This window comes from Ornithodoros turicata, chromosome 2 (genome assembly GCF_037126465.1).
Source record: "Ornithodoros turicata isolate Travis chromosome 2, ASM3712646v1, whole genome shotgun sequence".
NCBI classification, from domain to species: domain Eukaryota; kingdom Metazoa; phylum Arthropoda; class Arachnida; order Ixodida; family Argasidae; genus Ornithodoros; species Ornithodoros turicata.
In genome coordinates, this window is record NC_088202.1 from 124,601,307 (window position 1) to 124,704,638 (window position 103,332).

At 46.0% G+C, this 103,332-nt stretch overlaps 1 protein-coding gene and 1 long non-coding RNA gene across 4 annotated transcripts; one reads left to right on the top strand and one right to left on the bottom strand.

Annotated features, from left to right (window-relative positions):
• Positions 1–794: 794 nt before the first annotated feature.
• LOC135386060 (uncharacterized) lies at positions 795–101,061 on the top strand. 2 transcript variants are annotated; one of them, XR_010420576.1, is made up of 4 exons: positions 795–997; positions 12,954–13,093; positions 82,086–82,199; positions 100,977–101,061. It is a non-coding gene; the product is annotated as an uncharacterized LOC135386060 (long non-coding RNA). The 2 variants fall into 2 exon arrangements; XR_010420577.1 differs by lacking the exons at positions 82,086–82,199; positions 100,977–101,061 and adding an exon at positions 14,204–14,442.
• LOC135386059 (homeotic protein proboscipedia-like) lies at positions 6,236–60,867 on the bottom strand. Of its 2 annotated transcripts, XM_064615780.1 has the most exons (3): positions 60,533–60,867; positions 38,302–38,364; positions 6,236–9,073 (listed from the first exon to the last, which is right to left on the bottom strand). In XM_064615780.1, the coding sequence occupies exons 1-3, from the start codon at positions 60,756–60,758 to the stop codon at positions 7,371–7,373; spliced, it is 1,992 nt and encodes a 663-aa protein (XP_064471850.1). In that variant the 5' UTR covers positions 60,759–60,867; the 3' UTR covers positions 6,236–7,370. The 2 variants fall into 2 exon arrangements, with proteins under 2 accessions (XP_064471850.1, XP_064471851.1); XM_064615781.1 differs by lacking the exon at positions 38,302–38,364.
• Positions 101,062–103,332: the final 2,271 nt, after the last annotated feature.

The following is a 103,332-nucleotide window of genomic DNA, read 5'->3' on the forward strand; positions in this document are numbered from 1 at the left end:
TGGATTTGTTTCAAAATGTTCTACATAGAGTATTACCTTAATGTTAAGGGAAGAGCCTTATGACAAAAGCCGCTGGTATTCCGAACAGAGACAGTTCTTCTTCCGGACCCAAAGGAGGAACAGTCTCTGTAACAGGAATACGAATAGTTCGAACTATCGTTCCCCGACTTGAGGCTTCTCCTTGATCTACCCTCATTGGATCGCTGCATCTTCCGTTTTCGACGTGAGTTTCTGTGTGCGCTACAGAAAGAAATGGTTGCGGAAAAGAAAGTACCCTTGTAACTGCGCTCCCGCATGTTCTTTATGTAAAGTTAAAAAAAAAAGGAGAGAGAGAGAGTGAGAGAAAAAGGGAATAGTGTGCTGCGGGTTGAACATCACACATCTGCACTTACAAAAGGGTCGGTGGCTAAGCCCTGTGTGAGCGTTTCCAAATCTACTGGCTGTTAGTATTTGAATGTTTGCCACCAAAGTTGCATTTTGAAACAGAGTGACGTGCTGTTGTAGAGATACCTGAAAAAAAAAAAAAGAAACAAAGCCTGATCTACGCAACTTCCAAGCACTATCGTGCACACAACATGCGTCTGGGAAATTCTATCGCATTATCTGATAACAGATTCGGGGCCGCGGTGACTGCTTTCGATTGCCTTCCTGGCAGCGATGACACAGCACATAAACTCACTGTCGCGTGGGGCTGGCTGATAAGTACGCATGCTCAGTGCAGCCAGGTATCACTTACGCATGTCGCGAACCGGCGTGAGCAGAGTGAGCGAGATCGAGCTAGATAGGGCGAATGACACAGAAGCGATTCTGTCTGGAGCTTTGCACTTGATTCGCCCTGTTTCGGTTGATGTCGTACTAGGGCAGCGTGGGGGTAGTGTTGGGACTACAGTGACCATTGTCGGCGTAACGGTGCGATGTCATGGTTTGAGATTCATGGAGTGTTGTGTGCATATTGTGAACTGGTAGAGAACTATGTAAACTAGTGGACGTCACGGCGGTGAGTGCAGGACTTTCCTTTTCACCTGGGCCCCCTTGCGCGAACGTTGAAGAGGTTCCTCAGTGGTGTCCTCGGTAGGTTTTGTAGTGCTTCGGACACGCGCTACGGTCCTGAACGCTGCTCCTGCGTAGAGCCCTGCCAAAGCTACTCAGGACGGCACTGGGGAATTGATTCAACGTTCGCGCAAGCAGGACCAGGTGCTTACTATCACAACTTTCCACATTCGCCAAGAATGCTAGAATGACAGTTTTTTTTTGGTATCCAAGGCGTGGCTCGACGAAAGCTGCCATGCCTTGCGCATTTTATAAACCATGAACGTCTCGTTGTATCTGTTTTAGCTCAATGAAATTCCACTCATTTTGAGAGAAGGTGGAATACACGAAAAGTCTATAGACAAGAACTACCAGGGCACTTGGGCTGCGAGATGACTCGACGACGCGGGTACAGCAGCGGCAAAATAGCAGAAAAGTATTGCATTGCTTGTACACATGTGGTAGCGGTGTCGCATTACATTTTCAGGTTTGAAGCGACGCCGATCTACTTATCAGTTGAGTAGCGGGCAGAGGCGCTACGTTACCTATAGTTTGAAAAGCGGCTCGATGTGTACAGGCGTCGCCACCCTTAACCGTAGCGGTTCGCTGTGTACTATATTGTTGTGGGCAGCATATCCCCGAGTTTAGGGAACAGACAAGGGGATTGAACCAGCACAAGACAAGACCCACGCAAGGCAAGGCACAGTAATTTTCTCTTGTGCTCTTCGTTCGACTGGTGCCTTGCTGAAACTATATAGAAAGGAATGCTTCATCCAGACCGCCATGACCACGGTCCACATACCTGAAATCTGAGCTTACACATACATTTACTCCAACTCTTTGTGTCTGTTAGTGTCACCTGCGTCAGTTCCGTGATGAGGTCAGCTGTGATAGCTTGATGCAAGATGGATATTACAAAGCGAACTCTGAAAACCGCGCAAACAATATACAGTCAAATCGATCTTCTTCGATCGCTCTTCTAGCTAATGTTGGAATTAAGAAGCTTGCCAATGCTGTTCCACGCATAGACCAATAGAACATGTAAATTTGTTTTTTACTAAAACAAAGAGAAGCCGACTTGCCACCATTGCACGCACTACGGAAGCCCTCTGAGAACAGTACACAGTATGCAAGTCAAGTGGGAATCGTGTATTCTGGGAATGCCTCTAAATAGTGAGGAATGCATGAGTGGACTCATGTGGACTAGAGTGGACTGCACCTTTGTTGATCAATCCCGCATATGTCATTCAGGCTCGATGTCACAGCTGCGCCACGGTTGGTAATTATTTCACGTGGTATCGTGGAATATTCTTCCCGTTTTATAGACTATGAACAGGATACCTAGTTGCAAGACTCTGACTAGCGTGTTCCTCAGTAATCCCACTCATGCAGGAAATGCTCTTGCAACAGGTCATCTTGGTGCTTTCACCACCGTGATGTGCACGTGCCACGCGCATTGTGTTTATCACATGGTGAGATATATCCTGGATTGGTCTGGATGAATGAATGAAAAATTATGGAGACAGTAGTGGCAAAAGGGAGACATGGATACATTAGTTTCACAAAATGATGGCAGTAGAGACAGCTAGTCCGAGCACCTAAAACTGACCGGTTGTGGAGGTTGATAAAGAAATGAAAGGTGGGATATGTATTCAAGGAAGGTGTAATAGAAGACTGGTATAGATAATATAGAACACTTTATTCCACTGATACCTTAGAGCCTTGCTGTCGGTGTGAATGTACCGGAAATATGTGACAACAACGAAGAGCGCCAGCGCAGTCACGTTGTGTTTGAGTATAGCTAAGAGATTCTTGTATTCATAATGCAGTCAGTGGGGCTTGCTCTGATTCAGCCGTAGACGCTGCTGTAGATCCTAGTCGGGTAATTCTGAGGCACGTGTTTGTAGCACACTTTCTAGCGCTCTTTTACCGGCGGCAAAATCAAGTCATGCAGAACGGGAAGGTGGTACACGAGAGGTGACCTCCCCGAGGCTGTGTGAAGGTCAAGTATGTGCAGACAGAAGGTCTTTCATCGCGATCCTGACAAAAATCGCAACACGATAATGCTAGCGTTCAAGTTGTACTTGAGGCTGATAACGTCAAGAAAGCGTGCTATCTAATATGATTCCAAACCATGATGAGCCTCTCCAGCTGAAACACGAAACATTTCCTTGAGTCTGACTAACAAGCAAAGGACACGGACAAAACTAACGGCACACCGACACTCCCCGTGGAGCGAGTGAGTGTGTGAGATAGACATGGTTGTATATTAGCCAGTTGTACAGGCACGTCATTCGTTATAGGATTTTAAAGAAGACGTAAACGAATCCTAGTGCTCGTTTTTCAGGGCAATTATGTTACAATAGAAAAAGATATCGGAGCATTGTCGCATTTCAAAATGAAATATGGCTTGAGACTACTGTTGAAGGCACGTACCAGCCCACCGAAATCTGGTAAACAATGTGAGCTTTTATCAATACACAAGTAACATATCAATACTTCAGATGACATAGGAAAAGGCACACTGCCATGGTATGCATATGTAAATGAAAAATGAAGGTCACAGTGCACGATGAGAATATCTGTTGGGATGCAAGATGCAACATTCATAACGGTAGTGAACCGGACAAGTCGGCACGAGTCATACATATATGAAAGTACAGCACGAGGACGGATAGGGGAGACGAAGTGTCCTCTTCCTCTTTGTCCTTTCTTTGTCCTCTTCCCTGTCCGTCCTGGTGCTAGTTCATCGTGTTTGATACAACATTCCTCACGAGACACACGCTTCCGGCTTGAGCCCAGAGAGCATGTTCTGTGCAGATGGTTGACGGAACTCTCAATGTCTAATTTGCTCAGTCTTACTCACTGCTTGCTTGCCTATCACTTTGTTTATGATTCTTTTTTCGGAACTTTCGTTTGCAAATCCCCCCGTTGCCGACACGCATTGAGACAAGAATGAGAGTACATAGCGTACATAAATTCGGACAGGTTGTCTGTATCCTTGTTTGACTGAGAATCCCGTTGAGCCTGGCTCCCTGGTCGGCTGCCTGGGCTTGTCTGCTCTGCCCGCAAAAGTCGTCCTTTCCTCCAATACCTAGGGCAGGGGTCTCAAGCAGGGAGCCCACTATCAGCTATTCTGCGGCCCGAACGTCTTTGAAGGCCTGAGTAAAGGAACCTGCCTTCTTAACAGATTGAAAGGGGAACTAGCAATGAAACCAGACTTGCAAGCAACGTTCTTCACATCAGCACGGCGTAGTACTGCTTTTCTCCGTAGTTCGGCAGCGCGCACAAATGTGAGCACTTCTTTTCGCTCAACATTGTGGACTTGAACACTTATTCAACACTTCAACAAGTCTAACTTGCTCTCACAGCCATTGAACGAGCATATTCGTGTGTAGCTACAACAACAACATATAAATCATGACTATGGCATGGGGTGATTCGCCACTGCAGAGCAGTACAGTACCTCATTACGCGCGAAGCATTAGATGTGAGATATGAGAATGAAGTTAAAGTTATGTGTGGTGGTGGTGGTGGTGATAGGGCTTGCCGTTGTCGGCCTCACGTAAAGTTATGTACAAGTGCAGCAATTGAGCTGTCATCCACTGGCTGCGCTACGCCGCTCAAAAGGAAGATGACGATAAAAAAACAGACACGAAAGAAGCACTAATGGTCATTGGGATACAGAGTATGACGCCACAGCGTCTGGAGCAAAGCGGTAGACACGTCCTAGACAAGCCCTTTGGCCATCCACAACCACCACCGGTAGAGACGAGGACCTCGAAGAACATCGCCGGTTTTGCATGTGGTCCTGATATGGGCCAATAACTGCAGCAAGGTTGAATGCTTGTCTGCTAGCAGTACTCAACTGAGCACTGAGTTGCCGCGTCTTCGTTTCGTAGGGCTCACATTCTGATAGGACGAGCTCAAGGTTCTCCAGGACGCCACGTTTGGACCAGCTCCCGTGGCTCTGTGTTTAGCGTGCCTGCTATGTCACGTCGAGACTGGGAGGTACCCGGGTTCGAATCCCGGCGCCGTCTGGGGGTTTTCCTGGGTTTTCCACAGACGCTTTGACATATGTCGGCAAACAAGCCTTAGAGGTCGGCCCAGGACGCACATTCCCCCAGGGCGTCAGTCATGACGTTGCCCACCTCTCTGAGGCCGACAACAGCGGTCCCTTTCACCACCACCACGTTTGGAGCATAGAGAGCACGGGCGTCGTGGGCACCGCTGATTTTGCAGAAAACGGTGGAACCTTTGGTTTGGCTTCCATGAAATATTTGTGTGCGTTACTTTGCTTCCAGCGACAAACTTTTGCTATTAGTGGATGGCGGCGGTGGTGAGCTCTCAGGCGCAAGTAGTGGCAAATAGTCTCTCTCCCTGCAGTAAAACTTCAATGAGTATTTCGCGTGCTTCTGCTATCATCACCATCCGCGTTTCCGCAGCCCTCGGGACGCAGACACACACCCTTAAGCTCCGGTGCTAGAATACACTGCAGTCGCTGTTCTTGTGTCTGTGAAATTAGCAAGACAGGTAGTCTATATAGCGGAGTCACTCGGACTAGAACTTTGTGGATGGCCAGAAGAGACTCCTCATTAATTCCTCACTTGGCCGCAGCAAGAGTGTAGCTACAACTGACCACGTCGGTAAGCCAAAACTGGACATCACATGGTTGGAGAAGTCCCACTAAGTGTTACCCGCACAAAAGTTCGAACGGAGTCATTGCGTTTAAGAATTTTACGTGTCCTGTTAATGTAGAAAGCCTAGAAACCACCCAGTGTCTCATAGTTCATTTCACCTTTCACCTTTGTTCCGGAGCTCCTCAATCTCAAGGGGACGACACGGTGGTCGTAGCATGATCGGAGTCTATGTAGTATGTCTCCTAATCTCCTTCTTTCTCTCTCTCTCTCTCTCTCTCTCTGCCGTTTCTGTTTCTGTTTTCAAGTTAGAACACTAAGCAATTTGTTTTATCCACTCGGCATTGCCAGTTGCCACAAGTGCTCTCTGGTAACTACGGCCATTTCTATTTCTGTATAGCTGCTGCAGTCAAAGTTCGACGCAGACCGCGTCTCCCTTTGAGTTTGAGGACCCTGAGCTACGGCATGCAGCACATTGAAGTGTTGTCGCCGTTTCTTTCAGTGAGAAACATTACCTTGACGAAATGTCCCAAAATGATGACAAGCATGTTTTCTCTAGGCCAGTGTGAACATTTATTATGAAATTCATCTTTTGTGAGGGTGGGAGGGTGGTGCAGGTGGAAAAAAGAGTCTTTTCTGTTTTGTTTGACAGACATAATTTCATTCAGATTAGCGCTTGTGCACAAGCATTCTACGTTGGGATCAGTGTGTGAGCTTTCGTCTATACGTGCGCTTGACTGCACAGAGCTTGCTTTACTGTAAATATATGCACATATGTGTACGTATATTTATATTTAGTATTCTCACTCAAATATGACACTGACAAACAAAATATGTTGTCTTTAGATAACAATATGTACAAACTACTCTTCTGGACACTGAAAACACCATATACACCTGCAATCTGTACAAGTACCAACTATACAAGGAAACAACACAAAGCATGGAGTATGCGATATTTAAAAGCTATACTCTCGCCCTTTGGTGCTCTCTTTTGTGATGATTTTGACAAAAGCTGTCACTTCGAGGTTTAAGGGACAGTTCATATGTATTTACAAACACAATATATTTTAGTGGAACATGCATTATTCCATGTGGTTTTGAATTTGGCAAGATTGCACAGTAACGTTTCTCTTATAACTGTAATAAAACGCAATATGTACATGTGTATAAACAAAATAATGTAGAATCACAGTAATTATCATTCGCTTCCGAGGAACATGCATTAATTTCCAAGACTGGTTGGTTTTGTATTGCACTTTGCAAGGAAACATTGAAGGTTTGTAAGGCAGCCTTGTCGGCTGTCTTCTGCAAGTATGGAACTGCTTCTGAAACATTGAAAGGTCAGATTAAAGACTGCCTTGCAAACGATGAAATCAGTGAGGGTGGTGCTTTAGACAGACAGATGACTCGAAGAAAAAATTTTAACACCGCTGAGAGAAGAGACGACCACCAGCATGGTGGACAAAATGCGTATTGCTTCTGAAACAATACTTATGTGTTTGTAGGCAGTGCTAGGCGACAGCTGTTGCTACGCGCCCGCGCGGTATATCTCGCACGAATTTTTGTTTTACTCGAGCATCATCAAGTTCGAATTTCGCCACGCCCGAGCCGCACACATGATAACCTCGCGTGCAATCACTGTCGGCCACTGGCTGTCCTGGACACCACTTGCACTCCGAGCGTTCACTCGATGTCTTGCAGTCAGCTCAGTTGATAATATTCGGGAGTTGCGTACTCGTTTGCTATGTTCGTCAGGAAGCTGAACTCATTCGAACCACACGAAGCAGGACCAGAGTAACCGTTGGAGTCGTAATAGAAGTTGTTAAAGTTAATGTCGCTGTCTGACGAGCTCTGGCCATTGAAGTGCTCGGGAGAAGGGTTATAATTCGGGGTGGAGCTTGCCACCCCGTTTTGCTGCACATCGTAATAGTTATTTTGGGATTGGTACGCTTGGTGCTGCTGCTGCTGTGGTTTACCACCAGAGGAGTTATAATCGGATGTTCGTGTGGTCGCCGACCCACTGCTGTTGGTCATGTCATAATACATACTGGAATCGCCGTTTTGATGACTCATGTTATGGCTCTCTTCAGAGCTATAACAATCTTCGCTGCTGTAGCTGTAGTTATAACCGTTGTTCCCGTTGACACTGTTCATCCTGTACGGACTGTCCTCCATGCTACCGTTTTCTGTTGGGTATCCGCTGCCATACGTGCGGTTGTAGTCCTGGCTGTTGCCCCTGTAATCCCCCATGTACGTTTGGGGGGAAGTCGTGGAATTCATGCCGTCCATGCCGTACATGTATGGCCCTGGTTCCGCCTGCTGGTGATGATGCTGCGGGACCGTGGACTGTTGCTGTGTTTGCACAGTCTGTTGTTGTTGTGTATGATGCTGCCTCGCTTGCTGATGCTGCGGCACACCAGAACGCATAGCAGCTGTTTGACCGGTTTGAGCGACTGGATACATCGTCCCACAATTACTTGGCGTTGTTGCCATGGCTGCGCCCGTTTGGTTCTGTGGCTGTTGATGGTAATACATAGTACTTCCCTTAAAGGTATTGACTCCGTTGACGGTTGTCTGGGCGTTAGGCGCTCGATAGGTGCAGTAAGGAGCTGCACCAGGCGACATTTGACCTCTCGGCCCACAAGGTCCACCGTACGATTGCGGTACTGTGCGATCGCAGTGGTTGGCAAACATCTGCTGCTGCGGCAGCTGGCAGTTCGGAGAAGAAGCGACACGCGTGGTCGGACAAGGATAAGCCGAGGGGCTGGCGACCCTCTGCTGACACAGACCGTTGTCCAGGGAGCAGAGGGAAGGCTTCGGCATCGCACAGAGGCTCGTCGAAGAGCGAGGACCGCCATGCGCGGGACTGAGTGCGCGGCCAAGCGGGCTGGGCCGCTCGGAGAATCCACCGTCTCCAGATTTTGTGCCGGGGGTCGGGGTCTTGTCGGACCGCGCGGGTGACGGGGTCGCTAGGAGCCCCGCGTGTAAGTGGGGCTTGGAGTCCACGTCTGGCTCCGAGCCCGAAGGCGAAGAGGCCGCCGCCCGCACAGGACAGCAGCCATCACCTCCCCGAACTGGCTCTTCAACTGGGCTGCCGCCACCGCCGCCAATGTTGGACATTTTGTCGACTGCGTCGGCAGAGACCTCGCCTTCGGAGGCCGCGTTGCTGTCTCCGCCGCCCTTGTCGTCCTGCTTGCTCATCATCGTCTGTCGCTTGTGCTTCATCCTCCGGTTCTGGAACCACACTTTGACTTGGCGCTCTGTGAGGTCGAGCGACGCGGCGATCTCGATCCGCCGAGGCCGACACAGGTACTTATTGAAGTGGAACTCCTTTTCCAACTCCAGAAGCTGCGTGTTGGTGTAGGCGGTGCGCAGTCGTCGCGGCATCCCGTTCTCTCCATTTTCTGAAAATATATAAAATACGAATTATTATAGCACCGGCGTTAGTGCAGCATGCCAAGCTGACACGTTCATTTTCATAGATCAATTCATTTTCCGTTTCACTACAGGGTAGTACATAGCAAGCACCTCCACATGTTAACGTGAGGTTACCAAGGTTGGGTGACATGCGTTAAACGCAGTGGTGGATCACGGGGCATTTGGGCGATCTACCCCCCCCCCTCCAACGCTAGGTTACACATTACATTTCCCCCTCTCCCCTCCCCAGCTATGGGCTTCGACAGAGAAACCGCCACCCCCACCCCAAAGCGAGGGTCTGGATCCGCCCCTTAAACGCCAGCTGTATTTAGCTGGCACTGTTCTACTGGTATTACGAAAGCACTAAAAAGTAAGTGTGAGCAAGGCGTCACGTGACAAAAGCACAAAGTTTTGTGCAAGCGTGATTATCCGAATTGCAGTGGGTATGGCGTTGTAGAGGACGTAGAACACATCGTTCTCAGGTGTCGAAAATACGTTGACACTCGAAGGGTTTTAGAGACGAGCCTGTCTCGTGTGGACTCCCGAGCTTTCGACATCGCGAAACTGTGAGGACCTCAGTCTTCCGACAAGGCGCTGATGGCGCTTGAAGATTTTCGACGTACAACAGGGCTTATGGACATTCTATCCGTCTATGACTTGCTAAGTGCGTGCATTTTGTGCTCCCAGAGTAATTCCTCTTCTTGTTTGACATTTTACACTCACTCGTTTGAACCTTTTCAACTACACGTTGGACTTAATCACTTCAACCCGTTCATCATTTGTATTCACCGTGTGTAGGCGTACTGGGGTAGCCAGTCCGACTCTGTCACGGCCCACATCCCCATTTTTTCTTTATCTCATCACCATCGCCCAACTATGTCTGGCCCCCCACCCCTTGCTGCTGTTCTCTCTGCATCTGTTCACGTCTATACGTCGCTCATAGCCACAGTTGCTTCGCGGCGCTAACACGCAAATAAACAAAAGTTATGTGAGTCATTAATGCTTGAAAATTCAAAACGATGGAAGGGCGGACGGTGATGATGATGATGATTGTGAGTTTTGTGGCGCAGCGACAACTGGAAGGGCAGATGGATATAAAAAGAAAGAAAATGGAGACGTAGGTCGCGCCTAAATAATTTAAAGTTCATATGCAGGTTGTGGTAATTCCCAATATAACCAAACGACGACTCGTCACTTCTTTAACACCGATGTCTGCCATGAGCGAATACGGCTTCCATCCACTTTCACGAAATCGCAGCAACTCCGTTCTACGCTTTCGATCGAATTTCCAGCTGGTGGCACTTCAGCTCAGAGAGCTCTAAATGAAATACACACAGAAAAATGAGAGAGCGTTCCTCGTTGCTCCCTGCCACCTGGTGCTACCTGGGGAACGGAAAGAAAGCGTTGCTTCACTCTCGCATAGACCGTGCCCTCAGATCCCTGGAAACTAAAAACACATAAGCCGACAAACGCAGGCACAGCTTGCCTAGCGAAAAAAAGAAAAAAAAAGAAATAAGATATAAACATTGATGTGAACCGTTCCAAGTATTGGCATCGTCATACACGTCCCAAAACACCATGAGGAATTATGAGTGCAGTATCTGCAGGAACAAAATCGCCTTGGGCTTAAAGTTTATGTCGCACTTGGCTTCCTTTTTTTCTTTTCAAAGGTTCGGAAGAGTATTTGCATTCGGGCGACGTTCATTTCCTTAACGATGTAAAGATCCTCGTGGGACGATACGCTGTTTGAAAGAAAAAAGAAATTAAAAAGGAAGGTTGCGCACGCTCTTCTTTAGCTGCCATATAAAACAAAATGCTTGACGAAAAAGTGAGCATCGAAGAGAGAAGCGGCTGTGAAATTGGAGTATCAACCATCCAAGAGGAAGACAGAGTGCATCGGATTATTTCTTTAGGAGGAAGGAAGGGGCGGTGCGCCGAGGCCTTGCGCGGACAAATTTTCATTTTCGAGATCATTGAATCGAGCTAATTATCGTTTTCATTAGAAGTTCCGAATGCTTCGCGCGTCTTTTTCTAAACTGAAGCGCCGTTTCCTGCTGCTGATTCCTTCTCCCTCTCATCACACGGCTTCTGACTTCATCGACGGACCATTCGCTACGAAAGCCCGTGCTTTTCTTCTTTATTTTTTTTCCCTTCCTTTCTTTTCTTCTAAGCCTGATCTCTCTCCTCCTTAGCCCATGCGCTATCGCGCTCTTCCAGCAACGTATCTTCTAATCTGTATAATATCCTTTTTGGGCCCCTTCTTCCTCTCATTGGGGACGACGAGACGAGAAGTCCTGCTTGGTGAAGAAACACAGGCGCGTTCTTTGTTTTGTTTTTTTTTCTCGACGAAGAAATTCGTAAACCAATGACTATCGCAAAAGGAAGAAAAGAGGGGGGGGAGCATTCCGTTCAGGTCGGCTGAGGAGCGAAGTTAAGGGAGGAGGGAGCGAAACTCCGTGAAGCGTAAACCTGCTAACGCGTCCCAGTAGTTTGAAGCACGGCGCACAGCCTTTTCTTGGATCGAAAGCAAATTAAATGCTCCTCCTTTCTGCTCTTTTCGGCAGCGAGGGTTGTCTTGATATAAAAACGCGGGGTCTGCACCTCCCCCAGTTTCCTTCTCTCGACGCCGGGTTCTGACTCCAACAGCGCGCATGGCTGACTGGCTTCGTCTCATAATGAAACTAACGATTTCTCGTACCGACTCAGACAGCGGAGACATGTACAAGTGAAATATAAAGAAGGCACATGCGGAGAGCTTTGGGAGTACGCGATTATAACTTTTGGTTCCGCATGTAAGGTTTCGAGTGCCAGTCCTTGCCTGTCGGGTCTGCGGACGACAAAAGCGAGTCGAAGAAGAATGAGGATTTAGTTGACACTGTTGGAAACACTGTTGGAATGTAGAATCGCGACTGAATACGTAGGGCACAGATTACAGCGCACGTGTGGAACTGATGGCTAGCGCTGCAGTTACGTCGACAGTCCGGTCACTCGGGTATTTATGAAACTTGTTCGGCTGAAGTTTTGAACGTTGTATGTTGACTCAGCATAAGAAAACACGTTGATGTAAAAGTAAAGGGGCAAGTGTGATAACGACTGGTATGTGTATTCTAGTACGCAGGAGCCACCGCTACCATCTTATATACGCACTGATTAGCTCCTACGTTTCAACATTGTTACGAAACAGGCTCACGAAGTTCACCGTTTACATGACGTTCACCGAATACTTCCTAATCACCTAAGACTGCTTGGACGCTCTTGCGCCGAACAATCTGACAATTCCAGATAGAGGTCGCCCACTTGCCATGGGCATGGCGCTGTCAACGGCGTACACCCTCGGTGTAGAAGTGCCTTTCCCAAACTTCCTTGCATGCGGATGTATATTTTCCCTGTGTTGGGAGGCTGCCACTTGAAAGTGGTGTGCGCGTTGCGATCATGTGACGCGGGTGGCGCTGTCAGCGGCCGTGGTTGGGGCCGCGGCCCTGACAGCCGCCTGTGCGTCCATCCATCTCCATCAAAGTCAAGCCCCGAACCCGTTGTTCCGACGCACCATCGCAGACAAACCCCTGAACGCTTCAATGCATCAAGTAGCCTCCGCTCTACAAATTGTTCCTCTCTGCTCTTACTCACTCCAAGTTCGGCTGATTCAACTCATGCGCTTTCAGCTCCCATGAGGCAAACAGTAGCTTAGCATAGCTCGGCTATGAATTGGTAAGTGTATTGCTGTACTGGTAGCTCTACGCACGTACGCATGGATATGCGTGCAGTGCGAATGTGCTACACGTACATAGACAGTACATAGGCACCAGTGTTGTATTCGAGTCTGGCATTCCATCCAGCCACTTTGATCCTGGTGTTGATTTATTGCAGGCAGCCAAGAAGATCGAAAAGAAGAAACCGGTTCAAGCGTGTGGGGCCAGCCTGCACCTACTAAAGTACATTGCTGGAAATTTTTCCACTGGATGGTGATGATGATGAATAATCGAAACAAGTCGCAAAGAATTCCACTGGTAAACCATTCCAATCCACTTATTTTATTCAGTTATCTGAGCATGCACCAGCGAATATTGCGAACCGAAAAAGTCCGTGGATCCCTATTCTATTAGTGGGATGAAGCATTGACAAGGACTGACAAGTGGCATTACAGTTGTGTACCCTTTTTGGTCAGTTTCAGATAGTGCGTAGGAAACTCAACCTACGCACGTTATCCTGATTCTTTTTGTTTGTTACGTCTACGTATTCGTTGCAGTACGTTAGAGTAAATATATGTATAGCTATGTATATAAAACTTTAGCGGCTATGAGTCGTCTACACTTTTGACGACATAACTTCATCGAATGACGAGTTCAAAATTAGCTAAGCGACATATGAGCACCATCAAACTACGTCAGCCCTTGTTTGTAGAGCGCATAAGTCTTGCGCTTTTCCTGTAGCTGCACTTTTATATGACAGCAACAGCTACAACATGCGCGAACGTTTCCGAGCCAGTTTGTGAAGGTAACTTCACCTCGTTCCACGTCGCAAAGAGGAGGAGTATCCTTTACAGGTGGCCCGCGTGCGTTCCATTGCCTTCTACTCCTTTGCGGAGTCTGCATGGATAGTTATTCGATGACGATGGTAGTGCCTGCAAGGTACGGTACGACTAACCAAAATGGGAGGTGTTCGCTTCTTTGTGTACGAATTGCACCTTGCTTTTTTCAAAATATAGTTTCGCTAATTTAATCGCCTTATAATGTTTGTGTGATGAAAGTCTTCGTCTCCGTTCGTTTTCCAACATTACGCTCCATGTATCCGCGTTTACTATTGGAACAATGTTATACCTTATTCTATTTTAATGTGCTAATTAGGTGAGATTGGACGTCGCGTTGGACATGAAGCATCGCATTCTTTTTCATTTCATTTCATTTATTTACCTGAAGAGCCTCAGAAGAGGCATTACAAGAAGCATTACCCTTAAGCTATAACTTGCCTTGCAAACATTTGAATACTGTTGCTATAGGTGATGTGATACAGGGGGAAGAAGTGGGGATGTGAGTGATGGTGATGTTTTAGGAAATGCAAACGCTTCTATAGAGCAAGTTACGATTTCGATGTTGTATTTGTTGTATTCTCTTCTCCAGCGCTTACAGTGTACCGAACACCGATGTTGTTGCGCCAAAAAACGTCAAACAATGTACCGGAACAAACTGAGTAAACGACGTCTGTAAATTTGGGCAAATAAAACTAAAACTGATGATGACATACTTAGCACCCCCCACGGAAAGACGTTTGAAGTGTTCGTAGTTATTTGGGGTGCTGTAGCCGCTAGGGCGCAAATAAATGTACGTTGATATGTACTATAATTAGGTTGGACTGAAAATAAAAATAAATGAGATTGTGGCACGAATGTGGAGTCGGCTACCCCAGGACGCACACAGACAGTTGACAGCACAACAACCACTAGGGTTTGGTGGGGTTAATGATGAACTGTCAGGGACGCAAATGATCGAGTGAAAAAGAGAGGAGAGTGGGATATCTTATGCGCGTGCGAGAATACTGTGGGTGACCGCTAAGTTCTAATTTCTTCGTGATGCGCAACAACGTGTTCGCGTGGGTATGCTGGAAATATTTTACACTGGGGCGCCACGCCCGATGCCTGACTTGGGGCTGCCACGGCCCTAGTGTAGCGAGTACCCCGGAAGACCGGTTGTCTATAGCGCTGCCCATTCCGACCGCAACAGGCTCCAGGGTAGCGTTCGCAGTAGAATAAGACGTGCTTCACGTCATCCATGTCGCCGTGGATATGGACAGTGCTGGACAAAAGACTAGAGAACACGCTCCAGCGCACTCCTTCCTCAGGGTGGCACGCTAGTGGCGAATAACACCGGACTCACAAACAGATGACTGGGTTACCTAGGCACATGTCTATAAGTCCGTACGGTCCCATTCTCTGCTAGCGTGTCACTTTGAGGAAGGAATGCGCCGGAGCATGTTCCGTAAACTTTTGTCCAGCACTGTACCAATCTAGAGCTGGAGGCATGGGGGGCCCGGTATTCGAAATAGAACGGCCCATATTGCTCGCCAAGGCGAAATCTCTCTCTTTCATCGTTCTGTATTCCAAGATTTCATCATTTAAGTTGCACCGTGCCCCCAGCGCCTATCAGCCGCCAGACGAGTAAAAGCTTCAATAACGTGATGGGAACCGGCAAAGAAATGAGACGCAGTACGAGACAAATTGGCGGAGTAGCACCTTTCGTGATAATCATAAAAAAGCGCCCGACAGCCCTATCAGCGGAGAAATGAAAACAAATTTACAAACCCTTTCACTCGGGGGAATATCCGAGGCACATCTAAGGAAGACTGGCGGAGACGACAGTTCATTACCGATTTTTGACGCTCCTTCCCCAGAAGATAAGGTGTATATTTGCATTGGCCTGACAGAAATCCCCGGCGAACACTCCTTCGCCGTGTCAAGGCAAACAGACGCTCTTCGGGGCATTAAAAATTCCGTCCGAAGGAACGGGCCTACAAATGTGAAAGAAGATAACGAGCACGCTGGCGCTAAGAGGATTAAAAATGGCACTTTTTAGCGAACATGACGAGCCGTCGAAGAGGGAGAGGTCGAATAAGACGGGACGCAGACAGGGGCTGCTATGGTCGAAGGATATGGAGATAGAGACGTGGAATATGTTCGACGCTATATGGAGGTCAGTATTACGCATGTGCGTCAAGCATTTGCTTTTGAATACGTGTTCTTGAGGAATGCTTCGTGGGCATGCCTTGGAAGGATGACTGCATAGTTGACCGACTCGAAGGTAGGCGTCTTTTAACACTATATAAAACCGTGGCATTTGCTCGACGTTTCCCGTAGATTGCACGTGTTGACCTCACATGCTTCGTTATTGACTTGAACGGCAACCTTCCCCTTTATATTTTGTATATAGGCATGGTCCGATTCTCACTGACTTGTCATTTATTTGGGATATACGTTTCCTCACTGCTATACTTCTACACTATCTTACTACTTCGCACACTATCTCTAACACAGTGCTTGTAATATTTGTAATCTCGTATGTAGGGTTTAAAATCTGCTGTCAGTCGCTGTAGATGTTGCTGTGAATAAATAGTGTTCAACTTATGAAGGAAAAGAAATCTAGTCAGTCAACTACATACGCCGTTGGAGAGAGGCAGATGCAATAGCGCGCCAGGAGAAATACTGCAGCGCCACCACGCAGTGTTGTGTCATGTGCCAATAGCGAGTATGATGGATTACATTATCTGGCGGAGGAGTGACCGTGACCTCTCTGGTGTCCAGCCATCCTATCAGCGACGCAGTAATATTTTGAGAGCTGATGGACTAGATTTCTTTCCTTCCTAAGTTGATCACGACTATGGTCGTTCAGTCATAGAAGGTAAATGTCGCTGATAATACAGAGAGTTACAGAATAGGGTATGCAAGCGCGTTGGGCCCGAAAGAATACGAGGTCGTCAATGCGCAAGCTCAGAATCGAAACAGTGCGTTGCGCAATGTGCAGTGATGACTCCGTATTTCCTTGACGCCAATGCACTTGGCTAAACCGCATTCAAAAACACTTTATAATGTGGTGCATTCTTCGAAAGCTTCCACATCTTGATTGATCGACAATTAATCAATCAGTGGGTATGGTGAATCCTTGCTTCCACACCTTTTTATCAAACGCACAAACTATAGGACACATGTGTGGGCAGGTATCGAAACTTCTCAGACTGCACGCTGACGATAAAAACCTTCTGTATATTGACCCAAACGTTGATTTGAAAGAATGTCTGTCTGTTTAGCCCGGTAAAGTCGATTACAAAGAACGCTCCCCTGCGACGTCTCAGATCCTGTAGTGCATGATTTTCATCGCACATGCTGTAATACTTACATCATACTCATGCAACGTGATATTGTGCATAGGAAGTTGTGCATGTGAAGGTGACCATGAAGAATGGCTCTCAAGGTAAACTTTTATCTGAAATATATGCGATTTTTGCCATATTGCATTCAGCGATGGCTCAGTTCACATGCAGAAAGCGTTCAGCGACCGCCCGATACACCCACTAAGCGGCCTGAGGTCACGTGTATTTATTTGCCCACTCCAAGGTTGCACCAAGCCAGTCCGCCAGCGGGGAAGGTTACCTGCTTCTGACGTCATGTCTAGCTTCTCCGTCACGCCGGCAACGGTTGGGTCGCAACAGACGTTTCTTTTCTTTTTTTTTTTATTTTGCAGGTGTATTTATTTAATATCTCCATCATTCTAACCAGTGTTTGCTTCATACTCCGCATGGTGAATGTAGTAGCGGCCAGGAATGCATCACATAGGCTTAGAAAAGTTTTGAGGACCTCTTCATGGCCCCTTTCAGTACCTCAGAGTACCTTTAAGGGCCTCAGGACGAGGGACTAGTCTTGAGAATCTTCTCTTAATATAATATTGTACGGTATTTATATGACAAGACTGTCATATAATACCTATGGCGGCACACCATGACGATACCGCGCGTTCATTTTCAAACACTGGTAGCTGACCTATCACATTCTAACATTTTGTACGGGCCACCCACACATTGCGCTCTCTTCTTTGTGTGGCGCATGGGTAGTACAACTGTAAGTACACTAAAGTCTCAAATATCATTTTATGAGCAATTTTATGAAATTGTTCAGGACTAGCCCGGACTCATCAGAAGGTGGTAATTTCCGAATATGAAACTTCCGCACTCAAGGCATGATGTTGCTAAACGATATAAACTAAAACTGGTATCGTTGATTCAGAGGGATAAAACAGAGAGAGAGAGAGAGAGAGGAAAGAGGAACATCGTGGTCTTTTGCGAGTCATTAGTGCAAACCAAATTGAATGCACAGAATTACCCGCTATGATAGGTGTGTGCACACAGTCGAAATGCAACCGCTACACAACACATTGTCCCTCCATGAGCCTCATCGAACCACGCTATGCTCACATGAAAAAGAAAGGAAAGAAGTACATCAATCATGCGACGTTTCGTTCAGTGTTTTCAGTTCAGATCCGCATGATGACATCGCGAAGATGCGTCAGTCGTTTGTTTTCACAACGACATGGAAAACATTTGTGCCAAGATAAGCACGAGTGCGATTTTCCTGGCGAACAATCATAATGACGCACTCGGCCACCGAAGCCGCCCGGTAGAGAAATACGACGAGCCGGGTAAACTTGCGTCTCTCGCTGGAAAGTAAGCTAATGAATCACTTCCTGGTAAACCCGTTTATTTTTATTTGTTTTCTTTTTTTTTTTGCTCAAAACCAGGAAAATATATGCGTGGGGAGGATGGGCAAAATAAGCGACATCAGACGTAAGCAGAGCGCTTATCTTCGCACTTTTGGCGGCGCTCAGCCCCATCGTTACACTCTATTAGAACAGCAAACCTACCAGTAATAAACGGGCAACGCCTGTCAACGCGCGCACCGCAGAAAATGAAGAGGGGAGCGCATATCCGATAGTGGAAACTTTCTCATTTTTAGAGAACCGCTTTGTTATCGCGTTGTGTACTTGGCTCGTTTTTTTTTCCTTCTTTCCGCCTTTTCCCGTTCGGGTTTCTCCTCCCCCTCCTCCTCTTCCTCCTAGGCGGGTATCTTCTTCTTTGCGCAGTTGAATGCTGAGCATGCTGTTATTTTGTTGGGCCACGCTTCTCATATCTTTACGTTTTCGCATCGGATCTTTTTTCTTTTTCTTTTTGCATTTTATGTGTCTCCCCCTTTTGGTGTAGCGTGCATTCGTGACAAACTGCTCGACTGTCACGCGCCCATCCGGTGTTCCATCAAAAGTTGGGCACGACCATCCTTCCCACTGGTTTCAGCCCATAATAGAATTGCAAGAAAGATGCCTTTGCTGCTACTGAAGAGGAGAGATAGGTCGAAGTACGTGTCTCCCGTTGTCGCTGTCAATTCGGAAGCTATAGCATAAAAAGACGTAAGTTTAGGGTTCCTACTCTTCTAGAAGCACGCATTGTTAAACGCGTAGAACAAATTGCCATAAAAGCTGCACACGATGCCGTTATCTGCCTTTTCATTGAGATCAACATTTTTCTGAAGTCTTCGCGGTGTTTTTTACTGCGACATTTTGGTTGTTACTGAAGGGACTGTTGACGGGACACCCGTCATTGGTGTGGCATACCATGTTTACAGATCAGACTTCTAATGGAATTTATGTTGTGATCTTCGCGTCATTAATCCAAGTTTACGTCCCCAGGTCGAAAGTTGGTGCGGCAGTGGCGATTGTGTATGCCAAGCGGTAGTGCTACGGAGTAGAAGGATATGTCGAACTCACAATCATCATGTTTCCCTTCAAACATCCATCCATCCAGGTCGTGCTGAAGACTGGGAGGTGGTGGGTTCGAATCCTACCACCCGCTGTGCTGTCCGAGGTTTTCCCTGGGTTTTCCGAAGACTTTCCAGACGAATGTCGGCGCAGTTCCCCGTAAAGTCGGCCCAGGACGCATACTAACTCCCTGTCCGCCACTCCTCCTTGCTGTCCTCTCTCCATCTGTCCACATCTGTACGCCGCTCATAGCCACAGTTGCTTCGCGGCGCTAACACGGAATCAAAAAAAAAAAGAAACATCTGTCCATCCTGAAGACACTGCACTGGTCCGCACTGCGGTCACTGCAGTGATGGTTCTGTATGAGCATGTGCATATGGTGTACAAACCAAAGAAGTTCTATCAGCCGGGAGTAACAGATATTGCAAGATGAACATTGTTTCTTGTGAATATTTTGTACGCCTCGTCCAGGATTCTTACCGGGTCCTACTGGACTGTTGGCGTACGGAATTAGGGGCCCATAGGGGCACGCAAATACTATAATGTAATGGTGGTGCGGCGTAAAGATTATGCGCAATAAATACGAGAGACAGAGAGAGAACAACAACAATTCACTTATGAATGATGATGTATTGGTGGTGTTCCCGCGCTTAGGCTGCGGGACCTTACTCGAGTTCATGTGAGTTCAATGATTTGGTGGGTTAGCATGACACGCACGCGAATGTAGCAGGGCAAAGTTCATGCAGTGTAAGGCATGTGGCGGAAAAGTCGGAGCGAGAGGAAAGGAAACATGAAAGCGATGTCAAAATAAACACCGACGGCAGGATCTATAAGCAGCGATCGTTTATTTCCCCATAGTCCTCTTCGCACACCAGACGCCTGCATACGTCTCCGGATAACATGACCTTTGTATTACGCTTGCTTGTTTCGAACAGAAAATACGTGAATTTTGTTTCGTGTGTCATGTCACGAGGTTGTATAACCTTACCGTTATACATCCCATGATTGTGGTAATAATGTGGCATATGTCCGTTGAGGTGCGAAGCATATCTGTTGAAGACATCGGGGAGATCGGGAAGCTACCACCATCGTCCATCCTCCAGGATCGGAGGCGCTCGAGAAGTTGCACCGCACATGTTCTTCTTCTTCTTTGTCCCACGAGCGACATATTTTGTGGAAAATCCTTCTTTGAACGCTTAAAACGCGTCGCTGGTTTTTTGAACTGTCTGGCCCATGTGATTGATCTGACGCCTGCTACGCGCTGAAAGCCAAGGGTTCTTCCGAGGCACGGGGCAAAACCGAGAGGGCGGCGAGAAGAAGAAGAAAGGCCAAGCCCGCAGAACAGGGACAACAAAACTCCGCCTGTTGTGTCTCTTCCTTTTCTTGCGCGTGCGCTTCCTTCCGCGATACACGCTCAATTCCGGACTGTCTTTCTCGTAGCAATGCTCGCTTCCTTCGAGAGAGTGTTCCATATTTATTTCTTTCCCGTTTGCTGCGCATATGCAGCCACAGGCGAGGCATTGACTGGCGGCTGCCACGCATGCACGGCTCGCAGCCAGTTGTGAAAAATAAAAGCGTTTCTCTGCATGTGCACCGAGGAAAGTTTCCCGGTGTTCACATCTTTCCTTTATTTTTTCTCTGAATCGATGAAAATCAATCGGCCTTTACCGCCTCTGTATCTGCGCCCTGCTTGCTTCTTCCACCCCCCACCCCCCTTTCTGTCTTTCACAGTTCCGTTATTTCGCTTTCTTTGTTGCTTTTTTGCGGCACCGTGGCAGGGTCCCTTCCTTTTAGCCGATTTTGCTTGCTCGAATTTAAATTTCTGCGCTCCGTCGGGGTGCTTTCAATTAATGGATTCGTGGCGAGACTCGGCCAGAAGGGAGCAACATGGCCAATAAGAGACGCCTTCTCTTTGGGCTTCCAGTGTGGACATGTGCTGTGGCCCGTGGGCTGTTCCCATGGGCCGTTTGGGGTGGATAAGGACGCCGGTGTACAACTGTATCTTGACTTGCACACGAAAGTTCTCTGTGGTTGGTGTGTACCTAAGGAGCATGATTCACGGACGTCTCTGTAAAATACCAGATGTTTTGCTATGGAAATTAACCTGAGTATAGAAAAATCAAACACGTTATGTTTTCCAGTCATGGGGCACGATATTGCGAAAGGATGCTTGACGGGCATAACATTCTCGACCTATGCACAACCTATTCTTCAGGGTTGCTCGATAAATGATAACAATCGTATGAGTTCCCATCATAATGGCCCGCAGTACATAGGGCGCTTAACATGTCCACAGTATATAACTTCATTGGTACACATATACGCGCAACTGATTGATTAACTCCTTCCCACGGCCCCAACTTGTCCTCACACATCTTTTGCATCTCTCGTAACGCCCTCATTCACCCGTGCCACTTGGTTCTGTTCGCCCCCACAGGTTGGAATGAACCCGGGGCGAAACAAATAGCCGCCCCGTAACCCCTAGTTGTTGCGCTACTCAGAGCCAGACTCCGTGAACGATGCGCTGTGGCCTGAGCGGTCAGCTGCTGGGGTTGGCAGCTCCACTCTGTTTCTCCCAACTCATTTACACGGTAGCCGCGAGAGGGTGTTGGTGTATTCAATGGGGGATAAGCGAAGTCATCAGGGTCGAGGAGGTTGTGTGCGTAACCCAACTTTGTTGCTGCCTTGGCCTGCAGTAGCAGTAAAAATGCTCAGCAGTAAAAATGCTTGTGGAACGACTGTGACATCAGCAACATTTCTGCCGGTGCTGAATGCAACAACAACAACAACTTTATTTGAATCATGATGAGTGGGGGAGTTTCATCGACAGGGGCGAACGAAGGTATAGCACGGGATAGTTGTACAGCACATGTATGCGTGTGCATACACTCTAAGAAAAAAAGGGTGCGAAAAAGTGGTAACTTCTATAGTTACTACCTGGGTCAACATAGCGTCTGATAAACGGTGCACAAGTATAGTAAAAGAAATTATCATATATCCAAATTGCTAAAAAAAAGGCGTACGTTCCCCTCGCTCACCGAATACCCTATCGATACCGTATCGGTACCCTACGATACGATACGATACGATAACCCTATCATTCGTGGCAATGGTTGGCGGAAAACAATTTCTGCTTTGAGAGTGAGGTAGCAGGTAGAACTATGCAACCCTTTAGGCACAACATATCCGACAACTATTACCTCCTAAAAGGTGTAACTGCTCCACCCTTTTTTTTTCTTTTTCTAAGAGTGAGCGTGAATGTATACGGGGTGTGACATTCCTCACTCGTGGTGGACAAAGTAAAATGTCATGAAAATTCTATAAACGTCTGAAAATTCTTAGACCCAACGCAGCGCCCATGGCATGATAGATAAAGGTATTTCTAAACGAGTGGAAGGGCTTTTCATAAAGTCTTGTTTGCCAACTGCAAAGAGGGTATTCATCATGCCTATTGCGCTGCGACACGGTGAGCATTCATTTTACAAGTTTGTGTTCTGTTCCGTCGTAGTGACGGAATGCAAGGTTCTTTCGAAGTGTGGAGTAGCAGGTAGACTGGTGCTTCGAAACGTCCCGTCCCGTCCCGTCAAGTAACGAGTCAATGTCAGAACGTGAATGTTACGCGTCGATGCTGGTGCGTCCCCATGGATGCGGAATGAAGGAGCCGATTCGTTCATCCACAGGAGGCTTGAGAGAGCTATTAGCCAGAGCGCGAGGTGTTGTCACGTGGGATTTTTTTCCTTCTGATTTTGCGGGTGTTCTTTGAAAACCTGGAACAAAAGACCACGCAAGGCACACCCGCGATTGAAAAAATATGGAGTTTCTGAACGGGCCTTCTGACAGCTATCGGATTGGCACTCGTCTCAAAGATTGATTTCATAAAATATCTCAGTGTCGAACAAATAAAGTAATTAGGGGCGCTAGAAAAACACCCTCAGATGGGCAAGACTTCTGCAAAGAACACTGAGGCGCTTTCATTCGCATACAGCAGTGGTTCCCAAACTGTGGGTCGCGACACGTTCCGAGTGAGGGTCGCGAAGCGGACCACAAATTAAACAAAAAACATGCCATGCCGTGCCTGCAATTGTGCATTACCTAGGAAGCCCGTAGCAGCAGACCGGTAGGTTTCTCATAAGTGCGCTTACATGCGGGGTACGCGACGCTTTCGATGCATCACACAGCCTCGCTTTCACTTGTGCACGAGGGCCAAAATCTATGTCGTGAGGTCAACTCACTCCCACTAAACGCCGCAGCGTCTGCGTCTATCGCGGCATACACGGACGCCCCGCTCTCGCGGTGCACCGCGCAGTAGCGCCTTCTCGAATTAGAAAAAAAAAGTGTTGTCGGAGGGCGAGGCATGTAGTTCTGGAAAAGTTTTTCGTCCAGAGAACTCGCTCTGAAGGATCCAATAAAATGTAATGTATAGTTTTGGCTAACGTTCATGCGCTAAGATGGGAAGACGTCCGGGATCGCGACGAGGTCGTTTATATTTTTATGGTCCGCGGGGCGGCGAAGTTTGTAAACCACTGGCGTCCGGTATTCCAGTTTGCCGTTGTTTTTGTTTCCTTTTAAAACTTAGTTCACTTTACGTGGGACATCCTCTACATGTGTGTTTTCGTTGTGACTCTTATTTCTGCTTCAAGTCGATTAGTTCCCTCGTGACCCAAGTATTGCGGTTTGTCTCTATGGGGACCCAAAACGTACCGTACTTTAAAACTACACTGTAAACTTTTTCACACCTTTAAAGGTGTGCGCTATGCACATTCAATCTGGTTGCGTAACATTGCATCTCCAGGATGATATTTTACAAAATTCGGAAAGCATTACTAAAGATCAAGTGTCAGTGCAAATCTTGGTTTCATTATGTCTTGGATATCGTAGGTACGAGCTAATGCATATATGCATCGCTATCGATAATCGAGCACGCGCGAGTGTCTACAATGCTGTTGAACAATGTTGAGATAATGAAAAAATGGCTAGGAAGCAAGCGAGCTGGTGAAGATGATGCATAATGTAAAAAACCCCGAGACTAGGGAACACGAAGGGACAGACACAAACACGAAGTCTCAATTTGTGTCTATTTGTGTCTGTTTGTGTCTGTCCCTTCGTGTTCCCTAGTCTCGGGGTTTTTTACATTATACATAATGTTGAGATGTTGCAAGACTGAATTTTTGGAGGACAGACAACACTCTAGTAAAGAAAATTTGTGCGAAACCGTGCTCCATTATGATGTTACCAAAATTACACCTAAAAAGGCGTGCGCCATGCACGCTATTACACCTTTAAAGGTGTGAAAAGATTTAGAGTGTACCTATTGATATGCCTCCAACGGGGTGGATAGTGTTAATAGAGACACTAGCGTGTCTTCGCGGGGCATATTGTAATGCCATGAGGAGCACATGGATTATACGAATAAGCTTCCGTGTTCACCTCTTTATATTTCACGCGCTGTTCATCACGCAGTTTAATCCCTGACGTTCGCTTGCCGTTCTTTAGTTGCATTATCCCTCTTAGAAAAAGGGGTGGAGCAGTTACACCTTTTAGCAAGTAATAGTTGTCGGATATGTTGTGTGCCTAAAAGGTTGCAAAGTTCTACGTGGTTGCAGTCGGCACAACATATTAGCGCAAATCCAAGCGCACAAGTTTTAGTTGTAGTTACCGTCGTTGTACACAATGTGCTCAGTGTCAATGCTGGGAAAGTAACACTCCTTCAAAGCGCGTTGCTTCTGCGGCTGTAATAACAGCTCTTACACACATTTTGTACTGAACCTGTAAGGTGGCGGTAACAGGCAAGGTTATCACCCTTTTACAGCCTTTATCAGTCGCTATGTTGACTTAGGTGGTAACTGTAGAACTTACCACCGTTTCACACACTTTTTTTAGTTAGAGTGTACGGTTGCACGGCATACGTGCTCCTTTTAGTTTGTATCCCAACCCACAGATGGCGCTACAGGCACGTGGCTGCTTTCCATTTCCCTCCGCGCAAAACTGTGCGGAGGTTCGTGAAATTTGCACTGATCGTTGTCCCCTATTTTTGCACGATGAGCTTTCAAGGAGTATTTTCACTGACTCCCTGCTTAACGAATGGAGACGTCTGCTCCAAGACTCCCGTAAAGTATAGAAGTGGGCCTGTGGTAGGGCCACTTTCCCGTCTATAAAGCACGCCCGCAAAGCAGTTTCCAGAGAGTGCACATGAAGAACGGAAATGTCCTAGTACGGTAATCCTATCTCCTTCAATCCTGGGATCCTGGAACGGCTATTTCCATTGCCATGGGTATCATTGTTTTGGCCATTCGAAAGATTGTTTGTGAAAACGAAACTAAATGAAAGTCCCATTCGCCGCACTCAGTGTTCACAATTCAGTGCGATTCCATCGCGATCCAACTTCCACGCGTTAACGCCGCACTTCCCATTGTTGCGACTTACTCAAATTCGTCCACTCCCAAGAAGCAGTAGCGAAGAAACAAACGACAACGATGCACACGAGTTAAACTATGGCTCCTTAAATTGCAAATTGCGTTCCTCGCGTCCAACCTTTATGTAAATCCTCCTCTATACGCGCAAAAAATACACTGAAGAGGGACTTGCGGAAAGAGTGGGATTTGGGGAAACACAAGCAGCCACTGATCTCCCCATGATGCGTGCACGAAACGAAGGGGTTAGAAGTTAGTAAGCACGAGGAAGCGATGAGAAGCAGTGAAAGGGTTGCTCTCTCTCTCTCTCTCCCTGTTCCTCTTGCGTGCCGAGTGAATTACATGTGGGGATCCCCGAGCGTTGTTTCAATTTAGCAGCCGTACACGTCGCTCCTTCGAAGAGCGCTCACTCGACGCCTCAGTCTTAATTTCGTTTGGGCATAAATGAAATTGCTGGGTATTCTTATGGGGCGTCACGCGAGCCACCCGGCAAGGATTCGGGGCAGATAATCAGGTTCGAAATGGGAGTCTCGTTGGAATTGGTAGAATGCGTATAGAGCGGTTTTTGCGCTGATGACACCTTGTTCTTTAGGTGGGAGCTTAGTTGCGGGTGACAAAGCGGGAGAGGCCGCACTGGGGGAGGAGGGGGCGTAGCTTGAATGTGTCTACTACAGCTGCAACGGTATATGAGACGGAAAGTTTTTCTGTTCTGTGGCTGAAACACACAATAGGAGAACACAACACCCCGTTAGTCTAATGGGGCCTCTTGGTAAATCTTTTGGAGAGCAGACGCTAACGTAGCGTAATTGGTTAACGCGCTCGACCAGCAGTTGAGAGATGGTTGATTGAGAGATGGCACATTGAGAGCGTGATTCGCCGCTGTCTGGATTTTTGGCCTATTTGACTGTCACATTTCAACAAAGGTTACGTTTGAAGCCAGCTGCTTATCGCTGTGTGCGTTCCCTGCAAGGATGAGCAACAAACGTGCACACGTGTATCCCGCCCGGGTGTGGGGTGCTGGGAAGTGCTGGTAACTAGACTCAGATTTTTAGAGGTATGGTCGGTGCAAGGCGCGTTGCACAGCAGACATTTAACGCTTTCATCGTTTCTTGTTCTCTCGCCTTGCAATCAATGCCTATATAGTCTGCTCGCAAACACCCACACGGTAGTACTGAAATTTGTTTGCGATGCGATACTAAATACAGAAGGGAAAATGTATTTAAGATACAGTGCACTTGGAGAATAAAGTTAATTGCAGTAGAGCGGTTAATACTTCAAAAAGCGCTTGAGTTACATTTAAGGTAATTGGGTATTGATCACGAAAAATATAACTTTATAACTTGTACATTATTTATAATATACATGTTTCTTGAAACAAAACTATATAATGTAACGTAATAATAATTTATATTATTACATATTACATTACTACATATTACATACTATTACATACTATTACATATTATTACATTACATCATTTCTTTTCGTTTTTCTTTTTTTTTAAAGTACGGGCATTACTGGCGCGCATAGTAGGAGTTGCACTTCCCAATATCCGTCAGTCAAGCTTCCTCTTTATTTGCAAAATAACACACACGGGGCTCCTATAAGTGGGCCGGTAAGTTATCGACCGCCAAATAAAACTCCCAGGAAACAAGTTTAAGTTTGAGGTCCTAACACAGTACCAGAAGAGAGATTTCACAGTGAAGGTGAAATGATATGGAAAGGACGCAAATAATAATAATAATAAAGACTTGTGAAACTGAACATCGTATGACGGCAAACAGATGAACAAAAAGTCGTAAGAATATTGACTATCTATACTTAGAGAACTTTGAGATTTATCAAGTAGCTACTGACTGCTCCAGCACATCCCCGTTATGTGCAGGTTTCATTGTGGCGTTAAATAGGGGAACAGATTTCGTGAATTTCTGATTAACCTAGATATATATTGTTCTTAGGTTGTTGCCCCTATAAGTCCCAATGGTAATTCAGGTGTCCAGTAGACCGACCAATTTCCATAATAAAGCCTTCCCCCATTCATTAGCCAAGATTAATGGTTTAGTACAGGCTAACACAATCGGTATTCATTATTTTTCAGCGTTTACGCGAAAGAAAAATGGATGAAGCCACTCGCACCCGTCGATTAGCTATGCATCAAGAGCAACCACAGGCGCAAATTGGTCAAGAGCTATAAATACGGCGATCGTGGTAAATCGTCAACATCCACCCGAATAACCTTTTTCTATATGTTCGGGGCTGCTAAATGGCGTGTGAACAATCGTGGGACAAGGTTAAACACTGCTCGTGGCAGCGTATGGTTTCTCCGCGGTGGATGTGGTGCGAACACATGTAGGTCGACCACTATAAGGCGTGGGTTTTGACGGCGTCTGATGTGGAACAGTGGGTGACAACGCTTCTCAATGACCTAAACCATTACCTTAATGGGCTTTTCGCTTGGCGACGGGGTCGGACTGTGCGTCTTCCTACCGAGAGAACATCAGAAAAACGCGAACACCAGACGCGTGGGGCGGGTATTTTGGTACAAGCACAGCGTGCTATGCGGAGCACGCGTTTCTCGGTGAGCGCTTCTCCCAGCGCTTTTGGGAATATGGGGGCTAATCAATTGCAGGCAACGCGGGACACGTGCTGAAGATTGAAGAATGTAAGTCTCGCCTTTAGGGGTTAGGGTCACAGAAATGGAAAGATAAATCGGTTTTGAACGAACGATTGACGATTCATCTGCTGAGCTTTATGTGTCCTCTGAGAGGCCTCCCGCGGTAAGTGGTGGGTGTGTCTAAACTAAAACCTCATTCTTTGAAATGAAAGTCAAGGAAGTAGGTACACAGATTAGTGTGAGCAAGTGCTGAGCACTTGATACATGCCAGATGACCGTGCATGTGTAAAATTGATGAGGATATTGACAGTGTTCAGCCAAGCTAAGGAAGCTCTGTTTTACTTTTAACAACGGACTGTATGTTGGACACATGCAAGGGTTGCGACGGACTAGAATCGGTCAATTTAGCATGGGATGACCGATAGCACATAAGGCTAGTGGGCCAGGACAGGAACTGAAAGGAACGAACGTACAGGAACAAGACCGGACACAACGGCATGCGAGGCTCATGTATGGTGTGACTACCATCTGTTGTTTTCAAACACTCGATCTGTGGTCTCGACGAGACCTTACTACCGTCGAAAAACACGCCAGAAACATTTTTAATGTTTTGTGTGTGCACGCGTGCATGTGTGCGTGTGCGTTTGTGTGTGTTCAGTAGTTGAGCGATGCCCGACTCTTCGTGACACCATGGATCATAATACGCGATGTCGCTTTGTCCCCAACAGCCTGCTGCAGTCTATTCATGCACATGATCGTTGCACCCATGTCGCTATGCATCCTCATCTGCCTTCTCTTTTTGCCTTCACTTTGACCAAGCATGGAGGTCTTCCCCAATCAGTTCTCTCTCTCATTGTGCCAAATTATTTTTACTTTAGTTTCAATATGTCTCTTTTCATGGAGCAATCAAGATACATTTCTTTTATTCTCCATCGATTCCATCTCTCCGCCGTCAAATGAACTCTCAAAAGTCTTGTCCAGCACCACCATTCAAAAGTGCCAAATTTTCGACGTGCAGCCTGTCTTGTACCTCAAGCTCCGGCGGCCAGAGAAATCATACGTTGAAAGCTTGCATAACTGGATTGTTTGAGCTTATATCAAGACAACGCTGAACATCTGAGGGTGGTGCTTCGGAATCTCCACGTGATTTAAAAAATTTAACTCCAATTCAATCCAACCATATAACCAAGAGCGACAATATGCAACATCGATTCTAAATCTCTGTTGCTTTCCTCAATTTTACGGCACCTGAGTACGTCACCTTGTATTGCACGCCTGTGGGTGAGTGACCGGGAAATCGGTTGGCACATCGTCGAACCTAGCCCACATCCTCGAAGGCGTATCTTATTCGATTTCTATTCGCACGCGTTCGTCGTGTGCGCATGAGCGTGACTTTACACACGAAGTCGATATCCGGAGGGAACCATTTTCCGGCGGAACCTTATAGGTGATGTTCCTACAAAATTACTATGTAATCATTATTGGTGATAGATCCTTGGCAATATCTGAACAAACGGACACCCATTCATTTACGTGCTGTATTGAAAACATTGCGAAGGTGCGAAAGCGCAGCCCGGTGGCAATAAATGTTCCTTTAAGACCACTAAGATTCATGCCTGCCGATGTAGAAAGAGGTCGAAAATGAAGGAAAATATCGAAGCTGAGACTAATGCACAAATGGACAAACACGACGCCCCAGAATCCATCGAAAAAGAACAACCAACTTCTCTGAATCATCTCCTTTATGTTCATAACATGCCATTTGCCTCGTTCTGAGTTTGAGTGTGTGGCTTCTGGTAAGTTGGAGGGATTCCCTGTCAGTATGGTAGTAAGATATGGTGCATTGACCGCGTGATGAAGAGGTGTGTTGCCTTTGTGCTCAACCAGTCGGCACGCATCTTTCCATACTTGCTTCCACCCGAAGAAAACTTCTCGAGGTAAAACAACTATAGATTTCCGTTTTTCGGGAGTAGTCCGCGTTCTAGAAATAATTTAGAAGCACGTATCTTCGTGATGGCGTTTTAAAGCAACGGCATACTAAAGGAAGGACTTAAAAGAAATGTTAGGAGCAGTAGAAATACGCTATGCAAGTAAGTCTGCCTTTCGCGCAGCCCCTCAGCTTTTCTCTTTTCCCCGTACACGTAGAACGGTCTCATTGGATCGCTCTTAAATGAAGTACCACAACGACTACACGTGATTACGTGAGTGGTTACGGCGATGCCATTCCACGTCCAGGCTGGGAGGTGACCCGGGCTTGAATCCGTGCGCCGGCTGTTCGGGTGTTTGTTTTTCCTCAGTTTTGCTTAGACGCTTTCAGGAAAATGTCTGCACAGTTCCCTGTGAAGTCAGCCTAGGACGCGCGGTCCCCCCCCCACGCGATAGCCATGGTGTTGCCCGCCTAAGCGTAGCCCTCTACGACAAACAATTCCCTCGTCATCATCACCATCACGACAATACCATCATCACGTTGCTTCATATCTTTCACCGTAGTGTTGTGGCCCGTCTGCGAATGCTCCCTTATTGCTGCTTTCTCCAACCTTTTTCTCTCTCTCATGCGCGGAGACGTACTGTCGTAGCGTATTAGGACACATGTTCGCACGAAAAGTACGACTGCAGCGCTCAAGATTTTAATCTTGCTGGCCAGAAAAGCCTGGGCTACCCTCGTCTGCCAGTCTACGACGTCACGTCGGCCGCCCAATAGTGAAGCGCAATAGCGATCTTTCTTTCGTTTTGCGATTAGATTTTCCGTCGCCTGTCCCGTATCTGAAGCAGAGCATTCGACCGGTCGCTTTACTGCTTGCTCTCGCGCCGTAGCATACAATTTTCGGCAGCCAATAAAATTGTGCTGTTGATCTGATGTCACAACACCCCAGAAGGAGCTGGGAGAGATCGCCGTCGCTGCGCGCACTGCGCGCAGCATGTTCATATATATGTTAGCATGTTCATATCACACGGTAATATACAGGGTGTTTCACCTAACGTGATGGAAAATCGTGTTTAAAAAGATCTACTTGTCCGAACATTTTGGGATCAATGCTATTTATCTCGAGGGATGTTTTGCCATTACTTCTGACTTTCATCAAATTTAATTCGCAAGAAATTAAGTTTTCCCAATTGATCTAAAAAAATTGCCAAGTCAACCGCACGTCTTTCTTTTTCTTTTTTGACGGAAACGGAAAACGCATGTCGGATTTACCCCATTGTATTGCAAAATACATTCCCTACTACTACTGGTCATAACTGGGGAAAAAATTGTGAAAATCCTCGTTTCGAGGCGCGCAAATTCTGGGCCGAGCTTAGTTCTCCGGCGGAAGAAAAACTGTCACCCGCCCCTTCCTGTTTCCTTCTCGCTCTTCTTCCTGATAATTTTGCGTAGCAACCATATGCTGCCGTTATCAGCAGAAGCGTGGAAAAGAAGAAAGTGAAAGGGCATGTACATGAACTCCTCGCATCCCTTCTTTCGGAGATGCGAGCGCGGCCGGCAATTTGCGCGCTTCGAAAGTTTTTCCGCAGGTTTTTTTTTTTCGGGGGGGGGGGGGGGTATGTTTATGAAGAAAAAAAGAAAGGAAAGGTCAGCCAGACGGAGGTCGACTTGCTATTCATAAAAAAAAGGAAAAGGAAAAGAAGAAAAGAAAAAGAAGAGGGAAAGCAAAGAAAGAGCAAGAACACAAAACTAAAACTGAAAAATCACCGTCAGCACCACCTACTGCCATTGTAGTAGTGAATGTATTTTGCAATACAGTGTGGTAAATCCAGCATGCGTTGTCTAGTTCTGAAAAAGAAAAAAAAAGTTGGGTTGACTTTGCAAATTTCGGAGTTCAATTGGAAAAATTCAATTTCTCGCGAATTAAACTTCATAACAGTGCTCAGAAGTAATGAAAAAATCACCACCATCACCGAGATAAATACCGTTGACCCCCATAATGTTCAGACAAGTAGACTTGTTAATACGATTTTTATCACGTTTCATGAAACACCCTGTAAATATATATGTTTGTAAGAGCTTCGGCTTCTTCTCTGGCCCAGAAAACGCGCCTGTGAAGGCGTGAAATACATATTCTGCCGCTATACACATTCTGTTACTTACACTGACATGTGTATGCGCTTATGATTTTGTGCTCCACTAACCACTTTCCAAAGAAGACCTACTCTGATAACGAACAACAAGACATCGTCGCTTCCCTACCACCTAGCAAACATGCTGAAATGCGAACCCGTGATCAGCTAGCTTCTAGCGGAGCTAACACGTTGACGACACTTCGGCGCAGCCGGCGCTGGCGGTACAACAGTTCATGGGTGTCGCGTACAGATGTCGTACACTTTCGCGGAGACTCCCGAGCTCTATTAGCTGGTAAACCAAGCGGAATCACTCGCTGTCTGTAAACAACAATGTTTTCTACTGCGAGCGTTTGCGGCTGACGCGTTTAATAACGCGCGCGCGGCGAGAACCTATCAGCTCAATCTCGCAGGACGCAGGTCCTTGACGAAAGAAAGCGAGCGACATATACCCGGCAGGAGTTAAATTTCTGTTTTTGAGCGTTGTGTAAGCTTAGATTTTTTTTTTTTTCGCTGCGCTATGCGGTACTCGCTAAATATAGAACGTTGCATGCGATTCGAAGCGGAGATTCGTCTACGTCGCATGTATTTCTGGACGAGGAGATTCGAGACTGGGCGCCGTATGCAGCTGGCATCGAGAGATCCGTGTCTCCGGTTGGCGCACCCTCGTATAGTTATCCCGATTTCTTCTCGGCGTTTGAAGGAGTAAAAAAGCACAGTGACGCGGGGAGTCAGTAACATCTGCCATATATCGGCTGAGTGAGCGGAGAGCAGGACATTCGTGCGCATTTGCAAAACGAATGACAACCTACTCCAACAAAACTTTCCCCAGTGTATTCTGAAGACGTATTCTAAATACAGTATGGCGTCACAAGACTTTTACTCCCAAAACTACAGGTTCTGTGCAGATAAACTTACGTGGCATTTGCACACATAAGTCGTTGTCTAGTTAACTGATGAACTTCAGGTGGCGCACGACGTTGAACTTATGAGCGGTTTTGTTCGTGTCCGCTCTGAGTTTTTTGCCCACGCTCAGGCTTCTTCAAGGCTAACGTGCACCGGGGCAACACCACCTAGAAAAGCCTGCTTACCCGTCGACCTGACGTAACAACTTAGAGTCAGCAAATCAGGATCGTGTTTTCAACGGCGGTAGCCAATCACGAACGTGTTCTCAGCGGTCGTAGCCATGGAGACGAACCACCGTCGTCTGCGAGTAGTGGTTGAACGTCCCCGCGTACCAAAATTGGAAACCTTTGAAATAAAGCGCAAAACGTTCCCATATCTTTCTCGGGACTCATTTTCTGGAAAGCGTGTTGGCGCTTTTTGTCTACAGATTCAGGTCTACAGGTTCCAAGTTAGCTGCAGCCAATTGCGAGTTATTGAATTCGCATGAACGAGGAATCGCAGTAGCAGACGAATTCGGACCTTATACGTCCACGTAGCGAAGGAGGGAGAGGAGACAATAAGCAGGCCTTCTGTATAGGCGTCGTTGACCGGGGTCTAAAAAAACTTGGTGCGTCATAGGCGAACGAAAGCTGCAGAATATTGTGTGAAATCGCGTATTCTAGTCTGCTGAAGTTTTTTCAGTGAGGCGAGCGCAACAACACGTGCGCCTCGATTTCGGAGCTCTCAAGCGTACAGAAAAAGAACTACCTCCGTTACCTGCCGACAAACGACCTTCAGGTCAGCGCTCACCTGAAGGTCGCCTCGGCAGCTAACGAGTGTAATAGTTATTCTGTACGCTTGAGACCTCTGAAATCGAGGCGCGCGCGTTGTTGTGCTCGCCTCGTGTCACGTGGTACACTTTCGGGTTTCGCGGGGCGAGGAAAAAGAAACCCCAAAACGGGACACACTGTAAAGAGTTCCTCCACCAGCATGCCTGTACATCCGAAATTTCATGTGTCACGCATTGACACGTGCGAAAGCTACAGAAAAATCGTGGAAGCTATACTAAGCGTAAAAAAATTAATAGAGCGACGAAAACATCGACTTCCGCGCATTAAAATAGGGCAACATGGCGGTCTCATGAGAGTTGTATTCAGCTACCGCTAGGGGCACCACCGACGTTTATTTATTCCGTGTTAGCACCGCGAAGCAACTGTGGCCATGAGCAGCGTACAGATGTGGACAGATGGAGAGAGTACATCAGGAAGGAGTGGGGGACAGGTGGGTTAGTATGTATCCTGGGCCGACTTCAGGGGGTATACTGTGCGGACATTCGTCTGGAAAGTCTTCGGAAAACCCAGGAAAAACCTCGGACGGCACAGGCAGTGGTAGGATTCGAACCCACCACCTCCCAGTCTTCAGCACGACATTGGCTACCACCCACGAGCGTGATGCCTTAGCCCGCTCGGCCATCCGCTGGTCACTACCGATGAGAATCCATATGGGACATCGTTTACTGCACCGATAGCTCCCCTAGGATGAAACCGGCTATGGTCACTCCGTGAAGCAGCCGTATACCCATATGAAAGGTATTCTTCTACCACGTCACGCTATGGGTTCTCTACGTCAAGGCAGCAGATCGGCCCGCGCCTCCTCGCTCGAAAGACTGCTTTTTTTTTTTTTTTTTTCGTGCGTTCTTGCACATCAAATAGCGCAGTGATTAAGCAATGCTAAGCAAACATATTTGCTCTCCCGAGAGAATGTTCTATAAATAAAGCACGATTTGGACCAATCAGAATTGTCACTTCTTTTAAATACGTCTTCAGAATCCTACGGAATCTGTCATTACAATATACGAGTCTCACGCTGTATTCTTCCAAAATATTCTTTCCGGAAGTTCTTATTTCTTGAAACGGAAGTGTATTAACTTTAAAGGGACGGTGTCGTACAGCCGGGGAGATTCCAAAACTTAGCCTAAACTATCTTCACGAGTACTCTACACATACAATCGGCAAAGTTTCATTCAGAATAACCAAGTCGTTTTCGAGGAATTTGTCGAAACGTGCCGTAATAGCAGACAACGAAAGCTGCGCTTCACTCTCATGCAACGTCACCCGTGACGTCGGCCTGCGGGTACGTCGCCGTTGTCATGGAAATGCAACCTGCAGAAGGACCTTGGGTTGAGTCATCCCCTTCACTCTCGAAATGAGGACGCTCAGAGACGTGTATCTCCGCCAGCGGAGAATGTGGTCCGTGCATTCACTGTGGTGTCTTCGAGAATGTAGCGCATAACTGGTTACGTGGAAGCTAAGTCACATGTTTTCTTTCCGCGAGTATTTAATGCGGTTTTTAAATAAATGCGCACGCCTTCTCCATGTACGTCGGCAGTGACACTCCATTTCGAAACATGATCAGTGTGCAACGGGGAGTGTAATGGAAGCGCACGTAATAAATTTTTGGTGTGAGCTGTAATGCGACCGCGCGCGCCGATGACGGGCGACTTCAGATTTGTGATTGTGGGCTCTGCGACTGTCAACTTGTCTCTGAAGATTAACATAGTTGTTCTCAAACCAGCATGTGGGCCATTTCTTAGAATGTGCGTTATTCGCCTGAGAACTGAAAGAAAATGCATGAGTGTTGCCGCGGTCCCCAGTCAGTTCTGAAAGTCGTCTGCTCACGCCCGTGCACTAGCGCGCGCAAGAGCATACGATTTCTGTATCCTATCACGGACTTTCCCGCAGAGCGACGTAGTTGTTGTTATTGTTGCCAACACAGATCGCGCGATGCTCTGCAATCTTTATCAATTTAATTCGGTTACTTAATAACTGTGACGTGCTTTGTCGGGTGAATTAGCAGTGTTCCATTTGTAACAAAGGGCAGTCGAATGGTACACTTTATGAGAGGGGCAGGCGTTACGAGACCGTCCCTTTAATCTCTACTTTTGAGAAGTACGACATCATATATAGGGGCCGATCTACCAACGCGTCTGGCAACGTTGCTCATCGGAAGTCGTTTTGCTTCTCCTCACCAGAGTTGTTCGCAGTCTTTGAAAGTTTTTCCGAGACAGACACCCGAGCACCGTTGACACCGCCTATTCTTGGAGAATCCGAAACTATCAAGATTTGCGGTTGCTTCGAAAATTCATGGAAGCACATAATGTTCAGTGACGGGATTTATTATTCGCGTGCTCAATGTTGGAGTGAGGTTGATTTATCGTCATCATTGAAATATCTTTTTTGTTTATCCGCAGTGACACTTTGAGGTGATCATGGTATACGTTTATCATATGCCGTCTTTTGTAAATATAGGTGAAAGCATGGATATATGTTCTCTCCTGTCTAGAGATATAACATACGTATACAGACGCTTCCAGATGTATAGGAAAACATTGTTTCACTGTGGTTGGCTGTCTAATCGAGTGGAGATATTTTAATCGATGGCTATACATCTGCAAGAAATATGTTTTTGTTTGGTTAATTACGTGTTAGCACCGCGAAGCACCTGCGGCCATGAGCGGTGTGCAGACTGCAAGGGGTTTGCCAGGCAATTTAATCAGTTAAATGCCCAGTCCTATATATACGTGCTCCGTGGTGCTCACATTGGACACGAGCGTTTTGTACTTCTCTGTTTTGATCCTTCTGCTAGTGTGACCTCGAAATACAAAACACTTCAGTTGAAAATAAGCTACTGCAATCTCGAGCATTTCTGAGCGTATATATATACCGCGGTAAGCTGGTAGAGATCAACGGCAACAATCAGCATCGGAGATGAACATGGCGCAAATTCTTATATTTCACCAACGTTTTAAGTAAACGCGAGCAAGCAGACAGAATATAATCATTCGGAGAATGCATAAGCATCGAGACCTCAAAGTTACGAAAAAGTAAGAAAAAGACAGAAACATGAGTTTTGCTTTAGATTGTATAACGTCACAAAACTTCAAACAACGTTCAAACTTTTCTGACGAAACTACGTCCGTAAGCGATTCATTTCCCACTAACAATTAAACTCCAAATGCACGAATTTTCACCACTCAGAGACTGAGCTATAGTGGCACCGAGTGTACGCTATTCGCGTTTTTCATGACCTGTAGGTGGCGTATCTACACTGCAACATGGCGGACGTATCCGGGTTGTCGCTTAGTTTCGATTTTGAGATTTCTGAACTGCAATATTAATTCTCGATGCGTTGAAGGCGAACGAGTATTAAACGCTGCTCATATACTTCTGGCAGGCGTAACCGGGTTGTCCAAAGAAAAGGCTATAGTTGTCGCGTATTATTTGCGAAGTTCCGGCGTGTTTGATCAACCACATTTCGTGAATTTGACGTTACCGGTTGCGATGCCGAAATAGCAAGCAGCGAGTATCCTGCGCTGCAGGAATATAAGGGAAATGCAAGACCACGACATCTGTGCTGCAGTTCTCTTACAGCTAACATATTCTAAGTGTGTAGCGCGTGTACGGTTGTAGTTCACAAGTTACACGGTAATGCTGCGATATCCGTGTGTCACGGGTGCGCATGTTTTTGGGAAACCTTAACGAAACGTCGCATTCTCTCTGGATTCTTTCCCAAGTGATTTGACGAGCTGATTCAAATGAGCAACCTCTCCGCAAGTGTACGCAGGGTCGGCCGGGTGTACCTGGTTTGGCTAGTCCCAAGTTTCACCGCTGTGCGGCGTCGATTGGCGAAAACCGCGAATACGCTTACATGCAATGGAGTCTTAAGTAATGCGAGAAAGAGCGGAATAAAATTATAAGAGCTACGAAACTATAGATAGGATGAAATTTCAAACATTTCGCTGTAATCGCAATGTTGAGTTTACAGTCACTAAGGGCTGAAAAGTTCTTTTAGCCAATTACTAATTCCCTAGGTGTTCGAGGCTTCTACTGATATGTGTAGTAAATGCTGGAAGACAGGTCTTTCTAGTGAATCAATCATATTAGAAGTGAAACGTACTGACCATTTCTAGGAACGCCTGTCTTCTGCAAGTGTTCGTTATTCCTCGACTTGGTAGAACCGTACCCTGCAAAGAGGAGGGAATAATGCGTCTGCCAATGGTACTTTGATCTTCACGTGCATCAATGTTGCATAGAGTGCATTATAAGCGTTAATTTCTTGCACATTTATGTGTCCTGCAAGCACGAATGAATTCAGTGACACGTTCAACTGCTTGCCATAGCGGCGAAAAAAGCACATGCCGAAGGAAACAGAAAATGGCACTTGTCGAATGTGTTGGACGCATAAAACGCAAAGCGAGATATATAGCGGATCTGAGACCCCTTTCAGTTGCTTCGAGGTTGGATAAGCTATAAACTTCATACCAACAATACTAGGACTACACGTTTTCTATATGTATCTTCTGGTTATGGAACCACTTACATCATGTGGTATATGGGGTACATCACGAAAAGTATGCAGCAGACGTGCATGGTTCAGACCGACAGTAAAACGCACGGCGCTCACAAGATGGCTTTTAATCATCCTTGTTTGCTGTGGTAATCATACGAAAGAAGCCTTTGAGGATATACTTTTATGCGTGTACGAACAGACTGAATATATTGCTCACAGACACAGAAGGGCTTCACGGACGAGCACTTGCAGTGACGCACGCAGTCTTTCGAAATTGTTTTTACTGCAGCCATTGTGTGGTACGCAGCAATTCAGAGGAGGCGAAGGGTTATCCCCAATCGGGTCCCACACTGCGCAAGTATAAATCTTTCCCAATACAATTCTCTGGTGACGTGCATGTGACAGTAAACAGATTATGGCAAACTTGCTTTCGAAAACAAATCGACGTGCCTCCTTGAGGGATATGTAACGCATGGGCGTCCCCACTCTTGTACATAGCGGCGCTGCTCGTAGCGCCGCTAGCGTATTCGCTACTTTTTTCAGTAGCGGAGTAGCGCTCCTGGTAAACGGGTAACGTGTAACTTTTAAGGGTTTTGGCCACAAATATGGGTAGAGACAGACCCTTTCTCCGCTACCGTTACTTTTCATAATACTGAGTTTTAACGATGAAAGATGAAAGTCACTGAAAAGGTTAGCCAGCTGTAGGGATCGAACCCACATCTTCTGGATTACCGATTTGGCTAACGATTCTGGATTTGGCTAACCTTTTCAGTGACTTTCATCTTTCATCGTTGATTTCTTAGGCAATTTGAGGCTTTGTTTGTATCTGTCCCTTCTATGTTGTTCCAGCCTCAGAACATCAGTTTATCTCTTGTTCAACTGAGTTTTAGTTCACTGTACGCTATCATCTTTGCGTACGTAAACTATAGCGTCGGTGGCTCTGCGCACGCGCAGAACATAAAGGGAGCTTCGCGCAGTGCGCAGAACCACCACGCTATCTCTTACGTACGGAAACGCGATAGCGGACGATGCACTGAAACTCACTAATATGGGAGACGTCGAACACAGAGGAAAAGAAAGCGCGATAGTGGCGAAGCAGGTCGATTTTTTTTTCTACCTTTTAGTTAGCTATTAATCAGACAGATTGATGTGACAATCTTCCTCAATTCTACAAACTCTCGTCAGCTAAGCGCAATCGAATATCTACGTAATAATTTGTGTTATTTGCGCATTTTTTTTTTTTTTTACTTTTTAGCTCACAGTGTTGAAACACAAACATGTAAGTATATCATACGCATAATATGGGCTACGAAGCTATTTTCCGTCATACAATCCGTTGCAGAACGGTATGAGCGTGTTGATAGCACATTTCAAACTGTGTTTTGCAACTTTATTGTTCGGAGCAGATAAACAAAGCCTCGTGTCTTTCGGAACAGGAATACGAAAATATATTGGAAACGCAACGAGGTATCGCCATAGTCATTGCACTCCAAACGTACCGCCGACTTTGCTTTAAGGTGTTTGTGCCGCAGTTGGAGCACTGCTGGCAAGATAAAATTACTTTAGCTTACACATGTGAAGGGGCGTGCCTCAGGACGAGAGCCGCCGCTTACACAGGTAGCCGAACGCGATCTAGTTATTTCCTCACATTAAATACGTTACACTGTATAGGTATGTGAGCCACACGAAATGAAGAAATAATAATACTATTTGAGAGTCAGTGTATGCCAACATGCTTATTAGTGCTCTTTGCGCATTTGCTTGCTGGCGGTATACACAGGCAATTAACTTTAAAGCAATTGGTTGTTTTCAGCGTTTCAGCGTTTGTTTTCATGTTTAGGGACAAGTTACGTGTACTTTTTCTTCCTTTCTGTAAATGTTTCATTACGTAGGTAATCTCACGTGCGTAGACTCATAAGGCTGCCTATTCTTCTTGGAGGCGTTCGCCCTGGCGAAAGCATGACGCGTTATGCCATTCGTTTGATCTTTTACCACCTTATAGCTATACCTATTGTTGACGTGATGAGTGGTCACTTATGATGGCAGTTGCGCCACTTCACCATAGGGAAAACTGATCAGTCCGTCGAGAGTAAGCAGACAAGTTTGATATTAGGATTGGCGGATATCTCGAATAAAATACTGTTATTTAAGAAAAACAGTCTCGTGTTCGAAACGTTCTGACAGGAAAATTATTAAATGAACATATACGCTATGTGCATTCAATAATGTATTCAATGTATTCAAGGTCAAGAGCAATGCGAAAGAATACATCTTGGCTGTAAGTAGTCAGCGGTATACTTTATGCTGCATGGTGGCTATATGAGTGAACAGAGTGAACTTGCGCCCTCCTTCGGTACGCCCGGGATGTCACGAAGGGTATCAGGACATCAACTTGAATTAGCCCCTTTTTCCTTATCAGTTTTCGGTTTTCACATGCTGCACATTAGTTCCCATATACATTAGTTCTGACACTGCAACAGGAATGCTTTGCGATTCAGATGCGAGGTTGACCGAAGATTACGAAAAGGTGCGTTCGAAGTACGCAAACTCAGTACTAAACGCAATACGCTATGCAAGTAGGTCAGCCTTTCGCGCAGCCCCTCAGCTTTTCCCTTTCCCCCCGTGCACGTAGAATGGTCTCATTGGATCGCTCTCAAATAAGGTACCAGAGCAACTACACGGGGGATTCACGTCGCTTCACCAGCTCGCGTGGCGCAGTGGTTAGCGTGCTTGCTATGTCACGTTGAGGCTGGGAAGTAACCAGGGGGCTTAATCGCTTCATCGTCGTTACGGTCGTTACAAGCTAACGAGTGGCGCGAAATTCAAAAAGGCGGGCGGGAAATTTAAAAAGGTGGGCACGTGATAGAACACGTGCACGGCGCTCTTCGCGCGATACCTGAAGGCCGTGGTACACGTCACGCGCAATGTGTCACGTGCCCACCTTTTTGAAGTTCCCGCCATTCGTTAGCTTGTAACGACCGTAACGACGATGAAGCGGTTAAGCCCCCAGGTTCGAATCCCGGTGCCGGCTGTGCTGTCTGGGGTTTTTCCAGGGTTTTCGTCAGACGCTGTCAGACATTATGTCAGCACAGTTCCCTTAGAAGTCGGCCCAGGACGCACATTCCCCAGGACGTTAGTCATGCCGTTGTCCACTCTGTGAGGCCGACAACGGCGAACTCCTTCACTGCCTCTACCACCACAACCTCCGTCACTCAGTCTCCAACCATTTCTTTATCTCATGGACGTACTCTTGTAGCGTATTTTGTCCTGACGTAGACCAACGACATCATTGGGTGAACATGTGATGTCTACAGACATTAAGAAGCAGTAATTAGAACCTACATCCCGGGACTTTGTGGTCACACGCATTGACGGGGCTTGAGTGCTCTACCAGCATAGCCTGTACAACTAAGGCTCTTATGCGCACGAACGCTTTGCTCGGGAATGAATCGCGCTGAAGGATGACTGAAACGAACTGCAGACACACTTGAAGAAATAATTTGTTTTTCGGCGAGTTATTTTACGGCGTACTTCGGTTATTACGCCAGTTCTGGAAAATATGCGCCCCTGTAACGTCTGCCTAATCCAATACATGCAAAGATTCATCTGGAATGAAGTGAGTGGATGCTGTCACACCCCTCCGGTGCATGTTTTAGTTGTTTCAGGAAGACGCTTTGTTAGTTTATCAGCTAGAAATGTGTGGGACCGCCTCAAAGGTCCAGGAACTGGTGACCGCAATACCTTGCCGGGTATTTCAACGTATGCAGCGGCTTGAATAGAACCCTCTATATAACGCCGTTCTCGCGTATATTACGTAATCGGGACTGCGAAAGGGAAGTTACCTGTTTGTGCCGTGCGCAAAGCGGTTCCTTTAAATGTTTTTCTTCTTTTCTTCCGTAGTTCGGAATATCTGGTCAGACAGGCGGAACCAGAAACATACTTCCCTTCAGAAGAATCGAAGCGCATTCTGGCACCACGAGCAGTTCAAAAATAAACTTTAACGCTGGATCTTTCTTACCTCTGCCAAGGTACCGATTTAAACTTTCGCGGTCCCTTTTATACCTGCGCAAGGAAACCCATGTTTCTCGTTCTGTCTCTATGTCTTCACAAAGGCTTTCATTGTCAGGTGCAGCCTTTGTATTCCTGGGGAAAGTAGTTTGTGTTGTACGTGCTTCAAAGAAATTCCCAGTACTCGCGGTAGAATGGGTGACATTCCGAAATGACAACCGATTGAGGTGACTGTTAACAGGAAATTTCAAAGAGCTACCTTAATTCGTACACATTCTGTCACATGGGGTTCGTTAATAAGTAGTGAAGCGAGTATTTTTAGTGCATGTATCATTGTTTTTATCAGATACCTAAACGGGCAGTCTGGAGCTGTCGCCTGATTCTGAGATTAGAGTTGTGTTTCATTGTGTAAGCTACGTGTAGATGTCATTATGCAAACCTTCATCCACCAAAGCCTCGTAGTTTGTATTGTTCTTTAGACACAATGGATGCAAGTTAACATTGCGTTTTGGGCTTTGCGGTGACGTAAGAACGCTACTGCACCCTGAACGCACCCTTGCTGTCATCACAAGGGTTTGTATCCGAGATAGGGATGATTGAGGATGAGGAGTGAGATATAAAACGCAAGTTTTGTCCCGAACCGGCGAGGTGGTTCGATTGCTTCGTAGAACAGGAAGCGGAATATGTACTGACGGTGCGGTAACACTGCGAAAGCACTGGTTATAAAATGCAATTATAAATAGCAGGCTGTTTTTGTCTTTGGTCTGAGGTGTCGCCTTAACGAACAAGGCCAAAAGGTGGGGAGAGAGAGCTGTAAAACTGACTATATGCCACCAGTCACTGAAAAAAACCGTATTTCGTATTTACACGCTTATGTGCGTTTCATGCATAGGCCTACGTAGATCGAAGCAGTTCCGGCTCTCGGTTACTGGAGTGAAGCGTTCTCCAGTGTTCTAGAAGCGAGCATGAATTTCAACATACACAATGGAACGCACGCACGACAAAGCAAGTTCCCTGGCGCAAATGGTAAAACTTGGAAGAGGCATTGCATTTATGTTGTTATTTTGTGTTGTTTGTATCACAATCATGTAACGGCTCCAAGCGTGTCATTGCGATATGCTTGTAACCCAATCGAGCCAAACGCAAAAATAGTCGTCGAAATTAGCACGTTCTTCCGGCTCACAATGTATCACGATGTGTGCCACATTGAAAGGTACTACGCTGCTTTATATATTTGTTTGTTTCTCAAACAACATCACGCGGCATTTTTATCGATGTACTATCCATGAACTATATAATATCGGCGTTACGCACAGAAATCGGCATGGTGAATCGTTTCCACGACCAATCGGTTAAGAGACGAGCGATGTCACTCGTTTTGTCTGTATACTATCAACCACCTTCATACCCCCGTCTTAGATATAGTCGAGAGGCTGCAGGTAGTTGTTCATGCTACCACCATCACTGGCCGTCACCCATAACAAAGAGGAAACACAAAGAATGGTGAGTGACGTATTGCGACTAACTTTTCAGTTGCTACGTTGCGATGATGCAAAGCCATAGGGAGTACATGAGAGCAGCCATGACCCATATTGTCGGAAGCGCTTTGAATTTGGCAGACTCCTCCTGCCGACATATAACGTCAGCTCGCGCTCTTCGTGACCTGCCCACTGCGTCGGTGCTTGACGTGTGGGTTATAAATAGTGTGCGGGACAGCCGTCTGCGGGAACTGTTTTCCCAGCAAGCACAACACACTGTATGGGGGCCTTCCTCGCCCAACATTGGCGTAGTCTCCATAAAGTCAACTTTGAGCTTGCCGAGAATATGACATGTGTACCAATGTGACGTTTAAGACCGAGGAGCGGCTCCAGCTGCCACACATTTTGTAATATCTGAAAATCAATATCCACATCGTATAGGAAAATCATATATTATCTGGTAGAATCAAGTTTCGCATGAGAGAACTGATGTACAACAAATTGCCGCAGCGTCGACCCCTGTCGAATGAATGTGTGTAAATAGTGTTCAAAAATGGAAGATGAAAGGAGGATGATGAGAGGAGAGTGACTGGTTAGTCCCTTCAATGACGCAACCCTGGAAGTGAAGGCGTGTTTAGCTTGCTCAATTGGGTAGAACCCTAGGATCGGTAATCCCGAAGATGTGGGTTCGAGTACCTATCAGCTGGCTAACCTTTTTCAGGTGACTTTCATCTTTCATCGTTAATCTTTCATCTCTATATCGTAATCGTACTACTCTCCAAGAAGGACGGTAGCGGGCCACAGACCTAGGTAGGACATTGGTGCTCAGAAAGCCTATCGGCGTTGACTTCTACCGCCAACCGCCGCCAAGAACAATCTTTTCGTCGCTGGGGTTTTTTTTCGCCATGCAGTTGGAATATTTACTAGGTAGGAAGTATACGAAACGAAACCGATACAGTTAAGAAAGCTGTCAAATGTATTTGGTACATTTTTCTAAATTTATGTTCCGTTGCGTTTTCACTGTTCACACAATATAACGAACCATGTTAGGATGGGCACAGGCGCAAGCCAGCCTGGGAGAACGGGATCAATGAGATGGTGGACTGGATCTTTTTTAATGAGACAACGATTAACCCCCAGGAGAAGGTCAGGCTTAAGAATGAACAGAACAGGATGATCGGCTCTCTTGCAGCTTTGTCCCTTCGGACTGTTCTCGTGGTCGCACGAGAGCCAATGACTTGCGAGGGACAAGAGGGTGCTGCCCCATTATGTGTGTGCGACATAGGGTTCGACCATTATGTTTCTGTTTATTCTGGAGCTTAAACACTTTTCCTGTCCAACCTCATTTCGTCCCTCATGAAAATCTCCGGTTCTCTGGAAAGCGTAGTGTGTGACTTAACTGTGAAGGGGAATCGTATCAGTATACACAATACCGAGGCCGAATGGAGTGATTAAAGGTGTTGCGACAGGTCATCCAGGGTTAAAACGTAATCCAGATAAACGTAAAAAACGATGCTCAGCACCGATGTGAACCTGAGTTGAAAATTTCGCCGCGAAGAGGGGCAATATATACGGAGAAAATGGGGCTTCCGTGGATACCGACACTCATATGCGGCTCTGACATCACAGCCCTGACCGCCCCCAGTGAGCCAGCTCCCCCAGAAGTCACGTGCTTACTGCTGCCAATGGGAATGGAGGCAACTCCTGAGGCCTGTGGCGTATGCCGCTTTGCTCGGGAGTGCGTTCGAGGCTTGTATCTCGCTAAGTATGACACGTAGAAGAAGAATTATTTTTCCCTCTGTATTCTGGCGTGCAATTCAATGCCTGCACGATGTAATGAACCACATCTATGAAAGTGTCTCAACCCCTTTAAGAGTGGAGTGAGGTGTATAAGGTTGCGGTTCCCTTACAGTGAATTGTAATATTATGTATAGTTGCTATGCAATTGCACTGCTGTACATAATCGCTATTAAAACTCATAGTCGAATTTCGAATAAATATACAGAAAATGTGCTGGCTCTTTCTTTCCCATCCAGCTGTGGCGAGGAGTTTGACCCACGGGATTGCAGAGATCACGAACGCAAACATTATCTGTCACCGTTTCCGTTTCTCACTTTGGTCATCCTTCTTCAGCTGCTTTTTCGCGAAAAACTACGTGCAACTTATAGACCTTCATTAGAAACACTGCTCCATTACTTGTCAGTTGCATATGATTTCGAGCAAGCGGAATGAATGACATCGAGCGGGATATATATTCACCATAAGTCCGGTTAGAACAACCCGTTTAAGTTCACCGAAGCTCGTACCGAGGAATAGGAGAACAGAGAAGAACGACTCGCTTGGAGCTGAGTGCATGGAGAAAGAAAGATTTGTCTCTGTAGAGCCGTCCTGCCAAGCCCGATCAGGTTTCTGCCTTTCGCGGAAGCCTGTCCTCGCTGTAGCGTCGTCTTCGCTCGCTACAAGTGTGCATCGCTATTTCTGGGAATCCCAATGGCTATGGAGAAGTTGTGCAGCTGCCACTCCGCTCAAACGGGCTCAAGGGAAATCCTTATTGAGTTGTCACGCGCCCATCTACTTCCTGTGTTCGTGAAGTAGGGCTAAGTTTCAGTATATTTAACCATCGTGCTGGGAATGAATAAAAAGTGAGAACAGATAATACAACTGTTGTGCGTCAAAGACATTCAAAGCCTGCCGCAGTGATGGTATAGGGGGGGGGATATGTTTATTAGACGAAAAGGAAAGTGATGGTATAGCTATACAGTTATAGTTAGGGGTAGTGGAGTCTCACGACAGAACTTGATGCTGCATCTCTATGGTATATTGAACAACAGGGCATCCATTTGGCACTGTCACTTGTTTATGGCGACAACTTTATATTCATCAGCAGAAAATTTACAATTTTTGACTTGACATATCCCTTCACCGGCCGCTGACTCTTAGATAAACTGGGCAATGGCGCAGCTCTGACTTTTTATTGCTATTTTGCTTGCCTTCAGGCTCTCAGGCCTATAGGGAAGTCACTGAATTTTTCTACCGACTTTCGCCGTTTGCGTGTGCCGGCACTATAAAACTCGTGTTTCGGGAAATTGTTTCATCAGACTTCGCAGCAGAAATACATGCTGAATATCGGATTTGTCTGCCCGCCACATTCTGAGACTGTTGTCTGCCGCCGCCGTCTTCGTGTTTTGTCGTGTTTTCACCATGCTTTTGCTGGATTAGAACCAACTTGCACGATATTCAGTACTTGTCGAAGACGGAAGGCCCAGCAACTAACTGGTTTACAAGTAATTCACGAGAATGCCAATGAGTGGCCAGCGCCAGGGGTCGAATCTGGGACCCTCCTATGTTTTTCCTATATGTTTGTTCCTATATAGGTAGAGCCTTTGCCTCGCTTGTTTGCCTATACGTTTCTAACTGGTTGTTGTACCCCCCCCCCCCCAAAAAAAAACGACATCGAGCAAGCCCCCGCCCAAATGCTCCCTCATCGTCTTTTAATCTGCAACAGTACTTATGGATTTTGGTGGTGCAGGTCTCATCAACACACAACAAGACGCTTGTAATGTACAAATGCTTGTTCAACTCGAAGCTCCCAATGCCACATCCATGTACCATATAAACACTCAAAGGAAAGCATACTTTCATTGGCATAGCCGCGTTGCATCAAGACTCCGTCCCGTCTCCTGCGACGGCGTTCCCGTCCTGTACGCTGTCTAGGCCTATGAATGACGACTATTTTACCCTCCGCCTGCGCAGACTGGGTTGCGAACGAAATGCGACTGACAGCCGAACGTCACGGAGGACGCGAAATACGATACGGGATGGCGGGCGACTCGGGACTGGCAAAGACAACATGTGCACCACCCCGATAGCAATCGCAATTGGGCCACATGGCATGTGGAGGGAACGTCGCGTGACTTTGAAACTTTTTGAAACTCCTATTTCTCCCCAGTGAGATAATATTCACGAATCACGAACATCGTGGAATGCTGCGTGTTAAACTCTATTGACCGTTGGAATGCAGAATTCGGTAACTAAGAGCGCATAAACGAGAAAATTTCTTGTACAAATGTTGAGTGAGCCTGATCAAGAACGATGAAACAGACGTTCCATCTCTGTGTTCATGCACAGCTTATTCTGCATCTGTAACAAAGGGATCTGTGCGGCCCCAACACACACGTAGACAGACAGACAAGTTTTCTGTTCCCCTTGCGGTTTCACATTACGTATCTGATTCCGCGCAGTGTTCGATTGCATAAACCTCAAGGGATCAGCAAACAATAGACCCATTGACGCACATTGCAGGGGTGTCCGCCTGCCGAGCTTTTTTGGGTGATACAACAACAACAACTTTATTTGATTGATAATGATTGGAGTGTTTCATCGCCCCAGGAGATGCTCAAATTGCTTTTTTCAGGTTAATAAATACAGCAGTCCGCGGAACCTGCGCAGTAATGCACCGCTTTAATGTCAAAACCCAGGAAAGTGCTTCTCACAGAACCCTTTTACACAGTACAGTTATTTCACAACATGCGTTGGTCACTATAGTATAGCTCTCGCCCATTCATTCTTTGGGGTAAAATCATACGCGCCTCTTGGCGTAGCCGCTTTCTAGATTACAGTTTATCGTGGGTCACCGTAAGACACTCTGCGAATACTTCACCCCATTTTAAGATGACTCGAAATATTACATGGAATCTCAACGATGCTCGCCATGGTCCTCCTTCTAGTATTCTTTGCACTATTTCATGCTATTACATGAACTAACCAGAGAGAAAAGTTTTGGCATCGCTGCTACTGTCCTCGAAACTAAAATCGGATTCGCCATAGTCCTAAAGTCTCGGACGGTTACGAAGCAAACAGGCCGGTAGTGAAAGCTAAGTCTCTCGTGTATGACGAGGTGCACGTCATACGAAGTGCGCGTACACCTTCAACAACCATGAATTCTTGGAACTGCTGCCGGTATTTTTACTCTCGCCCCACTGAAAACGTGGAATTGTGCCCCCTTTTCATTTTCTCGCGTCTTTTCGCTTCTTCGCCAACTCGACGCCGACGCCCTCTCAAAGGGACAACCGAGCAGCCTTGTATATTTCCTTTCCTCAACTTGCACCACAACTGGTTTCTCTCATTGCGACAGCGAAACTCAAACAAAGGTGCACTTATGCAACCACTGTCGTTGTAATGATTCGAAGTTACGCCCAGAAAAGGGCAAACATTGAAAGCTTCACTGCCGCGGCACACATCGATTTGCACGTTTTCCGAATATTTGCTCAGCGCACGCAAGACATTGTTGTGGCATCGTCTATTTAACCTTCACGGTCAAGTAACTCTCACGAAAGGAAACTTTTGGACGGGGTCTAATGATGGCGAAAGCTGAAGTCTTCTTCGCGAGTTGTGTTCAAACGATACCTGACATGGTGTTTACACGAATGTAGCTACGGGGAAAAGAACAATCACGGATCTCGAAGAATAATCTTTAATGCCGAAGAGCATAGAGACTATAACTCTGACAGCATAAGACGCTCCTATACACCACCCATCATCCCGAATGACATGGTGCTCTCTCCCGATTTGTTGAAAGCTGAAAGCGTGCATCTTTTTATGACTCTGACTCACGTGGGCTAATTGTCACAAAAAAGAGTTCCGCCGCGCTTATAATGGCATTGTTCTGTGCAATGGTAGGTGAACTTCTGGTTTAGGAACCAATATCGGGGGCCTCTTCAGATTCAATAATTGGTTTCAAAAGCATAATTAGATTGCAAGGAACATATATACATGCCCCTGGATTTGGGCGGTATCTATTAGTATCTGCAAGTGCTTCTTAATCTTGATAAGGAAGTCGTTCTTGGTGTTTGATATGGAAGACAGCACGTTCCTGAGAAAGCACATGGCATAATTGTTTCTATTATAAGTGCATATATCCTCATAAGAAAATTTAAGAATAGCATTGTGTCTTCGGAAAATGGTGCTGGAAAATTCTGGGCGCGGACGAATCGGTAGCGGAAGCCAACACGCTTGAGTCTGTGCATGTAGTCGGTTGCGAAACTTGGAGAAGCACATGTCAACTTCCAAGACAACACTGGTGAGAAGGAGGAGACGGCTTTGTGTGTTCCTCGAGATGTGATACCATAACAAAAAACACAAAGGCTTGGAAATAAAAGTCAACGGAATTTGATCCGGGACATGTCAACGGAACCACCCAAGACGTGAGACTGCTGATAGGACTGATACAAAGCACGTCTAAAAAAGATCTTCTCATAACGAATCTGAACAAGAGACTCCGAGATAAAAGTTTATCGCTGCTTTTCCTGCAGGACTTGACGTCTGTGGCAAGCGCGTTGAGAGGAGCGACTGTAAGTCGAGATGAATTCTGGAATCCTTTTGTACCGTTAGTCACAGCGATGATGTTGGGTGTTTGACCTCAAACGTCTTTAAGTACAGATTGTATCAAAATCGGGACTGGATCGTGCACTGAACTGAGGTGCCGATCAAACCATCTTGTCATGGTTATACTTATAATGTAGATTTACTGGAACTCAGGCGTCGTTGCTCGTCAACTATGTATGTCAGAACGTTGAGTGATTGAACGTTCATCAGTATGAACGAAAACTACGCGAGTATACTAATCCAATAGATGCGAACTGCTGTGTAATCCCGTCCTAAAATAATGTATTATTTTGAAGGTGTTAATTTGGGACTGAAGTAATCGCGTAAAACATCTGGCACGTTATGTAATGGTTTAGGTACCCTAGCAGAAAGAACACGTTGTGGTAGCACCTTTCCCTTACTGTGCCTGAGACGTGTACATAATTAATATGATTTGTTCACCGGAAGCGGGAAATGTATGCAAGAGATTTATTAGCATTTTTAGCTGAAATATATTTCCACGTGGTCTAATCCGCCGCCATGTCAGTGCCAATATAGCCAACACTAATGTGCTCGGTCTATTATGTGACCACAAGAGTCAGCACACCATGCATCACGTGATCGAATCTTGTTGACTCATCAGATTAGTGACGAAAAAAGTGAGTGAGTGATCCATCTTCGCCGCCATATCTGGTTAGTGTAGCGAGCGAACACTAATCGAAATCGAACAACAACAACAATAAATGAAGTGATGATGACATGGGATGTTTCCCCGTGGTAGCCACATGACCCTACCCCACTTCACAGTGGTTAATGTGAGAGGATGAATTATGGTGAAAGTGAAGCGACGACAGGTCGGAGTTCTGTTTAGAGCTCTTCGAGGAGTCCAGTGCTTGAAAGCAAAAAGGGGCGAAGAGCCCGGCACTGATGCGCAGGGGAGCTCCATGGGCCAAGTACATTGGACAGGCTGAATGGTCTATGGTCGAGGAGTTCAACTTTGCGTCGAAGTACCCGGCGTACTCACAGTCCTCGATGATATGAGGATCGTAGCTGGGGTGCGGCAAGCTAGGCACAGCGCGTGTTACTGTAACCTAGCTTAACACGGAACACAGGGGTGAAGGCGACGTTGAGTCGTAGACGCCGCAGGAGTGTCGTAAAGCTGCGAGGGAAGCCACATGGCATCCTAAATGATAATGACGGGTCCACTGCATGGAGGAGCGACCATTGAGTGATGTCATGGAGCCGTTGCTGGCGGGCCAAGGGTGACACCAACGCAGACAAGTAGGAGCGCCTATCTCCGTTGAGAGGATAATGGGCACGGCTCTGGAGATACGGTGGGCCGCAGCAGCCGCCAAATCTGCCTCTTCGTTACCCTGAATGCCGGTGTGGCCGGGAAATATGTTACGCAGATCTGACGAAACGATGATGACATGTATAACGCACAGTGGAATATGCAATCGAAATCGAACCTTTCGAGGAACAAGACTGCTACGCGACTTGTATTGGCATCGTGGAAGCCCAGTCACACGAACTGGCTCCCTGTAACATTTCAACGAACTAAGCTCCACTAGCAGAATACCAAACCTGAACTCACAGCATGTCAAGGATTAATTATGTGCTAGTCGCTACCTGTGTCATCTTCACAGCGCTGATGACGGTTTGCCACTTCTACCGAAATGGATAGCTCCAAGTATTGCTCTCTCCCTCTGAAGTACTCGGCGAACTTCAGCTCTAACTAAATGCAATACTTCTACCACACTTGCGTGCGACCATTCAGCGAGCTATTCGTATACTTGATAATGATAATTAATCTCAACCGCCAAAAAAAAAAAAAAAAAACGACGCCTGTCACGCAGCGGGACAGTGGCCTGAGCAGTAACTGGATGGTATTCCATCATATTTGCGAAACACCGCACAACACCTCGACTCTATGCTACAGCCGCCATGTCAGGTTAGTGTCAGTTGCCAAAACTAATATGCTGGGTACCTTGCGACCACACGAGTCAGCACGATGTCAGTCATCATAATGTGAGCCAGCCCGAGGTGATGACCCAATGCCCACCATAGAGGGGCGTCACGCACAGGGAACTTCGAGTTACCGGTTGGGTCGAAGGGAGAAACAGAGATAACAGAGTCACAGTCATTCTGTATTGTTGACTGATTAGATGAATCACGAAAAAAAAAACGCCCATCTTCCTTCCTTCCCACCATTTCCTATATTCTAATTTTACCGATTCTCCTTATTTTCCCAGAGTAAACTATTGACACTCATGCATACATCTATGCCACAGCATGTCGGACAAAAGGCATTGCGCGGAGATTAGGCCGTGTGGATATGAACTTAGATCTCTGCCAAACCTCAACACCCACGTCGTTGCAAGGATGTTATTAATGACCGCATGGGCACTTGCCGGCGTCAGTTCATCATGCAGTTAATGTCATCGTGCGATTAAAATGCAGGTTTTTCACATGAAACGTTGAAGTGGACGAGGCATTAAACATAGGACAAACATAGCACAAGCCTCACGAAGCTCAGTTGCACATTGCAATTGAATTGGTGCCTTTTTCAACTGCCATCATTCAATCTTCACATGACGCAGTAGCGTAGCCAGAGGGGTGGGGGTTCGAGGGTTCAAACCGGAATCGTACCTTTGGTAGTGCATTTGAGTTGGGAGAGGGAAAACGAAGGTGAAATCCTCTACCCGCGTAAAGCTCCCATAGAACCCCTCCTTAAATATTTTTCTGCTTTACGCTACTGATGTGGGGTACCAACGAAGGCGGTTGCACTTGGTGATGAACCACAATTTATTGTTCGCTATGTTCACACGTTTTATCGCGAATGTTGCGAAATGTCCCAATGTTAGAATCATTTGTGAAGTGCAGACAGAGCAAGAGAATTGACTACCCAGTTAAGAAGCTTGATTTGAGACCCTGTACTGGCCATTGGATTCGTACTCCATTTGCTATCGCCCCTCCCCCATGTCGTCTCTAGCGCCGATTGATTGATTGATTTTTAAAAGAAAAAAAAATGGAGAGTAAAATGGAGTAATGGTTGAGTAAACTCTAGCACCGACTAACGAGCACATGAACCGCATGTATTGAACCAAGGATAATAGGTGGAACCAGCTTAGTGTATATGATATACATGATACTGCACAAATGATTTGTGTCTTCCCCGTATGCAATAAATATAAGTGTATAATAAGAGTTGGTAAACGTTTACTACACCCTTTCGCAGGAAATCCATGTTCGAAAGCAGCTGGAAATCCACAGATGCACACAGTACATACGACTGTGTTATGTACCCAATAAGTCGTTTGATAAGGATGTCAGTGAGAACGAAATCAACAAAACAAAAGCCTTGCGGTAGCTCCGAACAGTCGCTAGGAGACACCCTTCATAACCGTGAATTATATCGCACGATTCACAGAGTTGAATCATGTACGACCTGTCCGAATACGCTACGAGAACGCACTTAAAGATCTCAGCACGTAATAATGGAAATTTGGGCGATTGTGATCACTCGACAACCGAAGAGTGCATATATGAGACGAACGCGAACGAGTCTCCTGTATATGCACTCTTCGGTTATCAAGTAGGGCTAAATCTCGTGTCTTCAGAATTTATGCCACCAAGCGAAACACTCCTCCCGCTTTTTCTGTTACACGTTGTTGCCAACCGCTACTTGCCGTTCAACCCTCGCCCGCTGAGTTTTGCTCCTCCATGCGTCAAGTACATGACGTAGTAATTAGCGAGTTGCCATATTTTGCGGTGTATAACGCGCCCCCATAAAACGGGCCTAATTTGAAAAAGTTCCATGTATAACGCGCACCGCAATGTTGCTACACATGCGCGTTATACATGGAACTTTTTTCAAATTCGGCCCGTTTTTAGGGTGCGCGTTATACACAAAAAATACGGTAATTGAATGCGTGAGCAGCCTACTACTTATGCTTTTTAAAATTGTTGTAGAGCATACATTTTGTAGTCACCACACTATATAAATCCACTCCAATGATCGCTTGAGCCCACTCTGTTTCCCCTTATTGGCCTCGTACACATTTCTCTTATTTAACCATGAAATAACTATGAGTTATTAACCAGATGGAGAATATTAATGCATCGTTCGATGTGTTTCAGAGTAACGTAGGGAACCAGATTAAGAGTGTATGATGAAATCAATTTTTAGTTTTGATAAATATGAAGTCAATGGGGTGGCCCAGTCTGCAACGCGTCTGGCAACGTCGCTCTTCGAATTTCGATTTTCGTCTCCTCAATACAGCGCTGGCAGATTTTCAATGTGGGGCGGAGAGCGCTGTTGCTAGGAGATGAGACGCAACGGCTTCGTATAACATCACCAACTCTTGGAGAATCCGAAACTATCAAGTTTTGATTTTTTTTTCTCCAAAATTTGGGGATATGCTCATGTTCACTGAGGCATGCGTATTGCGTCCTTGCGCAAGGTTGTTTGTAATACAAATTTAGAGATGGGGCGAATCCAGAATTTTCCGAATCCAAGGAAGGTTCTGGGGATCCATGAATATATGAATCTCGAATCTTTCGAATCCTTTCTTTAAAAAAAAGCGTTTGAAAAGTCAGGGGGAAAAACACTTCTACTGAAAAGTATTTTCAGAATATGATGTATTTCTCTAATGAAAAACAAATTAAATAATAATTAACTTTCAGGAGAAAACATACCCATATACTTCTTCTTAAATGTATTTTTTTAAACATGTTGTTCATCGACTACAGGTTTACATTTTTTTTTTGTTGATGTTTAACATGTTCTTCATCGATTACAGGAAATACATAAATTCTCGAGTCTGAATTGTTTCCATAAAACTAAGAAACAATCAAAAGCGTGCTATTTTTAAACTTGTAATGTAAGTGTTCCTGACTGAACTCTTTCAGTCCAAAGCTATGTAAATAAACAAACAAGAAAACGTCCACGGCCAATCACGTTTTCGGCGGACTCCGCAGGCGCCAATTTTAAAAAGAAACAAACAAACGTGGTTTGTGGATTCGAAAGATTCGATTCGCCTTTTGGGGCACGGATTCGGATTCCCGAATCTCGAATCCCTGCCTAGGATTCGAAGGTTCGAGGATTCGCCGATTCGGTTGGCACGTCCCTATACAAAATGAATTATACAGGGCAGCGACATATAAAAGTTTACCCAACATATGCTTCCACCTTGATTGTTTTCGCACAGGGATTTGGAGGTCTTGGTTGTAACTTTGGATTGCGATGTTAAGTCGGTTTGAAATTTACCACGATGAAACGTACCAACTAGAGTTCCACGCGGACACAGGAATTTTCCAGCTGCATTGAGTAATTTGTGAGTACGGCGCGCCGGCATGGGTAAACTTTTATAGGTAGCTATACTGCATGTCATTATTTTATTCCGTAGTGGCACCTTAAGACATTATCTAAAAGAGGAAGCAGTCTTACACGCAAAAATTTGTCTTGTATCAACCAATATATGCGTTATCTTACGCGTGTGTTTTTATTTAAATGTAGAAAAGAGACAGTAAGCGTAACGAGTGTCCGTTACAGCAATATCATGCATCTAGTCACCTGCACCATTTAACTTCTGTTCACGCTGCACAATGGTCTCTTGTTCTAGAATATGCCCAAGTGTCCAAGTCAAGTTTCCAAACTCGAAACTCCAAGTGTCTTTTATGTTGTCGTTTCGATGTGAAATACATGGTGCAGTCTGACAAGTGCGCTCATAGGCTTTTGGAATGTACAGGTTAAGTTAGCGCTGAACGTCGAGTTCCAGTCTCCTATGCACTCTAAGAAAAAAGGGTGTAAAAAGGTCGCACAACTTCTATAGTTACCACGTAGGTCAACATAGCGTCTGATAACGGTTGTAAAGGGTGGTAAAAGCAAGTATTATATATTAAATTGCTACAAAAATGCGTACGCCCCCCTCACTCACTAAATCAGAAGCGGTAACCCTATGATCCGTAGTTAGCAGGTAGAACTTTGCAACCTTGTAGGCACAATATATGCGACAACTATTACCTCCTAAAAGTGCAACTGCTCCACCTTTTTCTAAGAGTGTGTTATGTGCCATGCAGTTGTTCTTGTGACCTACATTGCTATTCCTCTGTGACGGTTGGGTTGACCATAGTAAACTTAGTAGATAGAGGCAGAAAAGAAAACAATGGAGGCGTGCGATGCTCCGGTGTGACTAGCTGCTCCATCGCCTGGTTCGAGAGACCACTAGTGAACTTTACTTTACATACATTTTCCCTTTTTACACATTACGTACATTTACCCTTTCCTTAACTTTCAATATTCTTAAGCTAAGCAAGGTATCTACTTTCTTGCACGCGTTTCGATCAGTCGCAACAAGAAATCTGTAAACCTGCATATATATATATATGCTTGCTTGTATTCTCCAATGACATTTTTGCTGCATTACAGGTATATTGGTGATGCACAGAGACAATAATAAAGGTAGTATTTTATTATTTTTACTCCTCCTATTCCCCCTATGCATGCTAAAGTGGTTTAAAGTGGAACAAGCTGTTTCTGGTTTAGATGAAGTGCATGGTTCTACTGACTGCCAAGTGGTTTCCAACTGGCTTCACCCAGTTACCATTTGAACTGGATATGCCTATACCACATTGTTCCAGAATGCGAAGATGTGCTAGTTCCACTTCACTGGCAAGTGGACTTGTCCTAGGTCCACTGTCCAAGAAATATGCGAATGGGAAGAAATATGCTTCACGGGGTGAATTGAAGACGCTCTGCATTCCTTGCAGGTGCATACAACTGCTCAAGTAGTATGTGCAGATATGTGCACCGGGCGTTTGTGCAAGACAAATGATAATCTTAATTAACATTTCATTGTATATCAATCGTTTATGGACCTACAGCAATTCGCTCAAGTTACTTCGATAAATGTACCAGAAACCTTCGCGCAGCGCACCGAAATCAAATTTTTCGTAATTTTCTCTTGAGTTTGAAACCGAAACTTTAACGGCCTCGTCGTCGACAAGAGGGGCAGACTAAGCGCCATCTGCATCAGTATGTGTTTTGAAATGTGGTTGCGGTAGGCGGTTGGTTGTCGGTAGTTCCCGTCTCTCAACTCTTCAAAACAAGCAAGAAAACCTGATTTTTTTTAAAATGTCTATGGTCAAGCGCTGTCTTAGGTAGAGTTTGTTTCTCTTGCAACTTCTCCACCAACTAAATCGCGAGACACTACGAGCGATACATATAGGAATGCAATGAACGCAATGCCTTCCTGCTGTCCTCTCTCCATCTGTCCACATCTGTCCACCGCTCATAGCCACAGTTGCTTCGCGGCGCTAACACGGAATAAAAAGAATGTTTTCTACTATTTGTCTAATAGGTTCGTATTCGAATGAAAATAACACGGAAGAGGTCAAGAAGCCATATCATTGATGACGTTAAGATTGCCTTTCATTTGGGGTAAAACACAGGACGAGACGAACACACGACAGACTCACAGACAGACAGACTGAGGTCTGTCGTGTGTCTGTCTTCCCGTGTTTTACCTCAAACTCAAGGCAACGTTAACGTCATCAAGCCAACACCAGCTATAGCTTGTCTACCCTTGTCTACTCCTGTGATGTCCTTCCATATCATTGGTTTGACTTTATGTGTACTTGTAAAACAACTCACATCGTCATCATCACTTATTTCTTGTTGTTATGCGCGCTTGACAGTCATGCTCAGTGTATTTAACACCAATTCTCACTCTGATACACGTCGATGGCGACATTTGAGCGAAATAAGTATGATATTGAGCACCTCGAATTTAGTTTTGAATTTCCAGTTATTTCAATATCGTCGTACCTTACTCAAATATTTACACGGGTTTGATCTTGTTAAGGGTGCTAGTTTCTGGCTACTATTTGTTAGCTATAAGCTCTTGAACGTTGCCAGTAAGTGCTATGTCAACAGCATATGCGTGCTCAACATAGAAATTTACAGTAATGAAGAATTATTTGATATGCAGAATATTAGCGGCTGTCCCTGCTAATGTAGCTCAGCAACGGGAAGTGATCTGTGATTATTATTTGTTCTGGCTTCCTTTCGAAGTGAAAACTCAATTTTGCTGCATGATGGGTAGGCAGAACTTTTACAGTCGGCTTTTTTCTTCGCATCCATATCTAAGCATGTTATACACCACAACCCACTGACGACCAACCTTACAATAAGTAAATCAAGGAATTGAAGTTCGTAACAACAACAATAAATTATGACGATGAGATGGGGTGTTTCGTAACACAACAAGCGCTGGCATCCATGTTTGCTTAATTCATATCTGATATTCAGTGTGACAATAAAATATATTTACATTGCCTGTATTAATATTTGCCAGTATTTTATTTGTCCGTCGAGGAAAAATGAGTAGTTTTAGTCCTCTTACAGACTATAGATACTCTGGCACAACCATCAGTCTTTTGCGGGAAGCGAGTTTCTGCGAAGTTTACTAACTAGTATTTGCAGTGGCGGAGGGGAAGGGGGGCGATTAAATGCAATGCACCCAATGGGGAGTAATTACAATCTAGGGGAGTAGAAGCCGCAGTTGCTCCCAAGTGTTTTCTTTTTTCCTAACGATCTGGTCACAGCCTCCAACAAGTTCAAATGTTTACCTCTATCATGGCGCGCTACGTCACTTACAATTTTTTCATATATATATCTACATTGGAGTAAGGTGCTATGTTGTTTTGAGAGCACAGTTAAACATGCAGCACTACGCAGCGTTTAAGCGCCGGGGAACCCCTCGCGTGCGCTTGATTAATTGTCCCTGGCAGCTTCACGCGAGGCGGTTAACGGCGTCAGGAGTATTCGCTGAAAGAGGATGTTCCCCCGAATGATTCACCCATGCACACCGCGTGGCTCCTTCACATTAACACTAATTTGGAGCTGCGTGCAAACTAATCCGCTTCTAATGCGGCTGATCCTCAGGAGCGCTTTAAGCTAGCCGGAAAAGTGTACACGCATGGAGAGTGACAGTGCTTCTTTGTTATGCGACGTGTTTTATTTAACATGTACGTCATTTATTAAAAGCACAAATAAACTGCACTCACTACTAAAGTGGGCAGGCTAATGGATTGTTCGAGGTGTCATGACGTATAAGGTAAACAAGTTGCGTGATATTAGGCACGTGTATACTATACGATGGTGTGAGATTCCTGTGGTTCTTGAGTTGTAGTAAATTTCTCTCTTACTATTAGGTAAGTGTACAAACATATTACAGCCCCGGGAGCACAATATGTATATGTTTATCAGTGGCCTTTCCCGTTCACACTTACTGCTACGTTTTTATATTTTGAAATACTTGCAATGCCTGATATTGAGTGGGACCGTCGTAAGACATGTACGGTAATTTGCGACTCAACTTGTAACTCCAGTTTTGCTGTTAACAATGTTTTTAAAGCGACCCGGTGGTTACCGCCAGATGTAACTTTATGTGCTGCAGATCGCTCCCGATCCAAATCATTCTTTACGCTTGCACACTGGAGACTATTTAGTGCATTGCGATATTTGCAGCTGTTCATTATTCGTGTTCCTAAAGGAAAGTCAATTCTGAAACTATATTGCTGCATTAATGTATACCATTACTTTGCCTAAATGCCTTGTTATGCCCTTAGTCAGTCTTCCTCGGTCACTCATTATGCAAGATGATTTTCCCCGTTTAAGAATGGTCACCACGTGACAATAACATTTCGAGACGCGCGTCGGCCAAGCATTGGCGTCGATATTGCTGACAGTCAGTTGACACAGCACAGTGAAGGAAGGAAGACAAATTGATTTGTTGCAATCGCTACGAGAGCCACCTACCGAGGTTAAGCCTAGTGCGTCTGTGTTTCAACGGTGCATCACTAGCGGTACGCTGACCGGCGGCGGACGAACGAGCGAACGTAGAGCCGAAAGCGATAGCGCCGCTCCCAATGATTGATGGTGGCCGGCGCGGCGGTGATGGATGAAGCAGAAGCACGTGGTCCACTCACCTTGGTGTGTTTTCCTAGTGGTCTTCTTCTCCTTCATCCAGGGGTACTCCGGGACTCCGATCTGCGGATGTTTGTTGTTCGGCGGCGACGCGTCCGGCATAGGGGGGCCTTCCATAGGCTGGCACATGGGTGCGACGGGCCGGAAGCTGTCGCCGACGTGTGGCAGCGCTGTCATGAATTCTGCCATGGAAGGCTGGCTGTTGAGGAAGCCCGCGTCCTCCTCCATGGCACAGTCAGTCGGCCGGGCCGCCGCCGCCGCCACCGTCACGATAGACTCTTCTCAACAGGGCCGTCGTCGTCGCCATCGCTTCGCGTTTCTCAACGCCGCGCATCGGCGCCGCATTGCTCCCGATTGATAACAGACTCCACTTGGGTTGCGTCACGTGGGTCGGGCAGCCAATGGTACCGCCTCCGCGCCTGCTCCCTGTCGTTCGCTCCGCCCCCGCGTGCGCGAGTATGCCCACCACCGCGTGTGCGCGAGCTGCGCGGCCCCGGGCTCGAGCGGGACCTTTGACGAACAAGCTATGGCAACCAGATGGCCGTCCTTCGGTGGCCCGCGCGCGAACTTTGGCCCCAGGTGAGCCGATCGAGGAGTGCCCTCACTTTGTTTACGCCCGCCAAGTAGCTGCTGTCTGACCTGCGCCGCCGCCGCAAACACTATGCCGCCTCTTCAATCATGCCTGTCGGAGGAAAGCATCAAACGCTCCGTTTATGTGTCACTCGTTCTACGTGACGAAAACACTGTTTAGCTGCCGCGTAATGATGGACGTGGGAAGTTGCCTGCTCTCAGTGTAGAAGTTACAGGCGCGTGACACCGGCATTCGGGACTTCGTAGCTTCTTGTCCAAAGTATTATACGCTACTATTGCTCATTGCGACTTAACTCACGCACTAGTCTAATTGTTGAATTATTATTATTATTATTATTAAGAGGGAAAACGGGTTCTTCTTTTCAGTGATTTCGTGGCAAGAGATGAACTGTGTAGGACAGTTTTGAACTAATGAAGAGGAGTGAACGACGTAGTATTGTCAATGTCTAGTACTTACTATGTGTGTGTGTCTGTATATATATACATATACATAAGAGCGGGCGATAAATTCTGCGCGCAAACTACGAGAAGCCACTTCAAGTGGGAATTACTTTACGCATATAAATCCCGCATGTACCTGGGTACTTCTTCTTTTTTTTTTTTTTTTTTTTAGAGAAGGGTTCACAGTTGTTCCTTCTTTGGCGATATACTCGCCACTTGAGCCGACTTCAGCAATACCGGCGAACGTACCAGTCATATAAAATTTTCCCAATAGCTACTTCGTATGGTTGACGTATGTATACTTTGTAAAAAATAATCATGTCGGCCATCGACACGTACTGCGGAAGTTAACCTCCATTTGGTCACCTCTTTTTTTTTCAGAACTCCGTCGCACCAGTGACCTCGTAATTTTGACATTTCGTGTAGCCTAGTAGCTCTTGCGTTCGCAGTACAAATTCGGAACGATGACCATTAACTTGAAGGGGTTGTGACACTTGATATAGACATGCTTTCTTACATCATGAACGCACTGTACTGCATGTGGAGTATTGAAGACAAAAGCATTGACTTTCTGAGTCCTGTACTTTTCGAGACATGAACCACACGTCCCCGTACAGCTTTGACGTCCGAGGAGTGAGAGTATTACGACCATTCCCATTGGTAGTTGTAAGCACGTGACCTATCTCGCGCTGTCTCGTTGGCGGAGACACCTGCATGGTGTCAGAGTGGATGGCATTTCGATATTCGCGGTACACGGATTTTTACATTTGTGGGGCATAACTTGAAGCAAAGTGTCGCAACTCCTTTGAGGTACGTACCTATATACACTCTAAAAACAGAAGCAGTCCAGTTCAACCTAAAAATTACATGTCTGGTGCTGCAGGAGGACTTTATATATGTGTCATAAGACACTGAACTCCTAAAAGAATTAGTGTTCAACATAAACATCAGCGAAAAAGGAATAAGCACAACGTTTCAGGCGCTATGTTGATACTCACTTCACTGCGTGACGTCATACAGATTCGGCGGCGAGATTGGTGGGCAAAAATCGCACGATCATCGAGTCACTGGGTGTTTTCTGTCGTTATTAAAGGCATGCGGCAGAGTGGTGTAGCTATTGGATGTGCTACGTGGTACAGAAATACGCAGAGTACACATCATGCGGTTTCCTACTCCCTTTTGCCCACCAGTGGCGTCTTCTCTATATGCGCTTGTGCATATGCGCCCTCATATTTACAAACAGAAGTGGGTTTATATGCATCAACAATGTCACTCCTAGGTTGAGCACGACTATAGTATATGGTATTGTTTATGTTAAGGGCAGGTCCTCAGGACGAGAGCCGCCGATGTATAGAACGGAGACTGTTGTTTTTCTGGGTGGGAGAAGAAAAACTACAGTAGAAGAATAAAAGAACAGTCTCTGTTCCAAACCGGCGGCTCTCGTCCTGAGGCTTCCTCGCCTCTGAACTGGATTTTCTGCCCTGCCATACACGGTATTGTTTAACTATACCACACTATACCCGCGTGCGTCTCTCGATTGTTCTCTCTCTTCATAACGGCGCTAGGGCCTGGATGCCGGGTAACTGACAGTTGGCACATCTCTTGCAAGGCGATGTAAAGTAACAATGAAGCCTGGACTCAAGAAATCAAACGCATTTACACATGTGTTTTCTTTCGTGCGTCTTGTGCTGCTTTACGTCATACCACTTTACAGGTTCATACCGTCGCCTGATATACCAAGCCATGCTTAGTTTCCTCTCTGTATAGTCAGATGCCAGGTGCGCGCGTACATTCTACATCTATCTCCAATGAATTACGAGAATAATAACCTCTACCTCATGTGTCCTTTCTTTTGTTAATTAGATGAACGGAGAAACACGGAACTATATGCTGCAAACCTCTTTATAACCCCTTCCTTCCAAATTGGAATCAAAGGTGATTGAACTCAATGTGAACTGATTTTCGTATTTTACACGTCAAAAGATAATTTCATTGCAGAGACTAACAGTACGGGTTCCTGATATGCGACACATACCTTGGTGGTGGTGGTTGGTAAAATAACAAGGGGAGGTTGAATTCGCGCAAGCGAATTCTGCTACCCAAAAAAAAAAAGAAAGACGGTACACCCCAAAGCAGAAAAAAAGAAGAAAGGAAACGGTACGATTGCACCACAGGATGTGCGAGCGCACCGCAAAAGCTCACCGGGGTGAGCGTCTCGACCGCGACAACGCAGGACCGAGCGCGCCGTTCACATCCGCCGTAATGTCCACGCTCCGTCTAGTATAGAGTTTCTAGTCCACATTTCACAATGAAATTGACAAGAGCATTGAAGGCCGCGTCCCTGTGGTTAGCGTCCCATACGCCTAAGACTTTCTCTATGCTGAAGTCCCTGCTGTCGAGATGGCCAAGGGTCAGCCTCAAGATGCCTCTTTGTGCAGCATGTTTTGGACAATGCATGATGATATGTTCAGTGTTTTCCACTGTCCCGCACAGTAGACAGTCGGGCGAGTCCACCTTGCCCACTTTATGAAGAAACTGGCGACCATAGGGCACATTCAGGCGTAGACGATGCAGGAGAGTTTCTATGTGTCTGGGCGTTTTTGAAGGTATCGTAAAATTCAGCTCCGGGTCCAGCGTGCGCAGCAGTGACGGACCACTGTCCACTGACCACGGACACATACCTTGTTGGTGCCGTTCCAAGTAGATGGATGGCAATCAATTAGTAGCATAAGTATCACGTAGCAGTCAACATCAGGCGCCCGAGGAGTAGGTCTAAAGTGCTCAGAAGTACACGACCTACGCAGTGAAGCAATTTGACGGGTTAATTACGAGGGTGCTTCGAATGAAAACCAAAAAATAATTTTGTACTAGCTGCATATTACATGTGGGTGAAGTAAAACACACCTATTTTTCAACGTAATCGCCCCGTATAGTGTTAATGCACTTGCGCCAACAGTGCGCTAGCGCGTGAATACACTGCAATATAATAACGATAATGAAATACTTTCGGATGTACGAGCAACCAATGAAGCATCGCATTCTTCACAACGCGCCGTCGTCTCTATATAGAAATGTTGTGCTACCAAGGTGCTCTTTGGCTGCCTGGTTGCATGGTGACATCGTAGCACCGAGCGATCTGCCTGCTGGTGCGAGCTCTAAAATGTGAAAATTTCAAGAAGCTATGTCTGAGGAATAAGCAACTGTGGGAGACATTCAGTGCGGAGATCGCGGATGGTTGCGACCGTCTACGATAGGGTTGAGGGTGTTTGTTGCCCTGCAGGAGCAAAACTCCATGGTTACCAGCAGTTGGTGTATCAACAAAAATGTACAAGCTTCGCATCAGCCGAGATGCGAGAATTCACGAAACTAAATGGGATTCAACACGTCTTCACGCCAGTTTACCATCCAGCTTCTAACGGCTCCGCAGAACGTACGGTACAGACCGTCAAGTCTGGTCTTTCAAGACAAGCAAGGGAGCGACTGGGAATATGGAAACTGTCAAGACTGCTATTTTCCTTGCGGTCCACCCCGAGTGCCACAACCGGAAAGACAACAGCGGAGATCGTGTTCGGGCCGCCTTCAAGTTCGACTTGACCTGCTGCGGCCTGCTAACGACAGACAACAGGACCTAGAGTTGCCTGTGGCTGCTCGACGGTTCAACAGAAGTGACGCGGTGTTCGTACGAAGTTACAGAGGGGCAGACAAATGGTGCCCCGCGACGATTACGGCGACAGAGGGCAGCTGTACTACAGAGTGCGACGCAGCGATGGATTAGAGCACGTGTATATACAGGTGAATAGAGATACGCCGCCGTCAAGCGAGCGCAGTAGAGCCTCATCAAACAGATTCTGCAGACAACTTCTACCACTGCCCTCTCACATGCGGGTTCTCTGGGGACGTCGAACGTCTGTGGGAACGTATCCAGCGAACTGCAGTTTTCAGGCGAGTACATATAGGAACTCTCAATAGGTGCCCGCTAGTGTCTGTGCTACCTTTCTTCAAGTAGTATCTAGTGGGGACCCTGAAGGTCCACAACAAAGTAAGCATCACTTTTCCAGCCGACGGCTCTGTCCGAAATATCTTTGGTTTCGGTGACGGCCCGCTATTGTGTTTGACCACTTTGACTCTGGCTAGTAACGGTGGACCAGCCAGCTCTGATCTCCAGTCACGATACGAACGGAAAAGTTGTTTCCTTATTCGGTGCTGTAACTCGTCCACTCGCCACCTGGCGTTCGACTGTTAGCTGCGGGGTATACCATCTCGTGAACACCTTGCTGTACTTGAGCTCCTCATGGACGATGCCGTAGGCCTACTCTACGCCTCTCTGAAGTGTGTGAGCCGTATCTGTCACGGTGATGCACCTGTTCGCACCAATAAGTTTATTAGTGCGGACAGCCAAATTGTCGGTGCGCTATAGGCCCGGACGGGGAAGCGTCGCTAGTACTATTCATACCATTCTTGAACTTGTTAGCCCACAAGTTGCAGTGATGACACAACGCCTTCTTCCATAAGTGTTTCTAAACGAGCGGCCATCTTTAATGGTTTCGTCACGATGCTTTGGGGCAGGTTGGCCAAATATATACTGGGAGCTTAAGCACCGCCGTACTTCGGATATCACCGTACCACCGACTGGATGTCCATTCACACATTCGCGGTTTTCACTTGAGTCACCTTCGAACAAATGAACCTAATTCGTGGAGTCACCTGCGCGTGATGAACTCGAGAATTACGAGAAGAAGTTTAGTTTCAGACACTAACTGCAAAGATATGCCCTGGGTCGTTCGCATCTGTTTATATTTTGCTCCATTCCCTTCTTTGTTATGGTTTCATTTTGTGTGTGTGTGTGCAGTCATTGCAATTGACATTTCGATGGATAAATTAAAATGACATTTTCTGTCCTAATATCGAATAAAATCATCGCAAGACTCAATAACGCGAAGGGTAAAAATGCTATCTGCGGATCTTTTGTATTAGCAAGCTATCACAGGTTTCGCTTTCGCGAAAGGGTATAGGTGAGGTCATCACGTGCATACTAAGCGTTCGTCTCCAAGAAGTAATTGATGAGTCGAAAAACACCCAGAAAAACTAACATAGAAGGGTGGTTCAATGCTGACCGACACTTTTATTCTTTAAATAGAATGGCAAATTCGGGAAGCACCAACTACGTCAGTTTTTCAATAACGTCAGTAAGTATTCGACGCGCGCATCCAGACGCAGCAGCCATCGCTGTGGCAACACTTTGATGCTTTTGGCGTATATGGAAAGAATTGGGTGCTATCGCGGCCACTGCAGGACACCTTTCTGGAGGGCTGTGTGGAACGTCATATCTTGAAGTTGCTCTTTTAGGGGCCCAAACAAATGGTAATCGCCTCGGGCTAAATCTGAGCTGTAAAGGGGTATAGGGCAAAACCTCAGCAATATATACAGTTGTATGTACAACTCTATATATGTGCCTGCACCATGTTCATATTTTGTAACCTGAAGAGAAGTGCAGTCTCGTGCACGAAAGTCTTGTTTACCATGTGTAAATAAGTTACTCCTACACTCTAAATCTTTTTACACCTTTAAAGATGTGATAACGTGCATGGCGTACGCCTTTTTCGGTGTAATTTCGGTAACATCATAATGGAGCACGGTTTCGCACAAATTTTCTTCACTCGAGTGTTGTCTGTCCTCCAAAAATTCAGTCTTGCAACATCTCAACATTGTTCAACAGTATTGTAAACACTCGCGTGCTCGATTATCGGTAGCGATGCATATATGCATTAGCTCGTACCTACGATATCCAATACATAATGAAAGCAAGATTTGCACTGACACTTGATCTTTAGTAATACTTTCCGAATTTTGCAAAATATCATCCTGGAGATGCAATGTTATGCAACCAGGTTGAATGTGCATAGCGCACACCTTTAAAGGTGTGAAAAAGTTTACAGTGACCGTGTAATATCACTCTTTGATTTACTCACGACCGGCAACTTGACATCGCCTGTTTTTTTTTTTTTTTTTTTTGCCTTCGTATCTTCTTGAGGAGAATACAAAAGTGGAAGCATTTAAAGCCTTCGAGGAGCAGAGAAGGCCCCTTCTTCACTTTTTTTTATTTTTAAAAGGACATCTTTTGCTGCAAATTGCGTGTGTTCTTGCGCTGGAACAATGATCCCAGCTGGTAGCGCGCGCGCGAGGAAGCTCTTTGATGTGATACCTTCTCCTCTCTCTCGACACCTTCAGAGCCGAGCAGTGCTGACGTCATTCCATGACGTGGAGGTCCCTTAATGCGCATAGCCCTGCGCCATGTCCGTAGGAAAGGAATTTTCAGTGAGAAAGAGACCTGGCGCTGCTCCACACACTGATGTTACGTCACACGGACCTGATTAGATCATGCCTAGTTTCTATGCTCATCTTGCATCGCTCATGGTACTTTTTCAAGGGCGTTCTTCTAAATTTAATTGCGCAGCGGTAATACACATCCAGCAGAAATATATGTGCATGGTGTCTCCTGACAGACTGATGAATGAATGAAGCAAGGTTTAGCGCAATGCTAATTATTACATCCTTGCCCCCTTAAATACCCGATAATGCACCTTTTTGTGTATGTGTACGAATTTGGCAAAAAGAATCGTTTTACTGCCGTCTAACGTGTTAGGCTTTCGAATAGATAGATATAATAAAATTCAGACTGCTAAAAATACAAAATTCCACAATCTGACGTCCGATGCTCTCGCTGAAAGAATCGCACAATTACGCTCCTATAGTCTCAGACATAGTCCCTGATGTACGCACTCTACATATATAGGCATCCGTACAGGTATATGTCACTACAGCCAGCAGGACAAGATGGATTCGGATGACGAATGGTAACATCTTTCTGGTTCCGTCACCCGTACATAAGCTCACATCATGTCGGATAACCCGCATGTGACTGATGCGCAATCTGTGGCTTTCCGCCCCCACTCTTCAGCTGTGACTGCGAGCTTCAGGAACGTCAGTTGAAACGATAAATCGTGCGGGGCATACACAGACGGAAGGGAGCGAACGTAAAGTATCCGAACGGTGTTACGAACAAGAAAATGAATCTTTCTCTTGAGAATGTTACGGGCCTGCGAGAAATTTAATTGCCTGTTGTCATGTGTCAGATTATTTGGGGATTACCCTCTAGCCGTATAATCCCCTGCCCGAAGTGAAAACGTCTTAACACATGTCGCTTATTTGTTCTCCTTCCCGTTCTCTGTTTGAATTTTATTACGGCAACTGCTGTATAGGAGGGATGCGAGGGAAAAGATGAAAACAAAGCGATTATATTGCGGATAAAGGTGCGCGTGATCTTTTTAAGTGGGGGAAAGATTCAAAGCGTGCGAGGAGATGAAAAATATAAACCACGAGGTCGAATATATTTATTTTTTTTCTGAGTAAAGTGATCTAGTCGGTTGTTGTTCGTTTTGTGTAGCTCTGAACTAGGACGAGAAAATGCTGATTCACGTAATGGTAAGTTGGTTAATAAGGCACGTCGATCCGACAGCAGCCCATCGGACACGGTTGGAACTTTGTACGTGAAACGCAATCGTACGCGAAACGCAAATGCTTGCAGGTCTGCAGAAGCAAAGTTCAGTTCAGTTCAGATCAGAGCAGTCCTACTAACGGCATGGCCGAGGAGGTTAAGGCGTCCTGCTTGTTCGTGGAGGTGGTTGGTTCGAATCCAACCACAGGCTGTGCTGTCGGAGGTTTTCCCTGGGTTATCCGAATACTTTCCAGACGAATGTCGGCACAATTCCCCCTGAAGTCTGCCCAGGAGGACGTTGTGTAGTAATGGCAGTGGGGCAGATAATCTCACGAATCAGTTGTAGCGCAACCATATAATAAAAATATAGTAATGCTTCAGATGCTACGAGAACAATAGGAAAAATGTTTGATTACAAGCATGAAACTATGAACGCAAGATTATCATCATATACTGAAAGCAGAAAATTCACAAAATACATTACTTTACATACTTCAAGAGCGATACTACAGGAGTGTAAGTTAAAGGCTACAAACTTATTACAACCAAGCCATGGCAACAGATACAGTATTACCATACGCTGAAATGATCACTAATAATGTATTGGCGGCATGCTGCTAAAAATTGTTGACTGTTTTTTACCTGGAGCGGCAGTTGATTTCATATTCGAACTGCGAAGTATTGAATAATACGAGTACCATAAACATTCTTTACAATTGGGAGGTTGAAGTTGCGTTCGGTTTGTGTACGGGTTGATCTACTGGGATGATGTAGCAATGACACATGTATATAGGTTCATTATTTCGGACTATGCTGAGCCTGTACATGACACGTGTCCATTTTTGTGCTATCGGTTGTTCCTATTGTTAAGAAGTTTAACTGCGTAGATGGTATCCTGGATGAAGAAGATTCGGCGAACATGATAATTTTTACAGAACGCTTTTGTAGACGTACAAAGTCAGTCAGATAGGACTTATACACATGTGCAACCCCATATTTCCAGACAATATGTGATGTAAGTTTGAATGCAACTGAAGTACAATGGTCTCATTACCTGAGTGGGAAATGTATTCCTACATTCAATCAATACAAGGCCCGTATGCAAGTTTCTTTTGTACTGATGTTACGTGTGGGCTCGAGGATAGTGTACTATCAAAAATAATACCGAGGTACTCGACTTGATATGATTGTAGCATCACCGTATTGCATAAAGTTAACGAAAAAGTGTTCGCATCTATCTGGGCCTTAGGAGTGTCAAATATAATGCACGTGGTTTTAGATGTGTTTAAGGTAAAGTTATTACAAAATAACCACTTTTCTAACTCTAGAAGATCATTAACAGTAGTCCTACTAATCAGGTCCTAATTTTTACCCGAGCAAAACAAACTGTGGTCGTCCGCGTAAAGGAACGGAGATAGAGCTTTTAAAGCATTAGGGAGATCGTTATTGAACAGAGAGAATAAGATTGGCCCTAATGCAGACCCTTGGGGTACACTAGTTGACATGAGCTGCACGTGATCAAACCGTTCTCGGTGAATGATTGGCAGCGTGCCTCCGCCAACTGATCCCAAGGTTGTGGGTTCGATCCCAGCCGAGGGCGCAAGCAACTTGATGACAGTGCACGAATTGCTTACACAATGGACGATAATACGATGTGCCGTCTGCTGAGAATGTTTGAGAATATGTGTAACACACCATAAGCAGTGGTTGTTCGCGGGGGCCTGGTATATTCGATTGCACACTGGATTGCTGCGATTGAATTCGTTATTGCCTCTATTTACCAACTTCACCTCACCGTAAGGAACGGTTCACGTTCACATCCAAGTTAAACAGATCTTTAGAATATACTAAAGCTAAGAACCTTCGCTCATAAGAACTTTGGATTCGATTATATGCAGCACACGTTTTTCCAGGTTCATGAACGAATTCCATGTACACAAGTTATTCGCTACACGACGGAGAAGCACACGAAACGAAGCTTTCACGGAGCTGGGGAACAATATTTTGGAAGGTGGTGGTGGTGGATATTTTGGAAGACCGTACGTATAACCTTCAACGTCACCAACAAGATGACAACATGACGTGGTCAATCGCAGATTGTCGCGAAATTACAGAATAGGGTGTCAGACGAGCTGTCGTCCAGACAAAACACTCAATGCACCTCATATGAGCCTCGTTTGCGTTACAATCGTCTTGCATTTGTATCACTGACTTCCACAACTTCGACATCACGCAGCAATGAAACAAAAACGATGGAGGAACACGGGACAAGTAATCCCTCCTCTGTCGTCCTTGTCTCTTTACTAATGTCGTAGATGAATAAGCACCAACTACCGCTATACGCTGCGCTAGCTTCCACATGAGAGGCCCATCCCGCTAATCTCTAATGTACTTCGCATGGGCGTTGCGACTTAGCAGATAAGCAAGACAGCACAGCGAAATGGTTCGCATGGTGCTGAAGATGGCGGCATTCTTTTTTTTTTCCTTTCTTTTTTGGCGAGGTTGGTCGTATCAGGATGCTACGTCCAATCTTGCTCTTGGGAAGCCTTAGCAACAATTAAACGATGACTGATGACGTCATGGAAGAAAAAGTTATTCCATTGGTGTTATGCTTTTATATCCTGCAGACGACAGATGGCTACGGAGATAATATATTGTATGAAAGGAATTTCTGTTTTCCAGCCTAAATAATGTTTCTCGTTGGAAAATGAACGCATAGGTGTCGAATGCTTTTCGTTGCGTATACATGAAAATGTACACGAGGACCTTATTCGTAGGCAGCCGTCATAATGGCGCCGCATCGTGATCGAGACGTCCTCAAATATCGAATTGCTGAAAAACGCACACATCATCAAATCTGCCAGACGCATATCTGACCCTGCCCATGCTAATGGTCATTGTGACAAACGAAACTCCACAAAAGTAGTTCACGGCCGTTCATCCTTTGTGTGGAACCTGGCCGTGTCGAGCGCGCAATGTTACGGAACGAGTTCTAAGGTCGTCAGCGGAGGGCCAGCTATACGCATTCGGCGCTCAAGGTACGTTACGTCATAGGAAAATACCGTCCAGCCCAGAAAAGCGTTTCACTTTAAAAGTCAGGCAATCGCGTGCCAAGGTGAGCAAGTAACGCATATTTTCTTTATACTTCTCGTGATGCGCGATCAGCTGCACTGTTATAGCGTGGACCAAAATGCGCTGAAAGTGCATGGCCAGATAGTTCAAGGTTGGTTGGTCACGTGCTCATTGAGAATACGTGGCTGAGAGTTCTTTAACGCGCGCCGAAATCTCAGCAGACGGCATCATCGTATTATCGTCCCTTGCGTATAAGCAATTCGTGCACTGTCATCAAGTTGCTTGCGTCCTCGGTTGAGATCGAACCCGCAACCTTGGGATCAGTTGGCAGAGACCCGCTACCAACTGATCCACCGAGGCGGGTTCGGTCACGTGCAGCTCATGTCAAATGAAGCACTCAATCGATAAGACAGCTGGAAATTTATGAAGAGTCAACGGTCCTTCTGAATGGACCACAGATCTTGCACGAGTGTCTCGTATACCAGTTGCCTTCTTCCCGTGAAGTTTCAGTACTATCTCTGAGATGTGAGAATCCGCTCCGTGTGCCATTGGGTTCTGGGTGAGACGCACTCACCTCACCCAGGTCGACAGATCAGCAAGTTGCTTACCACGACAACAGGTTTATTTACCACACTTCTAACTGCCTCGCGTCGTGTGAGCCCCAGGACCGAAATGGCCTTTACACCGGCATATCATGCGAACCAGCCTCGAGCCCGGCCCATGGTTGCTGTAAATGTTGAAAATGCGTGATCAATGACAGCACTAAATGAGAGGCTTGCACTTTCTACACACTCTAAGAAAAAAAGGAGTACTTTTACTCCTTTTGGGGAGTAATTGCATTGCCACAAAAATAGTCCCTTTCGGGAGTAAATGCACGGGAGTAAATGAATGTCACAGAGTGAAGACCGCATTTCACGCGCTGTTGTAAGAGTCCCAGGTACATAATTGGTGCGCATGCATGAAGATACTTTGAAGCAAACCGTCAACCGTGATATATCGAGTGATATAAACTCTTGCCCCATACTAGGGCACAATTTGCGAAGAAAGATGCGCTAACTGTTTCGTACTCTGTGTGGCTGGAAAATTGCTACGTTGTGTGAGTTATACAGCCTTATGTCGTTCAAATTGACAAAGCGCACATATTTACGTAGACTTTTGCATTCAGGAGACCATTCGCGAAGTTCAGTGACAATTTTCAGTCCTGGGGAGTAAACGTCGGGACTAAATGTTGGGTTAGGGGACTAAAATGGGAGTAATTGCAGACTAGGGGAGTAGAAGCTGCAATTACTCCCCATTTTACTCCTTTTTTCTTAGAGTGCACAGTTCGATTTCACACCCTGAAGAAAAGGCATACCATGTTGTATGTTAAATTTTTCACCCCTTTTCGTCTGTTTTCCCCCCTTCACGTGTGTCGTCAGAGCCCTGAAGGAGGGATCCCCCGGTATCCGACAGAAGACCTCACCGTTTCGTCTCTTCCTATATGCTGAAATGGTATGCCGAGCACTATGTTAACAAATACAGGCGCCAGTGCTGCAACAGCGTCGTTCATTTTTCGATAGCCGACGCCAATATGAATTCTCCTGCTCCCTTTTTAACTACGTAATGAGCGAAACGTAATGAGCGATACACGCTCCCATTTTGCTGCTATAACATTCGCCTCTGAACCTGATCACTCGTAAGAAACTGCTTTATACCGCACAAGTCACGCCTATACGTGCAACATGCTGTGATCCCTGAACTAATTCGAGCACATGGCGACGAGATATAAAGCCAGTCCGGCAAACAATTATATCCGTTTGTAAATAAGGGAAGGGCAGAAGCACGCCAACCCAGCAGGTCTCGTTTCGTTTTCACACCAATACTAATTTCTTATCGCATGCGTCTGGCAATGGCCTTTATCACTTGTCTCGGCTCTGGTACGTATGTATGCACCCTCCCGTACAGACATATAAGATGAACAAATCAGGAGGGTGCAAGTGGAACGATGAGAGCGGCAACATTTCCTTGAGTCTGAGGAAGGACAGAAGGGAACGTCCACTTCGTTCCGTGTTCCCTTCTCTGGTTTTGTCCTCCCTCAGACTCAAGGAAATGTTGCCGACCCTCACATAAGCCTCGTTTACATGAACCCGACAGGAGCGGATCGAGTTGACTAGGGGGCTTAGTCAGTGGCGTAAGAGGCCTCTATTGCTGTTGTCTTGCTCTTGTCCGTTAAATCTCCTACTGCATTGCAGACAGACGAACTAGGAGGCTCGAGTAGGAATACCAAGAGGGGCCACTGTACTAAGCACAATTACTAAGCACAAAGTGCGGGATACACCCACACCCTGCCCAGGGCACTACATCGTTCTTACGGATTTCCTTCGCCCTGTGGGCTGCGACCTTGCTCTCAGCTCCCTCACCGGAGCCCCACGTTGCTCCAGTGGCCTTGAACATGCAGGCTCTTCACAGCCTCGATACAACGAAGTACCCATGTCATGCACAGAGTCCAGGTCAAAGAGGTCATACATAGGGTGAGGTCATGCAGTGAAATTAAGTCAACAACAATTTATTTTTATTATTTATTTTTAAGATGAGGAAGAAATTAAGTCAAGACTCAGAATGGTACGGGTCTTTGCGTTCGCAAATGTATCGGTAATATCATATGTATCCCAGGTCATAGAGGCGCTGGCTCTCGATTGACAAAATGAACAGATAACTTACGACTTAATTAACTTCAGCTTTGAAAAACTTCTTCAGCACTTCCAACTGTAACTGGAAATACAGCAGGCATGCTGCGATAGCTTCTCAAAAGCTGTAGGATACTCCGCATGCCTAACCAAGAGAAACTCTGCTAACTCCTTGCTGGATTTGACACTGGTCAGCTTCGCTCTAAATGTAAGTTTCAACAGCATTAGCTGGCCGGAAAGGTAAGCAGAAATGTCCTCAGAATACTCTTTCGTGAGACTCCCTGACAGCTGCAGCAATCGCAGCAAAGCGGGCTGCAAGAGTCAAACCCCACCTGACGCTGTTTACATGAACTCGCTCCAACGGGAGGCGATTGCAGCGGCGCCTAGCAAGTCAAGCGAGTCAACCTACCTCCTGCTGCCGGGTTGACACCACGCGACGCAACACGGGGTCTACACTACCCGACAGCGTTTACAGGGACGAGTCGAACACGACAATTCAACCCAACTCAACCCTCTCCTGTCGAGTTCATGTAAACGAAGCTATACAGTGAATTGTCGTACCGGCTTCATATCTCGTCTCCAGGTGCTGGAATCAGTTCAGAGACCACAGCACGCCCGTTCCGCATAAGCGTAATTTGTGTTGTATGTTCGTTCAGGGGAACATGTCCATGATCTCACTTTGTTCTTAATCTCGGCCATCCTATCCTTAATCTCCTCTATCCTATCCATATTCCTTAATCCCGATCATCCTGCTACTCCCAACTATGAAAAGGTTACATCGAAGGAAGCACACCCACAGATGCAGCCTAGATCTTCATGTGTGTTCGCTCATGCTCATGTATACATATTACCTCGGCCGTCCGGTGTTTCTGCACCTCTGCACTTTACAATGTTCGCTTCATTTCTCAGGACTTTTTTTTTTCTTCGGCTGTGCTACCAGCTGTGTTTATCCCGCGATGTTCGGCTCGCATCGATTGCCGGGTCCTCAAAATAACCCACGTATTTATAATGATGCAAAAATTAATGCATAATCTAGCAACCTTCATCGGACAGGATTCCCTGTCGCTATACTATGTATACTGTTTACCACGTAGCGCGCTACGATTTATGCGTCGTAAATTTTGCATTGCGTTTAGATAGCCTGTGGAGCCGAGGCATTACGTCTTTTGCGTGCCTTGTTGTGACGGCAGCATTAACTTTTATTAAAAGATGCTAGCGGCGTGTAAAGATTAATGGTCATATCGGGCACCTGTATGTGATACAAATCCGCTAAATGATTACGCTAAAGTGTGCAGCTGTATAGATGAACCGTATACGCATGCATGCTTTTGCCAAGTGAGTGTCAGGTAGATGTTCTGGTTTTCCGGAGTTATCTGTAAAAATTCCGCTATTGAGGGTTCCAGGTACCGAGAGTACAGTACGCAGTACTGTACCCTGATGCCTGGTGATGACCCTTCGTTTCCTTTTGTGTCGAGATTAGAGAGTTTTTAGTGCATCATACGCTACCGCCTTTGCGTACGTAAGGATAGCGTTGACGGTTCTGCTCACGCGCAAAACATAAAAGAGAGCTTCCCGTATGCGCAGAACCATCAAGCTATCCCTTATGCGTACGCGAAGGCAATAGCGTATACAATGCACTAAAGCTCTCTATCTCCTCGCATCGCGTCCCAAATCCACTGTGCAATTCGCCGCGAGATCGAACGTGTCGGCGCGCTGCGGGGAAAACGATGGACTACCGTAGTGTGGATAGCTTCCTCGCGTCGTCTGCTTTTACACGTTTATTTTCCGCGTTCAGTGCAGTAGGTGGAGCATTGGGGAACCGAACAGAATCGTATCATCGCCGCACGAGTGGTCTTCCGGTGAATATACGCAAGAAATACGAACGAAGAATAAGAAAAGATTCATGAACTCCGGACATCGGCCGGCGTGTTTTTTTCACACTGGAAAGGTGACAGTGTCGCCCCCTATAGGTAGATCTGCGGCGAATAGCCTTTCACTTAACGTTGTAGTGACCGAAGAGAGTACGCTGTTTAGTGACTCCACTCAACATCAGGGCTTGTTGAGGTCGTTTTGGCAGTTTGCGAGACTATACTTGTAAAACCTTCAGCCGTATTGCACTTTCGTAGGGTTTTCCTTTCCCTTTCCCCCTGTGTGAATCATTGCTTTCCCTCCTCCTCAAACGAACTGGGGATTGCAGATGACGTGCAGGTTGTGTTCTTGAAAGGACAGCTTTACGCAGACGGGAAGATGGGAAGCAAGCCGAAAGCTGCTTTGAGAACTATCAAGGAATATCCGAATTCGAGATGTTCGCGTCGCGAGGTAACCTGATACAGCTGTCGTTGCAAGTTACAGCAAGCGGTTTATGGCGAGACCAGCTTCGCATTATTTTTTGTATGACGTTTCGCAACCGTAGTTTTTTTCTCAGAATTTCGCGTATTAACTCAGTTGTAAAATAAACGACGAAAAACTCTGTGCTGATATCTAAAAAATCTGTGCAATAAATCGAAAAAATCTCTCTGAAATTCTGTGCAAATAATATACTCCGACAAGTACAGTCCGATATGAAGAGACTCAAAAACGCAGACCCCGTTTTTACAGGTAACTACGAATAAAATCGGTATAAAATTATTTCACATAGGTGTGCGCTCTGGCTTCATTCGGACATCATGGGCATAAACCGGGAAAGGCGAAATGTTTCTTCCTGTTTTTTAAGAGACCGTTTCGTCGTGTGTTTGCCCAGGAACAAGTGATGCAACTATCGATAAATTGACTATCTATACTATCGATAGCTTTTTTTTAACAATCTGATAGTTTCGCAACACTAGTATTATTGATAGTGAACAAACTATCGATCGTTGACTATCGATAGTACATTATCGACAGGGGTGAAAAGCTCATCGATAGAGCTGTCCTTTCGTTTTTCTTAACTATCGATAGCTATATTTGGTTCTCACTAGCGATGCTTTCGTTCCAGTCTTCGTTTTCGCGTTTCACGTGCGACGCAAGTTGTTTCCGTTTTGCTGTAAGGTATGAATGAACCACTGCAAGCAGCAAAAACCGACGCTCATCACAATCATCGCACTCATGAGGTTGCAATGCTGCAGTCAATGCAATTCAGAGAGTATCACGTCACCTTGCTGTTGGTTTGAGCGGCGTTAGTAGCTCAAGGTCAGCGTCGTAGGAATGCTTCTCTGAGTTATATTGCAAAACTTGTAGGGGCTTTTAGTAATTCGGAAGGTGTTCACGATAACAGTTCCGAAAACATAAGTCAATCACCCTCTTTCTTTGGAGCGAGTGACATCACATTGCTAAGCTTGCATTTGATAACCTCTTTTGTTGTATCGTTTTCGTATAATTCTCGTATTTCGTATAGTAACGATAGTACTATCGATAGTTTTGCATCACTACCAGAACCCTTCGACTGGGCGTTCATAATTTGAGTCCTGTTTCCTTACGCTGCAAAAGAGCAAGGCGCGTTTCGATTTCGGAACTTGTACAGACCCAAAGAACACACGCGGTCCTGAGGATGTCCCCAAAGTGTCATCGTGTCCTCGGCCTTCGATATGAATCCGCAGAGGCGTCCCTGAGGACGATACTCGGGACCTGTCCGCGAAGAGTCATCCAAGTACGTCCTGTGCGTGTCCCTGTGGGGTAACTGACTGGATGAGAAATATTATTTTGTACAGTTCACCTGCCAAGATTCCCCAAATATTGAGTGATACATTTGTTTTTGTTTTTGGGTCGATCTCTCGGGCTGAATGGCATTTGTCTTAAACAAAGTGTGGTCCTGTGTCAGATTTTTCTGCCAGTGAATTCCCCCTCTTCCCAAAAAAAGGTGACTGTCTATGACACATGGAGCATTTATCGCGAAAAAGACAGAAATGCGCGATTATGTTGCACTGTCTTTACCTCCCAAGGTCTACCGAATGTCTCAAACCAAATTGAGTAAGAAACACAGGATTTGCATCGATGGAGACTTAATACTCTAAGCAATTCCTCGTTTGGTTGTATTATTTGTTTTGCATAATCGAATTAAACTGAGGAGCCCCACCCTTCGTTTTTAATTCTGAAGCGACTAAGGCTCTCGAATTTATGGAGGACGCGTAACAAGCAATAAATAGTATCTGTTTCTGTATCGGAGGGAAAGTCCAGTTCCTTTCGAAGTGAGTATTTCGGACATAATGCTCCTGGGACTACTTTTTCACAATCTTTGATATTTCTTTTCTGTTTGCTTTTTAAACCGCCGCGCTCTTTGTTCCGTTATGAGAAATACGCTAAACAAATAAAAGGAGCAAACAAAAAGCTGGTGACTAAGGTTGAACAGTGCCGGAATGAGAAAAACGACCTTGTACTCAAAATGGGCCCACCTTTCTCTCAAATAAATAAATAATAAATAAATCATCATTATAAGATATCCTCTTTTGCTCCTAAAAACCTTACTGGTGGTGTTTTTGGGGCACTTCCTGAGGAGATTCTGGGGATGGCCCGAGCGTTTGCATTTTAAACACTTTTCTGACAAACTGAGGACCATACGGGGATGTCCGAGGGATGTTATTCCTGTCCCAATGGAACGTCCTTGGGATGACCTGAGGATATCATTGTGTTTTTGGGGGAGCTACAATGTTTTGCTGTTTCGGGCACTTTCGTGCGTTGTGATGTGCATCGATACGACAATGTTAGCTGCGTTTCGATGCTGGCTAGGCTAATTATTATGTCATTCATTTATGCTGCTGACATTCATTAAAGATGGTAAAATCGCACTGATTGACCACTGTGGTATATGGGCTTGCCGCTGATCACGAGCTTGCCCTAACTAGCAGCATATACAGGGTGTTTGCTATAACTTGTCCAGAAATTTTATTAAAGCGAGCGATAAACAGAAACGAGCGCTACTTTTCATTTACTTGACTAAGAAACAGGTGCTACTAGTGAAGCAGTACCTGTTTCTTACTCAAGTAGCACAAAAGTACCACTTGCTTTTCTTTTATCGCTCGCTTTAAAGATAATTCTTGGACATGTTGGAGCAAACACCCTGTATACGTGTACACCAAAGTACACATCCAAAGAGCGGGTAGTATGCTAACAACTTGCTCATGCGTTATCTGATGCAAAATTAACTGGAGGGCCGTACCGCGTATGCTGACAGGAGCCATCATTTATCAGGTGTTAAGAGTTGATACGGCGTGTCTTCTTATACGCAATGACGAACATTGTGACACATTTTATGTGTTGTTTGGAATGATTTGATCGACGGCGAGAGGGGCTTCGCATCGATTGATTTTCCGTTCAGCAGCAGAAGCACTCTTGCGGGGAATCGAAAAAAAAAAAACAACAAAAAAAAAACTGCTAAAGCAAGAGGAAGAAATACAACTAAGATATATATTTGAAAGAGGCTACGTTATCGAGGCGACCATGCTCCTCGTCCTGTCCTCTGCTGCTGAGTCTTAATGGTCCCATTAAAAGATCCCATTCTGTTTTAGAGACTTAGAGCAGAAAACGAAGGTAGAAATGCTTCTAGAAAAACTCTCTACCGACGCAGCTGTCTTATAGTAACGTGCTTTCGTTAAGTGAGAGCGCATATTGGACGCCTAAAAGCTTTAGCGTGTCTGTCGCTTAATACTATAGCGGTATGTTTTAGCTTTTAAGACAAGCCTCCTAAGCAGACGTATATAAAGAAAAACGTGCTTCTGGAAAGTTGACATTGAGGCATCTTCACTGGCACCCCTTCCCGCTTGTGTACGCGTACTTGCTTATTGTGTGCTCTGCTCCAGATAACTTTGCTTCATTGTTGTATGTCAACAACGTGGTGCTGGTAGCTACACTCTAAGAAAAAAAAGGGGACTAAACCGGGAAGTAATTGCAGCTTCTAGTCTCCTAGGCTGCCAATTACTCCCCTTTTTAGTCCCTAACCCCCTTAACATTTACTCCCCAGGACTACCAAATTGCCACTGAACTTCGCGAATTGTCTTCCGAATGCCACAGTCTACGCAAATATGTGCTCTTGGTCAATTTTGATGGCATAAAGCTCAGCCAACATAGCAACTTTCCACCCACACAGAGTAAGAAAAAGTTAGCGCTTCTTTCTTCGCAAATTGTGCTTTAAGTATGTCGCAAGATTTTATATCACTCGATATATCACGGTTGACTGTCTGATTCGAAGTTTTTTCATGCATGCACACGGATTATGTTCTTGGGACTCTTAGAACAGAGCGTGAAATGCAGTCTCCACTCAGTGACATTGGTTTACTGCCATAGGTGGGGAAGTTACTTTTATTTGTAGTGCGCTACCGTTACTCACTACTTTTTCAAAATGTAACGCGTTACGGTATTCGTTACTGTTGCGGTAGTAGGTAACGCGTTACTAACGCCGTTACTTCTGATAAGTAATGCCGTTACTTTTGCATTACTTCATGTGGTTTTCCTTATAACATGTACCATTTTTGGTTGAGTCACTTAAGTGCATTCCGCAAATCAATACAAGCAATGTTGGGCACAAGCAAGGGTCACGCATGAACACAACTTACACGTACGATTCATTGCAACGCAGAAGTAGTTGATGTTCGAAATTTACGTCTGGAAGCTTCGCCCGTAGGGCTGAGAGGACGCCTAATGGCCAGTGAGTGCTCCTTGTCAAGGTTGATAGAGACGGTGACCTTTTATCTCACATAGTAAAAATCCAAACAGCCAATCCCGTGGTACTTTGTTACTTGTTCAGATGGTAGAGGCTATTTTTCTGCACCTTTTGCCCCATTCGTCTGAAAAAACACCAGAGGGAGTGAAAAACATAGGTGGTAAACAAAGGTGACATCTCAACCAGGGTATAGGTCAATAACCCTTCTTTTGCGTTCTTTGTGGCCGCGATGTGACCTTAATTCTTGTGATTGTTGAAGATAAACAGAAAAAAATCGGGGATTTTCCCGGATTCTGCAGGCACGCTCCTCGCTCTAGCTTTCAAGTTTAGACGATGAAGCAATGTTCCCGAACACGCAGTAATGCATAACGGGGGATCGCTCATGGTCATGGTTGTATCGTGACGCAAAACACGGAGTTATTGCTATGGCATCTGAGCACGACAAGGCGATGCTCGCGAGTGGCGTTATCGCTCCACTTAGCCCAGAAAGGCGGTTAGACGAACATTCATGTTGTGGTTGATTCGAGATGCGTGGTTGGGATTTTCTGTTGATATTATGCAATTTCTAGTTTGTCGGATTTTTCGTGGTTGTTTCTTAATCTGCTGTAAAGATATAGTTCATGTTCACAAACATGCTAAATAACGCACATGTCTCACAGAAACTATGGCGACCCGGAACATAGCTGTGCGTTCCTTGCAGACACACGTACCACCGTGACGCTCAGCAGCTCCTCAGCAGCTCTTCACTGAAGTTCGCTGTCGTTTGCTATAAGGTAAGTGGGTCACAGAAAACAGAAGCAACATAAAACAACTGGAATCCAGTTGTTTTCTGTTATACACGAGGAGGGCGCACACAGTTGATGGTCCCATTATCAAATCACGTCTATAGATGCAGTTGGTTTTCGAAGACGTTGCATCGTGATGAGCTGGTCGGCTCAGAAAATTCCCTTTATTCCTCCCATAATTTTACTTCCTTGCGTAACTGAGTGATAATTCGTCTTTGAGTCTGTTCCTAATAATAAAGTCGAAACTGGACATTCCACGAGTTCTGTAGCTTACCAAGGGAGCCAAAGTTCGTGCTAGCATTGACGTTGCCGCAAAGAAGAGTGGGTGGTATTCCGAGGAATCTGGGTGTAGTTGTAGCGATCCTCGAGCCCAGGCGACACCATGGCAGAGGTCGTCGTTACGTGCGCTGCCATTTGCACCACAGGACTTCTTTGAACCCCGCGAGATCGCGCAGCCGCGTATCCCCTGGTATCTGTCACCACTTTGTATCAGTAACATAACTACGGTATAGGCAATTTCGTCATCTTTGCCCCACTCGAGCTACTATGCAGTATGTTCATAGTTGGTCTTGGGTTGCGAGTTTGTGACGTCACAGGGCGCAGCGAGGAAGAGAAGGGCACGATCGCGATGGAGCTGAGAAGCGAAATGAACGAAGGTTCCGACCTTTTCTTTTTTTCTTTTTCTTTCCTTCTCTTAAATGGCTGTGTACAGCCTGTTACAGCTCCTGGACGTGCGAGCGTGAAGTCTGTGCACAGTTGTGGCTGGTGCCATCGGTGGCATGGAGTACAATAAAACTGCACAGTACGCCACATACCCAGCACATTCGTTTTGACATTTATTTCATATGACGTAGCTACGTTCTGGTTTCTGTTCCTTGTTAGGACGAGTTTTACTTTCACGGCAGTTTTGGTAATGAATATCTTCTGTGCGCCGTCAGAACAACTTTATATACATGAGTAAAATATTGAGAAATTATCCTGAAGAAAGCCACTGACATAAAATCGTCAGAAACATACAGAAGGTTGCAATGAAGAGGGATAGTGAGAAAGACGAAAAAGATCCTGAAGGGTATACTTTAAAAAACCAACGAAAAAGAGTAAGATAATAATGGTACCGTCATGCTACATGTAAGGTTTGTCTGCTCAGTGTGGCGACATGTTGCACGCGCCGCAAGGTAGGACTGCGGATAATTTGGGCCACCTGGGGTTCCATTGACGTGCGCCGGACATCTCCGGCACACTGTACTGGAAGCAGTGTTTACCTCCCCCACGTTGCTACCGCACTTGGTCGGGATCGAACCCACGATCTTGAGCTCAGCAAGCCAGCACGTTACCGACTGAGCTACCGAGGACGGTACAAAAAAAAAATCAAGGGAAAAAAATGGTAAAGGAGCAAGAAATATGTAGTGAATTTACATTGCCCAGGCTGCCGTTGGTTTTCTTGTCCCTCCATGTTTATTTTCTGTCGATATCCCACAAAGCTGCAAACTGCAACATTGTCTTTGCTACAGCACAATACTTCTTCCTCACACCGTCATCGGAACTAGGCGACGCACGCCCCTTCTGCTCTACCCCCTCCTGGGCTCTCCGTTTGAAAACAATCCCGCCATTTCGCCTTGGTTATTGTAGTGAAATCATCGGTGATTGAACGATGCCGGCGCAGCACGCTGCGTTAGGACGTTCCAATTAGCATAGACCAGCGGAATGACTGACTCCTTGAGGTTTTGAACTCTCTTCGCTAAACAAAATTGCTGAAATGTGTATGCTTAGCTGTAAGATGTTCGGAGCGGGATTGAAGAATGTTGGGAACGAAGAAGCAACGCCATCACGCGACGCCCATTTAATCTCAAGAGTTGCACCCACGTGGGCTTATCTCCAACCATCCCCGGGGACCGCTCGAGGGAGCGCTTCTTGAGCTGAAAATGGTGGATTGTGCAAGCGTGCATGAGCGGCTTCGTTGAAACTACGTTGTAGTTCGTCGCCATAAAAAATAAGAATTAAGTTAGATCTGCCTCAAGGGCGGCGGGGGGGGGGGAGGCAAGGGGGACAGTTGCCTCTCTCCTGAAGCCAGGTAAGGTAAGGTGAAGACAAGTAATGTTTCTGGGTCAAGACAATGCAGTTGCGCGCGCAGTCGAGGCACGGAATGCAGATCCCGTTCCCCCCCCCCCCCCCACACACACACATACACCGGAAAAAAATTCCAGCGGCGACCGTGAACACAGTTAATCCTCAGCAGCCCATTCTTCATCTTTGCAATGCCTCATTTGAAATAAAGCTGTCTGTAACGCCAGAAACGGATCCATAACCACATAAGCGAAAGAACCTCACATGGACTCTCGTTTTATGCGGACGTAAAATTTATCTCAACTGTATGCCCCGTGTTACAGCCCTTCAACTGGGCGAACGCGTGCGGCGTGTATGGAGACATAAACTCGTAATAAAGGTATCCTTTATAACTAACCCTCTCCGTTCCCTGCCCCCGGTTTGTGGCATTCCACCAGGCTGCATAAAACTCGTTCACCCTTTAACTATGTCCAGGACAATGGAGGCCTGCAAGAAATTGTAACTTCCTGTGTTTCATGCACGTATCTGTCCCTCGTGCAGGGATGCCATTCTCCTAGTTGCGAAGGGAAACCGGTGAGCTTCCGGGTCTTTCGAGGTACGCGAGAGTTATTATGCCTCGTGCAGAACGTTGTGGGCTTGGACGGGTACTTCCGTTGAGCTGCTGTAAAGTTTCTGGCAGAAGCTTTGTTATCTTGATCTAGCCGCCTTTTACATGCTCACAGTGAAATTGCAAGGTTTTACGAACTAAGCCCTGGAGGATGTTCGTATTAGAGAGTCTATACCATAAAGGCGACTGGATGTCTTTCACATGACATTTCCCTTCAATTAAAAGTAATTTCAAATTGCGCAATCAGAAAAATGCTACTGTGAAGGGGGTGCTGAGAACATTCGGTCGACGAGGAGATGGCTCTCAGAGACCTCGTATGACGTCAGGAAAGAAGATTCTAAATTAAGCTACTGCGTGTAATGGGTAGGTATATGGAGCACTTCACTGTCGATCACGAGGTGTGTGTTCGATTCCCGCGATTCCCTGGCTTTTTCGACGACCGCCCTATTTCAGTGTGCAATGATGGTCCCGTGGTGGGCCAAAATGATGCTAACAGAGCGATGCCAACCGTGTGTCTTCTAGTTCCTTTACATACCACCGTCGTGGAAAGAGAGGAAGGCAGAAAGAGAGAAAGAACTTCGTATGTAACAATCTTTGAGAAGTTGCCTATGATGCTCTTTCTGCACTCTTAATTCGGAGACGCCATTTCAGCGTTAACATCATAGGCCTTTTGTAACGCTGAGCTCCAGCGTCACATGGTGACGCGTATTAATGTGACGCTTCTTAGGCGGCGAAATGATTATACTTTTTTTAACGCCGTTGAGAACGCTTGGACGCCATGACGCCGTATCAGCGTCCCAGTTCCGACGCGTATAACGCGCCATAAGCGTCGGTTGACCTCACTCGACTCCCCGCCACGGTGTGCGGCAGGGGGCGGGACGCCAATACATTCCGGTTACAACATGGAAAAACGTTTGAAGATTAAATGGCTGGAACGCGAGCGCGCCAGACCCAGGCTGTTTTGCGTCTGTTGCTCACCTTTGCAGTCCCGAAAGAGACGCCTTACGTGACTGCGATGATCTAGGCGTCTCATATGGCTTCTCTTCGGCGTCACATGCCGGTGTCCCGAAGCGTCACATATCGTTTCCCCCCTTCGCCACATGTTAATGACTATTCGATCCAATACTATTCACGAGGCTGTGACGCTTAGATCAGAATCTAGTTCAGCGTTTTAAACCAGAAAGACGCATACACAAGGCGTCACACGCGTTTTCGGCGTCTCCAAATTAAGAGTGTACAGACGTTAGCACTATAGTGCGGGACGGTGGCGGGATCTCACTGCACAAATGAATTACTAGTAGTCCCGAGGACGACACTATATTTCAACCTTTCATCCCTTCTTGTCATCTCATCTCATCTCGGCCTTAGTCGTGACGCTGACCACATGAGCGGGACCAATAACGGCAGGCCGCCATCACCACCACCACCATGATGGCTCAGTGCAGACGTACGTTATGACAAAAACCTTGTAGATGACTACAAAACTATTGGGAAAGACATATAAAAATATATATATATATATGTCGTTCCCAATAGTTTTAAATTTCTGTGAACATCTTGTTGAGTTCCTTTTGAGTCGACAGAAACTCATGAATTGGATTACGAGGGGTGTTCAAGTCAAACCTGAACTTTCTGTCGCCTGAGTGTACAAATGGCTCGCGCTACTTCTTTTTCGTCATTTTCACACGCGACAGTCACCACGCGTTCACCACGTGGTGGTCCAAAGTTCGTGCAAAACAGAAGACACGTGCTGGGCAAGATGGCCGACAACGAGGTGAGCGCGCACCTCGAACATCGAATTGTCATGAAATTTCTCGTGAATGAAGGCGTAAAGTCATCTGAAATTCACAGAAGACTTCAGGCTCAGTATGGCCATGACACACTTAGCCGCAGCAAAGCGTTTGAGTTGTGCAAACGGTTCCGAGGAGGCCGTACATCAGTGCAGGATGATCCCGGCCGGGGCCGGCTCAGAGCCCAGTGTCAGAGTTCCTGAGAACATCCAACTTGTGGAGCGCCTGATCCTTAAGGACCGACGGATAACATGTCTCGAACTGGCTCGAAAGACGGACCTTTCTGTGGGAACGTTGAACACTCTCATTCATGAACACCTCCAGTTACGGCAAGTTACTTCCCATTGGGTCCCGAGGCAGCTCTCCGTGTTTGACCGGCAGAGTAGACTGGAAATCTCCCAAGAGCTAAGGTACCGTTTCGACACTGATGGAAGGCTGTTCCTTGATCATCACGTGCGATGAAGCGTAGGTGCACCATTTCACTCCTGAGTCTAAACGCTCATCAAAACAGCGGAAGCATCCGTGCTCGTCAGCTGCAGCTCCCAAGAAGTTCCAAAGCACCCCGTCTGCGGGTAAGGACATGGCCACGGTTTTCAGGGACAAGGCTGGTGTTGTTCATGTTGATTTTCTGCCCAGTGGTACCACCATCAATAGTAGTACAGTGCTGGACAAAAGTTTACGGAACACGCCTCTGAGCATTTCTTCCTCCAAGTGACATGTCAGCAGCGAATGGGACCGTACGGACTTACAGACATCTGCTTGGGTAACCCAGTCACCTGTTTGCAAGCCCGTACGATACCATTCGCTGCTAGCGTGTCACTGTGAAGAAGGCATGCGCAAGAGCGTGTTCCGTAAACTTTTGTCCAGCACTGTACATATATTACTGCTAGGTTGTCAGGGACGTGCATAAGGCGCTGAAGCAAAAGCGGCCGGGCCTCATCACCAAAGGAGTCCCCCTTCTACAGGACAATGCACGCCCGCATACCGCGCACCTCACGACACGCACCTCACAGGAACTTGGCTGGGAGTTGCTGCCACATCCCCCTTACAGTCCAGACCTCGCCCCCAGCGATTTCCATGTCTTCGGGCCACTGAAGGCATTCCTTGGGGGCCCCCATTTCAGCTGCGACAACGAGGTTAATAATGCGGTCTGACCATGATTGCTACACTCCGGTAAGGATTTCTACGCTGCTGGCATCAAAGCCCTCCTGAAACGCTGGGACAAGTGCATTAGTGCAGCTGGAGATTACGTTGAAAAATGAAACTAATCTCTCGCCTGTAAATTCATTTTACTTTTGCGAAAAATGAAAAGTCCTGGTTTGACTTGAACACCCCTCGTAGTTCAAAAAGAACTCAAGAGAAATTTTATTCCACAATGCTCAATAGAGACGCTTATCAGAGTTGCTGTTGCTTTTCTGCTTCGCTTTAACAGTACTCAGATGGCTCAAAAAGAACTCAATATAATTTTTATTGCACAATTCTCAATACACACTCTATTGCAGAGCTACTGTTGCTTTTCTGTTGAGCTTTAACAGTGTTGGTCCACGGCCGCTCGATAGCTCCTCGAAGCCGAGAGAGCGATCGAGGGGCTGTGGTTGATCCCTCATGAAAACTGTTATGGAAATTCTGTTGAAATCCTGTTGAACTGCCTCAATATAGCCTATAAACTTTGCCGGGAAACCCCCCAGAATTCCTATTGCAGGAGCTGTTATTGATAGGTGTTGAAAATTGGCCACCGCGTACGTCTTGGAATTCTATTGAGGTCCTGCGGTATAAAAGTGTATTGGATTTTTATTAAACCTGCGTTGAAAAGCAACACGTGTCCATCACTATGGGCAAACGTGTAGAATCGTCGAGGAAAATTCTGGACAACCACAATAACAAATAAATTAATGATAATGAATGGGGAAATTCGCCACATAAAGTGCGGCCCACTACCCCAAGGCACAGTGGACAGGATGAGATGTGTCCTGATGATGAGGTGATGAACGATGCTAAATAGGGGTCGATAGTCAGTGGAGTTAGTAAGACATCAGAACGGTAGGCAAAACCTCAGCACGCAAAAACACACAGCACACAGGTACGCAGGCACATCATAGGGTAGAGAGGAGAACAGTGTCCCGGAGAAAAATCTTGAAGTACTCAAGAGCTTGGCGATGGACGATCTGGGTAGACCAAGGGCCGACGATGGTTGGCAATGTGCATGGTGCGGCCGTGATCGATTGCAGGCGTCACTGCAGGAGCTGCTCTTCGGGAGGTGTAAAGATGGCAGTCGAGGAGCACATGCTTGGCATCCGCCAAAACAGCACAGCGAGAGCGGAGCATAGAGTCGGAGCGGCCAATCAGATACTTGAAATGGGGGGTGAATGCAACCTCGAGACGAAACCTGTGCACCAGCGAGGAAAAATGGCGAGGCACACGAGAAGGCATGGTGAAGCCACAGTCAGGGTCCACTTCACGCATCAGAACTCTTGATGGAACAACAACACTCTCAGTGTCATTCGCAATAACCTAATTTGCCAGTGCTTTGAGGACGTCCACCTCTGAGCATGTAGCATTTGCAGTGAGAAAGTACATGCAGCAGTGGGATTTCTTGAGATGTATTGGCATCAAAATGAATTTTACAGTAAAAGTGTATACGGATGAACACACAAAGGATTGACGCCGCAAGCAACGAAAATACTTTTTATCAATAATAGTGAGCGGGCTAGAAAATTGCAGTAACATGATCCGCTTAATTAATAGTGTCATTAAAAATTCGATTTTGAAATTCGGGAAAAAATCTAAATTCGAAAACATTGCTTTTCGATTTTTGACGTCCTCAGGCATGTTAAGACGACCCCGAACGAATGATAATGCACTTGCCAATTGATTCATTAATGGGGCACACCATTAAGCGGATCATGTTACTGAAATCATCTAACCCGCACACTACAACTTTTATCTCAATAATATTATTGAGATAAAAAGTATGTTTCGTTGCTTGCGGAGTGGATCCTTTACGTCTTCATCCGTACTTTTACTGTGAAAGTTGCCATGTAGGTCCACATTGATGTAAATAACCATCTAACTCAGCAAGTTTTACTTTCAATGCAACTCCAAACCAAAAGCAGTTACTAACACAGACGTTACCTAGGTTGATTGTAAATACTCCAATCAATTCCTCACTTCCGTGTTGGTTTTATGCGTAATCAAATTGAGCTGAGATACCTCACCCTTCAATTCTGACTCAGCTGCAAGCAGGACTCTCGAATTGACGGAAGCTTGTAAGACAAGCAATACGTAGTATATCGACAAAAGGGGGAGTGCGCAGACTAACTGGTGCGTGATGATGAAAGAACGAATAACCGAGAGACACGGAACACGCAAATAAACACGAAGAAACTTTTTCGTGTTTGTTCGCGTGTCCCGTGTCTCTCGGTTATTCGTTATTTCATCACGTAGTATGTTTTCTCTTAGGAAGGAAATGCTACTGCTGCATATGCCTTTCTAACTGCACATGCTACGTGCCCCCGGGAGTGGACATCCTGAAAGCACTGGCAAGTTAAGTTATTGCCTATGACACTGAGGATTTTCCTTGATGATCCTACACATGTTCCCATAGTGATGACCACGTGCTGCTCTTCATTGCAGGTTTAATAAAAAAATCCATACATTTTCATCAGTAGCTCAACAGAATTCCAGGAAGTACGTGATGACCAAGTCTCAATATAGCTGCGGCTATATAAATTCTAGCGTTTTTCAACAGAATTTCCAGGTGATAGCCATGTGTTGCTTTTGAACACAGCTTAAACAAAAAAATCTATACGGTTTCACACAACAGGACTCAACAGAATTCCAAGTGGTACGCTGTGGCCAATTTTCAACATCTGTCAATAATATGTCAATAGCTCTGCTAATAGAAGTTCTGAGGCTTTTCAACACAAAAATTATAAGCCACATTGAGACAGTTCCTCTGAATTTCAATAGAATTTTTATAACAGTTTGCAATAGGGTCATGTTCGTGAAGGTAATGGGACCGCTGTTCTAGAAGAACATGACAGTTATGAGCAATGCGGTATTGTGTTGATTGTGTCAAAGGCACATCTAAAGGCTTCCTTTTGATCAAGAAAGCACAGTACTAATGTAATTACATGGACAATGTAGTTACGGGGCAGTTGGTAGATGGAGATTTCAGCAGCAAGAACACACAGCATAGAGATGGGCGGGACAGGTATGAAATGTACGAAACGTGCACTACAATTTTACTATCGACGACCCTTTTGTTCGTCATTGTTATGACATATTGGTATTTGTACGTACGATGGTATGACCACGAAAAGAGCCTGTCCTGTGCATAGTTTACCATGGCGCTTCCTGCTCTCCGGCACATAGAAGAAGAAATAGTGGAAGAAAAGAGGGTCAGTATAAAAACACGATATTCAAGGCGAGAAGCGAAAGTTGGTGATATTCGCACCCGAGCATGGAACGGTGACCATACGGTGTAGCTCTGTCCAAGAGCCACTAACAAAACAGTGCGTCATTACAGGGAAGACGAATGGGACGCGTCTTTTATCGGCGGGGCACTCTGCATGGCCAACAGCCGTGCACTCATGCCGTTGCCATGAGCTGGGAATGATGACCACCAGAACAACAACAGGCATCGATTCGCTGTCGTTGGATTTCCAGCACTTTTTTCTTTGGATGTCACATGGAAGACTTCGCACTTTTTTCGTGTGTGTGTGTGTGTGCAAACACCGAGCGCTCACGGCATTGTCCTTACCGTTTTTTTTTTGTTTTTTTTTGTTTTTGTTGTTGTTGCATTGTTTACACTTGGTTTTGAAATATAACGTCCATGCCCGTTGATGAAACCTTAACGAGATATTTTTCTTGCAGCACTCGAATAATAATAACACAAATAATGAGAGCCTCGCCAAACTATTGTGATCCTGAGTGATGTCATCATGGTCGGCCCTTGGATTAGTTTTGTCCATCTTGAAATTTCTTCTGAAGCTTCAACATACCCCGTGTTACAGTCGTGGCATACGACAGCCGTAGACGCCTTTTTATCATGTCCCAAGCTACTACCTCCTCTGCCAGGACCATCAACAGCATCAATCATCAGGATCGAATCCGGACCTGAGGACCAACAAGCAGCCTCGTCAACGAGTGATCCAGAAAAGGATGTTCAACTGTTCTGCAGACAACAATAACCACATGTACGGGGGGCGCGAAAATCCTGCCCTAAAATCGTCAAGAAAGCGTCCTTCTGCAAGAAAGAAGGGCCAACAATATTGGATTGTGCAACCTTTGTCGCTCGATGAAGCTTAGGGCACATCTTATTTGATAGATAAGCGCAAAGCAAGTCGTTTACTCTACTTCATAGCAAGCCTACCGCGCTTGTGTGAAATTAATGAATTGATGAATTCAGACAAACTTTGCTGTGTAACGCACGGACCAGTGCAATGAGTGCATATATGTTGCGCATGACTTGCCAGTAAAATGGGGAGAACAGAAGCTTCATTCGTTTCTGGTACGCACGATATGGCAGACGAGGACACGCAAGATCGGAAAGTGCACACTGAAATTGATAACGAACACGGTATAGCTTTCCAACATACCCAAACGTCTGGAATACGCGATCCCACGTTATGCTCAGACAACTTCCCACTGTGCTTCTCTGCAACTAGCAAACAAATTATGTTGACGTAGGCGAGCAGAAAACTCACAAGAGCGCGACTTTTTCAAACGGTATGAGCCTTAATTAGAACGACTGTCCTGTATTTCTGCGCTTCTTTTTCATGTTCCAGTTTCTGCCACTACTCTTCTTGCGAGCGTCGTAATACTTTTTGTAATCTAGTCGGCTACTAAACCGCGTTCTTGTAAGACGATACTGAGTATAATCCAAACAGTCTCGAACACGTACAGCCCCTTCTTGAATATACTGCAAAATGAGCTTGAGTTGAGTGTGATTGTCTATAAAAAAAATAAGAATATATGGAATTCGTCACTTGGCGAATTCTGATACTCCCACAAAGGTCCCCTAAATGAAAGGAAAAAGAAAAATGAAAATATGAAAAGATAAAAATAGAAAAACATCACCGAACCGAACTGTACGTGGACATGTGTATAGCTACATCCCCTAGAAGTGAAAGGAATTGCGAGAAGCTAACAGGAACGGGGAACTCTACAACACATGCCTAGAATGTCATCCTAAAATGCAGATTCCATATCAGTGTTTACTATGAAGTTGACAAGCGCTGATAACGCCGCATCTCTCTCCTTGGGTTCGCATACACCCAGCACGTTGACTATATGGAAGGTTCTATTGTCCGAGCGGTCTATAGAGCAGACTTCAATCATTGTCAAAATCATTGTACTATCATGTATAGGTTTCATAGCGCTTCGCTGGAGAATAATCTTCTTTCCTCACGCGGAAGTACACATCTTTCAGTCACGCGCTCAAAAATAATATTAAAAAGAAAAAGACAAAACCTCAAGGCGGTACTTTTGCACTGATATGCAAAATATTGCGTTTCCCCAAAACACAGTGCGTGTGACAGTTGCAAATGCAGTGGCCATTTGCTGGCCTCAGCAGTCGTAATTGTCATTGGCGTCTTGTGGTGCCGAGGCGCGCCTTGGGTATATACGCTGAGTACCCAGACTTATAAATGCGAGCCGAGAGACCAAAAGAAGCGCTGCCGTTTCTGACAGACACGGGAAGATCGATTAACACTGGAAGTCCATTATGCAAAATGAAAGTTCTTCTTGGCCTTCCTTTGTCTTCCATTCTGTTCAGTCTTCCCCTTGCATAAGAACATTCTGGTTCAGCTTCTTCCAGCCGGATCTTTTTAATTTCAGTCTCTCTGTTGGTGCGATCCTATATGAGCTGCTGATGTGTCCGCAAGCATTTGCACACGGCTTTCTAATTTCAGCATGCATAGTACTAATAGAGGGTGTGACGCGTACAGCGTAATACACATTGGTGCCAGTTTCAAAAGTCGTCGCGATGTGTCTTCAATATACGGAAGTTCACCGGCGCATTATTTCATTTCACCGCGGGGCCATAACCACTGTGTTTTTGGTTGCATGAAAGCTCAAGAAAACATCTCGAAGACCCAATTCAATACCTATTTTCTTACAAATATTTGATTACTGTGAAGTATCGGAAAAGGAAGGACATTTCGCAGACGAAATCTTCCCTGTGTGTGCTGGACGAACTGCTAGACCCAACCGTTACAATTCCTCTGCACATGTAATGTCTCACTTGCTACGCGTTCTGTCATGTGTGCGTATGTCTCATCTCCTCCTCCATGGCGATCCCGCTCATATATTAACCCACATGCACTCAGGGATATGGGTTAATATGCGCCCAGTGCTGTTGTGATTCCCTGTGTGAATTAAAGATTCCCGATTTCCAAAGGCCACGATTGCTGAGGACACAGATACATATGCTTTTCATACCCTTTGATCCGATCTAAGCCAGAAAGATCTGTCGAATTTCATCATATCGTTATGATGTTCTGACAGATAACAATAAAATATTGCGTGTCCAGCTCTTCATAAATATTTAAGCTCGGTCTTCTCTGCGCTTTAAGAAAACGAGAAGAATAATTTGCATGTAGTGTCCTAGATTACAATTAGACCTCATTTTATTCCCCTGACTTGAAATTTATTTTTCAGCGCTGCAAATAGCCCCTTGCGATAGTTGAGTCAATCTAGTTCAGTGAAGGACTAAAATCACTGCTTTTTTTTTTCTTAGTGTGAACCGAAATCGTTATTTTTTCGCACTTCTCCGGCAAGTGACCAGTAAGACGTCGTGCGTTTTTATACTCTGAACCCCACGTATGGGGATAGTAGTTCCACAAATGTGTCTCACTATTGTTGCCAGACATAACGCTGTCATGCCACAAAGAAATGTTGCTTAAATTGTTAATAAGCAAGCAGCGAATGGGAAAACATGTCCAACGTAAAACTTAATGGGTTGACGAGATGACGGAAGACATTTCGTGCACCTGCTTCCTCCCTCTTTCGTAACATGACTTGCGAAGAAGCCATAACACTTCGTTTTAGCTAATTAGTTTTAAAGCTATACTCCTATAAGGCATCCCGTAAAACTAATACGATGAGACGATCTCCCACGGAACACCACGTATGCCAGAATACCCAGAGCGCGAATGTTTCATCACGCCATGTATTGCACCTCTCGCAAAGGCATTGCTCTTGCATCTTTGGATCACCATCTTCGGGAGAGATGCACAAAGGAGACTTAGAGGAAAAAGCAAAACGCCCACATATATGCCTCTGGTTGGGGATTTCTTGGTTCTGCCGTAGGAGTGAGCGACATATGGCGTTCGCTCGCTGTGCGCGGTCGCCGCAGCCGCATACGTAAGCAGCTGCTGCGTGCCAAGGGTACGGCGGGCTCTTCCCGGGCTGCTGCATCGGTAATCCGGGGACCGAGCGCAGGGACCAGGCGGCACCGGCGTCGAAGAGAGCTCGGCCGACGCAGCTGTCCCCGGTCCCCTTCCTGCCCGTCCAGAAAGAAAGAGTCCACGACAAATTGATTGCAGCACCCACAAGAAATACACAGGCGCGCATTCCACAACTCTCGATACTGGTTCGCGCCTCTTTCTTTTCTTGTCACAGAGGATCCATTTACAACAAACCTTGTTCTTCTTTTGTTCTTCCTCTGATAGATACAGTGAATTTTTATGGACCTCTTCTGCGCGATTCCTTTCGTAAGTGGTAGCTTTTGTCTCAGGTGATAAGTTCGTTTATGGGTTGTTCGATTGTTCGGTGATGTTGTATAGAATCTCGAAGTGCTTGCTTTTCTTCCTTCCCCGATATTTTTTGAATGGTACGTTCGAGGATGGCGTTGGCATTTCTTTTCCTGTGCACTTTATCGCGCAAGTTATAATTTCTAGGCGCAATCTTATTCTCTCGCTTTCTGTATTACATTGTTGTATTACATTAATGTCCTTGTCACGTGGTTTGATGAGCCAGGGATTTCCCCAGTGCCCCGACGACACTGGGGAAGAGCTATGTTGTTACCTGAGCAGACCAAGTCACACACTCGTTTTTGGAAAACACTCATTTATGAATAATCAACAACGAAATAATCACCTATAGACAGTTGAACACGAGAGAGGAGGTTGCCTGACAATACTATGGTTTCGAACATTGAAGAAGGGCGACATACAAAGAATAAGAACAAAACAAACTTGCGGTTAAAGAATGTCCAGTCGCTGATGAGTGAGGCCCCTCGTCGAGATGAGATACGCAGTAGAGAAGAAGAGTCTTGGAGAAAAGTTATATTGCAGTTGACGAAGATGGAGGTGGAGCTTGAAGCAGGAGAACACTTTTGCACAGGTTAATTGAAGAGTACTCAGCCCAATACTGGTGGCACTGCATCGAGGCGCCAGATACGCCACGTGCAAAGAGCGCAACTTCTTCTTGAGCCAGCCCGGTACCAACTAACTTCAGTTAGTATTAGTGAGTCATTTTCGCATGAACGAAACGACCGATTCGAGTGTCGCGCATGCGCATTACGAATCGGTGCGCGAGTCATTGGGCGCGCGGTTTCGTATGAACGGACCCACTCGCGCTGAGTCGTTTCGTTGTATTCGGCGAGCACGACCGACTGACATCGCGAAGAAAGATGGCGGCTGTACACAGTAGCGAAGCTGCAGTGGTACTGCGAGATGTTTACTGGTGTCGACCATGTATATCATCTGTGGTAAGTCGTTAGATGTAACGACGTATTCATTAGAGCATTTCATACGCACCAGCGACCAGTTGTGGCGCCAGAACCTGTAGTCCGTGTGAGAAAGAATGTGTGTACGTATATGCGAGGCGCATTAAAGCCATGCAAAAGGCTCATCCCTGTGTCGTTCCCGGTTTGATTAACTGTCGAGAGAGGACTGCACACGGGTGATTCACCCTTTTCAAAATAGAGCTGCCCCGTGCATCATCCTGATCCATCAACGTGAAATCGAGTCTCCCAACTCTGCCGGCGTCTGCTTGACAGCACATTGACAACACGGTTAACATTAACAACTCTTAACTCATAATAATAAGGAAAAGAAGAACACGGTGAACGACGTAGTTCGACCACAGCCTTCCGCAAGGGAAAAAAAAGTCTGGAAGTACACAGCGGTACGTCATATATATACTACAAGAAAGCATGCGAATGATCCATCACGATCCAGTTGCTACTCAAATCCATCTGGAATACATTTGGTGATGACCGGTTAGTCCGATTTGCTAAAAGTCTCTGTAGTTCGCTTCCCATTCGCTTTTCGGATCGGCAGAATCGGTCGTTTGATTCGGGCACAAACGACTTACTAAAACTGCCTATTGTACCCCGCTTCTGGACTAGAACTCACCCCTCCATAACTCTGTCGTTCGTCTTGAACCCTCGCAAGTGCGCGACATTCCTACGTCCCACAGCGAGCCAAGCTACTCGAAGGCCCGAAATTCGGACTATATACTGCAGGGGAACCGTTCTTGGACTAACACGTGTGCGAATGGCCGCTAACAGAGTGCAAGCCATTCGCGCAGCTTCTTGCCCGTGCTTCCGTGCTGGATAGATGATTTTTTTTAACGACTAGGAAAAATAACTGCCATATAGCTGTGGGTGGTGTGGCCCTTTGTTTGAGGACTGTGACAGTGCTGCCATCGTAAATGGGATTGCATATGATAGCCTATCGTGATTTTTCCTCCTTTTGTCATGCTTGACATTTACGGAACGGAAGTGTAGATGTTAGCAATTCAGGCCCCTCTTTAATTATGCTAGGTATTGTAGCCCTGCCATCCAAGTTTTGAGGCAAGAGTGTCCCTCAGGTGTTGCTCACAATTTAAGTTATAAGGTTTATCCGCTAATTATTTGCTGAACTGCCTCGTTGAACGCCTATTGGAAAGGACATAGAAATATAATTAACTCTTATTTTCAAGTATGCTAGACTGAATTGCTTTTTATCTCATTCGGCACGCAAAACTCTGAAATTATCTTAGCATCTTGCGATTAAAAATCAGAGTCGAAAACGACGACAAAAAAGAAAAGAAAAGACGAAGCACTAAAAGCGGTTCTGTTCCAGAACTCCGTATCAGAATCACCTTGTGGCGCCAGGTTCGTATAATTATCCATAAACAAACAGCATAATAGCATTGTGAGCAATTAACATGCACACCGTTGGAAGAGTGGCGCGATGAAACTGTTTGCGACGTGCTGCTCCATCTTGATCAGGCAATTAAGCCGACGCTGTTTGTGCTACAACCGTCCGGAAACCGCACGCGCGCACTGTGGTTAAGAAAAGAATGGGAGCTGCACGAAGGTTGGACCGTTCATGCGGCAAAAACGCGAGCTCGGCTCGCGTATGACATCCAAAGGAACGCTGCGACTCTCAATTGATCGATGAGGAGAAGGGAAGCTTTGTGCTCAAGTGCTGTAGATAGTCCGGCCCAACCGATGGAGCTGAAGGGAGATTTTAGAACGGGCACCGATGCATGCGGTTCTTTGGAAGCTGCCATCGATTTCTGTTTGCGAACAATGTCGAATATTTCTTGTTGTAGCAAGCAGCATTGTCAATCTATATGCGTAGCGTACATGTTTACCCGATAGCCGTATATGCGGTCATATGCGGATTATTCTTGGTGCACTTGCTGGAAGCTGTCTTTTTTTTTTAATTCCGTGCTAGCGCCGCGAGGCAACTGTGGCTAGGAGCGGCGTAGAGAAGTGGCCAGGTGGAGAGAGGACAGCAGGAAGGAGTGGGGGACAGGGGGGTTGGTATGCGTCCTTGGCCGACTTCAGGGGCAACTGTGCCGACATTCGTCCGGAAAGTCTTCAGAAAACCGAGGGAAAACCTCAGACAGCACAGTGTGTGAAACCTATGTCATGACCCATGAAACCTATGAAACCACAGTGCGTCGAACCTATAGGGTTCGACCCCACCACCTCCCAGTCTTCAGCACGACCTTTGCTACCACCAACGTGCGGGACACCCTAACGTGCTCGTTGAAGCCCGCCTTACGCCTGGTGAAAGCTGTCTTTGCTTTACAGGTCTCTTGTTCTCGGTATTCGTGGCAGAGCCGCACATCACTAGAAAGCAAAAGGCTTTTGTCGTGAAAGGGGCTCTTCTTGAGTACAAGCACGATATATAATGTATCCCATGGGCTCAAAGCCACAGTGTGGTCAGCCACGAACAAAACCTATGCTATTCGTTGAGGATTGTCGACATTCACACATTTAACATAACCTTAGAGACAGCGTCTACAAGGTTTTTGAAGACTCAAATGTGTTTTTCTTGGGGGTGTGGGGGTTGGAATATATTTATGTTGGCAAGAAAAGTCAGCCAGAAAGGACTGCTGGCTATTCCCTCCTAACTAATTCCATAGTGGGTAGTCAAGTTCGTGCGGCGTAGTCAGAGTCACGATGACACAGGCTGCTGAGGCCGCTTGGTGTTGGCAACGTGGCCTGCCGTTTACAGTGATACGCTGTAAATGGTTGGGATGTAGCGTTCGGATGTTACGAGATGACAGGGTTGCGCTTAGTACAGGAGCGCACTAAAGAGGACGTTTACTTTCGAACGTATATCACATTCTGCGTAGAACGTAACATCTGTCCAATGAAGCTTGTCTATATAGGCAGTGAATGTAAAAATTTCTGAAGTAATTTCCGCGTTTGTCCTGTGTGTGGTGTTCACGACACAGACGCAAAAAGCCTCACCGCTGCAGTGCTTCACAGTCGTTGTTCTTTCGCTCACTTTACTTCATTTTCCCTTTGTAGCACGCACACAGAAAGAAGTACCTTTAAACCTATTGAACAAACGCTGCCGAGATGCACGATGTTTTCATGTTCAGCTATAGGCGAAGTAAAAAAAGACTGTCTTTATCTCTACATGCATCTCAGGATCATGCACAGGTGAAAAAAAAAAAAAAAATTACGAGTTCCAATTCACACTCATGCATCATCAGACAACGTCACCGTAGCTGTGACATGTATATGACTTACTCTGACGTAGGATGGATTATTCGCACCCATTCCCACCACGTGCCTAGAAGCGTGATTGCACCAACAAGGAGATTCCACTTTTCTACTTGACTTATGGATAGAAGGCCAGCATATGCATGTACGAGAGCCGAATAAGCCGACCTGACCGTGTTAGCCCTTGTCCACAGGGTGCGGGGCAATGTTTCAAGCAATTAAGCATTCCCCTTTGCAAATTAAAATTAACTGCTCCTCACAGTCCTCGGAGCACGTAATGGGATACCGCTTCGCTCGTTAAGTCCGTGCAAGCGGCTCCCCATAAGCTCAGGAGTCATGCCTGTGTATGAGGGGTCCGTGTCACCTATAATGTAACATTCTTGCCCTCAGAGCACTTCCCTCTTCAGAGCACAGCAGTATCACTCTGCCGAAGGCACTTGTTATGTGTTAGGTTGTATGTTAACTACGCACTTATACTCGTTCTGTGAAGACGGGCATGATGAGAACTAGACAACCTGAAGGTGATATCGGGGTGCGTGCGGCATCCTTTTCTCTCTCTCTCTCTCTCTCTCTAACAACAACAACGACTACATGAAGTGACGATGAATGAGGAAATTTGCCACTTCGTTTGTTGCCCGCTACCACTGGTCACGTCTGGTCAGTACGTCTCATGAAACGATGAGGTGATGGGTGAATATGAGTTCGAGTCCTTGGCATCACAAAGTTTCCTACTCCGCGTGGCATCCGTTGCACTAACCCAACAGTCAATGCATGAACACCTGATAACCAGGTAATCTCATTGCACAAGCAATACAAGTCACAATATGAGTTATGAGTTCAGTGCAGCTAAAGCGTGTGGAGGAGACCAGTATCCCTTAGAAAACCCAAGAATGAAAGCAATGCTTTATGGCGTTGCATGATATTGAGGCAGGGATCTAGCACTGATGCCAACATGAACGGTGCTATAAGATAACGTTGTTCACCCGATCTCGTAGAACCGCTCCTGTACTACGATACAGATAGTAATCTATCATGAATTGCTCGATATCTGCCAGCACAGTACAGTCAGGGGATACCATCGTGTCGAGGTGCGGCCATGGCGCGGGGTGACTGCTACTCACGGTGGGTCCAGGTGTGTTACCGGTTTTTTGTTTGTTTCTTCGTTTCCAGTCAACGTACTAAGTCCTATACGCTTCTGCGTGCCTCTCCTCACTTTTTTTTCCTTTTCCTGCTTCTGTGCACGTCAAGTGTAGAGGGATACCTCCAAAGTCAACTATTATACCTTATACATTGGACGGCCCCTGTGTCAGTGCTGGCGCTTGAGCACGTCCTTCTTGTTACAGTGTCTTTCCTGCATCTGTGGACGTCAAGTATCTCTCCAAAGTCAAGCAATACCCTGCATTGGATGGCCCCTGCTGGAGCAGGTGCTGGTGCTGGAGTCTACAACGTCCTTGTGTATTGCCTGAGCGAGCCCGAGTACGGCAAGTAGTTTCACCCCCACCACCTTCGTATGTCCAAGTCAGGACATGAGAATCAAAATGACAGTACATTGCTATGACAGTACGTAGTAGTGGATCTAGTGAATATAGAAAGGATATTCAGTTATACAGACGACGGTATACATTGACAGGACGCAGTAGTGGATCTAATGTATATAAAAAGGATATCCAGTTGTATTGGACCCAATAGAGTCGTCAATCATGACTATACGGGCAACAGTCGCCTAATTCGAGATTTATTCGTTCCCTTTAACCTTTTGTTCCTTGCAAGCTTGAATGCTTACCGCGGTAGCCGAGTGCTACAGTATTAATGCATCGCTTAAAGGGACACTGAAGTACAAAAATTTATCCTCGCGGAATGAGAGCTGCGGTTACCTTGACACCAACAGGAAAGGAAAGCGGGTCATCCGTTACGTCGTTTGTGATTTATGAGCGAAAGAAATCACCAGTGTACGTTTTCCCTCTTCTCCTCAAGAAGCGTGACAATGCGGAGGGGCCTCGGATTGGCCTCCTCAAACGATCTGGAGCGATGATTGGACAAATTGTATGAGGACACCAATGAGAACCCGCTCCCCATTGTCGGCCTTTTTGAGAAGGAGATGAAGAGGGAAAGCGCAAGGTTTCTTTTTATTTCGCTCATGAATCACGCACGACGGAACGGATGAAAGGTGACCGCACTTCTCATTCCGCGAGAAGATAATTTTTTTGCACTTTAGTGCCCCTTTAATCAATCAGTTCAACGCTGGATCGGACAATGGTACTAACCGTTCTTCCCCACAAACTGCTTTCACTCGCGCTGCGTGTGCGCAGGTATCACAAATCAGTAGCGTATATAGCCAGAAAAATGTTTTTGGAAGGGCTCTAATGGAAACTCTACCGATTGGCGAACATTGGCGCCGGGATGCTACGGAGAGGTCTTTGTCGTATTCCGTGGATCCAACTTTGTCATTTTTTTCATCAACATCGACTTTGTCGTTTTCACTCCCAGGCCGTTTGCCCGGCTGTCTCTCCTCCCTTATGCACATACACACATACTTCGCCTCAGTGTGGCGTTCACTTCACAATTCAGACTCCGATTAGGGTGCACCTTTACAAGCTCCTGTTCCCACTGCGACATGGCGGCAAGCTTTCAACACGTCCTCATCGACTGAGAATTCGGAGAGAGCAATATTGCAGTCCCTATACTGACTCGCAACCACAGCAAGCCGCTCAGCCTTGCCGCAATCTTAGGCCCTTGCTCTAACCCTGCACAACACCGTCAATAGAGAGTTTTAGTGGACCGTTGATAACGGTGGCTAGCGTCTCACCGTATCAACCGGAACCAACCGGTGGATAAGATTCTGAGTCACGCACGCGTGCGATTGGTGCCGATAGAGACGATAACTTTATCAACAGTATACTAAAATTCACTAATGTCTTCACTCGTTTCACCAGTCCTTGGCGTCCACCGGTTTGCATGTGGTCCTTTACCCTCAGTGACTTTTGCATGAATGCAGAAATGTGATCTATGGGACTTCATCGTACTACATCCCGTGTGATCGACTGGATAAACTGCTAATCCCAACAGATACGGCGCCTCTGCACTTGAGTCACTCACTTGCAATGCGTTCTGTCGTGTGTGTGCGTGTCTTCATCGCCATCCCACTCATAATATTAACCCGAGGATAGGGATCTTTAACCCACATGCACTTAGGTAGAGTATCCCAATACCTGCGGTGAAACACCTCATCCCATCGCCATGCATGTAGTTGTTGTTACATGGGGAGGAGGATTTCTTATCGTTTTCCCTTTCCCCCTTCACGGCTACTTACTGTACTAGTTATGCCACTGTTACAAATCAACACAAATTTCAGCAAAGTGTTTCCAATGCCACGTTTATCCCGCCGTGGCATCGGTTATTGATTTTTGCTTTTTTGTAATATTTCCCAGGCAGCACAATGTACTGAAAGTCGAGTGCAATAGGGGTGGACGGGTAGGTGGAAGGTCTCGAACACACTCGTGAAACTAAAGAACATTGATAAGACACATACCGTCCACCCCAATTGCACTCGACTTTCAGTACATTGTGCTGCTTGGGTTGTCACGGGAAAATTGTTTTTGGGTTTTTCCACACTCTCTTTACTGTCTCGAGGATGACAAAGAATTGTAAATCCTGAGTTACAGGGTAGTTATCCATTTCCAAGTCCTCGCCGGCGGGTGG

Coding starts and splice junctions, on each gene's coding strand:
- LOC135386059 (XM_064615780.1), bottom strand. CDS start 60,758: ATGGAGGAGGACGCGGGCTTCCTCAACAGCCAGCCTTCCATGGCAGAA. Junction 38,365..60,532: donor CACTAGGAAAACACACCAAG/GTGAGTGGACCA, acceptor TCCTCTTTGCAG/GGTACGGTTCTACCAAGTCG. Junction 9,074..38,301: donor GACAGGCGTTCCTAGAAATG/GTCAGTACGTTT, acceptor ATATATTTTCAG/AAAATGGAGAGAACGGGATG.